The 143,369-nt window shown below is 34.8% G+C and overlaps 6 protein-coding genes, 1 non-coding gene and 2 pseudogenes across 10 annotated transcripts; 8 read left to right on the top strand and 1 right to left on the bottom strand.

Annotated features, from left to right (window-relative positions):
• Window positions 1-546: 546 nt before the first annotated feature.
• LOC129874320 (chaperone protein dnaJ 11, chloroplastic-like) lies at window positions 547-1,717 on the top strand. Its single transcript, XM_055949581.1, has one exon. It carries the CDS (start codon window positions 984-986, stop codon window positions 1,446-1,448), a length of 465 nt encoding a protein of 154 aa, XP_055805556.1. The 5' UTR covers window positions 547-983; the 3' UTR covers window positions 1,449-1,717.
• Window positions 1,718-24,892: 23,175 nt separating this feature from the next.
• Window positions 24,893-27,174, top strand: LOC129872523 (probable pectinesterase/pectinesterase inhibitor 12). The gene is made up of 3 exons (XM_055947489.1): window positions 24,893-25,271; window positions 25,854-26,242; window positions 26,884-27,174. The coding sequence occupies exons 1-3, from the start codon at window positions 24,893-24,895 to the stop codon at window positions 27,172-27,174; spliced, it is 1,059 nt and encodes a 352-aa protein (XP_055803464.1).
• A 304-nt stretch (window positions 27,175-27,478) lies between these two features.
• Window positions 27,479-27,551, bottom strand: TRNAR-ACG (transfer RNA arginine (anticodon ACG)). Its single transcript has one exon. It is a non-coding gene; the product is annotated as a tRNA-Arg (tRNA).
• Window positions 27,552-28,847: 1,296 nt separating this feature from the next.
• Window positions 28,848-38,818, top strand: LOC129875284 (uncharacterized; annotated as a pseudogene).
• A 2,613-nt stretch (window positions 38,819-41,431) lies between these two features.
• Window positions 41,432-58,857, top strand: LOC129873795 (ferredoxin--NADP reductase, leaf-type isozyme, chloroplastic-like; annotated as a pseudogene).
• A 3,770-nt stretch (window positions 58,858-62,627) lies between these two features.
• Window positions 62,628-80,788, top strand: LOC129873015 (uncharacterized). Of its 3 annotated transcripts, none has more exons than XM_055947993.1 (8): window positions 62,628-62,773; window positions 64,466-64,619; window positions 75,320-75,387; window positions 76,153-76,225; window positions 76,629-76,738; window positions 76,829-76,936; window positions 79,806-79,905; window positions 80,269-80,788. In XM_055947993.1, the coding sequence occupies exons 1-8, from the start codon at window positions 62,628-62,630 to the stop codon at window positions 80,443-80,445; spliced, it is 936 nt and encodes a 311-aa protein (XP_055803968.1). In that variant the 3' UTR covers window positions 80,446-80,788. The 3 variants fall into 3 exon arrangements, with proteins under 3 accessions (XP_055803968.1, XP_055803969.1, XP_055803970.1); XM_055947994.1 differs by having other exon boundaries at window positions 62,650-62,773; window positions 64,506-64,619; XM_055947995.1 differs by having other exon boundaries at window positions 62,684-62,773; window positions 64,516-64,619.
• Window positions 80,789-81,535: 747 nt separating this feature from the next.
• Window positions 81,536-95,361, top strand: LOC129873087 (vacuolar fusion protein CCZ1 homolog B-like). 2 transcript variants are annotated; one of them, XM_055948090.1, is made up of 11 exons: window positions 81,536-81,760; window positions 83,596-83,792; window positions 84,452-84,545; window positions 85,907-86,087; window positions 86,185-86,223; window positions 86,327-86,436; window positions 89,780-89,875; window positions 90,933-91,388; window positions 93,021-93,176; window positions 94,327-94,556; window positions 94,920-95,361. In XM_055948090.1, the coding sequence occupies exons 2-11, from the start codon at window positions 83,611-83,613 to the stop codon at window positions 94,945-94,947; spliced, it is 1,572 nt and encodes a 523-aa protein (XP_055804065.1). In that variant the 5' UTR covers window positions 81,536-81,760; window positions 83,596-83,610; the 3' UTR covers window positions 94,948-95,361. The 2 variants fall into 2 exon arrangements, with proteins under 2 accessions (XP_055804065.1, XP_055804066.1); XM_055948091.1 differs by lacking the exon at window positions 86,185-86,223 and having other exon boundaries at window positions 81,537-81,760.
• Window positions 95,362-100,696: 5,335 nt separating this feature from the next.
• Window positions 100,697-108,367, top strand: LOC129873395 (protein EARLY-RESPONSIVE TO DEHYDRATION 7, chloroplastic-like). Its single transcript, XM_055948482.1, has 5 exons — window positions 100,697-101,645; window positions 103,304-103,470; window positions 106,105-106,189; window positions 106,619-106,859; window positions 107,950-108,367. Exons 1-4 carry the CDS (start codon window positions 100,741-100,743, stop codon window positions 106,818-106,820), a joined length of 1,359 nt encoding a protein of 452 aa, XP_055804457.1. The 5' UTR covers window positions 100,697-100,740; the 3' UTR covers window positions 106,821-106,859; window positions 107,950-108,367.
• Window positions 108,368-133,743: 25,376 nt separating this feature from the next.
• Window positions 133,744-134,358, top strand: LOC129872522 (uncharacterized). The gene is made up of 2 exons (XM_055947487.1): window positions 133,744-133,896; window positions 134,002-134,358. Exons 1-2 carry the CDS (start codon window positions 133,744-133,746, stop codon window positions 134,356-134,358), a joined length of 510 nt encoding a protein of 169 aa, XP_055803462.1.
• Window positions 134,359-143,369: the final 9,011 nt, after the last annotated feature.

Below are 143,369 nucleotides of genomic sequence, written 5' to 3'. Positions count from 1 at the left end.
AACTTGTAAGCTAATTTATTTAAATAAATTTACTGGTACAAATATAAAATATAAAATCAACGAAATAAACAAAATGATTAGAAAGAATTTAGGGGCATTTTTGTCTTTGTATAGATTAATTTCATGGTATTAAATTCTAGGGAAAACTATACAAATTGGACCCATTAGGCAAAATATTTACCCAAATTTGACTCAATCCAAACTATTTACCTGAGTTGGACCCACGGTCCAAAATATTTACTTGTCCCCTTGTTCTACTCCCTGAACCATTACTTCTTCATTCTTGATACCATTGTAGTATATATATATATATACATACACACTCTGATGGTATCTGTATACTCTGATGGTATCAATCAGTAATTAAGTAGTCTTTTCATTGAAATATTGTCTATTATATATAATCTCTAATAGTATTAATGAGTAATTGAGTAGTGTTCTTTTTTATATCATTAGAATATATATATATATATATATATATATATATATATATACACTCCGAATGTATCAAACAGTAAATGTAAATTAATATTTTAAAACAGAGGGATATAAAAGTAAGAGAATAGCAACCTGTAAATGCTTTCCTTTTTGAGGTACAATTATTCTTCTTCCTAAATTCTATATATTACCAATACCATCAAGTGGAAAGTATTAGTTATACATCCTATAATATTATGTAGGATGCATAATTAATACATGAATTAGTTATATATAAGTCCAAAATTTCTATCAAACATAATATTAAATAATATCATTCATAATACATGCACTATTTCTTCAAATACTCCCTGCCAAACGATCCATCAATGTGTTCGAAAGTAAATTTGTGGAGTTGGTCTCTTACCGATAGTAGAATGGATATTTGGTTTTCTTATACTCCTCCAATTATTACCGTACAATATCCCTTCTATATATAACCGCTTTCCATATTCCCATTTCAAATCAAAACACTCCTCCTCCACTCTACGGACTCCATATCTACAATGACTTCTACCTCTTTCCATCAATCTCCATTGACGACGCCGGCCAATACGTTTTCCCCCGGCAACAACTCTATGCTGTCACCGTCGTGCGTCAGATTCCGGCAATCTTGTTCCTTCTCCGTTGCTGCGACTAGCTACACTTCTGTGACCACCTGCGTCCGCCCACTTTCTGCTTCTCCGGCTTCGTTTTACGAAATTCTCGGAATTCCGATCGGCGCAACAATCGAGGAGATCAAGGCCGCTTATCGGAGATTAGCTAGAGTTTACCATCCTGATGTGGCTGCAATTAATCAGAAGAAATCCTATGCGGATGAGTTCATGAAGATTCGTGCTGCTTATTGCACTCTCTCCGATCCAAACAAACGCGCCCAATATGACCGCTCCCTTCTCCCAAGGCGCCGGAGCGGTAATTTGTATTCTGCCGCTTACTCTCGCCGGAACTGGGAGACAGACCAGTGCTGGTAGACTATTTCTTATCTTGTGTTTGATTTTGATCATTAAAAATATCTAAAACGAAATATACTTCACAAATACTATGAAAACCGGAAAGGTTGTGGACAAAGTTTTGAGGTGAAATTATATTTTAATCATGCTACCGCACACATTAAAATCTCTTGAATTACTAATACTCCCTCCTTCTAACCAACGGTAGTTGTTCACTGTTGTCTTACGTAAGGATTACGAAGTAGTGAATGATAAAAATAATTTTATCAAATCACATTTATTCAGTATAAGTCATTTAAACATTGAAAAATAGATAGTATTTAATTGTAAAAATAAAATATACACATCATAATAAATTATTTATTGATTTTATATAATTTTCACGTAGAAGGGGAGCTTTGAAGTAACTAGTAAAGTTGTTGCCATGTGATCAGGAGGTTACACTGCGTACAATAGACCCTTGTGATCAGGCCCCTTCCCGAACCCTGCGCATAGCAGGAGCCACTGGCGGATCCAGCGTGTAATGAGGGGGTTCATCCGAACCCCCTTCGGCGAAAAATTATACTATTTATACATGGTTAAAATATTTTTTTATGTATAAATAGTAGATGTCGAACCCCCTTCGGCTAGTTCGTGTGTCTACCTTTTCAGATTTTGAACCCCCTTATTAAAAATCCTGGGTCCGCCACTGGCAGGAGCTTTAATGCACCGGGCCCTTCTCCGAACCCTGCACATAGCGAAAATTTTAGTGCACCAGATTGCCCTTTATATAATTTCCATGTATTAATTATACCAAACAAAATATTAACCATACGCAAAATTAATTTACAGTTGAGAAATTTAAGCAATAAATGTCTAACTGCCTACTTTATCACAGCTTTAAAGGTGCAAAACTTAAGGAAAGTTAATTTTATCATGAAGACTTGTAGTGGCATGGGCTGAATGCTTGCTTATTCGTAGTTATTAGCTAAGATGCTGGATAAAATTTAGCTCTTCTTATATTCATGAAAAAATAATATTTCAAACTTAAAATTTTATTAAATATATTATTATTTATAACAAAAATATATAAGATATAATTTATTAAATTATTTTTATTTAAAAGTTGTGCAAACTATTTAGTTTTTAATTCTTAAAGTAACAAGAGTATCGGAGATAAAGTGACTATTCCATTTGTTCCATCTTACTAGACTCATATCTAAAAATAATTTTTTCCCTTTTTTTTATCCATTTTAACAAATTCAAAATATATTTTTTAACAATTCCAAAATATATTTATTATTTTATTTCAATTTTACCATTATCAACTAATAATTATATAAAATAATAATCTAATAGATTTTCAAAGTTAACTAATAAGAAGAATTTAATAAAATAAATCTCTAGTAATAAATAGTTTTTAAATAAAGTGCCAAATGAACAAATATAAGTAAAATAGTACAATAGGAATATTATTTAACAGTCGTAGCTAGATAACAACGTTTATGGTAAGGTTGAGTCTATAGATTGTTGAGAAATAAAATCCTATGGTTCCTTCGTGGTCATGGTATTAACATGAACATACAATTTTTAGATAAAATTGACATATTCTTAAGCAAATATTATATTAGGAAAAGAATCTGACATACCCCTCAATTTGCCCTTTAGAGTTGATATACCCTCTAAAATTTTCAGATACACATTATTAAAATTTTCAGACACACATTACCAAAATTTTAGCCAATCAGCATACATTAAAGAGTAAAAAAATGCTAAATGAGTTAGATTTGTTGTTATTTTGATAAATTGATGATCGAAGTTTGTTCTTTATGATATATGAAACTTGTAATTTCAATTTGAGCTTGTTGAAATTCAAAAAACAATTTAACTTTTTTTGGCAAAAAAATATTTCAGATACACACATGAATAAAATTTTTATCAATATTTATATTTACTCCAGCCAAAATATGTTTAAAATTAGCCTTGCAAATCGGGTAATTTCAGTCAAAAATATTCAAAGTTGGCAAATTTTAGGCAAAAATGCCCAATCTTTGAATTTCGTAAGGACACTCTTCAAATAAATATCCGAGCCAAACACGAATTTCAACTTCAATCATATACGATTGAAGTTTTGAATATAATTAAAATAACGGCCCCAAAATCGATTATTTGTGCATTTAGCCCTAAAGAATGTCCTCTTTCATGTCAATTATTGAACACACTTATTATACAAGGCCAGTTTCTCTTCTTTTTTTTTGGTAGGCATCTCATTAGCAAACATATATTTTAAAGTCTAAGTAATTTTATGAATGGTCACTTAATTTTTATTCAATTATATTGAGAACCGTTCAAGGGCATTCAATATCAAATATATGTTTTAAAATCAAATTAATATCACGGATTGTTATTTAATTTTTATTTTTTTTATTTTACTATATTAAAAATTATTAAACTATTTTTATGAAGAAAAAGTTACAAAACAATTACTTAAAAAAAAAGTCACTCAAATTTACCTAATTATCACACAAATTACTAGAACAAAGCATAAGAAATATTTTGTATAACAAAATTGAATGAATTTCTTATTACGGGAAAATATTTAGTGACCTTATGAGATATTTAAATAAAATCAAATAACTTTTTTTAATAAAATTAAGTTAATAGCTACCGATAAAACTTATCCTTTGTGTCACCAGACAACAACAAATGGAAGCAATAATAACCGGGGGGAAAAACACAATTTTTATTCGAAGTCTAATTATTTTCGTTTATGAATTTTAAATCATAAATTTTTTTATTTATTTATTTGATTTTAAATAAAAAAAATATTTATTTAATAAAATTTAATATAATCAAAATTGATCTAAAGTATGAAATTCTATCAAAATCATACTCATCGCTCTATGACTTTGCCCCTATTTTTGTCCACTTATAATTGAAACAAAGCATATGCATGCGTGCTAGATTGTGTTATAAAGTAAATTAATTTAGCAAAATAAGGAAAAAATAAGAGAAAGAGAGAGGAGAAGAAGAATTGAGAAAGCCGTGTCACTGTGTGTTTCTCTGTTCTTCATTTCATTGCAAAATGGCCAATTTATTGACAGAAGATAAGAGAACAAATGGGCAACTTGCAGTGGGCCCCACGTAAAGAAAAAAAACAATTCAAGTAGACAACCACTTGCACCACTTGTTCTTTAACACTCCCCCTTGGATGTCCACGTGAAATGTGCCTTTTTAAAAACTTTACAATAAATAATATACATAGTTATCGTGAACACCCATAGATGTTGTGCCTCATTAAAACCTTACTAAGAAAAATTCAGTGGAAAAAAACCTAATGAAGGAAAAAGAGCACACAACTTCTGGTAATACGCTTTGAGTGTTGCCTCATTAAAAACTTTATCAGGAAAAGCCCAATGGAACAAAACCTTCGTTAAGGAAAAAAGAGAACATCGCGTATTTTACTCCCCTTGATGAAAACTTTATTTGATAGTTTGGTGATGATGCATTCCAATTTTGTATCTAATTTTCTCAGAGGTTGAAGTCGGCAATGCCTTGGTAAACATATCTACTAAATTGTCACTTGAACGAACTTGTTGGAGATTTATTTCATCCTTCTTTTGAAGATCATGACTAAAAAAGAATTTTGGTGAAATATGTTTTGTTCTGTCTCCTTTGATGTATCCTCCCTTCAAATGAGATATACATGCAACATTGTCTTCATACAATATTGTTGGAACGTCTCTTTTCAAAGAAAGCCACATGTTTCTTAAATGGGTTGAGTTATTGATCTTAACCAAATGCATTCTTGACTTGCTTCATTGATGGCTATTATTTCTGCATGATTTGAGGAAGTGGCAACCATAGTTTGCTTTGTTGAACGTCATGATATAGTTGTACCACCACATGTAAATAAATAGTCTGTCTGCGATTGACCTATATGGAGATCAGACAAATACCTGCATCTGCGTAACCAATCAATTGTAACATGGATTCATTTGAGTAAAATAATCTCATATCAATTGTCCCTCGGAGGTATCTGAATATATGCTTAATTATATTCCAGTGTCTTCGTATTGGAGAAGAACTAAATCTTGATAATAAACTTACAAAGAAAGTTATATCTGGTCTAGAATTATTGGCAAGATACATTAATGCACCAATTGTGCTAAGATATGGTATTTCAGCACCAATAAACTCTTCATCATTTTCATGAGGTCGAAACAGATTTGTATTAATATCAAGAGATCTCACAACCATTCGGGTACTCAATGGATGTGCTTTATCCATATAAAACCTCTTTAAAATATTTCCAGTATATGTTGATTGATGTACAAATATCTCATTTGTAAAATGTTCAATTTGTAGACTAAGACAAAATTTTGTCTTTCCGGGGTCTTTCATTTCAAACTCCTTTTTCAGATATTTTACTGCCTTTGGAAGTTCTTTCGGAGTTCCAATAATATTCAAATCATCAACATATACTTCTATTATGACAAATTCAGATCCACACTTTTTCATAAAGACACAAGGGCAAATTGGATCATTTTTATATCCTTCTTTTACCAAATATTTGCTACAACGATTGTACCACATGCGCCCTGATTGTTTTGAACCCGTATAAAGATTTCTGAAGCTTTATTTACAAAGTTTCTCGAGAATCCTTGTATACTTTAGGCACTTTGAACCCTTCAAAAATTTTCATAAAAATATCGTGGTCCAATGAGCCATATAAATAGGCAGTGACCACGTCCATTAGGTGCATTTCAAGCTTTTCATTAACTGCCAAATTCATTAGATACCTGAAGGTAATTGCATCTACCACAGGGGAATATATTTCCATATAGTCAATGTTAGGCCTTTGTGAAAAATCTTGGGCTACAAATCGTGCTTTATATCTTACAACTTCACCTTTTTCATTTCGTTTATGCACAAAAACTCATTTGTACTCTACAGGCTTGATACCTTCAGGTGTTTGGATTATTGATCCAAAAACTTTACGTTTTTCAAGTAAAGTTAATTTTGCTCGAATTGCATCTTTTCATTTTGGCCAATCATTTCTCTGTCTACATTCATCGACAGATTTTGATTCAAGATCCTTATCTTGTTGTATTATTTTAATGACAACATTATAAACAAAAATATTATTGACCACAATATCATTTCGATTCCACCATTTTTCTGTCGAGACATAATTTATTGAGATTTTTTCATTCTCATTATTTTCAGGTACTTGGACCTCCTCGATGGTATCACCATTTGTTGTGTCTCTGGGCTCTTCTTGAGCAATTTCCCCCAAATTATGATTATCTTGATTATTTATTTCTTTCTTTTTTCGAGGATTTTTATCTTTGGAACGAATTGGTCTTCCACGTTTTAAGCATGGCCTAGACTTATTTATCTGAACAAGTTATCCTACCAGGACATCAACTCTAACTTGAGCATTAGCAGTCGGGATATGCGATTTAGTAACCCGGGGAAGGTTAGTAAATGCATTCGGCAGTTGATTTGCAATATTCTGCAAATAAATCATCTTTTGAACTTCGTACTCATATTGATTTGTTCGAGGATCTAAATGAGATAGTGATAATGAATTCCAATCTATCTCATTTTCCAATTGTTTCGGTTCTTCCCTTAATGTTGGTTATACTGATTCATCAGAATGACAATCAGCGAATCTTGCCATAAATAAATTTCCAATCATAGATTTCAAATATTTTATAATAGAAGGAGATTCATACCCAACATATATTTCCAACCTTCTTTAGGGACCCATCTTTGTGCGGTGCGGTGGAGTAAATGGGACATATACCGCACACCTAAATATTCTAAGATAGAATATATTTGGCTCCCTTCTAAAAGCCAACTGTAATGGAGAAAATTCATGAAAATTTATTGGCCTTATGCGCACAAGTGTTGCTGCATGCAAAATAGCATGTCCCCATACTGAAAGAGGAAGGTTTGTCCTCATTAGCAATGGTATAGCTATTAATTGGAGGCGTTTAATCAATGATTCTGCTAGACCATTTTGAGTATGAACATGAGCGACCGGATGCTCAACTTTTATTTCAACCGACATATAATAATCATTAAAGGATTGAAATGTAAATTCACCAGCATTATTAAGACGAATTGTCTTTATTGCATAATCTGGAAATTGTGCTTTTAACCTTATAATTTGGGCTAACAATCTCGTAAAATCCATGTTGCGAGTTGATAATAAGCACACATGTGACCATCTTGTAGATACATCTATCAAGACCATACAATATTTAAATGGGCCATATGAAGGATGAATTGGCCCACATATATCACCCTGTATACGTTCCAGGGGATTCAATCCCAACCTTAGTTGCTGATGGTTTAATAATTAGTTTTCCTTGGAGACAAGCAACACCAGATAATTCCTCAGATTGAAGAATTTTCTGATTCTTCAAAGTGTGTCCATGTGAATTCTCAATAATTCTGCACATCATATTATAATCGGGATGGCCCAACTGGTCATGCCAAATGATAAAATCATTAGAATCAGTAAATCTTTTATTTACTATGGCATGTGATTCAACAGTACCAATATTTGTATGGTACAATACAGAAGAAAGTGCAGATAATTTTTCATGCACAATTTTTTTCTCCGTATTCATTGTAGTCATATAAAGGTATTCAACCTTTCCTTCATTCTCAGTCTCAATATGATAGTCATTTTGGCGAATAACCTTGAAACTTAACAAGTTTCTTTGAAACTTACTACAATTCAATGCATTATCAATTCCCAATATCATTTCTCCGGATAGTAATAAGGCCGCTCTTCCAGAGCCTTCAATCAATTTTGTACTACCAGATATTGTATTGACATAGGCCTTTTTCATAATCAAATGACAGAAATATTTTTTTCTTTTAATATTGTATGAGTTGTGGCACTATCTAAAAGGCACATATCTCTATTACTCATCTTGGATCCAATTAAAAACTAAGAAATTTATTTATCTTCATAAAATAAAAATACATTATAAGAGAAAAAATAAGTAACAATATTGCTAGAAAAACATAAGTCATTTTTTCTTCTTTTCTTTTAAATAGATAAACGTAAAAATATGATAATCAAAAGTACTAAAAACGACAACATATTGTAAATCATCTAATGAAATTAAACATCAATTATAATCCCTAAAAAAATCTTCAACCTCCAAATGAGTAATATCATTGAGGTCATTAAAATCGTCATCCTTCAAAGTCAGATTTGTTTCAATATTATCATTATGCGAAGATCTTGCCTCAATATTATTTTCAAATGCCAAGTGTGACTCTATCCGAGCATTAGAAGAAGAGGCACTATCTATATTTGCCTTTCTCTTGAAGGAATTTTGATAAAGCCTCACAAAATGCTCAAGCGTCCGATATTCATTTTTTCAGTGGCCTTTCATGCCACAACGATGACAGTTACTTCTTGAATGGACACTTTGAGAATTCATATTGTTCTCCCTTTTATGTTGACTACCACTAGGACGATTATTATATCATCTTCTACCATTGCCACGTCCACGCACATTATTGTGGTGTTGATTTTTATTTTATCTTCTTTCAGACTGTCATGTGCTTCTACCACATTTGCTTCCGATAACGGAGTAGTTCTAGTGGAATGGGGTTCATGATTTTTCATTAAAAGAGCATTATGTTGCTAAACCACTATAAGACATTAGATCAATTCAGAGTATTTTTGAAAACCTTTTTCACGGTATTGTTGTTGTAATATCACATTAGAGGCATGGAAAGTATTAGTATCTTTTCCAACATGTCCTCATCATTTATAGTTTCCCCACATAATTTTAATTTGGAAGTTATTCTAAATAAAACAAAATTATACTAAATTACAGTTTTAAAAATTTGAAACCGTAAGTGCATCCACTCATAATGAGCCTTTGGCAATACCGTTGTCCTGAATTGGTCATACCTCCCTTTTAAATCTTTCAACAATTCAAGTGGATCTTTCACTGTCAAGTATTCAACCTTCAGGCTTTCATCTAGATGATGACGAAGGAATATCATAGCATTCGCTTTATCCTGATTTGATGCGTTATTTCCTTTGATTATAGCATCACCAAGACCCTTAGCGGTAAGGTGGATTTCAGCATCAAATACCCATGACAAATAATTTTTGCTAGAAATATCGAGTGCCACAAACTCCAGTTTTGACAAGTTTGACGTGATGAAAATTAATTTAAAAATAACAAAGACAACTAAAATTAAATTTTTTCAGTAGATATACCTGATATAGAAGTTAATTTTCTTTTAAGAAAATAGAGTTTCGTGCTGATAGCGTGTTATAAAGTAAATTAACTTAGCAAAATAATGTGAGAATAAGAGAAAGAGAGAGGAGCAGAAGAATTGAGAAAGATGTGTCACTGTGTGTTTCTCTGTTCTTCATTTCATTGCAAAATGGCCAATTTATAGCCATAAAATAAGAGAACAAATGGGCAACTTGCAGTGGGCCCCACGTAAAGGAAAAAATAATTCAAGTGGACAACCATTTGCACCACTTGTTCTTTAACAGATTGATGATTATCACATGGAGTGTCTCTAATTAGTGGGTATTATTAATTAGAAATAGTAGACTTCATGAAAAATCTAACTCTCAACTTTAAACACAGATAGAATAATTAGTTGCTAGATATATAAATTGTTAAAAAATAATAATATCATGTATTGTTAAATTTGAAAAGAAAAAATGGAATAGTTTTTAGGTAATTATACTATTCTTTATTACGTGACCACCTATTTTGTTGGCTAGCTCATTTATATCTCGTCGTTTAACATGAACCCACATTATTATTTTTATATTTACCTTTTTTATTCCCCTTTCACTATTTATATTCTCTTATTATTGAATATTCTGAAATCTGTCAAACGATCAAACCTTAGCTTATACATTATGCAAAATTTATTGTTGTCTATTTATAAGATCAAATTTATTTTTGGGTGTCTTGTTCAAAATTTTGAAGCACCGCAACAAGTCAACACTATTTTAATATCATTATATCAACTCATCAAATTCAGCACAATTATATTTCGATATCATTATATCAACTTATCAAATTCTTGAGTCAGGTTTCATTATTCTAATTTTCTATTATAGTTTTCATAAGGTATGCGTACATTCTATCCCTGCACACCTCACTTGTAGGATTACATTAAGTATATTCTTATTATTTAATTTGTATATGTCAACTAGGAAAAAAATTAAGATCTCTCTAAAGTTTGACTTCAAGCCCCAATTTAATTAAGATGATCCTGCACAAATCCCTTTTTAATTTGGTATTCAATATCACTATTGAGATCAGATAAATATTAAATTCTCGCATTACAAAGATGATTTTTTGGAGCAATGCTCACAGCATAATATTTTTCATCCCAAAATAAAGGAAGTAGATTTGAATCACCCATATGGATCAATTCGGATCCATTTAAATAATAAATAAATATATAATTATTTGAAAAAATTATGTGAATTGGCAAACATTACTAGTGTATTATTTAATATAGTTATACTTTCATATAATTGTGAATCGCAGCTGATGTTTAATAAAATTTGTTATTATACAAATCTGGGCTCATATACAAATTTCTAAAGAAAATTTGTATATTTCGGACCTCGTATATAAATCTCTAGTGGTTTGTATTTTTATACAAAGTGAATTTATAGGCTCATATACAAATCTCTAAAGCAAATATTACTAGTGTATTATTTAATATAGCTATAGTTTCATATATTTTGTGAATCGTGGCTGCAGTTTAATGAAATTTACTATTATACAAATCTGAGGGCTCATATATAAATCTCTAAAGAAAATTTATATATTTTGGGGCTCGTATACAAATCTCTAGTGGTTTGTATTTGTATACAAAGTGAATTTAGAGGCTCATATGCAAATCGCTAAAGCAAATTTGTATTTGTATATACAATCTCTTTGAAAGCCCAATTTGGATAATGTAGCGAGATATACAAATGGAAAACACAATTTATATAATGCAGCGGGATATACAAACAAAAATTGGCATAGAAACTGAAACTATAGCTACGGAACGTAATTAGATAAACTGTGGCTGAAAAGTCTAATTATGTTTCAAGTCTTTGCTATATTTGAAAGTTACTAAATATTATCCACGTAAGAACCCTTCACGCATCACATTATTCATGTAAACACACTTCACGCATCACATTATTCATGTTAGTACACTCCATACATTATCAATTAGGCAAGCAACTCTATGCACAAAAATTCAAAACTTCACATTACACCACTCAAACAAGTCAAGATTATTGAATCAAGTCATTTCATGGATAACCATTAACTGATCATACATGTGTTACGCAACCTTTAAGGCCAGATATCAATTGAAACTTTTGGTTTCAATTTTCCTTGCTGGCGTTCTTTCAGTCACGACAATGGCATCCAATTTACAACGTTGAGATACCAATTAGAATCTAGAGATACCACTTAGACTCAACCCATACCGCAAGTGAAAGAACGCACGAAAAGAGAGAATAAATAGAATGAATTTTTAGAATACTTCATAACTTCTCGAAGATTAGATGTGGATGTCGACACATCAATCCGCATAAGAATATTTTACATTTGCTTTTCTACTAGAGACCAATAACCTGGGCTCTAATACTAAATTGTCACGACCCAACACAACGAGTCCAGCGAGCACCCACTCTAACACCTAAATAGCAGAACCCTCAGTCCCTAAAACGGTATAACATGTAGAAACTTAACAAAATATCAAAATAATAGTCCAAAAGAGTCATGAAGACACCATATATTAATTTAAAAATCTAAGGTTAATTACACAAAAGCATTTTAACACCCCCAAGTATACTAATTTAAATAAGTACAACAGCTTCTAAGAATACAGTACATAAATTAATTAATGAGACAGCTCCCACCAATAGGAAAGAAAAATAAAAGCTGTTAGAGAACCATCTTCATCTATACCTATAGAACATCGCTGATCCTCTACCCAAACTATGCCAAGTGACATTGAAAGAGTAGTATTAGTACAAACAACATATAATGGTAGGCATCATCGGTCAACCCAAGTTCTACCGCATAATATAAAGCAACCAACAAGAAGAAAGCATGCAATTAAGAAATACACCCGCCAAACATTTTTGTACAAACTCTTACCATTTTCAGTAACCTTCCAACGTACTTCAAGATTAATACTTATCCTTTCTAGTTGGTCCATTGCCAACTCTAATATAATTCAAGGTCTAGCCCTTCTATCACATAGAGAAGTTTTCGAATTACGGCCACCATTAACTCTGTCTAACCAGTTTATTATCTTTCCTTAAGCTTTTACACTGACACTGGCCTTAGAATATTTGGCATCTCACTAGCAAGAGGGAAATATTAAGGTGGTCTAAGGCTCCTTCTATGGGAAAACCTCACCTGCTATGGCAGCCTCGCCATAGCGGGATTCCAGTGGCCAGGGCAGCCTGCTCGAAGACAGAATCTCCGAATCCTTTCCCAATCCCTTATTAACACACGCACCAACAATATCTAACTCTAAGTCACTAGTCACACTTAACAACACAAGAATAGCTCTCACTTGTTTACCCATGACCTCATACCCATGATACGGACGCAATCAAGCAACCACAACATAATAGCATAGATGAGCATGCTCAATTGTAATTGTGTTAGTTCCTCTATCATCACACATATAATCAGGATACATAATCACTTCATATCATAGCATCATTCGAACTTCCAGTCTTTAACTTAAATCAGTTTACATAATGAGCATGATTAATCATACTAACAATAATTAATTGGTTCTCTCAAGGAACCATAACACATATTTAGTTCTCTTATAAAACCTACACCTAAATTATTAATGTTTCGGCGTGACACCCAATCTAATAGTTAGCGAATTGGCATGACACCTATTTGAATATGTACCAGCGTGGTACCCAATCCAATATGTACTAGTGTGGTATCCGATCTAATTATATATTGGCATGGTACAAGATCCAATATATGTCAGTGTGACACCCAATCCAATATATATTAGCGTGATACCCAATCCAACAATCACAATCAACAATGAAATAGGTCACACACTTGCACAATCAAGTAATATATTCATTGCATACAATTACTCACAATAGTCATTTCATCAGGTTCATTCCATCTTTCCCTATTCACATACATGCATGCAATACTATCATACAGTTAACAAGCACATATAACACAAACGAAAAAATAAACCCACCTACAACCATATGTAGTCAAATAGATTCATGGCAAGAGATTTATAAACATTGAGTCATTCACATTCATTCTTTATTTCATTATACGCATTACTCAAGTAATTCACAGGGAGTAGGCAGTAGGAATACACACTATTATACATATAAGTATATACCTCTATACACATCAATAACTAATACTGGACCCCCCCCCCCTTTGATAACTCACAAGTCACGGGATCTCATTATAACCAAGCTATCCCCTATACTTAATCTCACAAGAATAATCAGCCCTTTTTAACAAGTATCACTAAGGTTCACATTCAAGGACTGGACCACTACTACTAGTCATAGAATAATCATGACCTGCATCATTCATTCCTACCTTTGTAAGACTCCGAAAGTTAGAAAGTTGGAACCAAGGAGAAATTCTCATAATTTTAAATTAACTCATGTTTACTAGTCTCTCTATGACTCATAGAGCTTTCTATAGAAGAGTGAGTCATAGAGATACCTCTCGAGTATTATAAAGTGCCACCCTCAGGAGAGGTTCTACGACTCAACAGGATGAGTCGTCGTCCTATTGACTAGTCGTAGTAACGACTTGTTCAAAATTTCAGAGGCCTCAAACTTGCAAGTTTCTCAGACCTATAAGACGAGTCCAAATGATGACTCATAGTCGTGAAGACGGGTCGTAGACATGACTCATATGCAAAGATCAAAGATTCTAAATTTAGTTCTTCTCAGACCTGCAGGACGAGTCTTGTTGATGACTCGTACTCTTTTTGATAAGTCGTAAACTTAACTCGTACCAAAACTCTTGAGACTTGAGTTTCAAGAAATTCATCAGGCCTGCACTACGACTCAAGTCTACGAGTCGTAGACTTGAGTACGATTCGTAGGGTAAGATTCAAGTTTTAATGAAGAGTAATTATGTCATTTCCCAAGTTCGATTCAATGTACCTAGACACAACTATGGCTAAGTTCAAACCTATATCTACCCAATCCTTTAAAATTCTCTCATTCTAAATCATTCTTCTAAATTCTCCTAAGGCGAGAACTAAACTCTCTCAAGGATTTTTCTCTAAGTCTCAAGCTAGGGTTTCAGATTTTATCAAGGTTACTTCTGCAATTCTAAGTGAATTCACTCAAGGTATGTGGGGATTGATCCATGATTTCCTTTCACCCATGGAGTCCCAATTTTTTTTCAAAATATCATTCAATTTTCCATGGTTTATGAACCCTAGTTTTGATGAATTGCATTGGGATGTTTCAATTTCATTTTGAATTGTTATTAATGATTATTCTAATCATGTTTCTACATGAATTGCATGATTTTAAGTTGAATTATGAATGTCCATACATAAAGCTATTTCTAAATTATGATTATGAAGTTAAAGATGATTTCCATGAGTTGATTATGAGTTTAATGATTTTTTTTCAAGGAAAGTTCTATGATTTAAAATTGAGATTATGATTGAATGATGAAGTTATGATGATGATCAGTTATGATCAAAGAAAGTTATTATGGTGTGATGACGATGGCTCCTATTATTGGTGAGCGATCTCCTTTACACGGTCTAGCTCAAATTTATAAACCTAATTGGCCTTGTCCCACGGTCTCACACAATCATGTTTAAAGATGGTGATAAAGACAATTCTCATCGAAGTTATGGTTTTCTATGAATTACTAAAGTTAACGAGCTACTCCTAAATGTGTTTTATGAAGATGGATTGATAGGTAGTTACTATCTTTCTCTACTATATTATGATCATATTCTTTTTTTTTAAGTTTCCGTTGGGATATTGACTAAGCACTGAGAGGGCTTCTAGGTGGGGTTCAGTCCAATAATACAGTTAGTTGCCCAAGAGAATCCTACCTAACGTCCCAAACTACGTTGCCTACGTAGGATTGCCTTCATGGTCTAGCTAGTAGATTCACATATAGAACAGTTGAGTTGAGTTGAGCACCATGACGGAGTATACCCTACAAGGTAGCCTCTCCCTTCTCAATGAGGGTTACATTGAATTCCATGTTATAGCTCGTATGGTCTTAAGATGTCAGTTAATGGTCTTACACCACACAAGTTGAAAGTTAAGTTATGAAGTTTTATGATATGCATTGACCATGAGTTTTCATATGTTTTCAAATTCTTTTAAGCCTTACTTATGTTCATTATGATTGGTCATGCTGATGGCATATTGTTCATGTTCCTTTACTTGTTCATGCATATATCACATACTTAGTACCTTCTATGTACTAACGCATATTTTTCCTACATTGTCTCATAATGTAGGGACGAACGACATTCATGACCATCCTCTTTGTGAATAGAGTTGCTTTAGATATCAAGGAGTTGGTGAGTTCTCATTCTATCGAGGACGTGACTTTTATTTTCATTGTTTACTTGACTCGGGTGAGCTAGCAGCTTGTCCTAAGCCCCAATCTAAGACTAAACTAGAGCTATGTTTAGAAGCTATATGATGTAGTCCGATTGGACACCAATTGAGTTTTATATCCCTTAGACCCATTCCCGTGAGCTTTTACTTCCGCTTATTTTACTATGTTTATTTACCTTATATATGCGATGTATGCTAACATGAATTGGTTGGGGTCCATCACATCTCGATCGTCGTATCACGGCTAGGCCCTAATTCAGATCGTGACAACCCTAAACAACAATAACAATCATTCAGCCATCCAAACTTGATGCCTGAAGGCCTAAGCATAAAATCTCCCATCAGTCTACAATATAATATGCGTTGGGTACATGTTTACAACTACTCAATTAAAAAAACCTAGCCTACCTGAACGCCAAGCAGTTGTAGAAGGATTATAACACAATCTTTGACTTTTGAAAGGAGAAACAACTGAGACAGACTTGAAATCCGTAAATTATAGCCTACCTTGCACTAGAATTCTCTTCCTCCCTTCCTTGCATCAGATTTTATTTTTCACTCTTGTAATATTATTAGAAAATTGGCACTTGCCTCTAAAAGCACTTGTTCATTTTCTTTCAAAGTTCTTATTGCTTGTTACTTGTGTTTTGTGTGACTGTCTTGTGATTGCACTTTTTTGTTTGTGGACTGTTAGGACTGAAGCCTTTGTGTGGCGTTGTTAACTCTCTAGGTTATCCCACACACCTTCGAAAAATAGGCCTGTGACACGATGCTTTATTGGAGAAAGAGAGAGGAAGCACAGTGTCATTAAGTTTGAATTTAAAAAAAATATTTGAAAGAATCGTCCATGGAAGAAAAGAAAAAGGAAAAGAATCATCCATGAAAAAAGGATAGAAGGTGCTAATTTGGGGTTATACACTAATTTGGAGAGAGAAGAAACAAGATAGATAATTGAATAAATACAATGCCTAAAATTAAGTCTAGAAATATACTGCTTGAAATAGGAAGAATGAAAGAGAAAGCCTTGAAGATGATAAAAAAAATGAGGAATCGTGCACAGTAATTGATTAGAATTAGAGTGCATTAATTGTCTTGAATTAAATAATAATTCAATTATGTATATATATATATATGTAAACTACTATTTGTGTATAGTTAATTGTGCTATTTAATATTTAATTATATTCATATAATATAAAAATAAAAATTATAGCTATTTATATTAAATATATATATTGATGATCGTTATATTGTGTAGTTTTTCCAAAACTAAAATCTTGAAGTAAATGTTAAGAATTTAACAAAACATTTGGACTATATAAAAATAGAAAAGTTTTATAAAAAGTTATTGTATAGGTGTATATTTTGTACTATAGCGATACTTTTGCTATTTAAGTGATATCGCCGTTTTTTGTATCGATTTGATTGTTGCCATTAATTGTGAAATTTCTTAACTGACGTGATTAATTAACACAATAATCAATTACATTGATTTGTAAAATTTAGTAATTGATTTGCTATAGAATTGTATAATTTCATATTGGTAACAATATATCTCAAAAATAATTTTAAAAATTAAATCTAATTTTTATTCTCTGATTTGAGGTAAGTGTATCATGATTAGATTCTATTGTATCGTATCTAAAATTTTGTATGCATATCAGTTTATCAAATTTTATAGTTATTTTTAAGTTGCTAGTTTGGTTCTCCCAAACAAAACTTGTATAAAAATTCACTGCTTGAATGTGCAATCAACCCAATCTACTTTTCTACAAGCTAACATGAAGATTATTGCATAGAAAATTAAGTATTATATATCATGATACCTTTAGGATAAATGATATATCATGATATCTTTAGATATACGTTTAGGATACATCATGTATCCTGATACATTTAGGATACATCATGTATCCTGATACATTTAGGATACATCATGTATCCTGATACATTTAGGATACATGATGTATCGTGATATATTTACGATACATGATGTATTGTGATATATTTACGATACATGATATATCATGATACATTTAGGATACTTTTCAAATACATCACGACATCTATAAGATATATGATATATTATTGGCTAATATGGATAATCACAAAAGCTAAAATTTAGAAAAATCTCTAATTTGAACTAGAAGAAATTAAAACAAATCGTGTTAAATTGGATGAATTAAGTGAGAGAAATAGGGATAGTATAAGTGAGAGAAAAAACAATCAGATACAATTTGTAATTATGCATGAAATAGGAAGTTCGGATATAATCGTGTAAATTTACTATTACAGCAACACTATAACTTTATTGGATAATTATTTTAAAGCAGGATTTTAAAGAAGTAAATATAAATCTTAGTAAGTGGGCCAATGTGATAAATCTGAAATGGGCTTAACTATTAGGACCAATTTCTATCTTAATTTTACAAGGAATAAGAAAAGGGTTTCTCGTGTAAATAAATGTACAAGCAATAAAAATTATTTTCAACAAAATGGTCAGTTATATATATAATAAATATATATAATGTATAATTATGTATCAGATATATTTACACAACCTAACATCTTCTTTTTAATGGATAACCAAATGACCCCTAAGTAATTATTTTATCTATTTAAATTTGACAAAACAGATTATTGAATGTATGTTCATAAATTAATATATTTATGCATTGATTTTTCTTTCCGATTTTTTTTTTTCGATTTTTATCCTTGTTCATAGGGAAGTGTTAAAAAAATTATACAAGATATAAAAGGTTAGTCAGGACTAAGTGCTTGTTTGACTTAACTTATTTTAAACAGCTTATAAGTTGTTTTCAGCTTATAAACTGCTTTAGATAAGCTAAGCCAAATAGATCCAATTATTTTTGAGAGCTTATTTTAAGTACAAAATTACTTTAAATTGGTCAATCAAACACTCAAAAAAATTGAAAACAACTTATAAGTCAATCCAAACAGTCTCTAACTTTATCAAACTTCTTCAAGTGGGCTTAAACTAAGAAACATGGCATCAACTTCTAAAGGGATGAATATATAAATAACAGCCAGGTTTAACTAGTAATAGAGGATTCAAAATCCGATTTAACGAAAATTATAAAGAGTGTTAAAATATAATTGTCAGTAATAATATTTTTTTAAAAAAAACATATTTAATGATAATTAAATTATTGTATTTTATTAATTATCGCTAAAAATCATCTTTGGTGTAGTATGAATAAGATCGCATCCAATTATCCAAACACAAATGACATCTTAAGAAGAGCTATGATAATCTCTTAGGCACATATTAACTACTCAAACACAAACATGGATTAAGACTAAACAGTTTTGACAGAACCCATAACAACCAAACCAGTGATATTTTGAACTACCCATAAAGTCTTTTTAATTCATAATTTTTCAAAGCCTTTTAAATAGTCTATGTGTCACGCTCCGAGAGGGTACCCTAGACGTGACCGGCACTCAGGAACCATTTCTGACTCCCGAGCGAACCACATAGCTCGATCACACATCCGTTCATTCATTCATTCAGCGGAAAGTTTAAAAATAAAGAATAATTTAGCGGGCAACTCAAATCACCCATCCAACTCAAAGAATAAAGGCCGTGGGCCAACAAATCAACTAAAATATTTGTCATTAAAAATAGTTTGACAAGAATAACTCAAGGAAAGAAATACTCAATCGACCCATCACTATCTAGTCTATGAAGTCTCTATCAGTACTATCTAATTGGTGCCAATGACATGTTCATGGCTACCTCAAATCAAATGACAAGGGCTAACTCGATCCAAGAATAACATAAACGGTGTCCTCCGAATGTAGGGGAGGACTCACCAATACGCTGAATGTGAATAGATCCCCAATGATGCTCCTATTGACGATCTCTTAAACCTGTCTCTGCATCATGAAACGATGCCGGTCCAAATGGGCGTCAGTACATGGAATGTACGAGTATGTAATATGGCAGAATGAAACATACCTCAAGAAAGAATAACGTTGGTTCAAATATCTCCAAATCAGAAAGATAAGAGAGACTTAAATAAGGCGTCATAAGTCTAAAGTAAGAATACATTTCTAGACAAAGACCAATCACACATCATACAATCCAATCCAATCATACACAATACAGTTCAATCAAATCATATATCATCCGATTCAATCCAATCGTATACAATCGGTTCAACCCGATCATATACGATCCGATCCAATCTATTCATATATCCTTCCATTCAACCCAATCAACATATCATCTAATCCAATCCAATCCAATCGCACACTATCAAATCACAATTCATCTAATCCAATCCGATCAATACAATCAACTCACAATCAACTCAAAGGGGCTCAACTCAATAAATATGCAAATTAAGTTATGCAATGTCTTATAATTCAACTCAATCATCTACAATCACAATCAAACCAATCATATCAAGCACAATCCATTCAATTGGGAGTTTCTCTAACCAACAACCATCACCATATGAGCGAGTGATAGTACAACAAGCCGACGTTGTTGCCGCGTCCGTTCATACCTTGCCAGGGTATGAACGCATCAACCAATCATGGATCCAATCCAACCAAGTCCTATAATGTCAGGACAAACATTTTGGGGAAGCATCCAACTTTAACGGTTCAATCCCCTCCTACGTTTGGCGACGTAGTTTATTGGTTCGAGTACGGACTATACTCTTACCCAATTCGGTGCTCGATACTCCTCCCAAGACTCAATATGCTCATATCTATCAAGTGAGTAAAATACTCAAAATGCTCATTTAGTCTCATCGGACTCTTTCAAATCAACTCATTTAGTCTCATTGGACTCTTTTCAAAACTCAATCAAATCTGGCCTCATTGGACCTTCTTTCAAATCGACTCATCTCAAATCATCAAACTCTTCTCTTTAAAATCTATACAATCTCGGAAAAATCGACATTTTAAAGTAAAAATACTCAACTCACTTATACTCAAAATACTCGTGTTCAAAAATAATTAAAAGACTTTTCGAACTCAACTCATGCTTAAACTCTTTTTAAATCATAGATGAAAATAATCATTTCTTAAACTCAAAATAGTGTATAAATAGTTTATGCAAAAATTCTCACAAATCATGTATTTAAAACTCCTTCTCAAAAGATTCTTTATTTTTAAAAATAGTCATAAGACTCCAACCGACTCAAAATATGCAATTCACATATCACATAATCACATTAGACTCCAATTTACTTCATCATATAACCTCCTCATCAACATACCTCTTCATCAATCATTCTACACATATTAAATAATCACTATTCATATCATCACTATACCATCATCAAAACATCGTCACTCACATCATTATTACACCATCATCAAAACACCACCATTCACATCACCATCAAATATTATCATCACATCATTGTCAAATATTATCATCACATCATTATCAAACATCTACTCCACAATCTTCATTTTAGTCCTATGTTCAAATTATAGAAACAAAGGGACATTCTTAACTATCCAATTCATTCTTTCCGTTCCAATCAATACATATATACACAGAACTATCCATCTCAACCTCAAGACAATTATGACAAAAGAAATCTCATCTTGGGTTCATGTGAATGAAACATGAATCCTTACTCTCAACAAAACTCAACTCAAGAATATCGTCAACATCTATAAATCTATATACAAAGGTACATTTGTAGTCAATAATTATGAAAGATAACTATTTAGTAACTCAAGTCATTAAAAACATCAACCAACCATTAGTATCTAAAAAACAATCCATAGTTTAGGGAAAACTTTTAAGAAAACCTTTCTAGAAGGTGCAACTCTTTCACAACTCCTAACCAACACATCTATGGGCATATGGAAGAACTCAATCCATATTTTAGGTTAGCCTTACATACCTTGTTTGAAGACTTTTGAAGAGACCTTGTTGTTAGGTCTTCAATGGAAGGCTTGAATTTTTGAAACTCTTGAAGGCACCCTTTGTTGGAGATGGATTTGGAGAAGAAGAAGAAGAAGAAGAGAGGGAAAATATTAGGGCTTTTTAGAGAGAGAGGGAGGACTGAAAAATAGTCCAAAAATATCCAAGGATGGTGTATATATAATTTGGAAAAAGTCCAAGTTGCCCCTCTTCAAAAATCTGGAAAATTGGGCAAAAGTCTTGCTGGCGCTATAGTGGCGCGTCGCGCCACTGCAGCGCCAAGCCAAAATAGGCTTAAAACCCTGCACATCTAATAGTGGCGCGTCGCGCCAAGCCCCAAACTACTGAGGCTGTTTTCTGGGGCTATAGTGGCGTGGAGCGCCACTGGAGCGTCAAGCCTAAATTTCGCCCAGGCCTGAAATTCCTGCAGTACTAGTCTATAGTAAAATGGCCATAACTTTTGACTCCAAACTCCAAAAATTGCAATCTTGGTGACGTTGGAAAGAAGACGCAAATACCTTTAATTTGGTAGGTTGTGGGCCACTCAGTTCTTTATATCCTAGGAGATATGGTCATTTGAAGTTGATCCTTATACTAACTCATCCGAAAACTTAATCGATTGGAGTTCTTTGGACTCGACTTGGTGTTAGAGATCCCTTATGACCCCTAAACACTTCAAATACTTAGGAATTAATCCTAACTCATGTGTAGAATTACAAGTCCTCCGGTCTGAGTCTATCCACACGTAAGGAAATATTCGAGTCTTTGCGAAAAAATTTCTGGGGTGTCACACTATGTATCCACATACATGCGAATTACATTAGATACATGTATCTGAGATATCAGATGCATCCTGAAATACAGATAGATGGAGAGAGAGTCATGCGAGAGAGTTAGATACGTGCGAATCCAATTGGATACACTATATCTTAAACAAATTGTACCTATTTTTGACCCTATATATGTATCCGAGATACATGTATCTGGAAGAGGCAGATACACATATCCAAGTCCCCAAAATATGGTAAGGAAAGTAATATTGCGAACTAGCATGAATCAAATAATTAACTCTTAAAATAGTCGGATTTATGTTGGTGATATTAAATCGGGCACTGGTTACACAAATCAACACATTCAGAATGCTGCGACCAACCCTTTTTGGTTTGAAAAGAATTTGGCAGCCCATTTTGATTTTATGACTTTCAAAAAGTGTCATTTAGGCTCCGGACTTTTATAAGAATGGTGGAGTATTGAATAATTTATTACTAACGTTGAAATTAATTATATCAATGTTACTAATACCCCATATTTTTAATGTATAGGAATAGACGAATAGTAATGAATAAGATGTATAGTTACTATTCATATAGATTGAAAACACTATCAAACAATGAATATCAAAGCTAATTCATATATTGTTTTCTTTAATACCTTCTCCACAAAACGACCTGCCAATGATGTATATGAATGCCAAAAAAAAGGGATAATACATAAATATTCTCTTTTAACTTGGTTTTAACTTACATTTATGCCCTCTAATTTTGGGTGAGCACAAATAGATATTTAAGCTTGTATAAAATTAAATAAATAGACACATGTGTCCTACGTGATATATTCCACGTAGGACACAATTTGCTACGTAGAACGCATGTTGTGTTCAATTTTATTCAAGTTAAAGTGTTTATTCATTATGCACACCCAAAATTAGAGGATAAAAATGGTGTCAAATTGAACGACACATTTATGTATTACGCAAAAAAGAAACAACGTTTGTTATGCGTGCATCCATTAATTTGACTTGAATAGTTTACTACCCACAGTTACAAACTCATCAATCAGTTGATGCTTAAGTTCCTGAGAAAGTTCTAATTAAACAGATGAATTAATTTTCATTTAATTATATGTATAACTTTCATAAAAGCATATATTATCTTAAAGTGCAACATCAGTGTCCGTTTCCATTTTCCAGTAGGGTAACTGATGGTTTAATTAGCCAAGTTTCATAAATTAAATTAAGTAAGAACCAATTAATTAACCATGCTAAAAATGTTACTTAATTGTTGAATTAATTTTCTCCATATATATACGTAACTCTATGTAATTGTCCAGGATATCAGATTTTGGGGAGTACGCAAGACATATTGATCCAAAATTCCCAGGTGACTTTATACTTTGCCTAATTACTAAATTAAGGTATTAAGTAAGTTTGACGCTTAATTAATTTCTTTTTCTTCTTTATGTTTGAACTTATATATATATATAGAGAGAGAGAGGGAGAGAGAGAGTAATTTATATATAGAGAGAGAGACATCAGATTGCTTGTTTTATTTTTCAGATATTAGTTTCATTTGCTTCTTTAATTATTTCTTATCAAGTACACTATATTATTAAATATCAATTTTTTAAAGCCAATTAATAATTAAATTTAAATTTCTAAAGCACCATTAATAAGGATAATATAAAATAAATACATAATTAATGTTCTCATTAGTTATGAATAATCACTTGTTATCTCTGGACTGAGCTAATAGTTTGAAAATAAAATATTAAAGTTAAACTTTTCTTTCTTCTCATTTTTTTTAAAGAATATTATTAGTTCTTTTGTTGGAAAAATTGGGGAGGGGGGAAGGCGATTACATAGGAATTAAACTCTATCTTATAGTCAATCAACTAAACTATTTAACTCGCGTCTAATCATAAATTTTAATGTTTTGTGAGAGGAAGTATCAGATTTTCAAAATCTAATCAAATTTATAATAGTCAAACAAATATTTAAAGAAAAAAAATTTCAACAAATTTATGATAAAACGCTAGCTGAATTTCCCATGGAATATTATTACTACTCTAGTTCTTCTATTCTTATCATATTTTTTTTTATTTTTTGGTGTTTTTTTGGATGAAGGAAAGAGAAAGATGACACTTGGTTTATTAGCTTTATTATCAACACTATTTTGGGGTTTACAGAGCCACTCTTCTTCTCCTCCTCCTCCTTCGACTTTCGATGATATAGTTGCTCTTCCTCCTCCTCCTTCGCCTTCGGCTTTTGATGCTATAGTTGCACTAGATGGAAGTGGAAATTTCATGTCCATAACAGAGGCATTACAAGCAGCTCCAAATAACAGTGAAAGGAGATACAACATACAGATTAAAGAAGGGATATATAATGAATATGTTTTTGTTCATAAAGATAAGACTAATATAACATTCATTGGTGAAGGAATAGACCGTACCATTATAACTGGATGTAAAAGCAATGGCACTGGATTCAAAACAAATGAGACTGCAACTGTAGGTCAGTAATCGTTTGTCTTATTTTCAAGATTACAAATATTATAGTTATTTCTCTTTATGTTCTACGTCTTTAATTTCATTTATTACATTGAACGGCTACATGTATTAATTATCTTTGAACTTAACTCATATATATTGCCAGGGCATTTTTCGATTTTAATGTCAACAGAATTAGTTACGTCTTATAAAACTTTTGGTTCCTAATTATCTTGAATGATGAAAAAGGAAGAAAAAGTTATCACTCAAGTGTTTGAAATAATCTTTTTTTTTGGTCCAACCAGATTCTAAAACTTATTATTTAAAGATCTTTTACATTACTCGTTTATATTATTTTACCATAAGTTGCCTATCTTGTTTTATAGGTGTTACTAATCCACTTATAGGTGACATGATTTGGTAAAATTCTTTTCTTTTACACTAGGATTGTTTTTAATTTTTGACTCATCCGTCAAAATTAATTATAGGCACTAGCTAAATATACAAATAATATACAGAATTATGTATATACATTTGCCAGCTATTATAACTTATCTTTTTTTAGGTAAAGTTGATACTACATTTTTTTGTTATTGGTTCAAAACAGATATACATGGCCATGGCTTCATAGCACAAGACATCACAATCCAAAATAATGCTGGAGCATCGATGCACCAAGCAGTTGCGGCGAGTATTTCAGCTGACCACGTCGCGTTTTATCGATGCAAGTTCGATGGTTATCAAGATACACTTTACACAAAAAAAGGTGTACAATTTTTCAGAGATTGTGAAGTCTATGGTACGGTGGACTTCATATTTGGTAACGCAAAAGTCATTTTTCAAAATTGTAGTATATATGCTAGAAAACCTGAAGATATTCAAAATGAAGTGACTATAACTGCCCAAGGAAGAAAACACAAACATGAAGATACTGCTATTGTCCTCCAAGGCTGCACGATACATGTTGAACAAGATTTACGCGAGCGTGAACCAAAGGTAATAATAATTAAATTGTATGATCATTCCATCTAAAAATTTGAAACAGTTATTGATGAGATTGAGCACATATCATGACTTCATTTGCAAATATTGAAATTCTTTATTTGCTGAAGTTTAGTCATCAACAAATACTGAATCTCAATATTTGAAATACTTGTTTGAGGAATATTTCAAGTGAAAAGCATTAGTTTTTAATTTTTTAAAAATATTTTCAAGTGAAATTCATGTCTGAATACAATATCAATTTTCAAATAATCTTTCTTGATTTAACTTCAAATATTGTATTTGTTTTTCTCATTTTCACCAAAATACTTGTTGCACAGACAAGCAAAGGGGATTCAACCCTTCACAAAAAAGTTTTATCGTGCAAATAGGACAATATATTAATATTATAAATTGTTGGATCCCCTTGACTACATATATGAGAGAAGATTCTAATCTAATTATACATAATTTTACTGACCCCCTTTGATATACATATGGGAAGATTATAGTCTAATGGTAAAGGAGGTTCAAAATATATTGTAAGTCACATATTTAAATCCTATGTGTGATATATAATCTAATTTCCTTATATAATAAATTCCTGATTTTGTTTCTGATAACGGCTACTTAATAATATCACGTATGAACTGCAGGTACGAGTGTTCCTTGGAAGATCTTGGAAGAATCACTCGCGGGCGATTGTGATGTCAAGTTACCTAGATGAGTTTATTGATCCAGAAGGTTGGGTTGAATGGAATGGAAACAAAGAAGATATATATTTTGGTGAGTATAATAACATAGGACCAGGAGCTAACTTAGAAGGAAGAGTGAAGTGGGAAAAAATACTTTCACAGTATGATGCTTCTAATTTTACTGTTAGAAATTTTCTTCATGGAGATGAATGGATCCCCAATGAAATCCCAACCGTACTTGATCTACTTTGAAATGTTGTACTATTAGAGTATGATATTTTTACTCTTTTTCCACTTAGAAAATAAATATATTGGAGATTCTCCAATACCCTGTTGTGTAGTTAAATGTGTTATTCCAAACAAAAATAAATGTATTGAGGAAATTAATTATGAAGCCTTGAATTGCCACTTCAATTACATGTTCGATATAGATGAGATATGATGACTATTCACTCGATCACTTATTGGGTAATTATACGAAATCTTCATAGCCAATTTTCTTTCGAAATTTGCTAAACGTAAAGTTTTGTTAAAAGCTGCATAAAATTAAAAGTTGCGACTCCGCTGGGGATCGAACCCAGAATCTCTGGTTTCGTAGACCAGCGCCTTATCCATTGGGCCACGGAGTCGACTTGTTGAGAGAGCTGTTACGGCTTTCTATTTGTTTGCAATTATTGTTATTTTTAAGGAATTTTAAAATATAATTACAATGTGTATGTTTATGTAACTTTGTCTATTATACAATAGTAGCTAGTAGCACACGTCTTCATCTACATGTGCGCTTCTTGGAATTAAAATTATATTTAGGGTATTTTTGTCATTTAAGAATTAAACTATTAAAAAAATTCAATAATTTATATATTTAAAAATTAGTGTTAAAAATACAATAATTAACAACTTAAAATATTTAAAATAGATAAAAATTTAATATAAAATAAAAATTTGATTGACTTTCCAAATTCTATTTGTGCTACATAAATTAAAACAAAAAAGTAACATATATAGGACTCATGCTGACACAGACTCCTATATCTAGTAGAAATGTGTATTGAGAATCTGGGAAAAAGAATAAATTAATAAGTTGCTATATGGTTAAACTACATTGGTAATGAAATTTTATACACTACCAATTTTTTAATTTTTTTTTTACCAAAGGTATACCTTCCTAAATGACTTTAATATAGGTCATCACCTAAGATGTTTCCTCCGTTCATTTTTATTTATCCACTATTTTGAAAATATATATTTATTTTTAGTTGTTCAATTTGAAAAAATCCATGGATAATTTATTATTATTAACTATAGTCCTTTTACAAAGCATTGAATTTATTATATATTCAAATGGTGATACATCTAATAAAATTGTTATTCTATTTATTATTTTTAAGAAATGCGTCAACTTAATACTGAATAAGTAAATATGGACGGAGGGAGGGTGTGTGACCAAATCTCTCTCCGATAAAATGGATGTATATATGATTATATATGCACACTCCCATATCTAAAACTCGTTTGCATGAGATGTACATTTGGAAAAGGCAGAAGTAAGAAACAATTTTCAAACTTTTTTTAAAACAAATGTTAAATTTATTAATTTAAATTGATTAAAAGCGATTAATATTTGTCATCGGAGGGTAGAGGGATCCACGCAAGGGAGTGGTTAAAAAGACGAGTTTGACCTTGTAAAACCAATTAGCTCACCGTGTTATAATGGAATAAATAAGACATTTTATTATGATAGGAAATCAATGACTAAATTAGTCTGGATCATATCAACTAAAGTACTAATTAATTGAATAAAAGCAAGTCACCAAAAACTTAACTCTTCTATAGCCAAACGTCCAATAGAAGCTCATCTACGAGTATTAATAGTCTCCCAAAACCCAAGTCAAAGTCTTCTTTCTTTCTCTCCCTCACAATCTTGATGTAACTTTTTCATTTGATACATACTACAGTAGTACGTACAACAAAACAAAAGTTACATCAAACACTCACTTTGTGAAAACTTTTAAAGTTTTTTAGTCATTGATTTCTGATCATTTCTTGGTTTTTGTCATCAAGATTCCATTTTGTACTTCTGATCTGCAATTCTGCAAAGAAAGAGCAAAAGTAAGTTCTTTTTCCGCAATATATATAAATCGTTGAATTCCCCCTTGTAATAAAACAAAATTTTCTAGTATAGTGGCAAGGTAATTCAAAAATTGAATTTACATATCCCTGTTGATGGTGGACATAGTTAAGCAAATCCTGGCAAAGAAAATCCAATTAGCTTCCCAGGTAATCCAGGCGGCTGATGAGGTAATTTTATTCGATCAAGAATGTGCTGAGCTCAAGTCCAAGTCTGAGAAGCTAGTTGTGCTGCTTGGTCGAGCAGCACGGGCCAGCAACGAGCTCTACCAACGCCCCATGAGCCGAATCATTGATGACACTGGACAAGCCCTGGAAAGAGATATATCTATTGTTAGAAAATGCTGCGGACTAGTGAAGCGCGTATTTACCATCATCCCTTCTGCAGATTTCCGTAACTTGTCTTCACAGCTAGAGAATTCCATTAGTAATGTGTCCTGGCTCCTCCGTGTCTCAGCCTCAACTTAGGACTTCCTCCTATTGCTGATAATGAACCTATATTGTGCTTTATTTAAGAACATATAGCGATTTTGTGTACTGGTTCAGTCAATGATCGATCTGATGCTGCTGCCTCATTGGTTTCATTGGCTAGAGATAATGATCGGAACGGAAAATTGATCATTGAAGAAGGTGGAGTAGGACCACTGTTGAAATTGTTGAAGGAAGGAAAATTGGAGGGTCAGGAGAATGCTGCAAAGGCAATTAGATTACTAGGATGTGACCCTGAAAACGTCGAACACAGGGTGAATGCTGGGGTGTGCTTAGTGTTTGTGAAAATCCTCATAGAAGGACTAATAAAAGGTCAAGCAGTGGAGGCTTGGGCAGTTTCTGAACTTGTTGCACATCACCCCAAATGTCAAGATGATTTTCATCAGCATAACATAATCAGATTACTTGCTAGCCATCTCACATTTGAGACAGTCCAGGCGCATAGCAAGTACGCTATAGTTAGCAAATCCACGTCGATTGATGCTGTTCTTTTAGCTAGTAATGTGAGTAATGTGCACAAGGTGAATGAGGATGATGATAATAGCCACATTGCACATCCTTTGGGAAATAAGAAGCTTACTCACATGCACAATGTGGTTACTGCCACCACGGCTATGAAACCGTCTCAGCAGATTCCAGTCAATGAAACAAACCACACATATCATCTGTTAAATAATGTTGAGATAGTTAGATGTTGAGCTGGAAGTTAGTTGAAGATTAATTGCTGAGTTGGAAGTTAGTTACAAATTAGACTTTGAGTTTGTTAGTTTGTTGTAACAGAAATTAGTTACATAGTTAACTTGAAGAACAAGTTGACAGTGCTCTATATAAGAGCATGTGTAATGCATTGTATACATATATAGATAATCAATCAAACTCTATTCTCTCTACTGCTGCTTCTTCTCTTCTTCATCCTCTTTACTTAGTAGATAGTTGGTAGCACATTGATAGAAGTTAACATGGTATCAGAGCATCGATCGCTGTAGCTCAAGATCAACTGTTAAAGCCATGGTTAGTTCAGAGGGATCGCAGGAAGAAACCACTCAGATTTCACAAATAGATTAACTCATCCATTGTTTTTACAGCCTTCAGATACACCAGGGGCTACATTGATTAGTTTGAAGTTGACAGGTCCAGAAAATTATACATTCTGGAGTAGATCAATGGCACTAGCTTTGCTGGAAAAGAATAAGATAGGTCTGATTGATGGAAGCTGCACTCGAAGCATGTACAGGGGAGAAATGGCAAAACAATGGGATAGATGTAATGCTCTAGTCCTCTCATGGATCAGTGGAGTGGTTGCACCAGAGTTAATCTCTAGTATAGTACTTGCCTCGACTGCAAAGAAAGTGTGGGATGAGTTTAAAGAGAGATTTCACAAATCAAACCTCACTAGGATCTATCAATTGTGGAAAGAAATTGTCATGATGACACAAGGTACAGATTCAATCACTGGCTATTACTCTAAGTTGAAGGATTGCTAGAATGAACTAGAGTTATTAGCACCTCAGCCTTCTATCTGTGAAGGTACAGAATCAGGTGAATACATATTGCATTTGAATAATCAAAGATTGCTACAATTGCTAATGGTATTAAATGAGACTTACAGTCATGTAAGGAGTGATATTCTTCTTAGAACACCAATTTTAAGTGTGAATCAAGCATACTCTGTAGTAGTACAGGAAGAGAGTCAAAGGAAACTAGGAGTAGTTGATCTCACTTGAGATTCCTTGAGTTTGCTGGCTGCAAGTAGAGATGGTAATTTTAGATCTAAAAAGCCTATGAGTGGTGGAACTATAGGTACTATTCCTAGTACTATATGTGATCACTGTGGATATAAAGGTCATTTAAAGAAGAATTGTTATATGTTAGTTGGCTATCCTCCTGATTTTAAAAGTAAGAAACATCTAGCAACACAAGGAGGAAATAATACAGGACCAAGTAATCCAGGAAGGAACTATCCACAAGCACATCATGCTGCTATAATTGAAGCTGGAGGTGAAACAAGCTTTGGATCATCAGGTGGAGGTCACTATCTTTCAGAGGAGCAATATCAGCACTACATGAACTTAAAGGGAAAACACAAGAACAACAGTCACAAGATCACACAGGTGAATATCATTGAAATTTTGCAGGTATATCATCTTTGTTATCATAAGTACAATAGTGTGAGTGAATTGTAGACTCAGGAGCTTCTCATCATATGACACCACTTAAGAGAGTGTTGAATAATCTTAAAGATGTTGACAGACAACAAAATAATGGAGTTCAGGTTCCAATAGGAGATAAGTGTAATATAACACACACAGGCAAAACAATTATTTTTAAAAATCACAAACTTACAAATGTCTTATATGTGCCTGATTTCAAGTTCAACTTGTTATCAGTATCCAGGATAACTAAGGAGCTTTGTTGTTCAGTCAACTTTTATCCAGAATTTTTATATTTCAGAATCTCTACAGTGGCAAGGTGTTGGGGATTGGTAGAGAATATGATGGATTGTACGGGCTGAAGGAGGAAGAATCAGTCACATCAGAAGCAATAATAAAGGATCAGTCAAACTCAGCCTTATGGCATAACAGGCTTGGCCATCCTTCTATGGAGGTATTCAATAGCATTGGTGACTTAGAAATAAAAATGTGTAAAGAACAACAACAGTTTTGCATAGTCTGTGTTATGGCTAAATAAAGTAGGCTCGAGTTTCCCCTCAGTACATCTAAAGCTACTGGTTGTTTCCATCTATTACATGTTGATGTATGGGGACCTTTCAAGGTTTTCACCTATGATAGGAAGCACTATTTTGTGACTATTGTAGATGACTTCAGTAGATACACTTGGATTTGTTGTTGAAAGATTTTTGTATAAAGTGAAAAATCAGTATGTTGTCAATGTTAAAATTCTGAGATCTGATAATGGGAAAGAGTTCATCAATTCTAGTTGTCATGAATTATTTTCCTCTTTAGGGATTGTGCATCAAAGTAGTTGCCCCTATACCCCTCAACAAAATGGACTTGTGGAAAGAAAATACAGACATATTTTGGAGGTTGCAAGAGCCTTAAAGTTTTAATGTGGGATCCTCCATAGGTTTTGGGGTGATTGTGTAAAAACAATTGTTTATCTTATCAACAAGTTACCATCCAATGTCCTGCAAGGGAAGTCACCATTTGAGGTCCTGCATGGCAAACCTGCAATCTTAGATCATCTTAGGGTCTTTGGTTGTCTTTGTTTTGCTACAATGTTACCTAGAGGGAACAAGTTTGATTCTAGAGTAAGGAAGACTATCCTATTTGGCTATGAAGAAACACAAAAAGGTTATAAACTATTTGACATGGAAGTTGGTACTTTTCTGGTTAGTAGGGATGTCAGCTTTAAGGAATCTATATTTCCTTTTAAGAAAGCTAAGACAGATCTTGATGACATCTTTTGTCCTGCCCCTACACAAGATATATATGAGCATGCTTTTCCATTTTCAATTGATAAAGAACAGGCTATGCAGGAGAAGACTAATAAGACTTTACTAGTAGAAGGAGTAAATGTTGTTGAATCTTCAGTAGTATCAGCAGAGATAACTGAAGCTGTGATAGAAGGGTCAGACAATGCAGAAAATATGATAGATGACACCACATTTCCAGAAGAGGTTATAGAAGTAGATCCTCTTCGTGGTACACCAGCAGAACCATAAGTAAGAAGAATCAGTACTAGGACAGCCAAACCTCCTATATGGATGCAGGATTATGTAGTATCTAAGAAGACAGCCAGTCAGGCATCTGTGTTTCCCATTTATGATTTCATCTCCTTGTCACGCCCCGGGAGGGTACCCTAGACGTAACCGGCACCCGAAGGCCATTTCTAACCTCCGAGCGAACCACCTGGTCCAGTCACACATTCATTCAATCACATTCTCTTAGCGGAAACTCAATTAATGAAATACTATTCATATATGGGGCCGAAGGCCAAACATTTACAATCCAACAAGACAATAAAATAAGACTTCTCAAGATAACAGCTCGACCTCCCCACACTCCAGTCTATGAAGCCTCTATTCAAGTCTAAAAGGTGCCAATGACAAGTCCATGGCTACCAACAATCAAAATAGAATAAAGGACAACAAAACTGTACAAGAAGGCTCAATATCCTCCGAGAACTAGGAGGACTCACCAACTGGCTGGAAGTGTATGTGGATCTTCAACGGAGCGCCGGTTGATGATCTCTAGTACCTGTCTCTGCATCATGAAACGATGCAGGCCAAATGACGTCAGTACATGGAATGTACGAGTATGTAAAATGGCCGAATACAACGAACATCAAGGAAGAAATTAATCAACTCGGAATCTCAACTCAATTCAATGTCCTAAGTCTAAACAAGAATATGATTTAGACGGGACCAATCATATACAATTCAACTCAATCTGACTCAGAGTACTATCAAGACCTATTTGAGAGTTTCTCTTAACCGACAACCATCACTTATGAGCCAGTGAAAGTACAACAAACCGACGTTGTTGCCACGTCCGTCCATACTTTGCCAGGGTATGAACGAATCAACAAATCATGGATCCAATCCAACCAGGTCCTATAATGTCAGGACAAATCTCTCGTGGAAGCATCCGACTTTAACGGTTCCATCCCCCCTACGTTTGGCGACGCAGTTATTGGGTTCGAGTATGGACTATACTCTCGCCCAATTCGGTGCTCGATACTCCTCCCAAGACTCAATGCTCATAAAACTCCATCTAATCAACTCAATCAAATCACATTGACAAGTCTCATTACAACCTTTTCGACTCATCAATTCTATCACAATCAAATCTCTTCCAATCATACTATCCGATCAATCTCAATCATATCTTCAAAAGAAGTTCAAAATGCACATATATAGCAACATCTAGATATAATCAATCATTTCATCCATCCATATGAGAAATCTTTGAGACTCATCACAATTTCAAGACTTTAAATTTACATTTTTATAATAAGCAACATTTTTAAGAAAATAATATCCTTTATCAAAAATCTACATAGTCAAGAAGATCAATAGAACATATTTAACAACACATTTTCATCGACCCATACTCACATAAGGGCTCAATTTAGAAACTTCTTGGCTCAACAACATCAACTCATATGGGACCAAATACATAGGGGACAAGGTTCATACAAGCATAAACCATACCAAGAAACTCTATTTTCATGAACACCTAACCTCAACGCAAGAGTAGGGCACATGGGTGGACTCAACCCATGTTTTGGATAGCCTTACATACCTTAGTGAAGACTTGGAGAGAACCTTGATGTTGGGTCTTCAATGGAGGACTCAAATCTTGAAGCTCTTGGGACAAATCTTTATTGAGAATGGAGAAGAAGAAGAAGATGAAGAAGAGAGAGGGAGAGAGGAACTTCTAGGGCTTTTAGAGAGAGAGAGAGAGCTGGAGATTTTGATCCCAAAATGACCAAGGGTAATACATATATAACTTGGGTAAGTTTCCAAATTACCCCTCCTCAAAGTTCTGAAAATAGGCTAAAAACGCACCTGGCGCGATAGTGGCGCGTCGCGCCATTGCAGCGCCAGGCTGAATACGCCTAAAACCTGCACACCTCGTAGTGGCGTGCCGCGCCAGAGACCAAACTACTGAGGCATATTTCTGGCGCGATAGTGGCGCGTCGCGCCCTTACAGCGCCAAGGCCAAATTTTCTGGGTTTTGGAAATTTAGCCTGAAAAACCCTGCACAACTTTTAGTGGCGCGTCGCGCCAAGGACCAAACTACTGATTCATGTTTCTGGCGCGATAGTGGTGCGTCGCGCCCTTACAACGCCAAGGCCAAATTTTCTGGATTCTGGAAATTTGGCCTGAAAAACCCTGCACAACTTTTAGTGGCGCATCGCGCCAAGGACCAAACTACTGAGGCATGTTTCTGGCGCGATAGTGGCGCGTCGCGCCCTTACAGTGCCAAGTCCATTTCCCCAGCAGTTGCAACCCAGGCCAAGAATGAAATTCCTGCCGTGCTAGTTCATCTTAAGATCGTCATATCTTTTGACTCCGAACTCCAAAATTTACGTTCTTGGTGGCGTTGGAAAGAAGACTCGACGACCTTTAATTTGATAGGTCGTGGGCCACCCAGATTGACGTCCTTCAAAAGATAGGGTCGTTGCAAGTCGACCCTTATACGAACTCATCCTAAACTTAGCCACGACGAATCGTTTGGATTTAATTTGATCCTAGGGGTCCTTCATGACCCCACCTCACCTCTAATACTGCTCAAATTCTCAAAGACTCATCTCAACTCATACATACGCTCCTCAATACTCGAATTTGACCCTACCCGTATACAAGAAGGGTTTGAATTCTAGGGGAAAATTTTGAGGGGTGTTACACTCCTATACCAATTTATCTCCTAACTATCAAGCATACTTAAGTGCATTTTCAGCTGCACTTGAACTTCAATTATTTCAAGAGGCTTCTAAAGATCAGAGGTGGGTTGAAGCAATGGAGCAAGAGATACAGGCCTTGGAAGAGAATCATACTTGGAATATTGTTGATCTTCTAGCTGATAAGCAAGCTATAGGTTCTAAATGGGTATATAAAATTAAGTACAAGTCTAATGGTGAAATTAAGAGGTTTAAAGCTAAACTAGTGGCCAAAGGATATAATCAAAATAAAGTGTTGGATTTTCATGATACTTTTTCACCAGTGGCAAAGATAGTGTCTGTTATAACTGTGATAAGTTTAGCTGCATCTAAGCATTGGCTTATCTCACAAATGGATGTAAGCAATGCATTCTTACAGGGGGACTTATATGAAGATGTTTACATGCATATTCCACAAGGATTCTATAAAAAGGGAGACAAGAAGGTCTGTAATCTTGTCAAATCTCTATATGGATTGAACCAAGCCTCAAAGCAGTGGAATATCAAACTTACAGATGTACTGGTCAATGCAGGGTATTCACAAAGTGCATATGACCATTCTCTATTTACAAAGAAGGCAGGGGTGGACATTGCTATTATACTAGTGTATGTGGATGATTTGTTGATAATAGGTAGCACACCTGAACTGATAAAAGATGATAAAAGGACATTGCATGCTCACTTAAAAGTTAAGGACTTAGAAACTTTGAAATACTTTCTTGGCATGAAGTTATGAGGTCTGGGAAGGGAATACTCCTCAATCAAAGAAAGTATAGCTTGGAGTTAATTTTAGAAGTAGGACTCAGTTGTGCAAGACCAGCTTCTACACCATTAGAAGCAAATCATAAGCTCACAACAGTAGATTATGATGCTCATGTGGGAAACAAAGTTGATCTTGAAGTAGAAGACTTGATTGGGTATCAAAAATTGATTGGAAAATTAATCTATATCACCACCACTAGGCCAGACATATGTTTTGTTGTCCAGGTACTTAGTCAGTTTATGCAAAGGCCTAAACAATCTCATTTGGATGCAACTATGAGAGTGGTGAGATATTTGAAAGGATCACCAAGTCTTGAATTATTTTTCCCATCCAATATAACATCAAAGTTAGCTATATACTGTGACTCTGATTGGGCAGCCTGTCCTAATACTAGAAGGTCTATCACATGATATGTAGTGAAGTTAGGGGGTGCTCTTTTGTCCTGGAAATCAAAGAAGCAACAGACAGTCAGTAGAAGCTCAGCTGAAGCTGAGTATAGGAGCATGGCAATGGCAATGGCTGAAGTGACTTGGGTGTATGGGCTCCTACAAGAATTAAACTGTAATGTTCCTACTCCTGTTACATTGTACTGTGACAATCAAGTAGCCATACAGATAGCCTCTAATGCTATATTCCATGAAAGAACCAAACACATAGAGATTGATTGCCATTTTGTTAGAGAAAAGATCAAGAGTGGCCTGGTTCAACCACGTTTATTCCCACAGCTTCACAAATTGCAGATATGTTAACTAAGAGTTTGAGTGTTGCTCAGCATAAGTTACTGGTTTTCCAAGCTTGGTATGTTCAATGCTTTCCACATACCAGCTTGAGGGGGGGTGTTAAATAATGTTGAGATAGTTAGATGCTGAGCTGGAAGTTAGTTGAAGATTAGTTGCTGAGTTGGAAGTTAGTTACAAATTAGACTTTGAGTTTTATTTACAAATTAGACTTTGAGTTTGTTAGTTTGTTGTAACAGAAATTAGTTACATAGTTAGCTTGAAGAACAAGTTGACAGTGCTCTATATAAGAGCATGTGTAATGCATTGTATACGTAGATAAATAATCAATGAAACTCTATTCTCTCTACTGCTGCATCTTCTCTTCTTCATCCTCTTTACTTAGTAGATAGTTGGTTGCAGATTGATAGAAGTTAACATCATCAGAAGAGTCTTTATTCTACAGGGTTTCAGTAATAAAGGGCGAGAATCGGAGGACCCTACTACCAAGGCTTATATGAAGGCAATGGCTGCAAGAGCTCTATGGAAACTGTCTAAGGGAAATTCACCTATTTGTCATAGCATTACAGAATCAAGAGCACTGCTTTGCTTTGTCGAACTCTTGGAGAAAGGGGCTGAAGATGTTCAGTATAATTCCGCGATGGCAGTAATGGAAATCACAGCTGTGGCGGAGAAAGATTCTGATTTGAGAAAGCCAGTTTTCAAGCCTAATTCGCCTGCTTGCAAAGCTGTTGTTGATCAACTGTTGAGAATCATTGAGAAAGAAGATTTGAATCTGCTTATTCCATGCATTCGATCAATAGGGAATTTGGCTAAGACTTTTCGAGCTACAGAGACAAGGATGATTAGCCCATTAGTAAAGCTGCTCGATGAACGAGAAGGAGAGATTTCAAACGAAGCAGCTATTGCCCTCGAGAAAATTTTCTTGCAATGATAACTACCTTCACCTGGATCATTCCAAGGCAATAATAAGCTCTGGAGGCGCAAGACATTTGGTTCAACTTGTTTACTTTGGTGAAAAAGTAGTTCAGAATTCTGCATTGCTTCTGCTATGCTACATTGCGTTGCACGTCCCTGATAGCGAAGAGCTTGCTGAAGCCGAGGTGCTTTCAGTGCTCGAATGGGCATCAAAGCAGGCACACTTGAACCAAGATGAAAAGGCGGAGACATTGTTACAGGAATCCAAAAGCAGGCTGAAACTCTATCAATCTAGAGGATCCAGGGGATTCCATTGATTGCATCAAAAACTTATTGTGCATAATTTGCCTGTAAGAATTGTGTAGAAAAGACCTCAGGGCTATTGTATGTAGGAAAAGGCACAGAATCTGTTACTCTTGCAATATATGAATAATCATTGTTATTGGCTTTCTAGTTTTTCTTGCATTCTGCTTAAAGGCATTTTAGAATGATCCTTTCACCACCTGAAATGTTGACAAGATATAGTAAGTAGTCTTTCGACAATAATGTTCGAGTCGTGGAAACATACAAGGTATGTCTGTGTAAATAAACTCAATGGTCCTACACTTCCTCAGATGCTGCACACAGTGGGAGCTTAATGCACCGAGTCACCATTTATGTATTGGTAAAGACTTGTTGAAGCTTACTAAATGTGCCAGTGAGCATGTTATCAACATTTTATACTCAAACAAGACTTAAAATTTTAAAATTGTATTTGAACATAAATCTCACTTGAAATAAAGTTGAACATTTATGAGTAAAAATTCCTTATTTTACTTGAAAGACTTCTCAAACATGTTGTAATATTTCACCGGTATTTCAAAAAGCTAATAACCAAACCAATATTTATAGATGTACCAAACTTCATAATACTACAATAACAAAATGTAATTTTTTTGGTCAGATGTGATTTGCTAGTAAGCCACTAATCATGTGCATATAATAGATATCAAATTAAAAAGAAAAACTTACATAAATATACTATATATATTAAGAAAATATTTATCATTTATATCAATAATATTTTTTTTCACTAGACACTTATAATACATTTATAATACAGTTTTAATATATATTTGCGAGAATAATTTATAAAACTCATATAATACAGGTTTTATTCATGTATAAAATATTTATCACACACTTTAATACATTTACAATATATTGTGTCAATTTCTTACCAAACAAGTATAATATATTTTAAAACACCTATAATACATTTATATTGCATGCATAATTCACTTTTAATACATGACATATATATCATAATATTATTATATATTATTATAGATGATAATAAATAAAAAAATATCGTTAAAATCAGTAATTATTTATTAAAAAGTGTTCTCACTGTTAATTTTTCCAATTAAAAATCTCAAAATGGCAGTCCCATACTATTAAGTCATCTCTTTGTTGCATTTTATGTGACTGAAAATTTAGGACATCAAAGAAATTTTTCTTTGACAACAAATGTTTAAATATTTTGAATTTTTAACTATTACACTTATAATATTTTTTAATATAATTTTTAAATAGGCTTAAGTCATCGAAGGCCCCTTAAAGTTGTCCGTATATTTTACTTTGACACTTTAACTAGAATTAATATACCTATTAAACACCTAAAATATTCAAAACATATACCTATTAAACATAAAATGTTTAAGTGGCAAAAAACGTGTTCTTCACTTTCAATGAATGCGTGAAGATATCCAAATGGCATTTTTCTTGTTTTCATTTTTGAAAAAAGTACATTTTTTTTGCTTTATTGACACTAGTATACTTACTCTCGTGATGCGCGAATAATATTAACGTATTATTTTTAATCATTTTAAATTGTGATATCTTGACACTAGTATACATATCCGCACAATACATGCTAATTTTTTTCTACTATATACAGATTTAGAGTAAGTAATATCCTTCATTCTAATTTTGTTCATTTATTTTTTGATAAAAATAATTTGAGAGTAGTTTTGTGAAGGTGTATATAGACAAATATTATTATATCATATTTTTTTAGTGATAATATATATATTTTTATCTTAATAGTTGAAATTTTGTAAGATATTATGGTTTAACATGCTCGAACATGATATCACAATTTAAAATAATTAAAAATAGTACGTTTATTATCCGCACATCAGTACGTACACTAGTGTTAATAAAGCAAAAAAAGTGTACTTTTTTCAAAAAAGAAAATAAGAAAAATGTCATTTGGATATCTTCACGTACACATTAAAAATAAAGAACACGTTTTTGCCACATAAGCATTCAGTTTAAAGGTATATGTTTTGAATATTTTAGATATTCAATAGTTACTAATTTTAATTGAGGTGTCTAAATGAATTATGCTGATAATTTTAAGAAAACGTCGATAATTTAAGCCTTTATAAATATGTAAATTTTGTTAAAAATTATTGGAAGAGAGAAACCGCGACAAAAAGAAAGAAACTAAACTGGTACTTTATTCTTGTATGGATCTCTTGTTATAAATTGTAATGAACAATTAAAAATCAAAGTCGTATTTATTTTTTAGCCAAAAATTTAGAAAGAAAGAAAAAACAATCCGTGCATAAAGCATTTCGTAATAGTAGAATTCGGAAAGTGTCATATTTAAGGCTATGATATAGACCGTTTATCTTAATACAAATATTAGTAATTGCTTTGATAATCACTTTAGAGACCCCTTCAAATTACACTATTGTAAATTGGTTATGGAAAAAATTCTATTGAAAGTATTGTCACACTCGAATGGATCCTGCAATGCGCGATTCGAATTTAATCGAACTTCGAACACCACTGAATAAAAATCAAAAAACAAAAATTGTCAAAAGACTTTAGGCCTAAATTATGCATTTTTCCTTATCCTCACATCTTGATCTTCCAATCTCCTCCGCAAATTAATTCTTAATCAACTGATCTCTCCAGAAAGATCCTAGCTCCCTACCTTTCTCCTAATTTTCTTGACAACCTCAATCCCCCAACCCCCCCTCCCCCACTCCACCCCACCCCACCCCCCAAACCCAAAAAACAAAAACAGTTCTTTTGGTCACCACTCTCAATTTCTTCTACTATTTCTCAGCATCATAACCAATATGGCTGCTGCATTAAGTGCTTCACTCTCTCTACCATCCTCTAATTCCACTTCTCTTTCCATCAAAAACATCTTCATTTCCCCTGAAAATATCACCTATAACAAGGTAAATTTGATTTCTTTTTCCTTTTTTTCTTGGAGATCGTTACACGATTAACTTATATACACTGTCAATTAGTATAAAAGAATTTCACTAAAGATGTCGTAGAAGATTACTAAGCAAATGCACTGATCAGGGATAGTTACATTTAATTTACTTTTCTAATGACATACTTCATAGTGTAAAAAAAGAAAAACTACAGTCTGAGTGTACACAAGTTATATTTGTTTGAACAGGTTCCTTTATGCGACAGAAAAGTATCAGCTGGTGGAAAAGTGTTCCCCATTAGAGCCCAAGTCACAACAGAAGTACCTGCAAAGGTTGCGAAGGTATCGAAGAAACAGGATGAAGGTGTAGTTGTAAACAAGTTCAGGCCAAAGGATCCTTACATTGGCAGATGCCTTCTCAACACTAAGATCACTGGAGATGATGCCCCTGGAGAAACTTGGCACATGGTCTTTCCACTGAGGGTATCGCCTTAACCAAATAGATATATTTTCTCTGTTTCAATTTCTTTGTCTAGCCTTGACTTAGCATAGAGGTTAAGAAAGTAAACAAGACTTTTGAATCTCTTGTCTCAAACTGAACATGTGTAGAATGTACCAAAATGTTGTCAAAAAGGGAAAGAAGCGTTTCTTTTGAAATGAACTAAAAAGAAAAGTAGGACAAATTTGAAACAGAGAGAGTAGTTCATTTGGTTTTTGTGAATTTGACAAATGAACTTAAATAATTTTTTTACACTTCATGTAATTGTAACTTGGTAGCATAAAAATTCTTTTATACTACTAGTGTATAGAAGTTAAACTCTTTGTAAGACGATGAGTTGAGATTAATTTTGGTGTAAATGATTTATTTTGTTGGGGTTGATCAGGAGAGATCCCATACAGAGAAGGCCAATCTATTGGAGTGATTCCAGATGGTGTTGACAGTAATGGGAAGCCTCACAAGCTCAGATTGTCCTCCATTGCTAGCAGTGCCCTTGGTGACTTCGGAGACTCCAAAACCGTAAGCTATTAAACTTCCCATTCCTTCAAATTTTATCCAAAATACAACAGGCAGTGGTTGTAAACATCATTTTGTGAAAGATGTGTAGGCCTATTGCCACAAATTGTCATATAAAGAGTGGTGTTGGCCAATTGTACACATACATTATCTTTTAGAATCGGAGTCCCTCTTAGTAAAGAAGGCCCTATTTTAAAATTCACTAACATGCTTGCTCAAGGAAAGAAAAACCACAATCTACACTCGTAGGATTTTCACCAAACTCCACTAGTCTTTCAAATAGCAGTTTTAGATTACAACTCAATAATCAAGAAATTAACTCAAATTCCTAAACTCTAACGATTAACTATAATCGCAACTCAAACTCTCCAAGAAGTCAAACCCACTTCTTGTTACGAGTCTCACTTTCTACATTAGAAAATTATAACTCAATAATATTCCTAAGTAGAGTTCAAATACATGAATTAACTTTCAGAAAGAAAACCTAACTCTAGTTCTTCTTTTTTCAATGTTTTTCTCTTGAACTGCTGCTTTGCCTCTTGCTTGACAAAAAACTATTCATCAGATTTTCCAAGAAGTCATTGCAATTAATGTCGTAGCTTCCCTTTTATAGTGTGCAAACATAAACCTTATTGAGTCCTGTTATACCCCATTTTAACTCGAGGTCAAACGGTGTACAATATATTGATGATTTCTAAATTATTTAATTTTAAGGAGTCGCCACCTAATTATTTAAGGTAAATTAGGATACCTAGATAATTAATTAAATTAATGTTAAAAAATGAACTCCAATTAGTGGTCTACTTAACTTATGTGATTTTAGGTAAGTGTTCTAGTTATCCTAAAGGGAAGGGGTTAAGCATCCTTTAAGATTCATTAAAAATGATTACCGACCAAACTTAGGTTAAATAATTAAACTGGAAAAGGTTGCTTAAAAATTCCGAAAACAAAGCTGAATATTTAAGTGAAAAAAGATTTTTTAAAATAATAGACTAATGCTGTTTTATGCATAAAATAAGTGCGTGTTTAAATGGAATATTGTTTTTCACTAGTAGCTTAGCCTAAAACTATTGGTCTCTTTTATATAAGAAAAAAAAAGGTTGCCATTATAATGACATATTTTAATTAGAGGTACCCAAACCCAAACATCTATATAACGTTAGCTATCGCATTCAAGAGTGACAACATATTCAAATCATATATGCAAGTTTAACATGTAATAGTAATAATAGTAGTAAAAATAGTAGTAATAATAATAGTAATAGTAGTAGTAGTAATAATAATAATAACAACAACAATCATAATAACAATAAAAGACTAATAATAATGATAATAATAATAAGAATAGTAATAAGAATAATAATAATAACAGTGATAATAATGATAATAATAATTAATAGTAATAAAATAATAACAACAACAATAATAACGATAATAATAATAACAACAATAAAAATATAGTAATAATAATATGAGTAATAATAATAATAAATAAATAATAATAATAGTTATAAACGATGATAATAATAATAATAATAATAATAATATCAATAACAATAATGATAATAATAATAATAATAATAAGGATAATAACGGTAATAACAAATAATAATAACATATAATAATAAGAAAAATAATAATAACGATAATAATAAGAATGATAATGATAATAATAATAATAATCATAATAAAATAACAACAAACATAATAATAAGAAGAAGAAGAAGAAGAAGAAAAAGGGCAGCCCGGTGCACTTAAGCTCCCGCTATGCGCAGGGTCCGGGGAAGGGCCCGACCACAAGGGTCTGTTGTACGCAGCCTTACCTTGCATTTCTGCCAGAGGCTGTTTCCAAGGCTTGAACCCGTGACCTCCTGGTCACATGGCAGTAACTTTACCAGTTACTCCAAGGCTCCCCTTCAAGAAGAAGAAGAAGAAGAATAACGAAAATAATAATAATGATAATAATAATAATAATAATAATAATAATAACGAACATGATAATAATAATAATAATAATAAAAATAATGATAGTACTAATAATAATAATAATACCAATAATAATAATAAAAATACTAAATAATAATAATAATAATAATAAAAGGGTAATAAAAATATACTAATAATAATAATAATAACGAAAATAATAATAATAACAATAATAATAATAATAATAGTAAATAAAATATACTAATAATAATGATAATAATAACAACCAATAATAATAATAATAACAATAATAATAATAATAAGTATTAATACTAAGAGTAAAATAAACATACTACTACTTCTATTAATAATAATAATAACAACAACAATAATAATAATAATAATAATAATAATAATAACAACAACAACAACAACAACAACAACATCAAATAAAATATACTAATAATAATGATAATAATAATAACAGTAAATAAAATATACTACTACTAATAATAATAATAATAATAATAATAAAATGATAAAATAAAAAATAAAAAATAACAACAATAATGATAATAATAAATTCAACAATAATAACGATACTAACACTAATAATAATAATAATAATAATAAAAATAACAATAAAATACGGAAAATATAAGCGGGCGGAATCGACTCTGAATGAGACCATCTTGTTTTGTTTGTTATTCAAGAAGTCTGAGATATCGTCTCCGTGTGGGGGGGATGATGATTTCATCGAGTCTTAAAAACTCGAATTTCTTAGAGTCCCAAATCAAGACTCCATTTTCGCTCTCAAAGTGTTCATGCAAATAAGAAGAAAATGACGAAATTAGGGAGATAACATTTTTAGGACAATATTTTATCATAATGACAACAAAAAATAGAGGAACATGGAGTAAATATTATCTATTGCGAGGCAATGAATGGGGATGGCTTGGTCACAAATTTACCCTTCTCTTCAAGTAGAATCAAATATAGTAGAGGAAAAAATTCTAAAGTTCTTTGCTATAAAAATTCAAAATCATAGCCTAAGGATTTTTAGTCTCTCTTCCTCCCTCTTTTTCTCTCTGTCTGCCCCCTCTATTTATAGGAATATGCGGATGAAATAAGAAAAAATGGATGAATAAAATAATGCGGAATGGGCCAATATATAAAATGATGCGGAGTGAGCGAAAATTATTTATTTATTTATTTATTATTGTGGATGAATATATATATATATATGAATATATATATATATAAAGACAATGGATTTATTCATTATTTTATTATTATTATTTTTTTTTTCTTTTTTTTTCTTTTTCGGATGAATATGTTTTAAGAGGGGACAAGAAGGTATGGGCAGGGCACGCGGGTTGATTATATATATATATATATATATATATATATATATGGGGAAATGGGGAGGGGACACACATATGTTAGTTAATTATATATATATATATTTTCTGAAAAGAAAAGGGGATGGGAAGGGGCATGGGTGGGGAGTATTATATATATATATATATATATGGGGAAATGGAGAGGAAACACGCATGGGTAGTATATTATATATATATATATATATATATATATATATATATATATATATTAATTTTTAATTATTTTTATTTTTGGATGAAGAAAAATATTTTTTTATTTTATTTCTTTATTTATTATTATTATTATTTATTTATTTATTATTTTTTGAAGAGGGAATGGTATATATATTATTTGCATAATGCAGTATTAATGTTGGAATTAAAATGTTGTTAATATAATATTAGTTATGTGTTATTTAGGGGAAGAAATGAAAACGTAAAATTAACCAATTAATTTACGAAATAATTATTAGAAATAAATAAAATCTTTTTATGGGTCAATTTTGAATACTACTAAAAAGGTAATAATTATACAAACTATATACATTATCTTAAAAACAAATAAAGATGATAAAAATAACTTGAAAGTATTTCGAGTTTTATAAAATCTAATTATTTTAATTTATTTAAAATTAAAGAAAGCTAAACATCAATTAATTTACAAACTTTTTAATTTTGTCAAAGTAAAATAATTAACTTAAGTTTAAATAAATTACTTCAAATATGGGTCTATTAATTAAGCCAAATTAATTAACAAAATATTTAGTTTTAAAATAACAGATCTTTTTGAGACAGTGTGTGAATAATGATAAAAGGTAAATATATATTACTGTTCAAAAAATATTTTTTAAAATATATATATATATATATATATATATCACTTTTTTTTAATTATTATTTTTTTATTATTATTTTTATTTTAAAATAAAAAAACGTTGTGGAGGGCCAAAATTGGGTGTCAACAAGTCCTATTTAGAAAACTATTTGTCCACCTAATTCTTTTCCTTTTAGAAATCCTCATTATAAGAGTCCTTATTATATCGTTTTTCTTATTTGTTGATGTTGACTTTTTATTTCCTTTTTGTTGTAGCCCTTTTTGTTTTAATCTTTATGCCCTGCAACGTGTATGAACCTGGTTCACCTTTTTCATTATCAAAACCCAGAACATTGTTGGGTCATCAATTTCCCCCTTTTTGATGATGACAAATTAACAACTCCATTTTTATGCAACCTGTATCTGTTCTCAATCCAAATAATAACAACACACTCTTCCCCCTTTTGACATCTCAAAAAGGAAACAAGTAAGACAGCAACATGACATAGACAAACACAAGATCAAGGTCAGAAGGGACCAACAAGACTAAAATAGACCAAGGAAAACATCAAATCTACGGATATTAGCCATCCAAAAACATTCCATAACAAGGAGAAACATATGGCAATCAGTTTTTCTGAACAAGATAGTAAAGCACACATACTTCACAACATATACAATATGTTTACAAATAAGAATTAACTATTTAAGCACCCTGCACAGTCAAAGCAAAAATAAATTGAGGAACTGGGAAAGACACTAAGAGGAAGGAGGCTTGGCTGGTGAAGAAGTCAGAGCAAAAGTCGAGGGGAATGGGGAGATGAGTTGGAGCAGCCTATCCATATGAGTATTATTATCCAATTGTTGCTGAATCATCTTCTCCTTCAAGAAAGCCACCTAAGCCTGTGACCCCATCAGGTCCCTCCTTAAGGCATCATTATCCACCTTTAAACCAGCATTTTGATCCTTCACCAGATTGAGTTCAGCCATTAGCTGGGCAACTAGACCTACAACCAGAGGAGTAGGTGCGCAAGTCTGATGCACTGCAAGCAGGCAATCACACTCAGCCATAGTATTTTGATCAATCATATCCTTTTTAGTTACCATTCTCCCTTTTTACAAAGGCACACCAAACGCAGCGAAGACCAAGGTAAGAAGATTTCCAAATGTCAACTGATGAGGACCAGGTTTAGGGTCAGACACCCTTTCCATATGGCGAATAATCAGAACAAGCCAGTTGACTCTTGATCAAGGGCATGGTCAACGCCCATATCTCAAAAAATAGCTTCATGCTTGCGTTCACCTCTTGGAACCACACCCTTGTGAACAACTTCATAAAGCAACTTATGGAAAGGCTGTATTTCCCCCTTAAGTACCTTCTTGGGGCGATTTGTAACACACCCCTGTGTGAATTTGGCAGTAAACAGACAATCTTCATCTCTTTTTCAAACATATTTAGACAGGCCAGTGGTGGAAACCTTCAGAATTTCACCTAAGCTAATGTGATCAAACACAAGCTCCACTATTTTTACTATAGAAGTAACAATATTGCCCTCAAGGACAGTGAGATTTCTGTAAAATTCAACCACCTTAATTTCGTGGATCACTAGGGTAGTATCCACAAATAGGTGTGCCCAACCCTGAATAGTCAATTTGTGGAGCAATCTCTGAACAAAGGGAAACTCCCTAACCTCTACGTCGATAACCCTCCCATGTAGAAAAGCCTTTGAGGTAAAATACAAACCCTTCCTTATAGCCAAGAATTTAGCAAGATTTTTATTTATCTTAGTGGGGGTGGGGCAGTGTCAGAGAGTACAGAATCATTGGCATCGTTAGTACTAGATACAAGATGAACTGGTGAGGAGGGGGGTTCAAGTGGAGACTTACCCTTAGTCTGAGCCCTCTTTTGACTAGATTAGACAGCCTGTGATTTTGCCGCCATCCTTTTACAACTCGTGAATGGTACGTGGGCCAACTTGCTTGACTACAATATGCTTTCTGGGTCGTTTAGAGGGATTTCGGCGAAGATGGGGAATGGGAATGTCAGCACTGGATACCAAGGGTTCTTGGGTGAAGGACGGAGATGAATAAAGGGCGTTAGGGCTTGGAGACATAGGGGAAGGACAACGGTAGGGTTTGGTGACAAGTAGGGAAATAGGGATAGTTGGAGAGGGTGAGGACAGAGGAGAAGATAAGAGGGTAAAGGACAGAATTGAGGAGAATGGAGGAGGTATAATGATGGTCGGGGAGTCTGATAGGGTAAAGGGTGCCGCCAGCGAGTTTGATGAGGAGATCCTTGGAGAGACACAACCCTAGATGGGGGCGATGATATGGGTATGTCAAGGAAGGATTTCGCTGGGCTTACCTCCATTGGAGAAGAAGGTGTTGTAGGTGAGGCGAGGGGAGATTCCCCATGAGATACTGCCACCGGAGAAGTAGGGAGCAGAGGGGGAGAGGACGGAGTCCTATGCTTAGGAGAAAAGGAACGTTCCCTCTGCGATGATGCAGTGTCATCATCATCGGAGTAAGAAACAAGAAGATTCATACTGGGATTAGATATAGTGAGTGAAAAATATTGGAGATGAAGATGAAGAGATGAAGAAGGGCATGGGGTGTGCAGTAGAAATGACGGTTGAGGTGATTGGAGTGATAGAAGTGATTTAGGGGGCTGACAACGGATGTGATAGGGGTATGATGGTTTGAGTTCCAAAAAAAATTAAATAGGAAAGATAAAAACACAGGCGTTATCCCATCAAAAGAAAAACAAATTGATGAAGAATATAAGGAACCAGGTTCCTCAGTTTTTTTTAGTTTTTTGAGTAAATTAACCTCTGAGGGTACTAGTCATAGCATTATTCTCATAAATGCATATTGTGAGTATGAGTGCTAACCTGTATTTATGCTGACATCCTGGTACTGACATGTTTTCAACCATGTAACTAGCCTATGCTTGTGGAGACTAAGGGTAATATCAGCAGATTCAAGTATTCTTAGTACTATTCAATCTTAAATGGATACCTGTTACAGTACAACATGTGATTTTAGTGAAAGTCTGTGACAATGAAGAAACGATCTTTACATTTATATTTTAAGATAAAGAGAGAATGTGAAGGAACTCTTATTGGTAGATTAGGCCCAATGCCAAACGGTTTTTCTTGAATCGATCTCGTCCTAGCGACTTGGTGAAGATATCAGCAACCTGTTCCTCAGTTTTGCAGAAAGTCATAGTAATGTTCCCTTTTTCAACATTATCCCAAAGAAAATGATGGCGCACATCAATGTGTTTAGTTCTCTTATGATGAACCGGGTTCTTCGCCATGTTAACTGCACTTGTCAAATTTCTTCGGTAGTTCTTTGATGTACTTTTGTTGATGAATCAGTGTTCCTGATGATGACTGATGGATTTGGAGTCCAAGAAAGTAGTTCAATTCTCCCATCATGCTCATTTCAAATTTACTACTCATAAGTTTTGCAAATTCGACTCCCATACGTGCACCTGTTCCTCCAAAAATGATGTCGTCAACATATACTTGCACAATTAAGACATGAGGTCTCTTTTTCTTGAGAAACAATGTATTATCGATCTTGCCTCTTCTATATCCATGTGTAAGAAGAAATGTGGACAGTCTATTATACCATGCACGTGGTGCCTGCTTTAGACCACAAAGTGTTTTATCCAGTTTGTATACGTGGTTAGGATATTCATGGTTTTCGAAACTTGATGGCTGACAAACATACACTTCCTCTTGTAGATATCCATTCAAGAAGGCACTCTTCACATCCATCTGATATAATTTGAACTCCATGTGTGCTGCAAACGCAATCAGTATTTAGATAGCCTCCATTCGGGCTACTGGAGCGAATGTCTCATCATAGTCAATCCCTTCTTCTTGATTGTATCCCTGAACCACAAGCCTTGCCTTGTTTCTTGTGATAGTTCCTGGATCATTGAGCTTGTTCCTGAATACCCATCTTGTTCCTATCATTGTTCGATCTTGAGGTTTAGGAACCAGGTTCCATACCTTACTTCGTTCAAACTGATTTAACTCTTCCTGCATGGAAATGATCCAATCCGTATCTAGGAGTGCTTCTTTAATGTTCTTAGGTTCTATGACTGATAGATATGCTGAGAAGGCACACAAGTTCATAGTTTGGATCTGGTTTGAATTCCTGAGTCAAGAGGAGTGATCAGGTTCTGTAAGGGATGTGAGTTTTTGTGTTACCAGTTGTTTGTCTGAATGCTTTGTCCAGAGACTGAAGGAGGAGGACCAGGTTCAGTAGAGACACCATTCATAGCTGGAAAAGTATCTTCTGTTGGCTCATTTGGTTCATAGTTTTGGTCTGGAGCTCCGCCATTATTATTTGAAGATTCAGTGTCTTCATAGTCAGCATCATCAATATCTCCTTGTAGAAGGTTAGTCATATCCATCTCATCATGGTTGTCCTTCACATCTTTCTCGACCAAGTGATTAGCTTTGTCAAATATAACATGTGCACTTTCTTCAATACGATTAGTTCTTTTATTGAGAACTTTATAGGCTTTGCTTTGAGGTATACTCGAGAAAAATTTCCTCATCACTTTTGGCATCGAATTTTTCTAGAGCATCCTTGCCATTGTTGTTTACATAACATACACCGCCAAAGGCCCTGAGATGCGCTAAGTTTGGTTTTCTTCCTTTTAGTAATTCATAGGGCATTTTATTGAGTATAGACCTAATCATACATCTATTAATCAAGTAACATGCAGTGTTTACATCTTCTGCCCAGTATCCCTTAGGAAGATCACTGGCAATCAACATAGTTCTTGTCATGTCTTCCAAGAATCTATTTTTCATTTTTACTACACCATTTTGTTATGGTGTTCGTGGTGTAGAGAAATTGTGATCTATCCTATTTTCTGCACAGAATTCGAGAAACTTAGAGTTTTTGAACTGTTCCATGATTAGATCTGATGCTCATTAATTACATTTTAATTTCTTTTGAACCAGTTTCACAAAAATTTCAAATACATCATATGCCTCATCTTTTGAACTTAAAAATAGAGTCCATGTAAATCTAGTGTAATCATCAACGATAACAAACACATACCTCTTACCTCCACGACTTTGAACTCTCATTGGTCCACATAAGTCCATGTGCAATAGTTCAGAGGTTTCGTTGTACTTACCATACCTTTTGGTTTAAATGACGATCTCACATGTTTTTCTTGTGCACACACTTCACATACTTGATTTTCATTGAATCGTCCCATTGAAAATCCTCGTACTAGTTCTTTTGAGATCAATTTGTTTATTATTGAGAAGCTTGCATGCCCAGTCTTTTGTTCCATAAGAATGAATTATCATCAACTGCACTTAAGATTTTTAACATAGGTGTCTCTGGACCCATAATGTCAATTTTGTAGATATTTTTGTGCCTTTTTCCTATAAGAACCAATTTCTTTGATTTTATACCAGTTACTCTACACGCAGTAGATGTAAAGAGTACATCATTCCCTCTGTTGCACATTTGTGACACGCTGAGAAGATTATGTTTTAATCCTTGACATAGTACACATTATCTATCGCTTGAGAATGAAAGGGTCTAATTTTGCCAATTCCCATAATTTCGCATTTCTTTCCATTTCCAAAAGCTACGCTTCCGCCATGGAAGCCATTGAGTAAGAGGAAGTTAACTTTGTTTCCTATCATGTGTCTTGAACAAGAGCTATCCAAGTACCACTACTTATGTCTTCCTTTTTCTTATTCTTGCATAATCAATCAGAGATTAATTTTGGGCACCCAAATCCACTTGGATCCTTTTTTATGAGTGGAAGGATGAATTAGGTTTTTCTTAGTCCATTTGGGTAGGTACTTATGTTTGTGAACCAGTTCCCTAATTCCTGTTCTATAAGATATTTTTCTCACATAGATTAGATTGTTTTTAATAGCTATATTTCTCTTTTTACATAAGTGCGTTTGATGACTATTTTGTCCACAGTGAGTACATGGCATATCATAACAATTTTTACCAAATTTTATAGAATTATTCTTGAAATCTATTCTATGTTTAGTTGAGGATTGACTTGTTTGAATATCATCAAACATTGTAGATGAATTAATCCATCTCCTATTGATCTCCAATTCCCTTTTAGTTTTTTCGAGTTCTTCAACCAGTGCCTCATTTTTTTAGTTAAAAACTGTAATTCGTTGTTTAACCTTTTTATAGTTTCATCTAGAGCAAAGTGTACATTGGTTTGTACTTTTTTTCTTTTCCTAGAGGAGTTCATTCCATTAATTTTTTCTTGAAGATTGTTGTTTAAGGCTTCTAAAGTCTCATTATCTATTCTCAAGGCTGAATATTCATCCAACATCTGTTCTTTTATAGCACATGTTGCATGATATACATCGATGAGTACACCAGATAGAGATTCTAGTTTCCTTTTGGAATAAAGATGAAGATTTTCTTTGATTTGATGAAAGCTTACCTTGGACTACTTGTTGTCCTCTTCATCTTTTATCTGTCCCAGTCATCAGAGCTAGGATTGTGTCTTTTGACTGATAATGGTTCTCTTCATCTTCTGACTCTGCAATTGCCATTAATGCTAGGAAGCCGTACTCTCTTTCTCCTTTTATTATCAGTAATGACTGATTTTTAGCTTCAATCCTTTTAGACTCTTCTTAGAAGAATTTCCCATTGCTGCAAAAGCTTTCTTCAGAGTCATGTTAGCCTCTTGATTGGTCAATCTTCGATTTGTAGGAATGTATTGATCACTCCTGACTTCTTTGGTTCTTTTAGGATTATTCTTTTTGTACTCCATGGCCCATAGTGGGAAGAATTTGATGAAGTGATCTGAACTTCCGCACTTGTGACATAGTTGCTCTCTCAAGTCTTTATTAGTGGTTCTTTGATATTGTCTTCTCTGACTTATTTGCCTTTTTCTCAGCATTCTTTGAAACCTTTTTGTCATTAATGCTATATACTCTTCTTCAAAATCATCTTTCTTAGTGTCTTTGAGAACTAGGTTCTTCTCTTTCCTTTTGCCTCCAATTTCTTTCTCTTGATTCTTCTTAGTTTCATAGGTCAGCAGACTTCCAATGAGTTCGTCCATCATCATAGTGTCGAGATCATGTGTCTTAGTAATTACTTTTACTTTGCTTTCCCATGATTCAGAAAGAATACTTAGGAGTTTTCTGATAGCTTTTTCGATTGGAATTACTTCTCCCAGAGAGTAGATTTCATTGATTATGGCAGTAAACCTAGTATTCATGTCTTGAATTGTTTCTCCATCCATCATTCTGAATAATTCATACTGTCGATTCAGATTATCGATCTTGGATTTCTTGACTTGATTTGTTCCCTCGTGGGCAATTTGCAAGGTATCCCATATTGCCTTTGCATCCTGACAGACAGATATTCTATTGGATTCATCTAGACCTATTCCACAAATTAAAATCTTCTTAGCCCTTTGTCACGCCCCGAGAGGGTACCCTAGGCGTGGCCGGCACTCAGAAACCATTTCTGGCTTCTGAGAGAATCACTTGGTCTCATTTCTTATTTATTCATCAGCGGAAGACTTAAGAATACTAATGTGGGCTTGTCATAATCAAAGGAAAAATAGATAATTATTAGAAGAAGTAGTTTCTAAGGAGAACTACTCCGATTACATCATCAGACTCTGTCTATGAAGCCTCTAATACTTTTAGATGGTGCCAATGACATGTCCATGGCTACCTCAAAAAAAACATCACACTCAACAATAATAAAAGGATAAGGAGTTCCTTCGAATACAAGAAGGACTCACCAAATAGCCGAAAAGAAATGATCTTCAACGATGCGCCTGTTGAGGATCTCTAACACCTGTATCTGCATCATAAAATGATGCAAGTCGAATGACGTCAGTACGTGGAATGTACGAGTATGTAAAATGGCAGGAAGGTAAGGACAGATATCAAGATACTCCTCTCAATAAAACTCAGCTCAGAACTCAACATCATCTCAACATGAATATGTAATGCAAGTTTAAAATATAATAATAATAATAATAGTAATAAGCAATGCTTACTCAGTTGGGAGTTTCTCTAACCGACAACCATCACTTATGAGCTAGCGATGATACAACGAAGCGATGTCGTTGCCACATCCATCCAATACCTTGCCAGGGTAAAGGACATCACCATCTTGGATCCACTCATCAAAGTCCTCTTTTTAGGACTTAAGAGGCATAGCCTCCATCCTACGCTGGCTACGTAGTTCTGGGGTTTGAGTCAATTAAACTCTTACCCAACTCGGTGCTCAATACTACTCCCAAAATATGTGCTCATATTAAACTCATCATCTAGTCTCATTGGACTTTAATTTAAATCATCAAACTCATCTCATTTCATGTTCATCAATCATTATACTTCCAAAAACATCATTTACATCTCATCAAAACATCTTGCTCAAAATATCATTTGCTCAAATTCATTCAAACTCAACTCTTTTGCTCTTTCAAAACTCAATAAAATACATATATAGTATTAATTCATATAACTTTCTTTTTATCAATGAAAATAATAAAAAGCCAACATCTTTACTCAAAATATGTGTAAAAATATTCATGAACATCAAATCAATTAGGATTCATGGGAAAGTAGCCATGAATAATAATTCCAATAATATGAGAGATAACAATAATAATAATATTAATACATAAATATATCAAACTCAATAGAAGAAGAATTATTTCATTTAGAATTCAAGATTTGGATAAAACTCAACTATAACTCAATTATAATAAATTTAAATATTGGGCGCATGGACGAACTCAATCTGATGCTATGCAAGCCTTACATACCTTAAATCCAAAGGTTTACTCTGAATTGGAACACTCTTGGACCCCTAGCCTTTTCTTCTCGCCGGAGCGTTTTGTGTACTACCCGGAGTATAAGAATAACCGGAGTAGTATTTTTATACTACTAAAACTAAAACTATATTTGAGAAGAAGTATATAGAGAGAAGAAATGCTTAAGAAAGCTTGATGAATAAAATGAGGAAATAAGGTGGGTATTTATAGGTGGGAAAGAGGGACCTAACAATAAATAAAATAATTATAAAGAAAAATCTGAAAATTTAATGGAATATATTGATGTCATGGATGATGTTAAATGGAGGACAATTTATGTCATTAATGATGTCAAATGTATCTAGATGTTTCCATGGTAGATAAGATGAGTTCTTTTTAACAGAATACTCTTTTTTGAAGCTGCGTTTGAATAAGATAAATTCCTTATTAGGATTTGGTGTCTCATAAAAATTGTAGATATGGAAGTCTAGTTTCATATCGTTCAAGAATCAACCAATTTGGAGCAACTTACAGTGAGATATGAATTTTCTTCTATAAACACTCAATTCCGTCACAGTACTATATCTTGCAAAGATTAATTTATTTGACCTACTCATACTCCGAATCTTAAGATATGTTCTTCATGAAAGTTGTAGGTAAGGATGTTTTGGTTACCCAAAAATTTGAATCACCTAATTTGGACCAACTTATGAAAAGTTATGCCCAAAATACAGAAGCTGTATTATTTTCATCGAGAATTGAAATACCGACATACAACATTTTTAGGGGTTGTTACACCCTTGCGTTATTTTGAATTGCCAATTTGTCTTTCGTATTCCACTCCTTCCTATATTTTGGTACCTATGTTGTCCCATTTGTTCCAGTCTTCATAGGAATAGTAGGTCTGTCAAGGATAACATTCCAAAGGTCTGGACTATCTCCTATCAGATGATCTATCATCCTATTTTTCCACCATCCATAGTGTTTTCCATTGAATAGTGGTGGCCTTGTCTGTGATTGTCCTTCTTGTGTTGTGGGTGGTGCAGCCATTGATTCTTTTCAAGATTTGAATTTTTGAGTGAAAAGACTTGCTCTGATACCAATTGAAGAAACTTATATCACCTAACAAATTCAAGAACCAGGTTCTTGAACTAGTAACACTAAAGTGAACAGTAAATACATGACACAAAATTTATTGTGGAAAATTTTCTTGCTCAAGGAAAGAAAAACCACAACCTAAACTCGTAGGATTTTCACCAAACTTCACCAATCTTTCAAATAGTAATTTTAAATTACAACTCAATAATCAAGAAATTAACTCAAATCCCTAAACTCTAACGATTAACTATAATCGCAACTCAAATTCTTCAAGAAGTCAAACCCACTTCTTGTTACAAGTCTCACTTTCTACCTTAGAAAATTATAACTCAATAATATTCCTAAGTAGAGTTCAAACACATGAATTAACTTTCAGAAAAAAAAACCTAACTCTAGTTCTTCTTTCTTCAATATTTTCTCTTGAACTGCTGCTTTGCCTCTTGCTTGACAGAAAACTGTCGATCAGATTTTCCAAGAAGCCACTGCAATTAATGTCGTGGCTTCCCTTTTATAGTGTGCAAACATAAACCTTATTGAGTCCTATTTGGAAAACTATTTGTCCACCTAATTCTTTTCCTTTTAGGAGTCCTCATTATAAGAGTCTTTATTATATCACTTTCTTTGTTTGTTGCTATTGACTTTTTATTTTCTTTTTGTTGTAGCCCTTTTTGTTTTAATCTTTATGTCCTGCAACGTGTATGAACCTGGTTCACTTTTGTCATTATCAAAACTCAGAACATTGTTGGGTCATCAATAGGTTAGTTAGCTAGTTATTATCCTTGTTCTAGTATTTGATTTAACTAGAGGTTTCATACAGGTATCTCTGTGTGTCAAAAGGCTCATCTACACCAATGACAAAGGGGAAATAGTTAAAGGAGTCTGCTTGAACTTCTTATGTAAGAATCAAGGACCCCTAAACCTTCAAACAATGTTAGCAATTATCATGTACTTGGCATGATTTTCCAGCATATATAAAGCGAGCTGAACTAAAGATTTCTTAATGAATATATGCTTAGAGCCCTGCACCTACTTGGAATGTTAATATTTCAGGTGACTTGAAACGTGGAGCTGAAGTTAAGATTACTGGACCTGTTGGAAAAGAAATGCTCATGCCAAAGGATCCCAACGCTACAGTTATAATGGTCTGTGCTAGCTCTTTTTTTGTCACTATTAAGCACTTTTGTGTTCTCCCCATTAACATGACTAAACATAGTTGTTAATTATTAGACTTTGATCTTTTCATCTTGCAGCTTGCCACTAGAACTGGAATTGCTCCTTTTCGTGCATTCTTGTGGAAAATGTTCTTTGAGAAGCATGACGATTACAAGGTAATCAGAGAAATCACTAGTTTTCATACTCAGTTTCATCATCATCTTACATTTCCTCATTATTTTCTCGAATGGCCATTTTTGTTTTATGTAGTTCAATGGTTTAGCATGGCTTTTCTTGGGTGTACCAACAAGCAGCTCAATTCTTTACAAGGAGGTAATTTTAGTCTTCAATACTTGTTGGATAAAAAATTTATTACTATATTTTATAACTTGGGAGCTTGTTGCAGGAATTTGAGAAAATGAAAGAAAAGGCAGCGGAGAACTTCAGACTGGACTTTGCTGTGAGTAGGGAGCAGACTAATGAGAAAGGTGAAAAAATGTATATCCAAACCAGAATGGCTGAATATACTGAAGAACTATGGACTTTACTCAAGAAAGACAACATATTTGTGTACATGTGTGGACTGAAGGGCATGGAGCAGGAAATTGATGACATTATGACTTCACTTGCTGAAAGAGATGGTAACATAAGTTCAAATATCTCATTACTTCATACATACATATATTAAAGAATTCGAGTTTTGTGCACTGTAAATAAGCAGCAACTCTTCATAGTATGTCTAATTGGTAAACTATAAGCTAGAGTAATAACTACCTAATACAGTCAAGCCGTCAATATATATAACTTAAATTCAATATAAATGTCATGATCCACTAGAAATATTAGTCAAAGCCTAACATTTTTGCCTATGTTTTTGAAGGTATAAACTGGGCAGATTACAAAAAGAAGTTGAAGAAGGTAGAGCAATGGAACGTGGAAGTCTACTAAAACTTTTGGTTTCTTTGTACAAATTAAATATGAGTAAAGTGTTAGTTTCTCTGCTCTGCATTCATGTAAATATGTAGGTTTGTAAATCTTATTTATTTTTAAATTATTATTTTTTAACGAAAAAATTCATATTTATTTCTTGTTGTGACGGTGTTCTGGGAATAAATGCCCCTTTAGAAGTTGGGTTTTAAAGGGGTATGGATGATAACATACTTCTGTATGAACCTCCATAAATATGAAATGTTTGTCCATTTGAACATACTTATATAGAGGACCATAGCAGAAATCAATTATAAAGTTGAATGGAAATGTACACCCTATGATGCTTTATGCTATACACTTTGTTTGGATGGTTGTTATGTATTGTTTCATAATTTATCGTATTGTATTGTGTTGTATTATTTTAAGGAATACAACATTTGGATAGAATGTATCGTTTTCCGTTGTTACATAGTGTCACACATCAACAATTTTTGAATGATAAAGTTACAAGAAAAGTAAATATGAAGTAGAGCTAGGGTAAAAAATAAAATAGGATTATTAAATAATAAATAAAGATAAAATAAAAAAATATATTAAAAAAACCTAATGAAAAGAAAATATTAAGTTACATGGTTCTTGCAACTGTTTTCACTAGGGGTGTGCATCGGTCGGTTCGATTCGGTTTTATATATTATCGGTTCGGTTTATTGGTTTTCGGTTTTTAAATATGCTAAACCAATAAGAACCCAATAAGATATTTTTTATCTGTTTTTTATTTATCGATTTTTGATTGTTAACGGTTCGGTTTTCGATTTACCCAATAAGAAAATGATCATAAAATAAATACATGACTTCTCACTTCTCTAACAATTTGGCGCAATGCTACATATATGATGTTAATCAAATTACAAATGTTTACAAACTTGCAAAAACTACAATTAGAAACTAAAACAAAAATTAAAGTAGTCCAACAACACAACTTGAACAGTCGCCAGATTCACCAAATATTCAGCAAAATTCTGACCAAGTTCCTAACCAAGATAATCAGAAAGCTTGAAAGAAAAAGACAATCACTAGTTTAATTGACTATTACCGTAGCATTTACATTTAATGAAAGAATGCTTTTGAAAATTAGATTGAACTCACTTTCTTACGTTTCCAATATTTGTTTATTTATTCTCAAATTTAATGTACAGATAAGAAATTGTAAAAATGATGAACTTATCAATTTGGACAGATATGAATACATGACACCCACCCCAAATGAATACTGTAAGATGACGATTAAATCAATACGAAGTGAACAAAATATAATAAGTTTCATCTGTCATGAATCATTCTATTTCTATTAATCTATTAAACTATTATCGTATCTGCTCAATACTACTACATGCCACAAACTCTCCTAGGAAACATAGACCAACAACCTGAGGTAAGACAATAGTGGCTCATTCAACACCTTAAAGAACAATAGAGAGATACATTTATTCCTCCCCAAAATACATGGCAACAACAAGCAGCGAATAAGTAGTAAAGTCTAAGGCGGTAAACTATAAAGTACTAAAGTAGTGATATATGTTAGATTAATTATTAATTATTAATATTTAATATTTATGAATGGTTTTTATTGGGTTATCGGTTTATCCAATAACCCAATAAGAAAAATCAAAATCGAACCGTTAATCCGATAATTTTTTTTATAAACCCATTAAAATTCGTTAACCCAATAATTCATTAGCAATAACCCAATAATATTTTTTCGGTTCGATTTATCGGTCGGTTAAGTTTTTTCACATCCCTAGTTTTCACTGCTGATTAACGAATGAAATTGGTAGTTAAAAAAAATCAAATCAAATCAAATATAATACATATCCATGATTCGGTTCAGATTTTCTATTTTAAAGAAATTTAATGATATTTTTATCTCTTATTTTGTTTTTTCCTACTAGTAGGAAAGACTTTTCCATCATTTTTCAACTTATAGTCTCTTATTTTATGAAAGCAATAATTTTTTTGGATTATGGAGAAGATGAATAAAATTTCTAAAAAATACATTTTTTAAAGGTAGATCCCCTATTTTTATTTTTATTTTTGAATAAATGAGTTTGGATTTATGGATTCTTTTAAGAACTGGACTTAAGGTGTAAAGATATAAGATAAAGAAAATTTTGATAAAAAAGTAATTAAATTTTTTAAAATTATTAAGAGTTAAATTTCAAAAACACATCTAAACTATCATTTTTTTTAAAAAAAATTCATACCTAAACTATTGAGATTGTGAGAATCACATCTAAACAATCAATCATTAGTTTGAGAAGTACACCTTTATGTTGATTAGACCAAATATGTGTATACACATACTCAAGTGCGTCTGACCAAAAAAAAATTTGTCCACGTTGATTTTTTTTTACGGGCACCTTTTTGGTTAAGTCTCAAAAATACACCTAAATTATTCAAAAAAAATTCCAGTTTTATACCTAAACTATTGAAAGTGTGAAAAACGCACCAAAACTATCACTCATTAGTTTGAGAAACACACTTCAATGTCAACTGTACCTTGAATTTTCGTCCACGTGATTTTTATTTATTTATATGCTGACACATTTTTTTTCTTAAAAAAAGTATATATATGTTGAATTGATTTTTAAAGAGTGAAGTTATGTGTTTCAATTTATATTTTCAGTTGAGTTTGTTACATGTGTTAGTTATGTGTTGAAACTTATTACAATGATTGGAATTTTTTTCCACCTGACAATTCATATGGCAAATTTTTATTTTAAAAAGAGAGAGAGTAATACACACTATCACATATTACTTGAGTTGTGTTTCTCAAATTTATGACTTATGAGTAGAGCTGTCAAAATGGGTTTGACCCGTGAGGCTAATTCAACCCAACCCTTGAATTAAGTGAGGTTGGGCTAAAATATTTCAGTCCATTTAGGAACGAGACTTTAGCCCAGCCTCATTTGGCCCGCCAGCATCATAGGCTCAACCCGCGAGTGTTAGAGGGCAGCCCGTAGGTCGTGAATATAAAAATATTTATTATATATATTTTAAGTAGTGTTTATTTTGCCAAATCTTCATGAACTAGGCATTTGAAGTTATTATAACTATTAATCTTTGGCTTATTTTTTTTTAACTTTTTGTGTTTATCCTAATTTTTCGTTTCTCCTTTCTTATCAAGTTTATGAAAAAAATGATTATGTAGTGTATGTTGTTCTGATGAGTCTTGTGAATGTTGACTCTTGTATCTTGCTTATTCTGTTATTTTGTAAGTATTCCACTAAAGTGTGTACAACTCATGTACATATGAATTTTTGACATATTGGTGTTGTGTTCATCAATGTTCGATAGTTTTTTTAAGAGATCAATATTGTCCATCTTTTAATTGAAGGGTCAACCCTATCAATTCGTAGCCCACTTAGAACTGGATTGAACTGCTATTTTATAGGCTCTTTAGTTAAAATAATCAGCCCATCCTAGCACATTTAACTTGCTAGTCCTTTAAGGTTGGATTGGGTTGGGTTGACACGTGTTATGTCTTTTCATGAGTTTTTGATATGTTTTTCTAAGACAATATTTTGAAGATGACATTGTACATCTTATTTTTTTCGATTTTGTTTATTCAAGTGTCTTTGAGATGTCATTAAACAATATAATCACATGATTGAGGGAGCAATCTTCAATTGAAAACTTCAAGTGTGATATTAAATCACACGATCAAGGGAATAACTTCTTCATTTTGATCTATTTTTCAATCATTGTGTAATTATAAAAAAACGAAAAAATTGAAAAATAAAAAAAATTGACTAAAATTAAAACCAAAAAATTAATATCAAATTAATTTAATTTGATTTATAAATTTAATAAACCAATATAATTAACTTGATTAAATTTTAATGAAAAATCAAATCAAACCGAGCATGAATAACAAATTTGAAGTAAGCATTTTCCACTTTTCTTTCCCTCTCTCCATTTCCTGCTATAAACCCCGAGTCCGGTTCCGGCGAGACCCTACCCAGCTGCACGGCAGTCCGATTCCGGCCAGACCCAAGCCCGGCGATCCTCTGTAAGTATCTTTACATCAAACTGAGAGAAGAAAAAGTAAAAGCCCTAATCCCAATTCAGAATATTTTGTAATGATAATCTAAGGTTCGTATATCCTTCTACAGTGATTTAAGGACTAAATTATCAATGGATATTCCTGTCTAGGTGAATACATATTTCTTAAGGTTGTATAACTTACTAATTTTAAAGATCATGGAGAAAAGAGCTTATTTTATGCAGGTCATGATATATTACTCAAGTAATGACTTTCAACTGAATCAAGCACACAATGCATTATAATGTAAATAGATGAAAGAACATTTCTTTTTTTGATAACCTAAAAGATTATACAAGAACGTGTTTTGTTGTTGCCTATGATGAAAAAAAGAAATGAAACCTTGCATCTGATCATAAAAGCTATTGCCTCTGATTAACCTACAATTTTTTTTTTATAATGGTGGTATCTGTCAGTTTTTGCTTCCATCGGGTATTTGCTACCTCCCAGTACAGTAGGTGATACTGGGTAACTCTAACCACACTTTTTTGTCTCTGCTGAATTGTTCTGGTCTTTGGTAGTAGACGAGCACTAGATTGTGCGAGTTTTAGATGAACATAAAGCAAAAGAACTGAATGTAGATTTAGTTTTTTTTTTTAACCAAATAATGTCGCTTTACTGGTTGTATGTAAAAATACTGTTTTTTCTTTTTGTTTATTTTGTAGCAGTCATATTGTTAGTTGTACTATAAACTAATTTTGCTACCAAAAAGGGAAGGATAAAAACTCACCAGAGACAAAAAAACACTAGGTGATTCTTCCCATATGTCTTAGCCTTGGTGGACAGAGTTACCTGACACCGGTTGCTAGTGGGAGGTGGCAGGTATCCCGTGGAATTAGTCGAGGTGCGCAAAAGCTGGCTCGGACACCACGGTCATAAAAAAAAGGAAAGGATAAGAGAAGAAGAAAGAGACAATATCTTTAAAAATTGGTTGTTGTTCTTCGATAAGACTTTGGGTTCATACATAGCTTCCCCCTTTAGCTTGTAGTCAAATCCATTTACGCGTTTCAACTATACGAGGAATCTTTTATACACCAAAGATTCAGAAAAGAAAATGTTTTTTTACAGATTCAGAAAAGAAGTTGTAAGTTCTCATTCTCTTTTCTATTTCTTTCTCCTTGAAAACCGTGGATTTGGCAGTGAACAAGGATAAAATCCTTTAGGAAATCCGAAACCCTCTTTAACGAAAAGGAGAAAGTTGATATGAAATCTGTATCAAATTAAATGGATACCCAGATTCCTACTGGGTTCTTTAAAAATAAACTTTTTCTTTAGGTTTATATTTCTCTGTGTGATTGGATCCTGATACATTGACTAGTTCGTGAGTTGGTTATAGTATGCATTCAAGTGGGCCTTTTTGTTTGATTGGATCATGGTGCCTTTATTGTGTAGAGAAGTTGATTACTCCATTAATCTGCTTCAATTATTAGTTTGTTTTGAAATTACAAATATTTTGAAAATGTGATTATTAAGCAATTTAAGTAAGAAAATTGAACGTTTAATCTTGGACTATGTACACTTTGTAAGTTCGTAATTTTAAAATGTGAAGAATATGCTAGAAGTGCATGATAGAGCTAGATGAAAATTCTATAATTAAGGAGAAACATAATCTGATGTGATGAGTAGAAAATCTGCATACTGTTGTACATTTTTTGCTAGATTACAGACGGGTTCAGAAAGATTTGATTTTCTTGATCAGCTATTGTCAGAAAGTTCCCTAGAGGGTGTCATGGGGTTGAGCAAAACTGAAGTGAACTTGAAGAGGTTACTTGTAACTGCACCACAGCAGCAAAATAAAGCAAAGCTTATACATGTATGCACAGGTCATTCAAGTTCAACTCTTTATAGAGACTTGATGGTTGCGTTTGCTTATTTTTCATTTCATTCTTCCCCGCTTGGGTTTGTATTTACGTGAGACTTGTCGTAAATATGCTGAATTTATCAGCTCATTGATTCGATTGTGCTTGGGTTTTTGATACATATTAATTAAGATATTATATTCTTGAATAGATGATTCTAGTCCTTGAAGGCTTAAATTTTTTCTGTTACTGTAACATGCCTATACTCTAATATTTGTTATTGTAATTCAATTTTATTTTTTAGTCTTTGAGTGTGGGTATACCTGGATTGCAATTTAATTTCATTTATCGGTCTTTGAGTGTGGGTATATCTGGTTATCTAATTTGGAAAAGTTGTGCTCGACCTAAATCACATGTTATAGTTACACAAAACAAGACATCTGGTAGTCTTTATTTCCTGAGGTATATAGTCTTTGAGTGTGGGTATATCTGGTTATCTAATTTGGAAAAGTTGTGCTCGACCTAAATCACATGTTATAGTTACACAAAACAAGACATCTGGTAGTCTTTATTTCCTGAGGCATTAAGAATCTTATTTCATTGACTTTCATGATATGCTTTAAGAAGCTAACTTTGAAACACTAGGCCTGTGTAAATGAATCTAATAGGTATAGGTTTCTATGACTAACAGTGGTTTGACGGCTATATGTTTTTTGATATATTTTTTTTGTTTCTCTTCCTCTTGCCTATTATTTTGCTAGAGGTTTTGAAGAACTTATGAATTGTGCTATTGAATGGAGCTCATATAATCTGTGTGGACCTGTCACGACCCAAAAACTGAGGTCATGATGGCACACATCTCAAAATCCAATCTGATGTGTAACCCTAAAAATAAAACTCATACAAGACTCCCAAAGGGGAAAGTGATGCCACGATTTAAATAAAAAGAAGAAAAAAAAACAATGAAGAAATTATCCCAAAACCTGGTGTCATAAGTATAAAGAGCATCTAATACAAGGTTCGAATCTGAAGATACAACATAAGTCTCTGAATGATACAAAAGACTGAAAAATAAAGATAGACTAGTGACGATCCGAATTCTGGGACCTCACCACTAATCTGAGAATACACAATCCGCTAGAATATTAACTGCCACGTGGGGTACCCCGACTAGTATCTGCATCAAAAAGGGACACAGAAGTAGGGGTGAGTACAATTCACATGTACTCAGTAGGTTTTAGTTGACTGAGTATAAGGAATTAATCAAACCTATGAAATAAACTAAGGAACGCATCCACCTGCATACAGAAAAGTCCCACTCCGGCATCGGTGCCGCCAATTTATATATATATTGACGCGAGTAAAGTAAACCCATAATAACAGCTCATAATCACAATTAACCAGATAATTCAAGCAGCACAAATATCAATGCAATGCAATGCAATATGATGATGCAATGATGTGGTGGTACGGTGGAATCAAGACTGTCGCACAGACTGTCGTATACACCTGCTGAGCTGTGCTACCAAGCAAGGCACATGGGGGTCTTGCAGACCATATAACTCAATCACAATATCTCATTATCCTTGCCACCTCCTCGTGGTCAAGGGATCACAATGCATCCACTACCCTGCCGGAAAACTGCCTCGGTCAGGGACTCAAGATACAAAGGTTAGGATCACAATGCATCCACTACCCTGCCGGAAAACTGCCTCGGTCAGGGACTCAAGATACAAAGGTTGGGATCACAATGCATCCACTACCCTGCCGGAAAACTGCCTCGGTCAGGGACTCAAGATACAAAGGTTGGGATCACAATGCATCCACTACCCTGCCGGAAAACTGCCTCGGTCAGGGACTCAAGATACAAAGGTTGGGATCACAATGCATCCACTACCCTGCCGGAAAACTGCCTCGGTCAGGGACTCAAGATACAAAGGTTTAAAGGTGTTTCATTTTCTTTCTCAAAAGGAATTTCCATATTTCTCAACTTCCCATGTTTCATGATATGATGAATGAGGATGAATGCATCAAAACACATATGCATGGAAGTAATAATCAACTCACATGTGGTATAAGGTTCAAAGTTCTCAAAACTTAACCTACACATGATATTCACCCTCAATAAATAGTAACGGGAAGAACACACTTTCATTTAAATATTCACCCCTTTCTCAACAATATTTCAATACTCAAGTATGCTCAAAACCCCAACTCAATCTCTCAGGCGGCATCACAAGTCAAATAATATACTCAAGCCTCTCTCTTAGGCAAATCATAATTCACATGCTTTCAAAGCAAATAAGATAACAAATAAGGCCCCCACACGGGCTATGTAATACAAATAAACCCCGTCACGGCAACACATTAATAAATAAGCCTCCACACAGACATCACAATATATATAACATTCTCAACTCATACTACAACCCCATCCCAAAGTCTATAACATATGAATGACTAATTACCCCATCTCAATCTCAAAGAAAGATAGCCAAACCTACCTCAATTGCCGAAACCGCACTCGAATACCTCCACCGGACAAGCAACTCTCGAATTCAGCGCCCGGAATGACAACCCACTATCAACAATGAAACATACACGTCACAAGGAGTCCAATGACACCCATATTGATAGGTTTCGGAACCGGGGGTAAAATAGTCCAAAAATTAACTATTTTCGAAAAGGGTCAAATCTGGAAATTTATTGAACAATCCCATTCTATTGGTAATAAGGAACTCATGGTTGAAAAACCCATAAAAATAGAGCTCAAAACGAGTTGAAAATCACAATTTTCCTTAAATTCGGATTAGGGAAGAAACAAGGATTTTTGGGGTTTGAAACTAAAATTTAAGAGTTAAAATCGTCAAAAACTTAATGAAAAAGGAAGGTTTTAGGTCAAAAATCACTTACCCAACACTTTGCCTCGAAAATCTCTTCTCAAATCACCTCAAGGAGTTCAAGAACTCAAACAAATGATGAAAACTATTGAAATGGGAAGAAAGGGGCATTTTCTGCCCAAAAAGTTACTGTTCACGCGTGTTACTGTTCACACGTTTTGTACAAATTTTTGAAAATCACCCTCAAGATCATTACAATATCCACCACTAAAAAGGATGTTCGTCCTCGAACATAAGATAAAATAAAGTACCTGGGGTCTCAAAAAGCTGAGGGTACCGAGCCTGCATATCAGACTCTAACTCCCAAGTCACCTCCTCAGCAGGCCGATGCTGCCACTGCACCTTGACCGAAGCGACCTCCTTGGTCCTGAGTCTACGAAGCCGCCTATCTAGAATAACTGTCGGCTCCTCCTCATAAGTCAAATCCGGACTCAACTCTACCGCATCATAAGAAATCACATGAGACTCATCCGGTATGTACTTGCGAAGCATGGAAACATGAAACACCGGATGGACAGCTGACAATTTAGGGGGTAAGGCCAGCTTATACGCCATTCCACCTACTCTCCTCAGGATTTCAAACGGGCCAACAAACCTTGGGCTAAGCTTGCCCTTCTTTCCGAACCTCATCACACCCTTCATGGGCGATATTTTAAGCCACATGCAATCACCCACCATGAACTCTAAGGGACGAACCCTCCTATCAGCATAACTCTTCTGACGACTCTGAGCTGTCAATAGTCGACCCTGAATCAAACGTACCCGCTCCACAGCATCCCTAAGTAAGTTAGTATCCAATGCATCAACCGCAACAGAATCAAACCATCCAATGGGTGATCGACACCTACGACCATACAATGCCTCAAATGGTGCCATTTGAATGCTGGAGTGATAACTGTTATTATAGGCAAACTCTGCTAAGGGCAAGTGTTGGTCCCATCGGGCACCAAAATCAATCACACAGGCCCTAAGCATATCCTCCAACACCTGAATAGTCCGCTCGGACTGACCATCGGTTTGGGGATGAAATGCTGAACTCATCTCTAGCCGCATACCCAAACCACACTGTAATGCCTTCCAAAAGTGAGAGGTGAACAATGAACCCCGATCCGATACAATAGAGATAGGCACCCCATGCAGCCTAACAATCTCACGAAGATAGATCCTAGCTAACTGATCCGCATTGTAGCTAGTCTTCACCGGAAGGAAATGGGCTGATTTGGTCAATCGATCCACAATCACCCAGACAGAGTCATACTTACCCAATGCCATGGGTAATCCAGACACGAAGTCCATAGTGATACGCTCCCATTTCCACTCAGGAATGGGCATCCTTTGCATAGGACCACCCGATTTCTGATGCTCATACTTCACTTGTTGGCAATTTAAACACTTAGCCACAAAATCAATAATGTCTCTCTTCATGCCACACCACCAATAGTGTTGTTTCAAGTCATGAAACATCTTTGCCACTCCCGGGTGAATCGAATATTTGGAACAATGAGCCTCCTCCAATATCATACGTACCCATTCACTAACCTTGGGCACACAAATGCGACCATTAATCCTCAAAACTCCTTCCGAATCAAGAGAGGCTGATTTTGCTTCACCACTTAACACTTTGTCTCGAATGACCCTCAACTTTTCATCTTCAAACTGGTGTGTACGAATCTGGTCCATCAAAGTAGACCTAGCCTCCACAAAGGCCAAAATACCATGATGTGTAGAAATATCAAGTCGGACCAACTGTCTAGCCAATGACTGAACCTCCAATGCCAAAGGCCTCTCCACAGCCTTAAGAAAGGCCAAACTACCCACGCTAGATGCTTTGCGACTCAGGGCATCCGCTACCACATTAGCTTTGCCCGGATGATAAAGTATGGTAATGTCATAGTCTTTCAATAACTCTAACCACCTACGCTGCCGCATGTTCAGATTCGGTTGAGAAAAGATATACTTAAGGCTACGATGGTCAGTATCGACCTCGCAATGCACTCCATAGAGATAATGCCTCCACAACTTCAGAACAAACACCACCGCTGCTAATTCTAAGTCGTGGGTAGGATAGTTCTTCTCATGTACCTTCAACTGTCGAGAAGCATAAGCTATAACTCTACCTTTTTGCATCAATACACCACCCAAGCCGACTCCCGAAGCATCACAAAACACAATAAATGCCACGCCCTCCTCGGGTAACGCTAGAATAGGTGCTGAAGACAATAATTCCTTGAGCTTTTGAAAGCTCGCCTCACACTCATCAGTCCACTGAAATGCCACGGTCTTTTGAGTTAGCCTAGTCAATGGAGCTGCAATAGAAGAGAATCCTTGAACAAACCGACGATAGTAGCCTGCCAACCCAATAAAACTCCGAATCTCGGTAATCGAAGTAGGCCTAACCCAATCACGAACCGCTGCAACTTTAGCTGGATCAACCATAATACCATCCTTGGTCACTATATGACCCAAGAATGTCACAGACTCAAGCCAAAACTCACATTTGGAGAATTTTGCATACAACTTCTCCTCTCTCAATCTCTAAAGGACTGTCCTCAGGTGCCTAACATGATCCGCCTCATTCTTGGAATAAACCAAGATGTCATCAATAAACACGATCACAAACGAGTTCAAATAAGGTCGAAATACCCGGTTCATCAACTCCATAAAAGCAGCTGGGGCATTAGTCAACCCGAAGGACATAAACACAAACTCATAATGCCCATAACGAGTCCTGAATGCAGTCTTCGGGATGTCAGATTCCCGAACTCTCAACTGATGGTAACCCGACCTCAAATCAATCTTTGAGAACACCGATGCACCTTGAAGCTGGTCAAATAAATCATCAATGCGAGGGGGAGGATACTTGTTCTTGATAGTGACTTTGTTCAACTGTCGATAGTCAATACACATCCTCATAGTACCATCTTTCTTCTTCACAAATAAAACTGGTGCACCCCACGGTGATACACTAGGTCTAATAAACCCTTTCTTCAATAAATCTTCCAATTGTTCTTTCAACTCTTTCAATTCTGCCGGAGCCATCCGATAAGGAGAAATAGAGATGGGTTTAGTGTCATGCTCCAAATCAATCACAAAATCGATATCACGGTCAGTAGGAACTCTCGGCAAGTCTGTAGGAAATACATCCATAAACTCTCTCACCACCCTCGTAGTCTCTATATGAGATGACTCCGTGGTGAGATCACGTACATGAGCCAAATAAGACAAACAACCCTTATCCATCAAGCGACGAGCACGAATATAAGATATCACCCCCTTAGGATATGAACTCGGATTACCTTTCCATACCACGCTAGGTAAACCGGGATAAGCTAAGGTCACGGTCTTTGCATAACAATCTAATATAGCATGATAAGGAGATAACCAGTCCATACCCAGTATCACATCAAAATCAAGCATGTCTAATAAGATCAAGTCAACTCGGGTCTCTCTACCCAAACATATCACTGCACACTCCCTATATACTCTATCCACCACTAAAAGTTCACCTATCGGGGTAAAATTAGTAATGGGCACAGCAAGAAGATCACTCATATAATCAATACCACATCAAAATAAGTCAACACATAATAGTAAGTAGACCCTAGTTCAAATAATACTAACGTAAAATGATGGCAAACCAGAACAATACATGTAATAACCACATCAGAGGCCTCTGCCTCAAATTTACCTGGTATAGCATAGCATAATTAATGGTCACCCTTAGCCTGTGAACCACTACAACCACCACCTCGAGTACTCCATGAAGCACCTCAAACAACTAAAACTGGTGTATTGCAGACAACTTGTGATCCTAGCTGAATAGAAGAAGAATCACATATTTTCCCCTTATTCAAACTCACTATAACAAAATAACCCAAGTAAACTACTCCCAACTCATCATAGGAGGACCGATAGGTTTATGAGCAAGAACAGACCTCTATCACTTCTTAGCCATTCCCGCAATTATAAAGAGAAATAAGACATTCACTGTGCCTTCAAGATACCCGATTTTGAACAACCTGTCCTGACACTTGGTCAAAAAGATATAAGCCTTCTCAACAGTGATAACCTCAAACTTGGGAGACAATACCCTGACGAATCTCTCCAAATCTCTTTTGCTCCTAAGTAAACATAGCAATGCTAGAAGACATAGGTGGAACCACAGATCTCAAAGGAATCCAAAGTGGGCTAATTAGATATCTAAAATTTGAAATCTAACCGTCAAAGTCTAACCGACCATTTTCCATACTTTTTTTTGTTGCTCCACATCTTCATACTCATAATCAGGCTCGAATGGGCATCACTAAATCATCCTTAAGCAAGAGCCGCTATTTCGAACCCGACAGTTACTTTTAATGCGGAAGGAATAGATTAGAGGTATACAACACTTAATATGAATAATTCGCACGAAAGGAATCAAAGGAAAGAGTTTCTTCTATTAAGTATCTTGTAGCCTCTCGAAGATAAGTACGGACGTCTACGTACCGATCCGCAAGACTCTACTAGACACCCTGCTCTTTAACTTATAAGACCGGTGAACCTAGTGCTCTGATACCAATTGTCACGACCCAAAAACTGAGGTCATGATGGCACACATCTCAAAACCCAATCTGATGTGTAACCCTAAAAATAAAACTCATACAAGACTCCCAAAGGGGAAAGTGATGCCACGATTTAAATAAAAAGAAGAAAAAAAAACAATGAAGAAATTATTCCAAAACCTGGTGTCATAAGTATAAAGAGCATCTAATACAAGGTTCGAATCTGAAGATACAACATAAGTCTCTGAATGATACAAAAGACTGAAAAATAAAGATAGACTAGTGACGATCCGAATTCTGGGACCTCACCACTAATCTGAGAATACACAATCCGCTAGAATATTAACTGCCACGTGGGGTACCCCGACTAGTATCTGCATCAAAAAGGGACACAGAAGTAGGGGTGAGTACAATTCACATGTACTCAGTAGGTTTTAGTTGACTGAGTATAAGGAATTAATCAAACCTATGAAATAAACTAAGGAACGCATCCACCTGCATACAGAAAAGTCCCACTCCGGCATCGGTGCCGCCAATTTATATATATATTGACGCGAGTAAAGTAAACCCATAATAACAGCTCATAATCACAATTAACCAGATAATTCAAGCAGCACAAATATCAATGCAATGCAATGCAATATGATGATGCAATGATGTGGTGGTACGGTGGAATCAAGACTGTCGCACAGACTGTCGTATACACCTGCTGAGCTGTGCTACCAAGCAAGGCACATGGGGGTCTTGCAGACCATATAACTCAATCACAATATCTCATTATCCTTGCCACCTCCTCGTGGTCAAGGGATCACAATGCATCCACTACCCTGCCGGAAAACTGCCTCGGTCAGGGACTCAAGATACAAAGGTTAGGATCACAATGCATCCACTACCCTGCCGGAAAACTGCCTCGGTCAGGGACTCAAGATACAAAGGTTGGGATCACAATGCATCCACTACCCTGCCGGAAAACTGCCTCGGTCAGGGACTCAAGATACAAAGGTTGGGATCACAATGCATCCACTACCCTGCCGGAAAACTGCCTCGGTCAGGGACTCAAGATACAAAGGTTGGGATCACAATGCATCCACTACCCTGCCGGAAAACTGCCTCGGTCAGGGACTCAAGATACAAAGGTTTAAAGGTGTTTCATTTTCTTTCTCAAAAGGAATTTCCATATTTCTCAACTTCCCATGTTTCATGATATGATGAATGAGGATGAATGCATCAAAACACATATGCATGGAAGTAATAATCAACTCACATGTGGTATAAGGTTCAAAGTTCTCAAAACTTAACCTACACATGATATTCACCCTCAATAAATAGTAACGGGAAGAACACACTTTCATTTAAATATTCACCCCTTTCTCAACAATATTTCAATACTCAAGTATGCTCAAAACCCCAACTCAATCTCTCAGGCGGCATCACAAGTCAAATAATATACTCAAGCCTCTCTCTTAGGCAAATCATAATTCACATGCTTTCAAAGCAAATAAGATAACAAATAAGGCCCCCACACGGGCTATGTAATACAAATAAACCCCGTCACGGCAACACATTAATAAATAAGCCTCCACACAGACATCACAATATATATAACATTCTCAACTCATACTACAACCCCATCCCAAAGTCTATAACATATGAATGACTAATTACCCCATCTCAATCTCAAAGAAAGATAGCCAAACCTACCTCAATTGCCGAAACCGCACTCGAATACCTCCACCGGACAAGCAACTCTCGAATTCAGCGCCCGGAATGACAACCCACTATCAACAATGAAACATACACGTCACAAGGAGTCCAATGACACCCATATTGATAGGTTTCGGAACCGGGGGTAAAATAGTCCAAAAATTAACTATTTTCGAAAAGGGTCAAATCTGGAAATTTATTGAACAATCCCATTCTATTGGTAATAAGGAACTCATGGTTGAAAAACCCATAAAAATAGAGCTCAAAACGAGTTGAAAATCACAATTTTCCTTAAATTCGGATTAGGGAAGAAACAAGGATTTTTGGGGTTTGAAACTAAAATTTAAGAGTTAAAATCGTCAAAAACTTAATGAAAAAGGAAGGTTTTAGGTCAAAAATCACTTACCCAACACTTTGCCTCGAAAATCTCTTCTCAAATCACCTCAAGGAGTTCAAGAACTCAAACAAATGATGAAAACTATTGAAATGGGAAGAAAGGGGCATTTTCTGCCCAAAAAGTTACTGTTCACGCGTGTTACTGTTCACACGTTTTGTACAAATTTTTGAAAATCACCCTCAAGATCATTACAGGACCATGGGTATTAAAGAAAACGTCTTCTTTTATTTTAGAAGCTTTAAATATTTGTGTAGCTTCAAGTGAACTAGTAGCTCTGTTGATTCACCAACAGAGTGAAGGGTAACGAGGATTTCCATTGTCCGATCCCCGTATGAGTTCATCCTTAAAGAAGGCTATGTATCTTCATCCTACTTGGGTTTAATATCAAACAAATCTACTGATTAAGTGGGTTTTTCTCAAGTAATTATATGGACTGTCTGGAAATAGATGAACCATTGTGCCTTTGATGAACAGAGAAGCTAATGGTCAACTCTGTCCTTTGTTGAATATACTCTCCTATTTTAGTTTGTTATTGAGTAAAACTATAGTGGAATGATAGTTTCTATGGGTTTAGTATAAGGACTTTAGTGCATATAGAATACTTGCGTTCTCTAAGGATACATCTTTTTGGGCTTTGCAATATAAATTTTGTATACAATGTTGTACCCTACTTGCATGCCTTCAACACATTTACCTGTCGATATATTTTTTGGAGCAAAAGTACTTTTCTGATCTCGACATGGTGATTAAGATTAGTAGTACTGCAATATCACCACATCTAGGATGAACAGGGCTCAGGATGGCTCGTCCACCTATTAATTTTTTCAATCATGTAGGGTGAGAGATAGAGAGTCATAGTAATACCTCCCTGTCTTCCCTAATCTTCTGAACAAGCATGCATCAACTGTTTTTTTGATGTCTCTGGTGGAGCCTCTATTTATTTCAGGAAGCTGATCTTTTCCTTTTCCGTTGTATGTTCTCTGACGTAGTTGTTATTTGTGAAAGCTGATAATTGTCTGTGCACGGCATAGGTTTTTTTCTATGAAAAGCTTTTCAGAAAATCATGGCATAGGCAATTGCTTATGTAGGGAACTGTACAGTTTTTGTCATCTGAAATTTTTCTTTCAATGGGCTTATGCATTTACTATATCCTTTTGGTACATCTTTCACAGTATGTTGCCACTTTGCGGGAACTACTGGAGCAGTTGGCTGAAGAGAGGAATCCTGATGGTTTACCAAGGTCTATATGCTTTGTTCTTTTCCAATTAGATAATTTGAAGAAAATAACATGCTGCTACAAAAAATTCCAGACTGTTGGCTTCCTTACCATCTGTGACTGTTTATGATAAAGTTCCTGCCTTTTGTTTGTTTAGTTGGAATTATCATTTAAATTTAAATGTATGCTTCCTAGCCATTTCACTCTACCTATTTACCTAAGTAATAAAGTGGAAACCCCTTATCATGGTCGATTAGATGGAAAATCACTCTCTTTTGATCTCAACTCTGCTTACCCTCCTCCAAATTGGACATATTTTAGTTATATTTTATACAGTGGACTAATATCCTGCCTATAATGAAAAAAATCTCATCCTGACAGTATGACTAGTCTATTTTGTCTCCTTCTATGGAGGAAGTCATGATGCTAGTATTAGTAATCTCTGTGCAGACTGTTTGGTGATGTGTGGAGTTTTAATGCTTTTGTTATCCGTGAATGAGCAGGGATGACATAAAAGGAATTATTGTCTTCCTGTGTTTAGACTAGAACTTCAGCCATATACCTCTAACAACTCTAATTTTTTTCTTTACTGTGCGAGGAGAACGTTTTAAACTTTTACAAACCAGTCATGAGAGTTTTTCCTGTATTGAAAAAGATAATTTAGATTGATTTAATGCATGAAACACTTTGCTTGAGGGTGTATGTTCTTAATGAATCTCCATTTTTTTTAATTTACTAGATGCTTTCTTGCTGATGCGTGCTCAATTTTCATGTTGTCTCCCAAAATAGTATTTCAAAAGCCAAGGTGAATGAATATGCTGAGAACATTGAAGCTGTTGCTGCCAAGTTAGCTGTGCCCATGGTATGTACGTGCTAGTGTCATTTCTTGTGATTTACAATTCAGATTCACCTTGCTTTCTTATACGAAAACATATCATATTGAGGTATTTTACTGATTTTGATGGAATATGAAAGAGCTGGCATTTCTTTTATCAGTAGTCTGTCCTTGAAAATTAGTGCCGTATTGTTTAATTTTATCCATAGTGCTCAGCATTTCGGACTTCATTATTCCTTTGGCCTTACTGTTACTTTTGTTGTCATACCTCTGTTCTTTCGATGTTTTTGAACATGGTTCAATCTTCTCTTCTGGAGTCACCTTTCAACTTATATTATATCAACTTATTATAGACATTCTAGTAGTTTTTCGAAAATATTCTTGCTTCTATTATATGATTAACAAATAAATTATCTTCAATTACATCCAGTCTGATGTGCATACACCCAAGGAACCTGTGGGTGAGACTTCCAGCTGTGAAACTCCTAAAGCAGAAGGAAGTGTAGGTTCTGCTTCTGAAGGATTGAGAAGAAGATTTGGGTACCTGCATGGGTCTTTTGTCATTTATAGCCATTGCAATGTGTCATTTTATAATTCTCTCTTTTGACCGTTGTTCTTTGAGTGAAACAGGGTCCATTCAAACAATGAGGAGAGATCTCGAGATACCATTGATTCTGATCAATCATCAGCTGCAGTCAAACTGGATGATGCTGCACGGACACATATTGAGAAGCACAGGTGCTCTATCTGTACTTTTCTGTATTAATATTTATAGACAGTTTTTATTTGTTGACTTCTGTTCCACCAAGGGCTTTCCCAATGTGTTAGTTCCTTAAAAGGTACAGCTTGCCATGTATGACTAAAAGTGATAGTAGATATGTGCTATTATGGTGTAGTTGAGCTAGTTAAATATAAGCAGAACAGTGTTACAATACACCTCCCCCCCCCCCCCCCCAAAAAAAAAAAAAAAAAAGAAAAAGAAAAAGTTAAGCTTTAAAAGTTTTATGGGAGCATTTTATGGATAACATACTAACAAAGGTAGTTGAAAGGATGAGGTTAGTATTTACTAAAGTAGTTCAATTCTCAATATGCTTTTGTGAACAGAAGCAGATATTAGAAGTTGGACTGAAGAAGGAGATAAGGAAAAATAGGTATCCGTTGTAAATTAGATGTAGAGAAAGCATATGACCATGTGAAGTGGTTGGTTTTGCTTAAAGAGATAGATTTTGATAGAAATCGAGGAGTTGGATAAACTATTGCATTTCTCAGTTAAGTTTTCGAAATTAATAAATAGGAGTTATGCTGATTTTTCTTGTCTCGAGGCAGGCGGATCTTCTTCCTATTCCTGTTACTGAAATGTCTTGGCAGAATGTTGGACTAGGCAATGGAGAAATGATGTTTAATTGGATTTAAGGTAGGTCCAGAGGACAATAACTTAAAATCTATCTTTCCGGAAAATAAAAAGATAATAATATAATAACTCACGTAGTTTCTATTAGTACTATGGATGATAAGCTAACACTTGCAGATATATCTGGGTACAAAAGTAGGAGAATTCAATGTATTCGGGGCTCCCTTTAGGAGATGAGCATAATTTTATTGAAGTTTTGCAAGTGTAGGAAAAGTTTTGAAAAAGGTTAGCAACTTGAAAGAAAAAAATATTTGTCAATGTGGGGAAGATTAACTCATAAACAGTTGATTAGACATCATTCCTCCCTGCTTTATGTATTTGTTTCTTGTGCCTGATATATTTTTGAAATATTTGAACAAAAGAAGAAAGAACATTTTGTGGGCAGGCAACCACAACACAAACGTTCTGTTAATACTGAAAAAAAGGAAGAGGGGTGTGTATGAAATGTGTGAGTTCTCTGTAGATGTTTGCTATGTAAATGGTTATGGAGATAGAACCAAGAAGATGAAGCTTTGTGGGAAAGGTTGTTAATGCAAATTATGGTATATAGATGAACATTGGTGCACAAAGGCTGTTGTTTCCTCCTATAGATTATGCTTCATCTGTACAATTCAAAATTAAGGTCTGTTTTAAATTTAGAGATTGTAAGATAAAATCCTAGACTGGGGCATACTCTCTTAAGGGAAACAATTTCTTCAGGTGCATTATTGTAACTATGTCGGAAGAATGGAGTATGGGACCTTAAACTCAAACTGCATTGCTTGGATTGGTGAAGTAAAATCAATCTTGTTAGGATTCTGGAAAGGTAGAATATATCACAGTGAAAGTTGGGTACCACTACATGAGGAGGACAAGAGACCCTTAGGTAAGGGTGTTATAAGGGGCCCGCAATAAGTTGAATACTTGACTCGTACGATAGCACAAGTGCACTTGCTCGAGAGAGAGAGAGAGAGAGATTTTATAAAGATTTAATTAAGGAGAGGGTTATTTTTTAAAAAATAAAAAACAAAAAATAGGCTAAAATAGCAAAAACTGCAAACATAGCCGTTTGGGGGACCCAACGGGTCAAATTGAAACTGAATTAAAAATAAAGCTACTGTTAAACCGGTTCGGTTCCTCATTACTGGAGCTGATTTGACGCTACCGGTTCCGGTCCCCTGGTGGACCTCCAGAACTCATGCGGGTACGGGTATATACCCAACCCAACCCCCTTTAAGTGCCCCCTAAGTAGTCTCTAATAATGAACAGAATGTGAAGTACCCTTTTGAGTTTATCTTTTTGGCTGGGTGTTCTTCATGAGTCATGCCTTACAGAAGAAAACTTGAGAAGGAGAGGAACTACATTATGCAGCAGGTGTCATTCTTGTGTTCAAGAAATGGAAGATACCAATCATTTGTACTTACACTGTGCAGTTGCTTTGGAAAGGTGGAACATGTCTGAACTTTTTTTAGATGCTAAACACCTTTAAAATTGCATTTCTGAGCTGATATGTAAGGAAGATAGGAAAAGCCACCAAGAAGATCCGAAACATCATCCCTTACCATATTGTGTGGAATTTGTGGAGGGAGAGAAATAAGAGATGTGTTGAGTCCATAAAACCTGAAGTCTAATTGTTTGCTGTCTTCAGTTTTTTGGCGTAGGATGAAAAATTGAAACTTGTAATAATGCAGATGAACTAATGAATTGTGTAAGCAACCTTCTTTTTACAAGGACGCAAGTAGGGCTCTATTTTGTAAAAAAGGATGTTTTGAAGCATTTACTTGGTAATGATCCAAGTAAAATTGCTTATCTACACTTGCGAGGGCTACTTTTATCACTGAGCTGAGGCACTTCACGGAAGCCAAGGAATTGCACATCATATCTACAACTAACAAATGTGGATAGAGAGTTCTTTGGAAGCATACTCTCTGAAATCAGAGATGATCATTTGGGGGCTCTTAGGAGGCCTAGGCCTCCATCTGTGGAGTGTTGTATATATATGTGCCTCAGCTAGATGTATGTTCCCAACTGTTCTACTACATGATTGATATTGCATCTTTGCCACTACCATATGTTTGTCCAGTCTTTTTCATTGTGGGAGAAAAGTAACCACAGAAACTAATCACTTATTTGTGCAATATTTACTTTTTTCAGAGGGGCGAGGTTGGTTAGATAGAGTCTACTTGATAAACTATCAGATGTTCTCATCTTTTGCAGGAAACTTCAGGAGGATTTGACTGATGAAATGGTTGTTTTGGCACGGCAGCTCAAAGAGGGAAGTCTCATGATGAATCAATCCATCAAAAATACCGAGAAAGTAAGTCTTTGTTACGTTTCACTTTGCTTAAATTGTTGGGACTTGGGAACTCTCTAACAATTTTGCTTTGAGAATGATATTATCTCCAATCTAAACTGTTTTGCCTGTTGGGAGGCAATTGAGGCCATTGGTAACCTAAACTATCTTTTCTGGACACAACAATATTTTATTAGTCTATATCTGATATTACTACATGTTTGAGGAATCTTTACTAATTCAGTGCGAAAAAGAAACAAAAAACTGTAGTATCCAATTTGTTCAGATTCATCTTGTCTAGTTACAAACTTTTTCCTTCAGTCTTTGGTTTTACTGGTCACTTTGTTTATATTGTCGTCATAGTTGTCATATATAATGCGGATGCAGATACTTGATTCAACTGAGAAAGCAGTTGAGCATAGCCTGGCAAGTACAGGGCGTGCAACTTCCAGAGCAATGAATGTGTATTCGCGGAGTTTCAAGACAACATGCTTCCAGTGGCTTTTGATCTTTGTCATGACATTAATCTTTGTCATGGTTGTATTACTTATTCGAGTGACTTAGCAGCCACCCCCTTTATTACTGGAGATGTAACAGAACTCTTGCCTTTTTCCTATCTTTGTATAGTACCAGAAGATACCTCATTAGTAGGGACATGTTCAGAGGATAAACAATTCTATAGATGCTGAAAGAGAAATGCAACACACACCTGCATTACTCTCCTTTACTTCCAGTCTGTTTGGTTCAAGTGGTTGGGAGGCTAAAACTTAAAAGCATTTTTTTTAAGTAATGATGTATTTCTGCAGTAAAATTGTTTTTAAATTGGAGCAGAAACGTTTGAAAATATATATATAATTTCTGCTGCTTAAAGAAAGTAGACGCAGGAAATTATTTTTTTCAAGTCAAACATATCTCTACCATTTATATATGTTTACTAGCATTTCCCTCATTAATTTATTAGCATATCTCGTAAGTTTTGTTAAACTCCATTTAAGGATTTTATTCTTCCTCTACTTATTTTGTGGTGAATTTTCCATATGTAGTGATTTAATTTGTGAAATAATTTTTAATTTTTATTTTTGCTTGATATTTTTTAGTATATTCAAATCATGATGTTAGTATTATATTAATAGTTTATTTATTTTAGATTTATTTCTATATTATATTGGTCGAAAATTTGAAATATACTTTTTAATTAATTAAAAGTACAAACACCATTAAAGTCTTTTAAAATAATTATATAGAATAATTTTTCTCTATAAAATAGTAAATGTGCATTGATACTTATTCTTTTTTTTTTTAATTTGATTTTTAAAACACTTTTTAAAAAAGATTAGCCAATATAATATATTTATCAATTTCAAATAAATTAGGCAAATACGAATTGTCAAAATAAATAATTTTTAACTGCTTAGTCAAGCAAACCTTCATTTACTTATTTTAGTTAATTTATTTAAGTTTAACTCGATATGCTTTATGTTGGATATATTATTGATTGTTTTTATTACACTTTTTTAGTTTCCTTTTTTCATACTTGAACAAGTGTTGTTTTTCATTATTTTTAAAATTTTAGTTGAATTTCAATGAAAGTAAAAAATTACTATTAAATTAAAAAAATAATTTTATAATCTAAAATCTCCAATTAAAAACTTAGCAATAGAATCACATGAATGGTGTAAATTTTGAGGCAAAGATTTAACACATACAAAACGCAGAGAGAGTGTTCTTCTTCTAGTAGATTCGATTCCTAATCAGAACCATTGTGGAAACAATCGCAAAATGTCAATCACAACCAAGTAATCACTTCCGCTTTCTGAATTTCGATCAATTAACAGCTTTGGCAACCAGTGGAAACAACAAGAATATGAACGCCAAATTGGTCTGCTTCCTTCTCATCTTTGACATATCAATTTTGCTTATGGGTTCAGCAAGATTCTTTCTTTTTGCCATCTCTGATCTGGGTCCTCTTTAATTCTTCATAATCATAACTCATGACCTATAATATTTTGTTTATTTATTTATTTTTGGGGTTGGGTTTGATTTCCTCAATTTGAATGATATACTGCTCTTTGTTTTTATATGTAAAAATTAGGTTTTTTTTTTTTTTCTTTCTCAAAATTTTGCATTGTTGATAAATTTTATTTATTTGTACTCTAATATGTGATACTGGGTGACTCTACCCCCACTTTTTTGTCTCTGCTGAATTGTTCTGGTCTTAAGTAGTAGAAGAAATCCTGTGAGTTTCAGATAAACATAAATCAAAAGAACTGTAGCTTTACTGTTTGTATGTAAAGATACTGGGTTCTCTTTTTTGTTTTTTGGCAGTCATATTGTTAGTTGTAGTACAAACTAATTTTGCTACCAATAAAAGAGAGGGCTAAGAGAGGAAGAAAGAGACAATGTCTTTAAAAATTGGTTGTTGTTCTTTGGTAAGACTTTAGGTTAATACATAGTTCCCCCCTTTAGCTTGTACTCAAATCCAATTTATGCGTTTCAATTTCACGAGGAATCTTTTACACACCAAACGTTTTAGCAGGTTGTTTAGTACACATCACCTTTGTGCTTGACCACTTCTTTTGATAAAGTGCATGTCACACATAAATGGGTTTCTGACACGTGACATTAACTAACTAAGGGAACACTTAAAATGAATAAATGAAAAGGCTAAGGAAAAAAAAAGAAGAAAAGAGCCCAGTAGCTTCCCCTGCCATTGGAGCCACCTCCGTTGTCCCTCAATCCATCGTCCACCGCAGAACACTCCTCAAAGATTCTACCAGAAAATTACCACCCATTTTCAGCCGTGAAACACCACTCTTCACCTTTGGATGTACAACCGATAACACCCCAAGAACCCTTTTAACACTCCCTCAATTGACATTTCCACAAATATCTCTGAGACATCCTCAGTCCATGATTGATTCCGCCATTTTCACTCCATCATCAATTTCACCCGTCATTGATTCCATCATTTTGAGTCCCCTTATTGTTTGGGCTAAATAATAGAATCTATTTGCTGACTAAAGAGTTTGTACAGATTTTTTTTTGAACTTCTTGAAAATTCTTTTTTCTTGAAGTTTGAATTTCGAGTGGATACACTGTTTGTGCTACAAAACATATTTGAAAATTCTTACTGTGGGTTAAGAATTGAAGTTGCAACTGATTTAAGATCTTGGTTATAGACTTATAGCAGTTGGGTCCTTAACATTTGAAGTTGCGGTTGATTCCCTTTTTGGAACTGGACTGTTTGTGTTGAGTTCGATTGCTATTACTGATTGGAAGCTTGAAAACCAGATTGAAACTGTGAATCAGTGCCTTGTTTTGAGAATTAGGGCTGAACCACCATTGGAGAAGGGTGGGATTTGTTTGTCTTGGGGAAGGAGATGACTTTTTTTTTTGGTAGATAAGAAACTATAAGTGGTCCATTCACTCATTCTTTTTCTGTGTGAAATATGCACTTGCCACGTAATTAAAGAGGTGACACATTGGGGACATGTTTGGTTGGTGTGTAAAAGGTTCCTGTGAAACTTTGATGTGAAAGGGATTTGGTTACAAGCTGAGGGGTTAACTATGTATTACCCCTAAGACTTTTGATGAGTAATGCATGCGTGTTGTAATATTACATAAATAAAATCTTGTATGATAATTCATACTCACTGTTTTTGTTTGTGAACCCAGTCTAATTTTTGATTTGGAAACTTGATATCTCGGTGATAGGAAGGGAGCAGATAAATGGGAATGTCGGCTGCAAGCTCTGTTAGTGAAGCTATGAAATTGTGCATATTTGATTTGAGAAGGGGACAACATGAAGGGCAGGAGTTGGACAAGATTTTATATTTCTTTCCTTCTGATTTGCCTTTCCCCACCCAACTCTCTGTGATAGGGCTTAGTGAAGGACTCATAACATTCACCAGGTTTGTTTGTTGCGACTGGCACTCACATATCTGCACCTTTATCTATGAAAGAGTAGAAATTCATGTGGTTCTCTACCCTTACAAATTTTTTTAAAAAATCATGTGGTTCTTTGAAAAACATTTGCTTAAAGATGGGATATCTAGATTGGTTGCTATGTTTTTTATATTTTTATATTACTCCTTTAATACTGTCTCGATAACTGATCTGCAATGTGATTCTAAGTCTGAATTCCTGGATATAGCTTCAGTTCTTAGCTTTAGGGATACATTTTTCATTGTTTATCTCCGTTTGTAAATAGTCATTCTTATCCAAAGGATTCTTCAGCCATATGTTTAGATAGAAAGATAGCTGAGCTCATGTTTGTGTATTCTCATATTAGAGACATTAAAGATGTTTTAAAAAAGAGCTTGATGATTGTTCCTAGATTGAAGTTGATTTTCTTAATGAAGAGCAATGGGATTCTGACGTGGATGTGTTATTTAAAGACCAAGAATAGTTCATCTTATATTTATATTCATTTTCTTGCTCTGAAAGGTAGATATTCCTTGATATGTGAACTGGGCCATCTGGATGCTGTTGTCAACTTCTTGCGGTTGTACGCTAGATGGCTCTTTCATGTGATATGATGATCTTTTTTATATATTTTCATTCCGTGCAGAATATTCTCTCCAGAGGCTCCATGTGAGGCTATAGAAGCAGAGATGCACTCCCATGTTTTCTATGAGGCAGAGCGTGATATCTGGATGGTGATGGTATGGCCTCTTGCACTCGTATAATCATTTTTCTTTTGTCCAGTTAGTGAACTTTTCCTGGCATTTCATGTTACCTGTCATGGTTAAATTGTAAAGAATTTTCTGGTGAATTGGATGAAGGAAAATTCTGCCAATTATCGGATTAAATAATTACATGTGGTGATCACTTATTATCTGAACTGATTTGGGAGATTATATGATGTTGGTCTGTCCTTCTGCCTACTAGTCTGCTACAATTTGAAAGTGTGATCACTATGGAGGCTGGCTATAATCTCAATGTAAGCTTTGCTGGATATAAGTGGATATATAACTCACAAATTTCATAGATCTGATGCTACATCCTGCACCATCAGATTTATATAGCATCAGATTTGACATCTGTGAGTATGAAACGGAATTTACTTTTGAATTTGAATGATATGACAGGCTTGTTAGAATCTGAAAATTTAATGGAAAACAAGTCCCTCTTTTAATATTTGCTGCAGTACCATCATTGTACTGTTTCTAGATAAAAATTTACGCCATCCAACAACAACAACATACCCAGTGAAACCCCACTAAGTGGAGTCTGGGGAGGGTAGAGTTTGCGCAAACCTTACCACTACCTCATCCAACAAAAAAGAAAAAAAATCTGCTGGTACATCCTGACTTGCTTCTTGGTTTTGTCCTTGCCATACTTGAATAATTTTACTCATGAACAGTTCCTGGACTATCACATGCAGTGAACTGACGTCTAGAAGATTGAGGACTAGATTAGGGAGGATGAAAAGGGAAGTGTTAACTCAAAAGGAAATTTCTTTCCATAATACTTCTGTTTGAAGTCTAAATAAACTGCCAAACAAAGTTGCAAAACTTCCCTACTGACCATGGCAGGTCCCTACTTCTTGGCATGCTCAGACATGTGGTCAACGGTCTAACAATGGAGTAAGGTTGGTCTCATGTTGGACATAGACACAACAACCTTGAGAGACATCAGTGCTTTATGGAGTTGTATCCATATTTTCTATGCTGTTGATGAGTATAATATCTCTAATTCAGTAGGGTGTGCTTAATGCAATCCTATGATTTGTATACGTAGTAGTCTGTGAAATAGATTTCCCAGAAATTCTGTAATAAATTTTGACTGGAGAAGATGGAATGAATTAAGCATGACTATCATTTCTTGTTGGTGAAAAGATGAGTATGACTTACCTCTTTTTGATAAGGAAGCTGAGTATGACTTTCTTATGAAAAAAGAAAGTTCTGATGCACATAACTTTTGGACTAACTCAAATTTCCTCACTTTTTATTTCCATTGCATAAATTTTTTTATTATGCTTTATAACTCTTCTGATATGTATTTACTTTTCTGGTGGTATTAGGTGGTGGAAAAAAGTGAGTCAGAAGCCATATGGCGGACTGCTGCTTTACGAAGTGTTCTTAAAGAAGTTCACTCTCTATTTGTGATGTTTCATGGGTCCATAAGAGCATTACTTGATAGAGAACCAAGTGGAGGGCTTACCCGGACGCATTTGTATTATTTCATTATGGATTATTTAAGTGGTGAGGCATCATTAGCTACCTTGAAAATATGCATTTCATCACTTTTATAAGAAAATATTCCTGTTCAAATTATTTCATTGCAAGTCATGATTGTCAGCATTTGAAAAGCGGCCTTCATTGGAATTTTGCTGCTGGGGTAATACTGTAGCTTCTGTATCTAATAATTCATTTCAGTTTCTGCAATTTGAACATTAGACTGCATCTTGAATGCTTCACCTATGAATTTTTCTCTGTGGCAGATTTTCTTTCTGGGAAGAAGCTTCACTTGCCAAATTTCCGTGACTCTTTGAAGGAGCGTGGAATGGTACAGATGTTGACTATTGGGAGGGAAGCAGCACTTGAAGTTCAGGTTTGTCTTGTCAGTTTATTGATTACACTGAAGACCTGGCTATGCTGGGATGAACAGATAAATCAGTGGATTTATTTGTTTTGCTGGATTTATTCATTATATTGCTCAGCTCCATGTGTCTGTTGTGCTCTTCTTGTTGACAGAAATTGATCAAGTTTGCACAGTTGCTTTGATTTGTGTTAGTTAGGAGCAAGTTTTGGCTTCCCTGGTCTAATCTAAAGCCACCATAATTCACTCTTTTCACATGGTAGATTCTGCCAAAAGGTCATGACATCTTGATGTCCAAGAAAATCCCAGCTACTATCTTTTTAGGGATTGGTAATGCTGTCATTACACTTGGGGGCTCTTTCATTTTCTGAATGACGTAATAAAGATTAAATGTGCTACTGTGTAAGGCAGAATAAAGATTATTAACTCAAGCATATAGGTTTATCCTTAACATGTTTGTTCACTGCTTTTACACTTTACGTGTCCCTACTTGATTGCTGCGAGATCTTCATGTAATGGAATTCAAATTCAAGGAATGAAAGAAAAAAATTGGTTATCACCATAGTCTTTTCCTTTAGCTATTACACTAGCCTTCTAATCGGCTAGCCCCATGTAGTTGGGGGAATAGTTCCAAAAATTCCGAAGTCTCAGCATAGCAAACATCATATCAAACATTTGGTGGACTTGCTTTATCTTCCACCTTTTAGCATATATACTATAGCCTCATTGACATTATTAGAACATATGTTTAGAGCTACAAAGGTAAAACTTAAGCTAATAACAGCTTTAGTGATGAAAAACTGTAGTTTGATGTTCTCTCCATCTCTCTTTTGTAAAGATAACAGTGTTTTAAGTTTAAAACTCTCATCTTGAGTTGCCTAAAAGATGTTGCCTACAACTACTATACTATAGGAATATAGATAACAGATGTAATTTGGTTAAATCTTAGATAGTAAATCTTGATATTTTTTGTGGTCTTTCCAATCTTCTTGTTTCTTTTTCTCTTCGGGCAATTCATGTGAACTACATTTCTTTTTGGAATGTCTCAACTTCAAAATGCACTTTGTACTAAGAGGGCGCAGTCCATTACCACCTTTTCGGCACATTCCTAGACATAGTACTGTGCTACACAACTTTAATGGAGGTCTAGAATTCAAACATAGTGAATGATATAATCTCTCCAACAACAACGTACATACCCAGTGCAATCCCACAAATGTGGTTTGGAGAGGATAGGATGTATACAAACCTTACTCCTACCTTTGTGGGTTAGAGAGACTACCCCACAAAGTGAAGCTGTTTGGAGAAGAGGGGAAGGGCACCAAGCAACTTCTATTGCTCACAATGGGAGACGTAGTTCACTCTTATTAGGCAATCCAATGCCTAAGTTGGGATCTGACCACAACTCAATTCTACAGACATGTGGGCATCTGAATTTCAAGAAGTCCTACTTCACAGAGAAGGATTCAAGGAAGAGGTGAAATTGTGGGGGTGGTCTTTGCAATTACGGGATCCCCAGGTTTTGTTCTAGCAGAAAAGCTGAAATTCTTAGAAGAAAAGATGAAAGAATGGAGTAAGAATAACAAAAACAATTGTAAAGCACAGAAGGAGGCGATTATGGAGGAGCTGGCCAAATGGGAATCTGTGTAAGAACAAAGAATGCTCACTGAGAAGGAGATCCAACAGAAAACAAATTTGGCTATCAACTATGAGCAAGTAGCTAAGAATGAAGAAATAAGGTGGAGGCATAGATCAAGAATCCTTGTTGTTTGCAGCTCCAACTTTTCGAGGACATGGCCTTAGATAGGAAGTTATGGAGGTCGCGGATTCGGGTAGAAAGTTAGTAGGTAATTGAATGTTGTCTAATTTCCTTGCAGGATAGCTTGGTGCATTATATCTGTTTCCCGATTCTTTTTTTTCTACTACTTGTAGTAGCATTTGTATTGTAGTTGTCCTATCTTACGACCTTTGTTTTTCCTCGTTATTTACTATGCTTCAGTTATCACATTTGTTGGTTATGGTTGTTGCCCCTCTTTGGTATGTTATGTTTTCCTTATTATTTTCTGTCTTTTTTACTTTTGTATTGTTCTATTAGCTGCTCTGATGCTCGTTACTCGAGCCGAGGGTCTTACAGAAACAACCTCTCTACCTCCTCGAGGTAGTGGTAAGGTTTGTGTACACTCCACCTTCCCCAGACCCCACTTTTGGGACTATACTAGGTTTGTTGTTGTTGCAAAGATCAAGAATTGGTGGCTGAAGTAGGGGGCTAAAAAACTAAGTTTTTTCAGACTAGCTACTTCGCACAAGAGGTACAATTCGATTGAGTCTCTAATCTCTATGCAATACTAATGACCCTTCTATCATCAAAGAGACTATCAAAGGCTTCTACCAAAATTTGTACAAAGAACCAGAGAAGTGGAGGCCTAAGCTACTGTTACAGGGGATCACAAACATAGTGTGGAGGAGCAAATGGAACTAGAGAGTCCTTTTGAGGAGGAAGAGATCTTGGGCTGCTTAAAACTTTGTGCTATGGAGAAAGCACCCGGACCTGATGGTTTTCCCATATCCTTTTACTTGCCCTTTTGGGAGATCCTGAAAGAGGATATCATAAAGGCTATACAAAAATTCTATGCTATGCAGAAGATTGAGAAGAACTTTAATGCTACTTTTGTAGCACTCATCCCCTAGAAAGCAGGTGCTGTTGAACTAAAAGACTTCAGGCCAATAAGTCTGATTACTGGAGCTTATAAAGTGATAGTAAAATTACTGGCAGAATGGTTGAAAAGGGTGATTGATAAACTTGTCAACAAAAACGAAATGACCTTTATTAAAGGAAGATGGAATGGATGCTGTTCTAATTGCAAGTGAGTGTGTTGAGTCTAGGTTGAAAGGAAATACCTCAAGGGAAATGTGCAAGTTGGACATTGAAAAGGCATAAAATTGGGGTTTCCTGCTGAACACCTTGAGACAAATGGGTTTTGGAGAAAGATGGGTGGGATGGATAAATTCTGCATAAGCACTGTGAGATTCTCCATTTTTGGTGTAAAGGATTAGAGAATTCAGATCAATTTTTAGAATTCTTAGGATCCTTGTAAGTATTACTTTTTGTTCTTTTCTGATTTTCTTAAAGGTTTCCAGCATACCCTTATACAATGTTACCAATTCTCAAAAATAATGTATGGCCTAACTGATGATTGGAATTCTATTTTTTATGTCCCCTCTTGATTGAGGTGTGTATGAAATCCAATGCTTGAATGTAGATTTTTGTTAATAAGGCTAACGTTATTGTGCATATGATATCATCTTTTGTTCTCTTGCCATTCTAATTACAGTTTCTTGCATTTGGCATTTGCAGTCACTTGTAAGAGTGCTAGAATCATGTGCTGGCTGCAAACAGAGCTACTCACTGATCATGTTCCAGGACTTGCTGGTGTCCACAACTCTTTCTCCTGTAGGCCTCTCTCTCTCTCTCTCTCATTTTCACTTGAAATTTTCCTTTCATACTTTTAGTTAGACCTGGCAGTTGGATAGGGTTAGCCTAGGAAACTGTCCCAGAAAATAGGCCCAGGAAGGTTAACTGGGCCTGGGTAGTCCAGGCCTAAATACTAGGCTTGGGCCAGTTTAAGGACTTCTAGCCCATAAAGTGGGTCAAAGGGGAAACTACTTCCAAATTGGACCGGCCTTGATCGGCAGGGCAAAAACACTACCAATCAAAAAATAAAACAAAAACTAAAATTAGTGATTTCAGTTTATGCCGTTGCATCTGTACAGGGACAAGTGAGCTTACTCTCGAGGAATACACCAGAGGTTCCTGTTCACTTAAAAGGTTGGATTAAAGCTGAACTAAGAAATTAAGTGGTCAAAATTGTTTCAAACACAAAAGAACAATATATATTCGAACATGAATAAGCTGTCTCACTTTATTAGATTGGGATTTCTTTTGTTAAGTTTTTGTTTATGAAATGATTTTTTTTTTCTTTTGTACTTTTATTAAATCTAATAGGCTAATAGCTATTGTTTTTTTACTTATTTTTCCACAAGTATTTCTTGTTTTAATTTAGAAACTATTAAACAAATACAATCTTACATTTACGTTTTTCAATATTATCAATGTTTAAAAGTTACAGTTTACATTCTTCAAAATAATTATAGCCAAAATCTATTTAAATAGATACAATGTTAAAGTTTAAATAAACCCCCGGCCCTGCCCACCAAGAACCGGTATAATTGGTTAGTGGTCCTGGTCTGGGGCCGGACCCAAACCATAAGAATTTTTGCCGGTCCAGCGCTAAGTTGAAACCAGCTTTGGCTGGTTCAAGCCTGGCTGGTCCCAACTTAACTACGCCATCCTGGTCAGGTTATGCCAGTTCCCAGATTTATCTTTAGTAACTTTGTTATATAGTTGCAATTCAAAATCAATAATATATGCATAGACCAACTATATATGGGGGATCCTTTAGATGTAATGTTTTGCTCTAATCATGAATGGTAACTATTCACTTTTTCAGGATGACCTGATTAACCTGTTCACGTATACAGTCATGAGGTTGACCCCAAATGCTTTGTCTGCTGGAGCTAGCTCCTGGTCCTATTTACGCAAAGGAAGCACTACTTCTAATGCGTCTGTGTCTTTATCGACAAGCTCTAACTCTGTTCTGGACCGGTACTACAACTCACGGGATACTTCTCCAGTTGGAGTTCGTAGCTATCAGATTGTTAGGCCCTTACATCATGAGAAATGGTCCAAAGGGAAGGATGGTTTCCTTGTTACTGATATTTGGGGCACAGAAGTTGGCAGTTTGAGTCCTAGCAGTCCAACAATTTGGCTCAAGCAAACAGAGGAGAGGATGTATCTTTGTGCTTTTCAGCATAGGAGCCTCACCATAATACTTTTCATTCCTGTCACATCTGTACACAATGGGGAGCAAGGGTTGTCGGTGGTGAAGCAGCAAATTCTGGAGAATGTAAGTCGATGCAACAAATGGTCTTATTTTCTTGAAAATAAATTGGTCCTTGTTTAACTTGCTACTTGCTGTAGGCTGTTTATTTTGACCTTCACTGACTTCCAAATTAGGACCGCTTTGTTTAGAACATTCTGTAAATTGGAATTTATAGCACTAGGGGTTGGGAAGGGTTTAAATTTATCTTTACATCTTAAAGCTTTTCTATGACCTCTTTTCGAAAAATTGAAAGAGAAAATTCATTGAGTTAATTATAATCTTTTCGTCTTAATTTTACATTTGCTATGGATAAGGGTTAGCCTAATAATATCTGCCTGGTTCTTGTTCATTTTCTGCATTTGGTTAACGTTAACAATGGTGGCAGTAATTTCAAAAAGAACTTACCAGTTCTCAAAAAAGAAAATAACTGCATAAAGTCGCTATGGTGGACTGATTAGCAGCTTGGACCTTTTTATACCTCACACCTCCTATATAAGGAGGAAGGTGTCTCTATTTCCTCTTCTTTTGTTGGGGGTATATACAAGGATAGATGGTTAGCAAGAGGGGAGGGGGAGGATGTTGGAGTAGTTGCTGGCAAGGAGGTGGCCAATAAACCTAATTTATCTGGCGGCAGAATGGACAATCAAGGAAATAAAAGTTTATTGTACTGTTGCAGCTGGGTTGAACGAAGAAATGGGAAATGCCTATCTCTTATGAGCAGGAAAACCGAACTCTTTTCAGTTTATATTGGCAATAGATTAAAAGTTTTCCTTCATTGAAATCTATAGAAACTCCCAGGCCTGTGTATCTCATGGAAGTTTGAATTTTCATGGACAGTAAATCGTCCCACCAATTCTTCATTTTTGTTTCAGTATGTGCAATCTTGCATTTTGTTATGGGTTCACACTGACACATTGAGGTCAATCTGACTGCGAATATAAAACGAAAGGAGATTTATAATACACCCTTCCTTGTCAAAATTAGAAGTTACAAACTACTAAATCATTCTGATGTAATTAAGATTGGTTGTTAACTCAATTCCTTGGTGTACAAACGTTGAGTCAGTCCTAGACATTCTGTATCCCATGTTTTTTTCTCTTGTGAATTCTTTTGACTAGGAAGGGAGATAACTGCTTATGCCTCGTGTATATTTTATTTAGTTGACAAACTTTATAATAGTATCAGCTTAATTGTATTCTAAACTCGAACATTTCCTTACTAAGAAGCTCACTGTATTAGGTCCTGGGTTTCCTTTCCTCGGTTGTTTTCGTGCCTTATTTAGTTGACAAATACGTATCCGATCTGTATATTGGTGCTCTAGGTTTTACATGCCTTCTTAGAAGACTTAAAATAGTGGCTCGTAGTGGTTACTAACCAAGTTAGTCTTGGTTTGACACCCCAGAAGTTGTATGGGTACAAGTAATAGAGATAATCACTTGATGCAAGAAGATTCTGCAAAGTTTCTTGAAAAGAAAAACATACTTTGACTTTTAGAAGCCCCAAATTGCAGAGAATTGAAGCTTGACCTTGAAGAAATCCCATTTTCATTTGCTGAAAATATTATCTGCTTTTGAGATTAATCGTCTTTTGGTGAGCATAATTGTGATAGATGGAATTATTATCTTGGTCAGTTAATGACAGCTCTTGTATTTTTAGGCATCACCCAAGATATTCAAAGTTGAAGAGAAACTATCTCGAGGATGGGGTGGCGAGAATGCATATCATGTGGGTGGTTACCGCTACTTACTTGTGGATGGTGATAGATACATCTCTCGGGCATCCCCACCTGGAAAAGTAACGACACTTACAAAGGTTAGATCACTTCCTTTTCCTTATTTTGGTTGTCAAAGCTTTCACTTCATTTCAAGATGCTACATATAATAATGCTTCATTTGCTTTTTTTGACTATATCAGAAGTTCGTATGTGTTTGCCTATTAATAGGCATATGAAAATAGTAAAGATGTTAATGATTTATTTCTTCTCTCTAATTCCGGCTGCTCTTGCTCCTTAACTGTGTTAACATTTTGACACGTTGTATGTGTACTGCAACATACTTGTTGACGCAGCAGGACATCAAAGAAGATGAAAGCTTGTAGAATCTCCATATAATTGAATTTTTGAAGATAAGATTTTATTGGAGTTATAATTGTATGGGTGAATAGCATCTTTTTGTGCTTGCTGTCGGAAAGCTTATACAAAATTAAGTATTGGTAAAGTAAATTTATTATAATTTTAAGGGAATTTGTTTTTTGGATAAGTTATATTTCGGAGCCCATGTAATTTGATATGTTTGGAGACTTCTTGTTAGCTTCCTTTGGCGGTGAGGTGTTTGTTGTGGCTGCCATGATGTTTAGGTTTTTGCATATGGCTCATAATGAGGTTTTTGGCTACCTTGCACTCTTAATGTGAGCTATCTGCCACAAGCAAGTAAAACTGAAAATTAGAAAAGAAAAATTAGGCTACCACAAATGACTAATGGTACAATGTTTCACCAATTAGTTTGTCGGACAGTTCTGAATCTCTGTGGCACACAGTTTCCGTATATTTCGGTGTTTGGTTGCTTGTTATTTTGGAAATTCCATCCACTTATTGACAAACATTTATTTAGTAGCATTTTTTTAGAGATGTATAGAACCGAAATCTGCTCCTAGAGTTCTTGTACTAGGTGACCTATTAAACCCCAATTACCTTTCAATCAATATTTTTGTCAAAGTGAAAATTTTCAGTAAATATGATTTTCAATACATGTTTTATATAACTTTCTTGCATGAGTGCCTGTTTTACTTTACATTTACCAGGTGACCAGTTTCTTTTCAAGTTCACAAAACATTTGCTTAATGAGAGTTAATCATGACTCAGTAATGTTCTTTTCTTGCGGGATGAAATAGCCGTAGTAATCAGGTTTGTGTACTGTAAAATTAGATTTAACTGTTACTCTAAAAAGTCTGATAACGTGTGCAGGATTCTTTAGTTGCAATGAGTAAGCTCCGAGAAGAGGTTGACTTAGAAAAGAGCAGAGCTAAATGTGATGGCTCTGACTGCGAGAAAGACCAAGAAATATGCATTAGAGCAAAAAATGGTGCTTGGGTGATTTCTCGGTTGACACGAGGGAAGGAGCTTTATATGGTACTTGAGAAAGCCAATGAAACCCTTCTTTATGCTTCTGAGGCTGTTGAAAAGTTCAGTGACAGGTAAAATTTCCCAGGAAAGTTTCTAAGCCAAATCATACCTTACTGAAAGTTTTCACTTCTAACCAAGAAGTGCTTCTGAAATCACAAGGATTTTTGAACCTACATGTGCATCAATAAGTCCTCTTCCGTGTTTTCTTACATTTCCCAATAGGATTTAACTTATATACATCTGACCCTAAACAAATTATATTGTAGCAAGTACAATCCGCCTTATTTTTCAGGTTACGAATTTCGTTGAAAATTCTTTTGCGCTCTGTGTATAGAAGTTACACACACTTTCCAGTAAACCTATTGCTGTGAAAAGGGTTTAACTCTATCTTTGGAATATTGTTGGTCTCATGTTAACTTTCTTAAATTGTACAGGTATTGCAGTGGCGATTTTTCTTTGTAATAGAACTTGGAAGCCAGTTCTTGATTTTGCTGAGAGACAGGAACGCTGTAGCTATTATTTTGTTGTTAGTCCAAATGTTTCTACTGTTTGTAAGTAAATAAACTTCACTTGTATAATGATGCATTTTTTTCTCCTTGTAATTTCAAGTATCAATTTTCACCCTGTCGAATCTTCGCCTTTTTCTGGAAATCAGAGAAACGTGAAGAAAAACGAAGAGAAGAAAAGAATGTGGGTTGTCAGCTAGAGTCGATTAGTCTAATTTTGATATGTTATACTCGAATTGAGGGTCCTTTGAAAACAACCTCTGTACCTCCACGAGGTAGGGGTATGATCTGTGTTCACTCTACCCTTTCCCAATTCCACTTGTGGAATTCCACTGGTATGTTAAGTTATTAAGAATTGTCATTCCCTTGAGATGTTATCCTCCCAAGACTCTGACGCTTGCAACTTCTTCAATTTTTTTTTGCCTTTCTTTAATTTATTCTTTTCAAGTTGGTTTTTGGCTTTAAGAATTTCTTTTGACATCACTACAGATATTGTTCTGGAGACCATATGGTGTTTTATTTGAATTATATAATGAGTATTTCTGCTTTATTTTCTATTTTTAAGCTTTCAAAGCAACAACTTTATATTTTTTAATTAAAGAAAAAATGGAACTGAGCAAATCAAAAGTTCCGTTCTTTGTTTTTTACAGACAACAGAATAAAAATGGAACTGAACAAATCAAAAGTTTCGCTCTTTTTTTTTACAGAAAAACAATAAAAAAATTAAATAAAACACCTCTGTCAAAGCTCGAAGACAACCCTTCAAGACGAATTTGTACAGCCTTGACCACTAGACAATCTTTCTTTAATATGTCAATGGTGTTCGACAATTCATTTGACCACTCTTAGCTTGGTGTAGTTCCGCCCTGATATCATTGACATTTTCTTTAGAGTTGTTTCCGAAACGAATAGCTCCTACTTGCAACTGATTTAAACAGATCTTTTTTGTCATTTTTCTTTTTACTTATTGTGGTGTTCCTGCAACCAATATAGTTACATTCTTCAGGAATCTAAGCATTATTGGGGTCCTTTGAGGTTAGACTTGAGATAAATAGAGCTGATTTTGATTTTCAAATTCAATTAGAGGAATCCGTAAAACGAATCTGCATCTATAATGTTTATGATCACATTTTCCACAGTAATAACAAGATTTAGAATAGAGCTCTTCAATGACAGACTTGCCAAAACTGACTCGATTGACTTACAACTGTGAATTGACTGATTTGGCTTCTCATGAGTGCAACAGATCTTGCTTATCGTTGTCACATTTTTCAGTTGACTTATTTGTGTGAGTCATCTGATTTAATCTGATTGAACTATGACCGAGAGAATTGTACGTTCTAGTCATCTATTTGCATTGCAAATTCATAATTTTCTTCTATTTCAATTTCACAAACTTTCAAATTTATTTTCTAGTTTTTTTTGATTTAAATAAGATATGACTTGGTTTAGATTTTTTTCTAATTCAACACAGTTATATCAAATTTCAGATCCTATCTCACTTGATTCTTCAATTGCTATGAAATAAACATTTTCAATTTCATCATTTTAAATATCTAATTCATCTTCATCACTCTCCTGCTGAATGCTTTATTTTTTGAGCATCTTTTCTTGGCTTCAAGACAATTATTAGCAATATGTCCATATATATTTTTTATATAATTATAGCATTTTCTTTAGTTTTTATTTTGATCAACAATCATTTTTCCTTTCAAAAATTTTACTTACCTCTTCTATGATTTTTGGATATCTTGAAGAATTTCACTACATCTAGCGATTAACGTGATTTCATCTTCTCCTTTAACTTCTTCAATGACTTTGACAACCACTGTTCTTTTATTGTTCTTTTCTGGACCTCGTTTGTTTGAATGCGCCTTTTCAAAAGCAATGAAATCTTCTTTTACTTTATCATATGTAAGAGTGCCTGAGATTCATGCTTTCAAGATCGATAACTTTAGCATGTCACTATGGAGGAAGACTTGTGAAAATTCTTGTTATGTGATCAACCATTAGAGAGATTTTTTCAGAGGCCTTCAGTTCTTCAATGATTTTACTCAGACGAGCAAACCTATTTTTAATAGAATTTCCTTTTTTTCATTTAGAACAATTCATACTCATATATCAGCAGACTAATAATTATTTATTTGACTTTGTCAGTTCCTTAGCATGTGACTTTCAACTTATTTCACATTTTTTTATTGTATCACAATAGGATATTTTTGCGTACTCTTTTTTATTTATTGCATTCTATATAATATTTTTTGCTTTGGAGTTTACTTGAATGATCTCCATTTATTCATCAGTTTAGTTCTTCAAATTTGGTGCAACTGTTGATATTTGGTCATCGTCTGCTCTCTTGTCGTCTTTTTTAGTAGGGAGAATAGAAATATCTCTAAGCTTGATGACTCTTCACACCTTGGCATCATATGAATTAACGATGGTCTCTATTCTTACCTTCAAGTGTTAGAAATGGTTTTCGTTGAAGTAAGAGGGTCTGGTTTGCAAATTAAAGTTCCCTCTTGGAATAGTTTGTTGAGATATGATGTTTTCTCACTTGCTGTAAAATAAATAGACGTGAGAACTTGCTTTAATACCAATTGAAAATGTAAGAGTGAGATGAATTGATCCTCTGTTTTTTTTAAATAATAATTTATTAGTCGACTTTCTATTTCTTGAAGTCAATTACTTAACAGAAAAATAGTAAACAAATAATGCAAACAGTAAAGTAGTGAAAAGAAATTTAACAACAAATAAGTGGGATGCAAATTGAATTTTAGTTCAATCTCCGTGGATTACAAAGGTATTCTTTTCTAGCTTTTGAATATTTTGAACTTGTACAGTACTTGCCGAGTATAACTCGGAAGTCTACATTCAATTATTTTTCTCTCTTTTCAATCTTTTGATACAAAGTCTTACCAATAATATTTTTTTCTCTTCTCTTTTTTAAATACACAGTAATTCACTGAGAAAAACAATGTTTGCTAAAAATAGAATAGAGTTTGTGTGATGGTAGATGTGTTGTGTATCTTTTTCTTTATTCAAATGTCTTCTATAAATGTAGGTAATTATTAGCTTGATTTGATCTTTGAAAATTAAAAAAAAATAATAATCTTATTTCCAAGAATAAGATGTTGATTAACTTTCAATTAATTAGTTTGTTGATCAACTTTAAGCAAAGATTCTCTCCAAGTAAGATTTAGCAATTTCAAATGAGATCCACATTTTGGTCTGTCTCATGATTTCTTTCTTGATTGTAATTACTTTACACTGTTTATTTGTTGACTGTTGTTCTTTTTTTATTTTATTACGTACTGTTTTAGTGGATTTTTTTAAAAGTATCTTTTTTATTCCGTATAATACTCTCTTCGTTCCATTTTAATTGTCATGATAAGATTTTTTATATTAATTAAGAATGTCATTTGACTAATATATCCTTATTAATTCATTGAAAAATATAATAAATTATCTCTTAATTATTTAAATTGACAACTATTTTTAATATATATGACAACTGATATGAAATGAAAAGAGTAAATAGATACCATCAAAATTAGCACACTGACAATTTTTAATAGTTATTGACCGTAAGAACTTTACAAGTTGACTAATAATGGAAAGATTTTTTTAGTACTAAAATAAAACAAAAGGTACAATTATCATATTTTAATACTCGCTCAGTTTTATTTAGTTGTCATGTATACTAAAAATAATTATTTCAAAATAGTTGTCAATTTAAATAATCAAGAGAGAAATAATTATATTTTTCCAATTTTACCCTTAATATTAATTATTCTGGAATTAAGAGCCACATAGATAGATAAGAATCAAATAATTAATAAGGGATATATTAGTCAAATGACACTCTTAATTAATTTTTTTTTAAAGGTTGTGCAAAACTTATTATGACAACTAAAATGAGACGGAGGGAGTAATTGATACATGATTTTGGCCTTGAAAAAATATAATCGAACCTAAATCATCAATTTTGAGGGCATAAGTGAGTCAGTTGACTAACAATTAAAAATATTTTAGAACCTAAATTAGATAAAGCATGTCATTGTCCTATTTTTAATAGTTGAAAGATATTTTGAAAAAGAAAAACTATCACATAATTTAAGATTTGTAATTTTCATACTAATAGGAGTTATATGATAGAAACTCAAAATATTCCATGAGATGGGATATTTCATGGGATATCCACCCATAAAACATCATAAGATATCCTATTATATCAAACAATCTCTAAATGAATATAAGTAGAGTAATTGAAACACATTTTTTTTTATAAATAAAAATGAACGTGTGCATAATCATTTATGTAGAGGGTTTTTTTAATTGATATAAAATAACTTATTTCATCATTAAAATTGAAAAGTATTTTTTTCCGTACCAAATATAAATAATGAAATAAGTTATTGTATATCAATTAAAGAATCCTCTACCTAAATGAATGTTTTCCTCCATATCCAAAATGTTTGAAAAATATTTTTTCTAAGAAAATAAGTTCCTTAAAAATGAGAAAAATTATTTTTCTATGGAAGTAAAGAAAACAAGTTGGATAAGTGACATTTCAAATTTATTGTCTCCTTCCACCCCATCCTCCCACCAACCTCAACGCCTACTTTCCATCAATTCCATCTATCTCGCCTTCATAGTATTTTGCTAAATAACATATAAAAGCTCTTAGGGTAATATTTTCTTGATTACTTATAAAAAACTAGAAAATAAATAAGAAACTCACTAGTTTTCAAAAAAAATAATATTTTTTGGGAAATCATTTTTTCATGAAAAACGTTTTCCTTCCTACCAAGCACACATTGCAAATATTATCCCGAAATTTACTACTCCTTCCGTCTATCTTTACTTGTCCACTATTAACTTTGCACAATTCTTAGGAAACTATAAATAGAAGAGTAATTTTATCATATCAACCTTTGAATATAGTAAATATAATGTCTTGAAAATATAATAAGGAAATGACTACTAATTAATGATAAGGATATTTTGAAAACTAAGTTAAAATTATCTCTTAATTTTATAAATTGGACATCTATTTTTAATATAATGAATAAGTAAAGATGGACGAAAATGAATAATATTCCAAAGTAAATATGGTACAAAGTTAATCATATACTATTTTATTGGAAAATTATTGTTGTATCCTATTGAAAACATGTACACTTGGGTAGTTGCGCGGGAAATTCCCAAGACAGTTAATATAATGAATAAGTAAAGATGGACGAAAGTGAGTAATATTCCAAAGTAAATATGGTACAAAGTTAATCATATACTATTTTATTGGAAAATTATTGTTGTATCCTATTGAAAACATGTACACTTGGATAGTTGCGCGGGAAATTCCCAAGACAGTTAATATAATGAATAAGTAAAGATGGACGAAAGTGAGTAATATTCCAAAGTAAATATGGTACAAAGTTAATCATTTACTATTTTATTGGGAAATTATTGTTGTATCCTATTGAAAACATGTACACTTGGTTAGTTGCGCGGGAAATTCCCAAGACAGTTAATATAATGAATAAGTAAATATAATATGGTACAAAGTTAATCATTTACTATTTTATTGGGAAATTATTGTTGTATCCTATTGAAAACATGTACACTTGGGTAGTTGCGCGGGAAATTCCCAAGACAGTTAATATTGCCAACTACCAATCACGCGTATTTTAACGCGTTTGGTCAATAACTACCTTTTCTTCTATTCATTCACTTTCATCACTCCTCTTCAATGGCTTCCAAAATCCCTAATTCCTCTTCAATGTATCCTCAGGTAGTAATTGACCAAAATGCCCCTTTCCCATCCTCTACCTCTCGCCAAAATCTTTACCCAACCATCGACATGAATGACCTTGTAGAAAATCTCTTCCCCGAAAATGACCAAACTACCCCTGATGAACAACATTATTCACCATCTGTCCCTCCTGAAACCCTCGAAGAAACCCTTCTCGTTATCCCCGGTTCCATTCTTCATTTGATCGACAAGCACTATTCCGTTGAACTCGCCACCGGCGATTTATTCCTACATCGTCTCCGACAAGGGAACAATATTGTTGCTGTACTTGTTCGTGTTGGAAATGAAATCCAGTGGCCCTTGACTAAGGACCTTGCCGCGGTAAAGCTCGATGATTCGCATTACTTTTTCTCATTTCAAGCTCCCAAAGACGATGAATCGGATAAAGAGTCATCTGTCAGTGACTCAGCCAATGAATCGTTGAATTATGGTTTGACGATTGCTTCCAAGGGACAGGAGAAATTATTGAAGGAGTTGGATGGCATTTTGGAAAATTACAGCAACTTTGCAGTGCAGAAAGTGGAGGAAAAGGCCGCGGTGGCATTGGGTGGACCAGTGGCGAAGGAGTTGTCACCGGCGGATTTAAAGTCGGAGAAGAAGAAGGAGGTGTTGGAAGAGAGATGTGCGGCGTATTGGACCACATTGGCGCCCAATGTGGAGGAGTACAATGCCACGGCGGCAAAGTTAGTTGCTTCAGGCTCAGGACACTTGATAAAGGGGATTTTGTGGTGTGGAGATGTTACTGCAGATAGATTGAAGTGGGGGAATGAGGTTCTGAAGAACAGGTTTAAGACAGGTGCGAAGACTGAGATCAGTCCTGAGACATTGAAGAGGATCAAAAGGTATGGCCTTTTTAGGATTAGACTGACTTTTGACTTTTCTTCCTTGGCTGACTTGATGATTAGCTAAATATCTTTAATTTGCTGTTGTTGTTTATCGTTTTGATAAGCTATCTTTTGAGTTCTTGACTGTTTTGAAAAGTAAGATTAAGTATAGTGAGACTACCTGTTGAATTCTTAATGGGTTATGAGGTGGAATGTGAAGGGAAGAGCTTCTGTTTGTTCTCTTCACATGGGAAAGCAGGCAAATCGAAGTAGAGGAGAATTTTTGTAGCCCCACTGTAATACATGACTGCCTTCAGTATTTTAACGATGGGATGAGTCAATGTCAGTTGAAGGTGTGATTGTGAAAGTGTTGAATTAGAAAAAATTAGCCTTTCTCTTTCGTGCACACATTGCTCTCTTTTGTTTTCTTGTGACAAACTTTCATTGAGTGATGATTGCTTGATATTAGGTCATTTTGAGTGAATTTTCTAATTTTAGTCATTACAAGGTAATATCGATTGTGACTCTTTTATATATCTCTTGACTGTTTTCCAAAGTAGGGTTAAGGTCTGTGTACACACCACCCTCCCCAGACCACACTTGTGGGAGTGGGATTTACACTGAATATAGAACAAGAAATACGAGGATACGATGGATTCTAAGTTTCTGAATGTGGAAAGAAGGGGATGCAATAATCCACTTGCCAGAATAGGATGATGTGAAATGTTCTTGGTGTTTTAGAGATTTTGCTAATCCAAGCAAACTGTTGGACTATGAAAGTTTATGTATGACTTTGTTAACTGTTTTGGCTATAACTTTGTTAAAACTGTTATTCAGTTTTAATAATGTGTCCTTAACATCCATCTATCGGACCAAGATAATTTTGGTTCATCTGAGTGTAACTAGTTTCTATTACTGATGATGTTCCTTGTTACTGCAAATGCCAATAAATCCTAAAATCTGGTATACTAAAACTGTAGCATGAGAAACTGCCACGTTAGAGTTTTAATGATAGATAAGTATGGAAATAAGCAGCTCAAAAAGTTTTCTTTCATCTATTTCCACTTCTGGGAAAGGGAAAGTATCATAAGCCTGCTTTGGTTGGTTAGCAGCCAGGGATACTTGTTTAAACCAAAATTTCCTGCAAAGGAGAGGCTATTCCATGTGCAGCAGATGTTTTTATTATAATAGGGAGCAGGAAACAGTTGAGCATTTGTTCCTACATTGCAGTTTCTCAAGACAATGCTGGGAATTGTTTCTGAACATTATGGGTGTGTCTGGTTATACCGCAGAAGATCAATTGTTTGTTGGAAGTTTGGCGAGCTCAAAGAGTAAAGAGAAGTGTGAAATAGATATGAAGGACTATTCCCATTTGCATATTTTGGACTGTCTGGCTGGAAAAGAACAAGACATGCTTTGAGGGGAAAAGACCGCAGATTGCTAGAGTAAAAATAAATGTATCAAAAACTTGTTTTGGTGTTATAGCAGTACTCTAGATAGGATGGGACCAATATTTGGCTTTTTTTAGATCTTTTAGGGGGGAATAAGTAGTATTAATGTGGTGGAGATGTTGTAGCTTTGTCTTGTACTTGATCCTGTACCATCTTGGTACCATATAGATAAAAGCTTTTACCCATAAATAAAAGACTGACTTATTTGTTCGAATGTTTTTTCAGGGTTAAGAGAGTGACAAAAATGACGGAGAAAGTGGCAGTTGGAGTCCTATCTGGAGCTGTGAAGGTTTCAGGATTCTTCACTAGGTCCCTTGCAAATACCAAAGCAGGAAAAAAGTTCTTTAGCCTCCTTCCAGGGGAAATGGTTCTTGCCACTCTTGATGGATTTAGTAAGTCACTTCTTTTGGTTTCTCTCTGTTCTGACCAATTTTGTGGAATTTGTATGTCTATAAGTTCAGCTATTTGCTTTTCTGCTTTTTCTTCCCCAGCTGCTTCAGGTCACAAAAAAGAAATTCAAGCATAGCTTTATAATACCTATATGGCTATATTGTCATTATCACAGTCAAATGGATTAGCCTACACGTCATGTTTAGACAGTGTTGGGCCATTCATAGCGTCAAGGATATGTCTGATGGGAAAAGAATAAACCTTAACAGATTTCCATCAATTGTCTTAATGTAAATGAACTAAGTTTAACTGGAAAAACATTTATTCATTATACAGTGTTATCATTCAGCAAAATAGCATATTTAATGCATATACATCAGCAACAATGAGTGATATTATTCTCTTTTCCTTTTTCTCCCAATTCTTTCTTTTTCCCTGTACTCAATAGCGACCCATTCTTGAAACTTTCAAACAATAATTTAACCTTGTCTCCTAGATAAAAAAAGTAAAATAAAATGACATAAGAAAAAGGAAAGTCTCTTGTAAAGTGCACTTGTTTTCATGAATTAAGAGTGCTGGGGAATTGTAGAGGAAACATATGTAAAACAATCAGAAAATTAATCACATTTCCTTTGGGGGATAAGGTAGATAAATTATTGGGAAAATTCCTATATGCAAGCAGTATACCAAAAAGTAGAGACTCCGCTATAGAATATATTTCTCTACAAAAGTTACACAATCATATATACAAGCATGTGACCCAAAAATAAGTTACAAACAAGAGACTACCTCAAATATACAAAGTCATTTTTAATCCCTTCAAAGACTCTCCTACTTCTCTCCTCCCATATAACCAACCCATGTAAGAGCTAAGGGGGCAAATCAAACCAACAAGAGTTGGAGGGTTTTCAATCTTTGGTTTTTTCGCAGGGTTTTTGGTAAAGTCTCCGAAACACTAAACATGTAAGTAATGCTTCCATATATTCTTTTTGTCCTAGTAAGATACAACAATTATATGACACTTCCAAAGAAATAAAATGTGAAATAAGTCATTTCATTATGCTAAAATATAGTGTCACCAACAACAAAGATAATGAAAGCCATAAAACAAGTACTATTAATAAGAGATAATGAAAATGAACATGGTTTGGCTTGGGTTTTATTTGAGTTATTTGATGTTTGTAGGCTATAATTCTATAAAAACTTATTGTACCATCAAATATTTTAAGTTAAAACTTGAAGTAATATGTGAAGAAACATGAATTTTGAAAAAGTTTAACAAATACTTACAAATTATATTATAATAAATATTTAAAAGTATAAAATATCTATAAAATTTGTATCAATATTATATCAGCTTTACTTGAGTCGAGGGTCTTTTGAAAACTATCTCTCTACCTTCACAAGGTAGGGGTAAAGTTTGCACACACACCATCCTCCCCAGACTCTAGTTGTGGGATTACACTGGGTATGTTGTTGCATAAATATATTGCCCGTTTGGTTTGATTTTGGTTTGACTTTTTCTAGTTAAAACCAAGCAAACTAATTATGGCCGGGTTTTTCTTTCCAACACTAAGCCAAGTCAAACCAAACCACAAGTCAAGTTTTTTCCTCAGTTTATCGGTTATCTTTGAACACCCCTACTGGATTTGGAGGCCTTGAATTAGTGATCTTTCAATTACTGATTTCGGTTATAGTCTATTATTTCATTGGGTTTCTTATGATATAATTCAACATCTAACTGTAACTCATTTTATTCACAAAGTTCCCCTTTTAGATTACCCAAGTGTGAATAAAACAGGTTCAATTTCCTAGTTTTGCTCTTTAGATATAGGTGATACAAGATTCAATCTTAATTTCAGTACCTTGCCCTTCCCATCTCTCCTTTTGTTCTCTTTCTAAAGTCCATCAGAACTTTAAAAGCTTTATCACTCCCATTCTTCTCTCATTCCCCTCCTTTCCTTTCTCAGCTAATCGTTCAATTCAAACATGAAACATATCATCAATTTTTCCTGATCAGACAAAGTATTACTGCTGTATGCTACAGGAATTTAGCAAAAATTGCTGCTGTGCACAATGCTGTAGTATGCAATGTTTGAATGGAGGAGCGTGCAGTCTAATTCATTGTTATAGGGGGAATTTCAGTTCATTATATATGTCTCTGGATTCTTGTGGTTGTTTTTAAATTTTTGTCCTCCATGGCAAGAAAGAGTTGATCGCCATTAGACAATTTAGGATATAATGACAAGCTTGGTCAAAGCACTTTTCTGCGTTAAAAAAGGATCAAGTCAGCCTCACTCGGGCTGTCAAACAGACTACTTTGAGTAACTGTTTTATGTTTGGGTCATTGGGGGGCTCCTGCTTCCTCCCCCAACCCCTCTCATTCAGGATGCCAAGTGGCATAAGGGTGACAAGGACATTAACGTTATGCATCTTGCTTGTGTTTCAGTTGGAGTACAATATGTATATTGAGGACCCGAAAGATGATATTTGGTGGTTTGAACATAAGTATATGTGCTGGTTCTCACAGCAATGCAATTTGTCTTTCACAGAAGTAGATTCAATTTATTTGTTTTTTGTTTACAAGTTAGTGACTTAATTTGGAAGAAGTCTAATGCAGAAATTCTTGTTAATAGGCAGAATATGTGATGCCGTTGAAGTAGCTGGAAAGAATGTGATGTCAACATCAGGCACTGTGACGACTGAATTTGTTTCTCACAGGTGAAGCTTAGTTGTTTTAGAGTTCTACATATCTGAAAAATTTGCCAAACAAAAATAGATCGTTCAGATGGGTAGAATACGAGATGCAATCAAATAAAAACTTCTGTTCTCCTCACCTTTTTCCTACTTTAGCATTGCTGACAGCTATGATTAAGTAATTGATCAGTAAACTTGGCTAGATATGCTTTTTTTCTGTTATTTACTAGAAACCAAAACTAGACATTTATATGGTAATAGACTTCCATCTTTCAATTGCAATACATTCTTATTTATTTTGTCACGTTCTCTTACTCTTCACGATAGTATGGGCATGAGGGAAGGACTCAACTAAGTGCTATTACACTCTGTCAGTGGGGTAATGGACTAAGACAAAGCCATGCAGCTCTAATGGTTCAGTTTTGATTAAAAAGTGAACTTTGTGTTTTGTAGGTATGGAGAAGAAGCAGCTAAGGCAACCAGTGAAGGGCTTGATGCTGCAGGTCATGCTTTTGGGACTGCCTGGGCTGTTTTTAAGATCAGAAAGGCACTGAACCCCAAAAGTGCCGTGAAGCCCACTGCCCTGGCCAAATCTGCTGCAAAAGCTGCTGCTACGGCTGCTAAAGCTGATAAGAAGGCTAAGAGTTCCAAGTAGTCACTTAGTAATGTGACCTTGTTTGACCTACCATTACAGGTGTGTGCTGTCAATCAGAACCCACTCTTAGATATTTCAATTCATTGATATTATTAGTCATGATAAGAATATAGGTCGTTGTTGTAGATATACTGTTTTAAATTATAATGTCCACCCAAATTCTCCATCTGTACTTTCTACCCTCTGGATTTTGTGTGTTATTTGTAGAAGGAGTAATCAACAGTGGAAGATACTTTTGCATCTTGTTTGAACAGTAGCTTTCATCATTAGGTTAAAGTACAATGTTGGTGGGTTGCAATCATGCATTAATGGTTTTCTTCTGAAAGAGTCCCTCAACCTTCTTTTCCTTCTGCACAATTTTGTCATTGCGGTTATTAGTAGTTTAGATTTTATGATGATACTATTGTCAAGGATGATGCACTCATGTCGGTTCAACTGGAAAGGAAAGTACTCAATGAATTGTTATTAGGGGAGCGCGGGGCAATTACTGGTGTGGGATAGACTGCTAATATTATTAAAGAAAAGTAAGCAAGAGACGGATCTAGGAGGGCAGGGTGAGGTCTATGATGTTGGTGCAAATTTTGGATATCAGGGTTCAAATCCCAGCAGAAATAATAAACCCGATATTTGTGTTGGTGTGGACTGGGGAAATAGCAGTTAGCTAATAGAATAGTCATGCAAGCTGGATCGGACACCGCTGTTATCCCAAAAAAGAAGAAGATGGATTTATGAGATTTTTTGTGTGTGTCATGGTCCTCATCCCTTTGAAGTTCTATGGTTGAGTTATCTATATTGATTATAAGTGAATTAAAGTTAGTGCTACTAGCAATAGTTGGAGTTAATTACTGGTTAATCTTTGTAGAATCTAGATGTCCTTGTTTAGGCTTCTGCATATTAGCTAACCTAACTCCAGTTCCAACTTTTTTGTGTGTTTATTTAGGTTGCTGCTATCAGGAAAGATGTGTTTTGATTCCAATTTGTTCTTAATTACTTCATGCGGTGTCTTTGCTTGACATCTGGAATATGAAGTTAATTTTGGAATGACATGCCAAAATGCAATTCGTTATGATTTAGCATATGTAATAGACACCACATGGACCTCACTATGTTGTCTCTGCTTTTCTCTTAGGTATCAATGCGCTATTCCTTTATACTTGTGAAGCAGTATGTTGTCATACGAAAAGCTCAACTTAGCTGCTTCTCTGATGAGTAAACTGGTTCCATTGTGGGTGGTGGAGACAAGCAGCTCTTACCAATGGCCATTAGGCATCACTAGAAAACACTCGAGATAACAGGCATTGGCTCTGACCTCTTCATATTATTTTGGTGTATGTGTGTATATATATTAGTGAGAGCACCAACCCACTTGCTGTGAACTGTGAAGTAGTTCAAGTTTCCATTCTTTTTCTTCAATTTTATTTTTAGGTGATACCAACTAGTCAAGATTAAGATTTGGTTATTTGTTATATTGAATTAAATTAATCACTGGACCTAGTGTAAGCAACAACAGTTCACCTCAGTCATAGTTTTGTACTTTTGTTTAACAAGACTTATCTCGCCACTGCTTCCATTCTAGTTTATATTGACCTGAAGTCATCAAATTTGCAAACTCTAATTTTCTTGGTGTTATTGTTATAAATCTGCAGTGTAGCAGATCAGTTAGCCTTAGTGGTATAACTATTTGTGGATGAAAATCCATATTAAGATTTGGAACTTGCCGCAAGTGTTTCATGCAGCTAACCATTAATCACCCTTTTTTTTCTTCAAACAGAGTGGTTTTCTTTTCATGTAGAAGACCTTTTAAGAAATATTTTCATTAAAAAAAATTCAAAACCAGATTCAGAAACCACGAAGTAAAGGACTGCTGTAAAAAGAAAAGTGAATTGGGCAAAGAAAATTGTAAGAGTTGAGTTGTATCAACAACTATCACGAATTCTTAACTCCAGAGATCTGTATAACCAATATAAAAATCTTCGCAGAACAGTGGGATAGAATCAGCTTCATCTTCTTGTGGTTCCGTAATGTAAGGAATCATTATTTCGAGTACAGAGGCAGCATACGCATCAAGTTCTTTGTGGTAAGTAGCAATGTCATAATCTGGATGAACAGAGCATTCTTCTTCTTTTGCAGCAGGCGATTTTGTTTCTTTTGGGAGTAAACTAACTTGGCTGATGTTCCCATTCAAAATACTGTTCAACTCATCAGATGGAATTACATTTGCAGCACTAGTTTGTCCCAAATCTTGATTTTGTTGAACCAAGGATTTCACAGTTTCTTGTAGTTGTGATGAAGAAATTGGGAGACAAACCGTAGGGATGATAACCTGAGAAGAATTGACACTCCTCGTAATGCGACATACAACAAATTCCTCTTCATGTCGAATTTTAGTATTTCATCAGAAAGACGATATTCTTTCATATTCCATACATGATTTGTTTCATCAAAACGGAAAGTTTTCTTGAATCCAATCAGTGATCTTTTCTTGTCATAAACTGGTTTACTATTGTCGACTCCTTTCCATGAGCCGCCACCGCCAACAATTCCCCTATTGAAGTTCTTACCATTCCCTGTTTTTTTCTTTAACTGAGAAGGTTTGTTGTTGCCATACAAATGAACAAGTTGAATTTGGACAGGCATACCAGTAACAAATTTAAGAAGAGAGGTCATGATTTGTTCATCATCAAAATTCATCTCCATATTTTACCGAAAACAATTAGTGAGGATATTGTAGAAGGAAAATAAATACTCCACCTTACCCTTCGCTATGTATTATATATAGAGAAACCAACGCTGAACAACTTTCGAGTTTTTTTATGATTGGGAACTGGTATTTAACTAATATACACTTCCTCTGGGATAACCATTTTAGGTAACTATTTTTGTCTTTTAATATTTAAATATAAATAAAAATTAGTATTATAAAGCAATTTGGACTTTAATTGTTTTCTACCAAAAATAGAAAGGATTCAATGTTCAATGTAATTTACAAATTTTAGAGATGTGCAGAATAAACTAGATTTAGTTTACAAAAATATATGAGATAGGTACCAACAGATTAAATCTGATAAAAAGAAATACTACTAAATAAGTTCAACGTGAATATTGTCTAGATAGGTGCCTCCATATTTACCAACAGGAGAGTATTTTCTCTCATTAATTATAGTAGTTGGTGACTATGATATAATTCTATAGAGAATATATACAGGACTTTTTCAATAAATTGGATAAGTTCAATCTATTAGTGTTGAATAATATTTATGAACTTTTAAGCTAAATTTATCTTCTTAATCTAACATCAAATAATGCTATTTTCACGCCATCGACATACTGGAAATTTCTAATCTTTCAAAGCAAAGTTTTATAAGGAATTGGATGTAGTACTAGGAAAATTAAATTAGTGTTTAGAAAATGCAGAAGGAGATGCAGCTATTTAAATCATTTTGCTAACAAATACATCATCTTTTAATTAAAATTATCATACACCGGCAAAGCTCTGGTAATTAAGCTCCTTTAAATATTGCCTCAAATTCGATGTATCATGAAAGAAGTAAACGTCTTTTGTTCTCTCTGTTCTGACCAATTTTTATGTCTCTAAGTTGTGTTATTTGCTTTTCTGCTTTTTCTTCCCCAGCCACTCCAGGTCACAAAAGAGAAATTCAAGCGTAGAAATGTTGTTTTAAATTATAAGTGGTGTGGTTAGACTAGTAATATTATTAATTTCATAGATGAAATATACACCACACTGTGTTGTGTTTTCTTTTCTCTTAGGTATCAATCAATGTGATATTCCTTTATACTTGTGAAGCAGTATGTTGGCTGATCAGAGAAGTGGTGTCATACAAGGGTGGTGGAGAAGAGCAGCTCTTAGCAATATAATGGCCATTAGGCATCACTAGAAAACACACAGCCATTTGTTCTGACCTCTTCATATTATTTTCGTATATACTAGTGAGAGCATCAACCCAACTGCAGTAAACTGTGAGCAAGTTTGGTTATTTGTTATGTTGAATTAAATTAATCACTGGACTTGGTTTCAGCAACACTTGATTATTCCTCACAGCTTCCATTCTAGTTTACATTGACCACAAGTCATCCAATTTGCAAACTCTAATTTTCTTGGCATGCATTATTGTTATAAATCTGCAGCAGTATCAGATCAGTTAGACTTAGTGATAACGCTGTTGCAGTTTTGGAGAGGGGTGATTACGGTAGGTCTTTTGAGCAAAAAGTATTTGAAGTTGAAGTTAAAAATAATGGTACAAGTGAAACTGTGTTTAAACATGAGTTAATACTTGGAAAAAAAAGTTGAAATTTTGTGAATGAAAACCCCGTATTAAGATTTGGAACTTGCCCTTGGAGTTTCACGCAACTAATTGAAAAATGATGAAAAAAATCAAGTTGTGAAAAGAATTGAACCGAAAATACTGAGGTAAGTGTACCTGCAACTAAATTCTCCTACAGATAGCAATTGACAGTATTGCTCGCTCAATTATTCTCCTTTACCATTAACTACCAAATAGGGGAGATCAATTTATTCTTTATCTCAAGGAATCTCTGTGCAAACTTTGGTCATCGGCGGCCAAGATGGCCACTACCTCCGGTGGATTAATACCGGAGGAATTCCCACCACTATTATCGAAAGATTCACCCAAAAATCCTAGCTTAGAGGTGGTAGGAACAAATTATGTCGACATGCTTAAACCTAAATCCACCAATCCGACGGGAACTCGAGTTCCTCCCAAACCAGTAACAATGATTCAAGGAGAACCAAACATTACATGGAAATCATCCGAAATCAAGAGCCTTATCATACAGGAAAATCTTCAATATGCACTTATCGGAAAGTTTTCCTATGGAAAGCCGGAAATAGGAGAACTGAGGAAGATAATACCTAAACAGTGTGGAATAAAAGGAGAAAGCACAATAGGCGTATTGGACAACCGGCATATTCCTATTAGGCTCTCATTATTGGAAGATTACGTCCAGTTATTATCTACTTCAGCATACTATATCAAAGCAAAGGAGATGTACTGGCAGATGCGCACATTGAAGTGGGATCCATGGTTTGAACTGGATATGGAAACAACAATAGGAGTAGCATGGATCTCGATGCCAGATCTGCCACCGAATTTTTTCTCCAAGGAAGCAATTTTCTCCATTGCATCGGCAGTAGGGAAACCATTAACAGTTGATATGGCTACAAGAAATCAAACAAGACCAAGTACTGCTAAAGTAAAGGTGGAAGTAGATCTGGTAGCTAAATTACCTCAAAGGGTTGAAATCAATGAAGAAGATGGTAACACTGGGGAGATCAAGTCGAAGTGGATAAAGATTCAGTATGACTATATGCCCAAATATTGTAGAGAATATTGTTTGCAAGGGCATAATGAGGATAATTGCTGGAATATTCATCCAGAATTGCAAGAAGAAGGGATGAGGAAGAATAAGGAGGAGAATGATGATAACAGACAAACAGAAGGGACAGAAGCGGGACAAAGAAAGGTGCTAGCGAGTGGCAAAGTAGTGGGGAACATTACAGACAATTATCAATGGCTCACCAGAAAAAGCAGGTATAAAAGGGATAGATATGGTCATGTACTAGGGTAGATTAATGAACAAGAGGAGGATAAAGTAGAGGAAAAGAATTCTTTCGAAGCATTGAAGGAAATAGAGGAAGAGCAGAATGAAGAAAAGAATCAAGGAGAGAAACACGACCAGAAAATAAGTACAAAAGAATGGGTGAATCAGAAATTTACAAAAACTCCCGAACAAACTCCACAAAATGAAAAAAAGAGAATACATGCATGAGTACGAGCTCAAGTAATGAAGTCTCCAAGGAGAATACTGAAAATGAGCAACAATCCAGGCAGGAAGAAAGCAACCAACAGCAGGAGGAAATGACAATAAAAGAAAGCAGCCAAGAAGATTATAACAAAACAATTATTATAGCAGAAGTGGCAAAACCAATTTAGGTGGAGAATCAATTGACAGTCAGTAACAAGGAGAAAGTAAACATTGATGCAGAAGATTTGGAGGAGACACTCAATAGAGTGGCAAGAGAAGGCAACCTATCTCCAAAACAGATAGAGAAACTAAAGGAGATTCATGGAAAACAAAGAAAGAAGGGAGCAGTAGAAAGGCATCCTCAAGCAACTGTAAGACAAATAAGAAGTATAGTGTCCAAATCCACCAAGTCACAATGAATGCACTGTGTGGAATATTAGATCAGTGAATACCCAAAAGGCTTTCACTAGACTAATAACATTACATAAGAGGTATAATTTCTGTTTAATTGGGCTCATGGAACCATTTCAAGACATAATGAAGATGGAGGAGTATCGAAAGAAGTTCGGAATACAGTATACTGTGGCTAACTCTGATGGTAAAATATGGGATTTCATGGAGGCAGAGGTAGAGTATGCAGTAATGGTGAATGAAGAGCAACAAATTACATTGAAGATTAGAAATCTGAATCAAGATGGTAAGGTAATGATTACCTTAGTATATGCTAAATGTACAATAACAGAAAGGTTACAATTATGAAAATCCCTAGGACACATAGCTGGCACAAGTCAAATACCTTGGATGGTGGGTGGAGATTTCAACACCATCATTAATGAAGAGGAAAAACTAGGGGGTCTACCAGTAATAGCTGAAGAGATACAAGATTTCAAACATTGTATCAATGTTTGTAATTTGGAGGATCAAGATTTTAAAGGGAGCAAATACACTTGGTGGAATGGAAGAACAAAAGAGGATTGCATATTCAAAAGGCTTGATAGAATTTTATGCAATGATGAAATGAGTAATATGTTTTCTGTAACGGAGGTTGAGCATCTAATTAGAAGCGAATCAGACCACTCCCCCCTTTTAATAAAATTTAGTACTACGAATGAGAATATAGTCAGACCTTTCAAGTTTCTAAATTTTTGGTTAAGGGAGGAGTCTTTTAAAAAGGTAGTGGCACAACATTGGAAGGCAGACTTTGAAGGCAATCCATTAATCTTATTTCAGCATAAATTAAAGAAGATTAAAAAGGCACTGACACAATGGAGCAAAGAAAAGTTTGGTAATATTTTCCAGGAAATTGCTACCCTGGAAGATATCATTAAGGTATGGGAGTCCCAATTTGAGATTGATTCATCAAAAGAAAATAGAGAAAGTTTACAGAAAGCCCAAGCAGAATTATATTTGCAGCTTCAGAGAGAGGAAGAATTTTGGAAGAAGAAAGCAGGTTTTGAATGGTTCAAAGATGGTGAAAGAAATACAAAATTCTTCCATATCATAGTCAAAGAAAGAAGAAGTAGACTCAGGACTAAAAGAATTCAAAATGAGGAAGGAGAATGGATGGAAAAACAGGATCAGATAGGAGATGCTTCAGTGGAATTTTTAAGAACTAGTTTAAAATAGGAGATAAAGCTGATAGCTATGACATGCTGAATGAGATACCAGTAATGATCAATGATGATCAAAATGAAGAAATCCAAAAATGCCCCAGCAAGGAGGAGGTAAAAGCAATAGTAATGGGACTCAATAAACATAGTGTAAGAGGTCCAGATGGAATGACATGAGCTTTTTATCAAGACACGTGGGATATTGTGGGAGATGACATTTGCAATATGATAAAAGCTTTATTTTGTGGTGCTGAACTGCCCAAATTCATAACCCACACAAACTTGGTTCTGTTACCAAAGAAATTGATGGTGAATACCTTTTCGGACATGAGGCCCATTTCATCGAGTAATTTTGTGAATAAGATTTTCTCAAGAATTATTCATGAAAGAATAAAGGTAGTTCTCCCACATATTATATCACCAGAGCATGCAAGATTTGTACAAAGAAGAAGTATAGCAGAGAATGTGTTATTGGTGCAGGAAATAATTACAGAAATAAGAAAAAGGGGAAAACCTCCTAACCTGGTCATAAAATTATATATGAGGAAGGCATATGATCGGGTGGAATGGCTATATCTTGTAAAGGTGTTAAGAATGAGATTTGGAGAAAAGTTAATTGACATGGTGTTTAGATAGGTTGGAAATAATTAGTATTCTATTTTGTTGAATGGTCAACCTAAAGTTTTTTTCCAATCGTCTAGAGGGCTGAAGCAAGGGGATCCTCTGTCACCAACCCTCTTCATTATAGCTGCTGAAGTGATATCCATATCTCTGAATGCATTGATGAAAAAGGAGTTTACACCTTTTGGAATGCCAAGGGAAAGCCCAAAATTAAACCATATGACATTTGCGGATGACATGATAATACTATGCAAAGCTGAAATTCAAACATTGTAGATGGTGAGTGGGGTGCTGGAAAGTTATGAGAAAATGTCAGGATAGAAAATTAATAAAGAAAAGAGTGCTATATATCTTCACCAAAATGCATCATAGGGAGATATAGTAGTAGCAGAAATAGTAACGAAAGAGTTTCCTTTCACCTACCTAGGGTGTCCTATTTTTTACAAGAGGAAGCAAAAAACTTATTATCAACAGATGATAAATAGAATCAGTGCCAAACTACAAGTGTGGAAAGGTAAATTATTATCCTACAATGGAAGAGCAGTGTTAGAGCCCGTTTGGATTGGCTTTAAGTTGGTCAAAACCAACTTAAAGCCCCTTTTTAGCTTTTGGACGTGTTTGCCTAATGCTGACTTTAAGCCATAAAGTTCTTAAAGTCAGTCAGAAATGAAAAGTTAGGATTCCTAACTTTTTTTTCCAAAGTGCTTAAAGTCATTTTCTTTGACCATGGAAATTACTTTTATATCATTTATATTATAACTAAATTCTCAAACTACCTTTTTTTATTCTTTTAACCCTAAAATTCACATCATAAGCACTTTTATCCAAACACTCAACTGCTTATTTATAAAAATAACTTTCAGCACTTCAAAGTTCTAAAAGCACTTTATACATAAAAGTTACTTTTTTTAAGCCCATCCAAACGGGCTCTTAATCAAACATGTTTTACAGAGCATCCCTGTACATTGTCTATCAGTAATGAATCCCACAAGCAATGTAATGAATACTATTCAAAAAATGATGGCTCAATTCTTTTGGAGTAGTCACATAGGAGGAAAAGGAAGGCAATGGACAAGATGGAGCAATCTTTGTCTACCAGAAGAAGAAAGACTTATAGGGTTTAGACTATTACATGATTTATCGATGGCTCTATTTTGCAAACTATGGTGGAAATTCATAACACAATCATCAATATGGAGCCAATTCATGCAAAACAAATATTGCAAAAAAGTAAATCAAAATGTGGAGGTATGGAAAAAACGATATTGTGGATCAGAAGTATGGAAAAAGATGCTACAAGCCAGGGATCTTATAGAGCATCAAATATGGTGGCAAACTAAAAATGGGTCTGCTCATTTGTGGCATGATAACTGGACTGGTTTGGGGGGATCTTTAATCTATCTGTGAAACAAGCTATGAATGGGACTACAAATATCAGTAAGTGAAGGATATAATGATAGAAGGGGAGTGGAATGGGCAAAAGATGAAGGAAATTTTCCCAAGTGAAATTGCAGAATTCATAGAAGTAAAAATAAGAGTGCCTAGAGGAAGGGAAGACGATGATCAACCAAAGTGGATGTTAGAAGCTGATGAGAAATTTTCAGTCATGTCTGCATGGTCATATATTAGGCACATAGAGCAATCTAATAAAATATTGAAGGAGATTTGGGTGAAAGGGTTGCCTTTTAAAATGGTTTTTCTGATGTGGAGATTGTGGAAATTCAAAATTCCTGTGGATGATAGAATTAGAAGATGGGGAATACAAGGACCTTCGAGGTGTTGGTGTTGTACCAAACCGGAGCAGGAGACAATGGCCAATGTGTTTTGGCAATCAGATTTTGCTAACAAGATTTGGTCCTATTTCTCTTCTTTTGCACGTCTAAATATTCAAAATCTAAATCTAAGGGAAAGCATCTTGAAATGGTGGGAAGCTGATGTGAGGCAAGGATTGAAGGCATATTTTTAAGCTAACCCAAGCATTATAAAATAGAAACTGTGGAGAAGAAGGAATCATAGAAAGCATGAAGATCAAGGTACCACTTGGCAAAGGAGTATGCATAACATTATTGGAAATATCCTAAGGTTACTACAAGCCAGAAAACCCAAGCATCAATTTCCCAATAATTGGCCAGAGATTATACAAGAATTACAAGAAATCAAAGTACAAATCAAAATCAATAAAGTACAGTGGGATATGCCTCCTGCAGGATGGGTCAATTACAACACTAATGGGGCATCAAGAGGAAACCCAGGGGTAAGTTCATATGCTTTCTGCATAATAGATGAAAGAGGAGATCTCGTTTATGCAAAGGGGGAGATAATAGAGGAAACAACTAATACGGAGGCAGAAAGTAAGGCTACACTTGAAGCAGTAAAACATTGCAATCAAGCAGGATACCACAGAATTATCATGCAAACGAACTCTCTATTGTTAAAACAAATACTAACAAGAAAGTGGGACTGTCCATGGATCATAACTAGCATGATTGAGCAAGTAAGGGAGTTACTGGAAAACAAGCAGGTTCAATTTCAACACATAATGAGGGAAGGAAACCAACTAGCTGACTACCTAGCTAATCCAGCAATAGACAAAGGTATCAGCATTTTTGGTCATTTCCCAACAGGAAGGAGATTAGATAACACTGACAAACTACAATGTCCCTATATCAGAGTTTCACCATACAAAGGATGAAGCTGAAAAGAGGAGAAGAAGAGTGTACTAATGATGGAACTATTAATTTATGGAATGCCTGCAAACAGAGGAAATGGCTAGCAGGATTTATACTCCTTTCGGAGCGAATTTGGTGTTGCTCCTGACAAAAGTGTTGCAACAAAATAATGTTGAAGCTGTGAATAAAGTGAGCATACGGATTGACAATGTCTACATTCTCTATATTCTTGGAGCTTTTCAAAACTGGGGAAGAGTGGTCATCTAGGAATAAGAGAAAGTTAGAAAACAAGGCTTTATCCTAAACAATATTATATGTGTTTGAATTTGGGCGGGACCCATTTTGCGTATGCTTTGAATTAATGAATAAGAGGTCCTGAGAGGCCAAAAATTTATTTTAAAAAAGGCAGCATTGCTCATGAAAGTGGGTGGGAGGAAGCACCATAACTAAAGTTTGATATGATGAAAATTATGAAAATAAATTTGACATGAGAATTTTACGTGGAAATCCCTCAAACAGATAGAGGGGAAAAACCACGAGGTAGAAGGATGTTACTATTTAAATATGGGAGTACATTGCTCTCAAATACAAGGAGAAAACAACAATTAAAACTCCTCTCTTATAAAAGGAATAACTCACTAAAGAGGACACTCAAGACTACAATATTTATCTTGGTGTATAACTCTCTTTGTGTTCTTACTCTCTCTTTCTGGGATGATTTGAATGAGGGCAAGAGACCCTCTATTTATAAAAAACAAAAACGCGTAAAAAAATTTTACACGTTAATTTTTCTGCCAATGTTTTCTACGCGTTTTGCTATCAACCTTTTCTATGCGTTTTGCTGTCAACTTTTGAAAATTTTGCTGGTTTGCTTTTTCAAAAGTTGTTGCTTTTGCTTTTGCTTTTTTGACTTCTTACATTCTCTTACTTGAAGATTTAATTGAGAATCAATTAAGTCTTCACACCATCCTTTTTACCCAATTACTGCAATGTTACGTTTCTGCTGGGCCAATAGAAGATCGACACCATATGAACTTATTACTGTTGATCGATTTTGTAAATATATCTGCTAGGTTATCATTAGTGTGAATTTTCTTAATATCCACCCCGCCTTCTTCCACCTTCTCACGAACAAAGTGCTACTGAACTCGTATGTGCTTTGTCCTTGAATGAAATGCCGAATTCTTTGCAAGATGCAAAGTGCTCTGATTGTCACAAAATAGAGCAACCTTCTCTTGTTTGTGTCCGAGCTCCTCCAATAACATCTGCATCCATATTGCCTCTTTGCTAGCCTGTGTAACTGCTACATATTCTGCTTTCGTCGTAGATGTAGCCACGATAGATTGCAGTTTTGAAACCCAGCTTACAGCTTCTCCAGCAAGAGTAAACGCATAACATGTGGTGGACTTGCTTTTATCATGATCACCTAAATAATCTGAATCAATATAACCTTTAACAGTAAAGTCTGATCCTCCATAACACATTATAACATCTGAGGTACCTTTGATATATCTCAGGATCCTTTTAACAGTATTCCAATGCTCTCTATCAGAATTAGCCATGTATCGACTAACCACTCCCACTACATGTGCAATGTCAAGTTTTGTACATACCATGGCGAACATTAAACTTCCCACTGCTGATGCATATGGTACTCAAGACATCTTTATCCTCTCTGCTTCATTGCTAGGACTCATACTTGAGGATAACTTGAAATTAATAGGAAGTGGGGTAGAAATTGACTTACAATCTTGCATCTTGAAGCGTCTCAAGATTTTCTTCAAGTAGTTCTTTTGAGAAAGCCAAATCTTCCTATTATTTCTGTCTCGGTGAATTTTCATCCCTAGAATCTTGTTTGCTGGTCCCAAGTCCTTCATTTCAAACTTCCTAGCTAATTATGCTTTTAAATTTGTGAGACGATCTTTGTTGGGGCCTGCTACCAACATGTCATCAACATACAACAACAAAATAACAAAATCGTCATCACCAGATCTCTTGTAATAAACACAAGGATCTGAACTATGTCTGTTGTATCCAAGGCCTATAATGAAGGAATCAAATCTCTTATACCAACACCTTGGCACCTCTTTGAGACCATATAGAGATTTGTTCAACCTGCAAACCAAGTTTTATTTTTTCTGTTCTTCAAAACCTTCTGGTTGGAGCATGTAAATTTCTTCTTCAAGTTCTCCATGAAGAAATGCAGTTTTGACATCTAACTACTCCAAGTACAAGTTAAATGTAGCACACATCGTCAGGACCACTCGAATTGTTGTGAATCGAACCATCGGAAAAAATATCTCATTGAAGTCTATACCTTCTTTCTGAGCGAATCCTTTCACCACCAATATTGCACGATACTTCTCCACTTGATCATTACCATTGTGTTTGATCTTGTAGATCCATTTATTTCTAATGGCCTCCCTTCCTTGTGGTGATTGAACAAGATCCCATGTTTATTTTTATGAAGAGCTTCAATTTCTTCTTGCATTGCTGCCACCCACAGAGATGATTCTTGGCCTTTCATAGCCTCGTGAAAATTTGAAGGCTCTCTATCTTCTGTTAATAGACAGTATGCAACATTGCTCTCCATAGAATAATCTGAGTGCCAAGCTGGTTCTCTTCTCTCCCTAGTTGACCGTCGAACTTCTAGAGTTTGGATCTCAGCTTGCTCTTGTTCTTCGTGCTCTGGTGCTGCTTCAGAAGAAACTGGAACTTTGATTTTTTCAACTTCAATTGTAGTAGTCTCTGCTTTTTCTTTTGAAGTGCTACCTTTTTTTGCTTGTATCTTATTTTCAACAAATACAACATCCCTACTGATTACCACCTTACGGGCTGTGGGATCCCAGAAGCGATACCCCTTGACTCCATCAGCATACCCTAAGAAAAGGCATTCCCTGGATTTTGGATCCAACTTCGATTTTTCTTGGATGTTGTACATAACATAAGGAGGACTTCCGAATATATGTAAGTGAGAATAATCAGATGGTTTTCCTGTCTACATCTCCATTGGCGTTTTCAGATTAATTATGATTGATGGTGATCGATTGATCACATAACGGGCGGTTTTGACTGCTTCTGCCTAGAATGATTTTTCCAACTCTGTAGTTGCCAACATAGCTCTTATCTGTTCCAACGAGGTTTTGTTCATCCACTCTGCTACTCTATTTTGTTGTGGAGTATGTGCCACCGTGAACTATATTTTAATATCTTCTTGTTTACATAAATTATCAAATTCATCACCAGTGTATTCTCCTTCATTATCGTTCCTCAAACATTTAATCTTTTTCTCAGATTCAAGTTCCATCCGTGCTTTGAACTGTTTAAAAACTGAAAAAACATCTGCCTTCCTCTTGATTGGATACACCTAACTTCTCCTGGAGTAATTGTCGATAAATGACACGAAATATTTTGCTCTTCCTAGGGACTCTACCGGTGCTTGCCAGACATCAAAGTGGACCAGATCTAGTATTTCCTTGCTTTTAGCAAAGGAACTGCTAAACTTCAGTCTATTTTGCTTACTGGTAACACAATGCTCACAAAAGGGTAGTGAAACCTTTTTGAGTCCTAGAAGAAGCTTTTGCTCAGCAAGAATCTTCAAACCTCATTCCAACATATGGCCAAATTTACGATGTCATATCATTATTGATTCTTCAAATGAACTTGCTGACACGGTTGATGCTTCTCCTTCTTGGTATGTTTCACCTTTAAGCACATATAGATTTGCAGCAAGTTTTTTCGCTTATATCATTACAAGCGCTCCTTTGGATATTTTCATGACTCCACCATGATTCTTATATGAACATCCATTATCATCTAATTATCCCAAAGATAATAGATTCTTTATCAAGTCTTTTACATGTCGTACCTCCTGGATGGTGCGTATCGTGCTATCATACATTTTTATTTTGATGGACCCAATACCAATAACATCCAAAGCATGATCGTCTTCCATGAGCACAGACCCTCCTGAGATAAGATTATATTAATGGAACCATTCTCTCCGGGAAGTCATGTGCCATGTTGCTCCTGTGTCCACGATCCAGACATCAGTAAAATGTTTTTTGCCTTCATTATTTAATATTGCTTCACTACATAAAATATCATCATCATTCGAGGTACATGCAACATTCCCTTAAGCATTTGATGGCTCAGGGTGTTCACTCTTCTTTTTGAACCGATAATCTTTCTTGAAGTGTCCCTTCTTGCCATAGTTGCAACACTTGTTATTCTTCTTACTTCTTGATTGAGATCTATCATGATTGTGACTCCCACTGGGGCCATGTTCTGTTGGTCTTCCTCTCACCATCATTAAAGTTTTAGCTTGCTGCGAACTTGCTTGTCTATCTTCCTTATTTTTGCGCCGATTTTCTTCTTCTAAGACGACGGCTGCAATTTCATCAAAAACTAGTCTGTCTATATTTTCCATCAGGTTGATGATGAGTTGATCATACGAGTCAGGTAGACTTTGAAGTAGAAGCTTCGCATGTTCAGTTCCCTCTATTTTACAACCCATTATTGTAAGTTGCGAAAATAGAGTATTCAAAATATTGATGTGTTCACTAACTAATATGGACTCTACCATTCGAAGAGTGTACAATCTTCTTTTTAAGAAGATTTTATTATGCAAAAACTTGGGCTCATACAATCTCGTAAGAGTATCCCATATTTCCTTCGCCGTCCATTTTTCAGCCACACTAGACAATACTTGATCAGCTAGTGTCAAGTGTAGATCAGCAACTGCATTGCTGTCTATGTCATTCCACTTGCTGTCATTAGTAAAATCTGTGGATCTGCCTTCAATTGCAGCTAAGCAATTATCCTTTCTCAATATCACTTATATTTTTATTTTCCACAATGAGAAATTAGTCCCATTGAATTTTTCAACGTCAAACTTTGTTGTATTCGATATTGTTATTTGCTTCACGTCCTTCTAGATCATTTCTGAATATTTTGTGAATAATTGTGACAAACTGTACCGTCACCGAAATTTACTATTCATGTGAATAATACTTTTTACCAAATTTTACTATTCACAAAAATTACTATTCACAAATAGTACCTTCACATAAAATAAACAGAATAACCGAGAGATCTGATACCACTATTTGTGGGAGGAAACACCACAACTAAAGTTTGATATGATATAAAATATGAAAATAAATTGGACACGAGAATTTTACGTGGAAATCCCTCAAACAGATAGAGGGGAAAAATCACGATGTAGAAAGATTTTACTATTCAAATATGGGAATATACCGCTCTCAAATACAAGTAAAGAACAACAATTAACACTCTTTTTTTGTAAAAGAAACAACTCACTAAAGAGGACACCTCAAGACTACAATATTTATCTTGGTGTATAACTCTCTTTGTATTTTTACTTTCTCTTTCTGGGATGATTTGAATGAGGGCAAGAGCCTCTATTTATAGAAAACAAAAATGCGTAAAAAAAAATTTATGCGTTAATTTTTCTGCCAATATTTTCTACACGTTTTGTTGTCAACTTTTGAAAAATTTGCTGGTTTGCTTTTTCAAAAGTTATTGCTTTTGCTTTTGCTTTTTTGACTTCTTATAATGAATAAGAAAGAATTCAAATGTGAGAGAAAAGGGGACAATCAGAGAAACTTGAAGGGAAAATAAGATGGCCCATGCAAGTCTAAAACCTGCGACTTCTGCGTTATTGGGACGACACTCTTAGCTCCACAGATCTGTATGACCAACATTAAAATCTTCCCCGAAAAGTGGGATTTCATCCTCATCTTTTTGCTGTTTTGGAATGTTATGAACCATTGATTCGAGTTGAGTGGCAGCATACGCATGAAGTTCTTTATGGTAAGTAGCAATGTCATAATTCGAACGAAAAGAGCATTCTTCTTCTTTTGCAGCAGCCACATTTGATTCTTTGGGGAGTAAACTAACAGAGGGAGTTTCTTGATGAACCACATGAATAGAACATTCTTCTTTTTGCGGTTCTGGAATGTAATAAACCATTGAATAGAGTTTAGAGGCAGCATATACATCAAGTTTTTGGTGGTAAGTAGCAATGTCATAATCCGGACGAACAGAGCATTCTTCTTCTGTTGCAGCAGCCATATTTGAGTCTTTTGGGAGTAAACTAACAGAGCGAGTTTCTGTTGGATTTAATTAATAGGTTGAATGAGAAATAGAGGGAAAAATGACTTGTTCTCTCATGCTTTATGAAATAAGCATTTGTCCCACATAGGTGGTGGAAAGAAAAAGTCTCTTACTTAAAAGTAGAAGTACTCCTTTATGTTGCTAAAGGGTCAAGAAGAGGGTCTCCCCTCGTGCCGTCGTCGTCGTTGCTCGATCGGCTCGGCTTTGGCATTGAATTTGGTAAATTGATATGATTGATTGATCGCGCCGTTTTCGCTTACTCCGTTTCGGATTTGGATTTGGATTTGGTCGATTGATTTATAATCTTTTTGGACCAAATTTTCTTTAATTTTTTAATTAATTAATTAATTAATTAAAAATTTTGACCCGTGACCTGACCCATTTCTTTCTTTCTCGGATTAATTTAAAATATTTCCCTCCGTTTTTCCAATAAAATTTTTCTGAAAGGTTGCAATCTTGTCTGAAAAGTTGCAAACTTTTTCTCAACAGGCAAAACTTTTTCCAACTGGTACCTTTTCAAAAAAGCCTACAAACAGGCTATATATATGTTAATCCTCAGAATTGTTCCTTATGAAAATTTCTGATAGACATTTTCTTCTTCTTTTTCTTCCTTTCTGCACTTCTTAAAAATTCGTGTGATGCACTGCCTTCGAGTGGTTCTCAGTCACCATTATTTGCTGTACCACTATTCTGGTGAGTAAATCATTCTATCCTGAGATGAAAGATTCCAAAACCTTAGGTACATTGACGGAAATAATTTCCTTAAGAACACACTGTGCATTCAGTGGTCTCAATTTCTTTTTCTTACATAATATTTTCAGACACTATTCGTATTTTCTGTTCTGGTCTGTCTTTTATTTCAGAATTTATTATTGTTGTTTCATCATTTGTTTTTAATACAGTTTGCTAACAGTTTCTTGATGACCCATAGGAACAGAGCATTCTTCTTCTTTTGCAGTAGGCAATTGGGTCACATTCAAAATATTGTTTAGCTCATCAGATGGAATTACGCTGGATTGTCCCAAATCTTGATTTTCTTGAGCAAAGGATTTTAAAGTTCCTTGACATTGTGATGAAGAACTGGAAAGAAAAATCTCTACATTGTGATTCGAAGGGATGCTTACTTGAGAGGAATTGACACTCCTTGTAATGCGACATACAACAAATTCCTCCTCATGTCGAATTTTTGACTACCCAGTCTCAAGTTCTTTAGTACATCATCACTAAGTTGATATTCTTTCATATTCCTGACATGATTTTCCTCATCAAAGCGGAAGGTTCTCTTGAACCCAATCAGTGATCTTGTCTTATCGTAAACTGGTCTACTTTCGGTGGTTTCTATCCATGAGCCGCCTCCGCCAACTATTCCCCTGTTGAAGTTCTTACCATTCCTTTTTTTCTTTAACTGAGTGAAGACATGATGATGATGATGGTGATGAGTGGTACTATCGAATAACTGAGATGGCTTCTTGTTGCCATATAAGTCGAATTTCGTCACATTTAATAGGCAAACCAGTAACAAATTTGAGAAGATACCCAAGGATTTGTTTGATAACGCTCAATTACACCTCTCAAAATAGATATAGACGATCGTTAGCAGTATATTTTAGAAGAGTTGGGGTCGAACTCGCAGGGAATATGTTGAAACATGTTCTATTAGCTATCACTATTCAGTTGTAATTACTACTTTCCGAAAATAAACTTGCATAAAGTAAAAGTGAGGGTTTTGATTATGATTTAAGAACAAACGACAAAGTAATAACAAGTAAATAAGATTAAGGCTGTAAATAATATGAAGACTAGACTAGGATAGTGTTTCCAAGGACTTGTAAGTTAATAGGCTAATCGTATTCATGATATCGTTCAATTTATTTCATGCAAAATCTAGCGAGTTGGGTAACATCTAATTCACCTCCCGGACCTTCTTAGACGTATCTCATTCGTCTCCTTCCGATCTCAGAATGTTTGCTTTACTAATCCTCGCCCTAGATCCCAGAGTACTATCTCCTTCCGATCTCAAGTAACTTAGACGAAGTTTATCCCTTCTTTCGATGCAATACTCTTGGAATTTCTATTGTGAAGTCTTTTCCTAATCACTACCTCCCTCCTGGGCAAGCAACAAATACGGATAAGTTCTTAATGCGTGCACTCACTAAGAAAGACTTTGAATGAAGAAATCACAATACATGTAAAAACAATTCACAAATATCTATCCTACGGTTGCCTATTCTAGTTAAGTCGTCATGGTTCCACAACCCTAGTTGTGGGGAGATTTTCCTTCATCAAAGGGACACGGGACAGATTTGAGAGAAAGTGACAACACTTGGTTTCTTTTGATTCTTGTTTTGGTATTTTAACTCAAGGTTTAATCTTCAATTGTAAGTTTGATTCATTGGTGTTTGTAAGCTTTCTAATACATGTTTTCTTCATCTTTTATTGAGTTATTTCTCTTAAAAATATTTAGTGTCATTGCATGATCAATAAAACTTCTTACACAGTCAATAAATTCAGGTTTCAAATCATCACAAACTACATAATGCATGTTATACATCCACAAATGATGATCCATTTACAAAATTATGTATATTCAAGCTTAATTAGTTCATAAAAACTACAATTCATATATTAAAAGATAAACTAATTCCAAAAACTAAACCACATCAAACCTAAGTGTCTACACTAGATAGACACAAATTAATCTTGCAAGAAAATTAATTTTGTCATCAATAGGATCAACTAGTGCTGTCACTTATGCTAAACTAACACATTATCACTAAACACACTCTAAAAAATCAAGCATTCTAAAGTTTAACATTTTTAAAGTGCAAGTTGGATTTTCTAGACAATTAAAGTACAAACTAATTCCAACAACTAAACCAAATAAAAGCTAAGTGTCAACATTAGATGGACACAAATCGATCTTGCAAGAAAATCAATTTTGTAATCAATAGGATCAACTAGTGTTGTCACTTATGCTAAACTAATACATTAATCACTAAAGCACACTCTAAAATTCAAACATTCTAAAGTTCAACATTCTAACTTCAAAAATATACCCAAATTTACAATCTAGTTCAAAAAATCAATTTCAAACTAAAACTAAAAATCTCCATTCACTAATTCACAATTAATATACAAACTAACAATGTTAGTAACATTATAATTTCAAAAACACTTCAATTTCAACTCAAAAAAAATTCAAATCACAAACTAATTCAAGTTCTAAAGTTCAAGTTCATAACTTTGAATATCTTTCAAATATCAAAAATCATACAACCTAATATTTTTCTAAGTTCAACTTTCAAACAACCTATATTCAACTATTTTCTAAGTTCCAAGATTTCTAATAACATTCTAACTTCAAAAACACTTCAATTCCAACACAAAAATACCAAATTCACAATCTAATTCAAAAAAATTCCCAATTCAAGTATCTAAGTTCAAAAATTCAACTAGTTCTAATTTCTAACTTCTAACTTCTAACTACTTCTTAGTTCTAACTTCTAATTCACAATGACTTCAATTCCAAATCAAAAATACCCAATTCACATCTAATTCAAAAAAAATTTAATTCTAACTAAAACCCTAAAATCAAAATTAGTACTTCATTCACAATCAAATGTACAAATTAATATGTTAATAATGTAAATTCAGCAAACTAAATACAATAACCCAACAAACAAATCAAACATTACTCAAATTGAAAAATACTAACATAAACATACAAAACCCTAACCTTAACTTGATGTGAAAAAGGCTAGGGGTTGGCAACGAGGGAAGGCAGTGGCGGCGACAGCATCTCGACGGGCAGGGGAGGTTGGATCGTGGTGGTTGGAATTTTTTAGAGAGAATAAGAGAGGAGAAGAGAGAAGAAGAAAGGGGAAAATAAAAGAAATCTCATCTCTGATTCTTAGATATTTTAATAAAAGCGACGGACTGTGTCGCTTTTTTGGTCCAAATTGGTCAAATATTTTTTTTAAAAAGCGACGGATTAGGTAACACTGTCTGTCGCAATTATAAAATGTTTGACTAAATATTTTGATTGAGTCACCTTCATTAAAAAAATATTTCTAAATTAAAATTATTTTTTTATTAATTAATAAATAATTATTTTTAATTGAAAAAGACGGACGACGTCACTACTTATATTCAATAATTATTTATTAATTATATATAAATTTGGCGCAAAAAACCATTAAATATGATGGACAAAGCGACTCTCTCTGTTGTTTTTTCTAAAAAATAAATAATAAAATTTAAAAACGATGGATAGTTCCGCTTTGTCCGTCTCTTTTTACGAGCGATGCAACCCTTCACTTTTTCGTCCATTATTTTTTAGTAGTTTTTTAGTAGTGGTAGTAGACATCTCATTGGGAATGTGGGAAGGTAAGACCAATTTCACTATCGCTCCCTTAGATATATTTGATATAATTCTTGGGCATGAGTTCTTCTAGAGGTGCCATATGATGATCGACCCCTACCTCCAACAACTCTTGGTTATGGAGCGAGAGAGATCTTGCATAGTACCTCTAGTCAAGGTGTCAAAGATGGAAGGACAAGCCTCTATATTGTCCATGCATATTGTGAAGGGCCTGAAGAAGGGGGAGCCGACTTTCATAGCCACCATTGCAAGCTTGGGTAAAGACAATGGTGCTAAAGAGGCATTTCCACCTTGCATAGAGAAGGTACTCGAAGAGAACAAGGACATGATGTGTCACGCCCCAAGAGGGTACCCTAGACGTAACCGGCACTCAGAAACCATTTCTGGCTTCCAAGCGAACCACATAGCCTGATCACACCTCCGTTCATTCATTCAATCAGCGAAAGACAAAAAAATAAAGAGAATATTTGGTGGGCAACTCAAAACATCAATCTAACTCAAAGAATAAAGGCCATGGGCCAACAAATCAACTCTAATATTTGTCATTTAAAAATAGTTTGACAAGAATAATTTAAGGAAAGAAATACTCAATCGACCCTTCACTATCTAGTCTATGAAGCCTCTATCACTACTATCTAATTAGTGCCAATGACATGTTTATGGCTACCTCAAATCAAATGAAAAGGGCTAACTTGATGCAAGAATAACATAAGCGGTGTCCTCCAAATGTAGGGGAGGACTCACCAATACGCTGAATGCGAAATAGATCCCCAATGATGCTCCTATTGACGATCTCTTAAACCTGTCTCTGCATCATGAAATAATGCAGGTCCAAATGGACGTCAGTACATGGAATATATAAGTATGTAATATGACAGAATGAAACATACCTCAAGGAAGAATATCATCGGTCCAAATATCTCAAATCAAAAAGATAAGAGAGACTCAAATAAGGCGTCATAAGTCTAAAGTAAGAATACATTTGTAGACAAATACCAATCACACATCATATAATCCAATCTAATCATACACAATACAGTTCAATCAAATCGTATATCATCCGATTCAATCCAATCGTATACAATCGGTTCAATCCTATCATATACGATCCGATCCAATCCAATCATATACCCTTCCATCATACACTATCCAATCACATATCATATAATCTAATCTATCACACATCACCTAATCCGATCATATAAAATCAACTCAACAATCAACTCAACAATCAACTCAAAGGACTCAACTCAATAACTATGCAAATTAGAATGTGCAATGTTTTACAATTCAAATCAATCATCTATAATCACATTCAAACCAATCATATCAAGCACAATCCATTCAATTGGGAGTTTTTCTAACCGACAACCATCGCTATATGAGCGAGTGATAGTACAACAAGTCGATGTTGTTGCCACATCCGTTCATACCTTGCCAAGGTATGAACGAATCAACCAATCATGGATCCAATCCAACCAAGTCCTATACTGTCAGGATAATAAAATGGAAAGCATCCGACTTTAACGGTTCCATCCCCTCCTACGTTTGGCGACATAGTTTATTGGTTCGAGTATGGACTATACTCTTACCCAATTCGGTGCTCGATACTCCTCCCAAGACTCAATATGCTCATATCTATCAAGTGAGTAAGATACTCAAAATACTCATTTAGCCTCTTAGGACTTAGTTTCAAATCGACTCATTTAGTCTCATTGGACTCTTTTCAAATCGACTCATCTCAATCATCAAACTCTTCTCTTCAAATTTGATACCATCTCAACTCAATGGATGTAGAAAATATTATGTACATTTGAAATATAATTCCAACTCCTCAACTCAAACTCAAAATAGATAGTTTAATGTAAAAATACTCAACTCATTTAAAGGCTCCTCATACTCAACTCATACTTAAACTCCTTTCTAAATCAAAGATAAAACTAATAATTCTTTAGACTCAAAATAGTGTGTAAATAGTTTATGCAAAAAGGTTCACAAATAATTTATTTAAAGCTCCTCCTCAAAAGATCATTTGTTTTCAAAATATTCATAAGACTCCAATCAACTCAAATTATGCAAATCACATACCACATAATCACATTAGACTCCAATCTACTTAATCACACAACATCCTCATCAACATAACCTCTTCATTCACATCATCGTCAAATACCATTATTCACATCGTCATCAAACATCATCATCACATCATCATCATCATCAAACATTATCATCATATCAATCGTCAAACATCTACTCCAAAATCCTTATTTTAGTCTTATGTTCAATTTATGGAAGCAAAAGGACATTCTTAACTATCCAATCAATACATATATACACAAAACCATCCACCTCAACCTCAATAATTATGAAAGATAACTATTTAGTAACTCAAGTCATTAAAAACATCAATCAATCAATAGTATCTAAAAACATTCTATAGTTTAGGAAAACTTTCAAGAAAACCTTCTTAGAAGGTTCAACTCTTTCACAACTCCGATCCAATACATCTATGGGCATATGGAAGAACTCAATCCATATTTTAAGTAGGGCTGTTCACAGTTTTGGTTAAAACCAAAACCAAACCGAAAATTTAACCAAACCGAATAAAAAAACCGACATTCGGTTTGATTTGGTTTGGTTTGGTTTTAAATTTGAATAACCGATAATATTTGGTTTGGTTATGGTTATAGAAAAAAATAGCCGAATAAATAACCGAACCAAACCGATAATTATATACATAAAATTTATAATTATTTATATGTATAATATTAGTTTTTCATAAATAATTAAAGATATTTTATACCTTTTAATTATTAATTTAATATTAATCTACTTATTTTTAAGGTCCAACATACAAACTCAACTCTCAAGCCCAATTATAAATTCTAATAAACACTACACAGCGGTCCAAATCCAACAATCCAAGCCCATTAGCCCAACTCTCAAGCCCAATTCTAAATCCTCAATTCTAAATCCTAAATTTCTAATAAGCACTAAGCACTTGAGCAGCAAGCAGCAATATAAAATAAAAGTTAAAACTTTAAAATCCTAGTATCTGTTTTCCTTTTACATTTTTGTTCCTCTCACGTTGATTTCTCACAAAGTCACAGACTCACTATCATAGACTAACAGTGAAGGCTCAAGAGCAACCTCAACTCCTCAACCCCAAGTATAAGATTGTCAAATTTTGAGAAGGTTTGTAAGAGTTTTTCAAATTTTAAATTGATTTTAAGTTGTTTTCTTTTTTTTTCTGAATGTTTAAGTTGTTTCCTTTTCTGTTTTGAACCTCTATGGGTCGTGAGGAAAAAAGAGCTTCATAAGAATTTGAAGAATGTAGAGAGAGAATATTTGAATTATCTCGGCTTGTCATAAACCGAATAACTGAATCAAACCAAACCAAACCGACAATAACCAAACCCGTGGTTATTATTTTACTTGGTTTGGTTATGGTTTTAGACATTTAATAATCGATTAAATTGGTTTGGTTATGGTTTTAATCAATAACCGACCCAAACCGAACCATGAACACCCCTAATTTTAGGTTAGCCTTATTTACCTTGTTTGAAGACTTTGAAGAAACCTTGATGTTGGGTCTTCAATGGAAGGCTTGAATTCTTGAAGCATCTTGAAGGCAATCTTTGTTGGAGAAGGATTATAAGAAGAAGAGAGGAAAATTTCTAGGGCTTTTTAGAGAGAGAGGGAGAGGTTGAAAATGGTCCCAAAATGCCTAAGGCTCGAGTATATATAATTTGGGATAATTCCCAAATTGCCCTTTCTCCAAAATTTTGAAAAAAAAGGCTGAAAATGCTCCTGGCGCGATAGTGGCGCATCGCACCATTACAACGCCAGGTCGATTAGGCCTAAAACCTGCACACTTGTTAGTGGCACGCCACGCCAAGGACCAAACTACTGAGGCATGTTCCTGGCGCGATAGTGGCGCGTCGCGCCCTTATAGGGCCAAGCCTAAGTTTTTTGGGTTCTGGAAAATAGGCTTGAAAACCCTGCACATCTCGTAGTGGCACGCCGCGCCATAAAACAAACTATTGAGGCGTATTCCTGGCGTGATAGTGGCGCATCGCACCACTGCGGCGCCAATCCCAGATTCCCAGCAGTTGCAACCCAGGCCTAAAATTCTTATCGAGCTAGTTCGTCTTAGGATTGTCATATCTTTTGACTCTGAACTCTAAAAATTATGTTCTTGGTGGCGTTGGAAATAAGACTCAACGACCTTTAATTTGATAGGCCATAGGCTACCCATTTCATTATATTCTAGAAGATATGCTCGTTTGAAGTTGACCCTAATACTAACTCACCCGAAAACTTAATCGATTGGAGTTCTTTGGACTCGACTTGGTGTTAGAGATCCCTTATGACACCTAAACACATATAACACACTTCAATTACTTAGGAATTGATCCTAACTCATGTGTAAAATTACAAGTCCTCCAGTCTGAGTCTACACTTACGTGAAAAAATGTTCGAATCTGAGCAAAAACTTTTGGGGGGTGTTACATGATGCCAGAAGAGTTGCTGAGACACCTACCTCTAAAGCGTGAGGTAGACCACAAGATCGAGCTGGAGCTTGAAGCCAGGCCACCTACATACCCACTATACCGTATGGTTCCACCCAGTTCTTTTATGAAACGTATCACATATACATTTCCAACCTTTCTTACTAAAAGACTTGTTTTGCTTATCCCCTTCATGAACTTTGTCTACCATTAACCCCACCAATATAATAGTAAGATATATGGTCATATCGTTGTATTCTTTGATGATCAACAAACCATGGAAACTAATAGAGGGACCAGGTCCCTCTCACTTCAGTGGTCAGCTATGGAAATGCTAGCCAGCTATACCATCTGACAGTTTGGTGGAAATGTGTGTCTGTCTTGCATGTTGGGCACTGCTAAACCAATGAGAGATGCCTAGGTTTCTCTCATGGTATGGGTAAAAAGAATATTCTCAAAATACTAGATAAGTGTGGCATGCCTTTTGAGAATGATTGAATATATTACTCAACCTGGCTCCCTCCATGTTCTTATCAACTGCATCTACATAGAAGGGACCTGATCGACGAATCAGTGTAGACTTCTCCAGTTTATATGTGTTTGAACTATTAAACCTCGAAAGATCAATTTCTAATTTATAAAGAAATCTTGATCAGTTTATTATTTGTAGTATATTGGATTCTTGGTTAAGTGTTAACCTTGAATCAGTAAGTTGAAGTCTACATTAACTAAGGGTAGTTGTGTAGTAGGCAGTAGTTGTATTGCTTAGGCTCAAGATCTTTTAATAGAGGTATTGGAAGCAAGGAGGTGGAGAAGGTTAGTATCTAGTTACAATAGGTTGTAATAGATTGTTTTGCTCTTGCATCTTAGTGAAGTTGATTGAGGAAATCTTTTGGAGTAGGTCGTGGTTGTTTCTTCCTTGAGAAAGGAGTTTTTTCATGTAAAAGTCTTGTGTTGTTTACTTCTTTATTTTGCTTATTATTACTATGTCTTGTCCAATGAGACCTGGTCCCTTAGTGCAGTGGAGGCATACATATCAACAATTGGTATCAAAGTGGGGCTCTCTATTCGGCTAACACCCAGAGAGATTCCTGTGAAAGAATTGCTGCTCCACTAAATTTGAAAGAAGGAAAATCATCTACAAAAGCTCCTTGTTTTAATGGCCAGTTCTATAGCTGGTGGAAGACTCACTTGCATGACTTCCTCATGGTTGAAGATAGTGAACTATGGGACATCGTCATCGATAGCCCTTTTATTCCCACAATAGAACTGGAGGAAGGAGATGTTACCAAAGTTATGCCAAAGACTTGGCAACAATACAATGAAGCTGACAGAAAGAAGATTGAGAAGAACTACAAGGCAATTTTTATGTGTATGTGTGGTATTGGGGCTGAAGAATACAATAGGATCTCAACATGTGATTAAGCTAAATCGATCTGGAACTGTCTAAAGAATGCTCATTAGAGGACTGAGCAAGTTAAAGAATCCAAGGTTGGCATGCTAACTACTCAGTATGAAAACTTTGTTATGAAGGAAGGAGAAACCATTCATGAAATGTATACCAAATTTTCTTCTATAATAAATGAGCTGAGGTGTCTTGGTGAATCTATCAGTCAAAGCAAGCAAGTTAGGAAGATTCTGAGAGTTATTTCAAAATCTTGGGAGAGGAAAGTGGATGTTATTACTGAGGCCAAGGATCTGAAAACCCTCATCATGGATGTACTCATTGGAAATCTACAAACCTATAAGTTAAACAAGCATCATGATAGCTATAAAAGGGACAACAATAAGGTCTTTAGCATTGAAATATGCTCAAAGTGATGATGAGGATGAGGATATGGCCTATCTAACTTGCAGGTTTCACAAGATTGTGAGAAAGCATAGTGGATTTTCTAAGAAAGGAAACACAAGTCGAAACACAAATGGTGTTGAACTTTGTCACAGATGTGGAAATCCATGTTATTTCATCAGAGAATGCCCTATGAATATGATTGATCATAAAGAATATGTCAAGCTAGCAACTGACAGATGTAGGGACCAGGTCCCTGATAAATTCAGAAGAAAGGTTGTTACAGATCTTGTGGTGAAGAAGGCACTTGCAGTTTGGGAAAACACCTCAAGTGAATCTGAGGGGTCAGAGCACCCTGAGGATGCCTCTATGCTAGTAATGAAAGATGATGATGAAGTCTTCAACACACTTTTTGTCTTCATGGCAAAATTTGATGATGAAGCTGAAGAAGAGGTAACATTGCTTGATCTTAAAGAAAATTTAGATCTATATTCTATCAAAAAGGTAAAGAAGCTAGCATGCGTGTTAATTCATTCTCTGTTTGAATTGATTACTGAAAAGGATTTCCTAAACAATAGCATTGACATTTTTCAAAATGAAAAAACTGCTTTAGTACTTCAGATGTTAGATTTGGAAGAAAAAAGATTTGATATCTAACTGCTCCAAGTAAAAGTCAAATGTAGCATACGTCGCTAGGACCACTTGAATTGTTGTAAGTTGAACCACCATAGAAAATATCTCATTAAAGTCTATACCTTTTTTCTGAGCGAATCCTTTCACCACTAATCTTGCATGATACTTCTTCACTTGATCATTACCATTGCGTTTGATCTTGTAGACCCATTTGCTTCCAATAGCCTTCCTTCCTTGAGGAAATTGAACAAGATCCCATGTTTTATTTTTATAAAGAGCTTCAATTTCTTCTCGCATTGCTGCTATCCACAGAGATGATTCTTGGCCTTTCATAGCCTCGTGAAAAGTTGAAGGCTCTACATCCTCTATTAATAGACAGTATGCAACATTGCCCTCCATAGAATAATCTGAGTGCGAAGCTGGTTCTCTTCTCTCCCTAGTTGACCGTCGAACTTGTGGAGTTTTGATCTCAGCTTGCTCTTGTTCTTCGTGCTCTGGTGCTGCCTCAGAAGAAATTGGAGCTTCTTCTATTTCTCAACTTCAACTGTAGTAGTCTCTGCTTTTTCTTTCAAAGTGCTACCTTCTTTTGCTTGTATCTTGTTTTCACCAAACACAACATCCCTGCTGATTACCACCTTGTGGGCAATGGGATCCCATAAGAGATATCCCTTAACTCCATCAGCATACCCTAAGAAAATGCATTTTCTGGATTTCAAATCCAACTTTAATTTTTCTTGGGTGTTGTACATAATATAAGTAGGACTTTCGAATATATGTAAGCGAGAATAATTAGCTGATTTTCTTGTCCATATCTCCATTGGCATTTTTAGATCAATTGCAGTTGATGGTGACCGATTGATCACATAACAGACGGTTTTGACTGCTTCTACCCAGAATGGTTTTTCCAACCCTGCAGTTGCCAACATAGCTCTTGTCCGTTCCAACGAGTTTTTGTTCATCCACTCTGCTACTCTATTTTATTGTGGAGTATGTGCCATTGTGAATTGCCTTTTAATACCTTCTTGTTTACAGAAGTTATCAAATTCATCACCAGTATATTCTCCTCCATTATCGTTCCTCAAACACTTGATATTTTCCTCAGATTCAAGTTCCACCCACACTTTTAACTCTTTAAAAATCAAAAAAATATATGTCTTTCTCTTAATTGGATACACCTAACTTCTCCTAGAGTAATTATTGATAAATGACACTAAATATTTCGCTTTTCCTTGGGACTCCATCGGTGCTTGCCAGGCATTAGAGTGAACTAGATCTAATATTTCCTTGCTTTTAGCAGTTGAACTGCTAAACTTTAGTCTATTTTGCTTACTGGTTACACAATGCTCACAAAAGGGTAGTGAAACCTTTTTGATCCCAAAAAAAGGTTTTGCTTAGAAAGAATCTTCAAACCTCATTCCTACATATGCCTAAGTTTACGATGCCACATCATTATTGATTCTTCAAATAAACTTGCTGACGCGGTTGATGCTTCTCCTTCTTGGTGTGTTTCACTTTAAGCATATATAGATTTGCAGTAAGTTTTTCTGCTTTCATCACTACAAGCGCTCCTTTTGATATTTTCATGACTCCACCATGAGTCTTATATGAACATCCATTATCATCTAATTGTCCCAAAGATAATAAATTCTTCCTCAAGTCTTTTACATGTCGTTCCTTCTGGATGGTGCATACCATGCCATCATACATATTTATTTTGATGGACCTAATACCAATAACATCCAAAGCATGATCGTCTCCCATAAACACAGACCCTCCTAAGATAGGATTATATTGATAGAACCATTTTCTCCGGGAAGTCAAGTGCCATGTTGCTCCTATGTCCATGATCCAGACATCATTGAAAATTTTTTTCTTTCATTATTTGATATTGATTCACTACATAAAATATCGCCATTATCCGAGGTACTTGAAACATTTCCTTGGGGTGTTCACTCTTTTTCTTGAACCAATAATCTTTCCTGATGTGCCCTTTCTTACTACAGATGTGATACTTGATATTCTTCTTACTTTTTGATTTAGATCTACCATGATTGTGACTCCTACAGGGGCCATGTTCTGTTGGTCTTCCTCTCACCATCATCAAAGCTTCAACTTTCTGCGAACTTGCTTGTCTGTCTTTCTTATTTTTGCGCCAATTTTGTTTTTCTAAGACAACGGCTATAATTTCATCAAAAACTAAACTATTCGTATTGATTATCAAGTTGATGATGAGTTGATCATATGAGCCAGATAGAATTTGAAGTAGAAGCTCCGCACGTTTAGTCCTCTTTATTTTGCAACCCATTTTTGTAAGTTGTAAAAATAGAGCATTCAAAGCATTGATGTGTTCAGTAACCGACATGGACTCTGCCATTCAAAGAATATACAATCTTCTTTTTAAGAAGATTTTATTCTGCAAAGACTTGGCCTCATACAATTCTGTAAGAGTATCCTATATTTCCTTCGCCGTTCATTTTTCAGCCACACTAGACAACACTTAATCAGCTAGTGCCAAGGGTAGATCAGCAACTGCGTTGCTGTCTATGTCGTTCCACTTGCTGTCATCAGTAAAGTAAGTGGGCCTGCCTTTAATTACAGCTAAGTAATTGTCTTTTCTCAATATTGCTCTTATTTTTATTTTTTACAATGTGAAATTAGTTCCACTGAATTTTTCAACGTAAAACTTTATTGTAATCGATATTTTTATTTTCTTCACACCCTTATAGATTGTTTCTGAATATTTTTGCAAAAAATCATAAAAAACTATACCTTCACCAAAATTTACTATTCATGTGAATAGTACTTTTCACCAAATTTTACTTTTTATGAAAATTTACTATTCACAGGTAGTACCTTCGCATAAAATAGATAAAATAACTGTGGGCTATGATATCACTGTTGGGGGGAGGAAGCACTATAATTAAAGTTTGATATGATAATAAATAATAAAAATAAATTGGATACGAGAATTTTACTTGGAAACCCCTCAAACAGATAGAGGGGAAAAACCACGGGGTAGAAGGATCTTACTATGATAATATGGGAGTACACTGCTCTCAAATACAAGGAGAAAACAATAATTAACACTTCTCTCTTGTAAAAGGAACAACTAACTAAAAATGATACGCAAGACTAAAATATTTATCTTGGTGTATAACTCTTTTTGTGTTCTTACTCTTTTGAATTGTATTTTTTTTGTAGGCTAATCTAAATGGGGCAAGAGGCCTTCTATTTGTAAAAAACTAGAAATGTGTAAAATCTGCATAAAATCCACGTATTGCACCACTCTTTTTAACTATGCATTCAAAATGCATTTTGTTCCCTTTTTGACTACACGTTCAAAATGAGTTTTGTAGTATTTAACTATCTTGCACATAACCCATTAAGAATTTAACAGGTAGTCTCACTATACTTGATCTTACTCTGCAGAACACTCAAGAACTCAAAATGTTGAACAACAATAGAAAAACAAAGATATTTAGCTAATCATCATGCTAGCTAAGGAAGAAAAAGCAAAAGTCCGCCAAATCTTAAAAAGGCCATACCTTTTGATCCTCTGCAACATCTCAGGACTGACCTCAGTCTTTGCACCTGTCTTAAATGTTATACCCCATACTTTTGTACCTTGGAAGGTTCCTAAGGTACATAAGCTTCTTAAGCCTTTTAAGTTTCTTGAAAGGTTTGTAAGCTTCTTAGAAGTTACCATGTGAGCCAGATAATTTATAACGCTACCAAACAACTCTAAGAAAGGGAGAATGTGACACCCCATAGTAGAGAACATTGGGAATAGGGCTATAAAAATCCGGAAGAAGTTGGAGGCCAAGTAATAAGTCGTAGGACTCGACTTACTTACGTAAGCTATCAACTTAAAAATCTTACATACTTAAACTACTTAAGTACATACCAAGCTTATGTGGCAGGAATTACATAGGTTCGTAAAGTAAGATGAGATTACGAATCCACGAGGAGAAGAAGAGAGAAACACGTGGCAGCAAGAGGGAGTTCCACATGGAAGAAGATGGAGGTGCCATGTGGAAGCAGCTGCAACAAGAGGTGGGCCCTACCTGCCATGTGGCAGCCCATGAGGGGTGGTGCGATGTGTTGGCCTAACAAGGAGTTGACACATGTCACCACTTAGGAGTTGACACATGTCACCCCTTAAAGTAGCATATATATGTATGTTTATGACTTTTTATTTCCATCCTTATCTCATAAGTCATCTTTATCAAAAGAAAATTCTAGAAAGAAGAAGAAAAGAGAGAACTTGAAGCTAGAGAAAGAGAGCTACGGTTTTGGGAGGAAAAAAAAGGTAAGTTCTCCGATTTTATTCCGTGAATTAGTTATCTACGGCATACCATGATGGTATGAAGGTGTTATTAATGTAAATTTATGGTTTGAAGCAGCCCCAAACGGACAACAAACAGCCACACAGTTCTAGTCGCGCTAAAGGAACTTCCGAGGTGAGTTTTGACGAGTTTGGCGAGGTTCGGGCAAGGTAAGGTTTTCCCTTTCAAATTGGAGTTTATGATGATTTTATGAGGTATATTACATGTCTTAAATAAGGTTTGAAGTGGAAAAATTGCATAAGGATGCTTGACGTTGGAAATGAACTAAATTGAAGTCGTTATAGTTAAGTCAAAGTCGGGTAGTGTGTTGTGATTGTGGTGCTGCAGTTGAAGCTAGTTGGATGGAGTGTTGCAGGGCTATAAAGTGTTTTAAAAAGGGTATGGGTACTGCTGGTTTCAGCCACACGACCCTCTGTTCTGTATTGTTAGAGGTTTTACGAAATAAAGGTTAAAAACTCTATTATGGTATTGTAGTTTTGAGCTAGTTGTTTGGAGTTATATTGAGTAATGTTGAAGTGATTTGATTGAATATATAGAGGCTGGTTGTTGTTGTTAATATGGCTATTAAGATTAGCAGTTGGATAGGGCAAGTTACAGGGGAGATGCTGCCCGATTTCTGGTAACTTCGGAACTAGAAATAAACTAGTCGAGGGAAATGGATAAGGAAACGATTCCTATGGATACTTGGTTGTAGAGTTGGAAGTTGGAAAGTGGAAGGTTATTAATCTTAGTATTGCTTCCATGTTAAATAAGTTCAAAAGACGACGAGGCGAAGGGTAATCCATAAGAGGTATGTGAAGCTTACCCTTTTTTTCTTTTGGCATGTCTTAGCCTTAAGTGTTTCATATACAAAATGTGGGGATAATTCCATTCATATAACCCCAAGTATGACTCATAAGTCTTATTCACTTCTCAATGGTAAAATTCCTATACTAGTTGAGTTATTGCCTCTCAAGGCTTCTATATAATTTAGAGAAGTAAGTATGTAAAGCTACATTCTTTCTCTTGGCATGTTTTTGGCATAAGTATGTAGAGCTATCTTTCTTTTCTTTTGGCATATCTTAGATGTAAGTTATGAACGATATGTATATGAACCTTGGGGTAATTCTATTCATGAGCTCGGAATATGATGCATGACTCATAATTCTGGTTTACTTCTGAATGTTAAGTCTCTTAAGGTAGTTGAGTTATCACCCTCGAGTCTCCTATATGATGAATACTAATTGAATGCATAAGCTCTTATTCCTAAGGGTCTCTACGATGACGAACGTCTCCAATTCCATAAGCCATTTAGCTTTTTTTTGATACATGTGTATGAAGTATACGATGATGAAATGACATATACGATGAAGTTGAAGCATATAATGATGTCGTATGTGATAAAATTATTCACCGAGTCCCAGGCCAGATATATATATATACGATGATATGATGAAAATATGGATCAGGCCATATATTTCTAGGCATTATTTTAAATTATAGATCGGGACGAACGTTCTTCGACATATTTTATTCTAGGATCGAGCCGAACGTTCCTCGACATATTTTACTATATGATAATGGCACCAAGTCCTATAATGGGCCAGATACGGTATGATATGTACATTACTTTTTCACTGAGTCCCTCACTAAAGGGCCAGATACAATAGATAGGCATGCATATGAAAATATAGTGATGTACTTATAATATATAAGATGATGCCGTATACGATAGTATGATGCCGTATACGATGATATGGTAACACCGAGTCCCATAGCGGGCCGAGAGTGATATGTGAGGATGATATACATGCCCTTTTTTCATAAGATGCAGGTATAGTAAATTGTTAATGGTTATACTTATTTCATGCATCCCTATCTCAGTTGTTGTTTCAGTTATGATATGTTATGCTTTATATACTCAGTACATCTATCGTACTGACCCCCTTTTCTTCGGAGGGCTGCGTTTTATGCCTGCAGTTACAGATGCTCATTTTGGAGATCCGCCATCTTAGGATTTCCGCTTAGCTATGTTGGAAGTGCTCCACTATTTCAGAGTCTAACTTGTTGGTATTGGTCCTCCTATGTGTATATTTGTTTATTCAGGGGTACGGTAGGGGACCTGTCCTGCCATATGTTACCGTTACTATTCTTAGAGGTCTGTGGACATATGTATGTGGGTTGTATATGTATGCATGTATAGTTGCCCTTATATGCTATGATAGCCTCATCAGCTTATATGTAATCTTGTTTGTTGATACATTATAACTCAAACCGGGGATAGGTTTACTTATAGTTAGTAGGGGTATATATGAGTGTCCAGTTTGGACACCCGTCACGGCCTATGGGGTTAGGTCGTGACATTAAACCTATTCTTTAGAACCTCAATCTATCTGCAGTAACATCTCCACACCATAAAATCTCCAAAATCCCCTTTATCAAGTGTTCTGAGCCTAAAGCAACTAACTTTGTCGCCGTGTCATTGTACTCCTCCACATTGGGTGCCAATGTGGTCCAATAAGCCGTACATCACTCTTTCGACACCTCCTTCTTCTTCTCCCACTTTATATCTGACGGTGACAACTCCTTCTCCACGGGTCCACTAATGCCATCGAGGCCTTTTCCTCCACTTTTTGCACTATAAAGTTGATGTAGCTCCTTCAATAATTTCTCCTGTTCCTTGGAAGCAATCGTCAAACCATAATTAGCCAAGTCACTGACTGATTCTTTATCCGATTCATTGTCTTTAGGAGCTTGAAATTAGAAAAAGTAATGCAAATCATCTAGCTTTACTGTGGCGAGGTCCTTAGTCAATAACCACTGGATGTCATTTCCAACACAAACAAGTACTAAGTAGTGCTTGTCGATCACATGGAGAATGGAACGGGGGATAACAAGAAGGGTTTTAGGAGGGGCAGATGGTGAAGAGGTTTTCTACAAGGTTGGGTATGTTGAATTTCAACATATATCACAAAGTCAAACATAGGGAAAAAATAAATAGGAACGTACCTTCAGCCCTTATTGTCCTAGTGTTGTAGAGAATCGTATTTGCCTTCCTAAGAACTTTAACAAGAAAGAAGAAAGAACTCTAAAAATCTTGTAGCCTATGTGTCACGACCCAACCCCATAGGCCGCGACTGGGGTCTGCCCTGTACCCCCCGTATAACTACCTATCAGTTGCAGTCATATTGAACTATGAACAAAGTGATACTATTCACAAAATAAAATAAAATAAAAACCCAATGAGTTCAAACTTTTTCGTGTACGTATGGCCTCTTTCACTCGTCTCACAACACATAAAGACATGCAAGCCGACAAGTCTACTGTAACATAAAATTCTCATAAAATGCCGTATAGGCACAATCGAAACGAACTCACAAATATTCCACATCCATATGTCTACAGACCTCTAGGAATAGTAACAGCAACATATGGCGGGACAAGGCCCCCGCCGTACCCCTGAATGTACAAATATATACATTAAGTAACCAGCATCAAAATTTAGGCTCCAGAATAGTGAAGCACTTCCGACACAACTGAGAGGAACTTCTATGCTGATGGATCTCCAGAATAAACATTTGTACCTGCGGGCATGAAATGCAGCCCCCCCAAGAAAAGGGGGGTCAGTACGATATATGTACTGAGTATGTAAAGCATAACATAGCGTAATTGAGACCATAACTGAAATAGGGATATAGGGGATAAGTATAACAACTAAATGAATTACTATACCTGCACCTTAGGACACGTAAATCATACACATTATCATATGCTGGGCCCGGCCCTCTAGTGAACTCAATGTTTTAATCACTTCTTCATAATCACATATCATCGTATCATAATGCATTTCATTTCATCATATCATCGTATACGATATCATTTTATCATGTATATCATCGTATTATACCCGGTTCACTATGGGGCTCAGGGTCACAATGTATCGCTTTAATCTCATATGCATGCCTATATAAAGTATTCGGCCCTTTAGTGAGGGACTCGGTGAATGGAGTGGTGTACGTCTATAGCGTACCATCATAATATACATACGTACCCGGTCCTCTAAGGAGGGACTCGGTGGTGCCTCC

This window comes from Solanum dulcamara, chromosome 11 (genome assembly GCF_947179165.1).
Source record: "Solanum dulcamara chromosome 11, daSolDulc1.2, whole genome shotgun sequence".
Classification (NCBI taxonomy): domain Eukaryota; kingdom Viridiplantae; phylum Streptophyta; class Magnoliopsida; order Solanales; family Solanaceae; genus Solanum; species Solanum dulcamara.
Note: the sequence above shows the minus strand (reverse complement) of the source record. Positions and strands in the feature narration are given on the sequence as shown.

Bases quoted from the DNA above. Each gene is read 5' to 3' on its own strand.
- LOC129874320 (XM_055949581.1), top strand. From the start codon at position 984: ATGACTTCTACCTCTTTCCATCAATCTCCATTGACGACGCCGGCCAAT.
- LOC129872523 (XM_055947489.1), top strand. From the start codon at position 24,893: ATGACACTTGGTTTATTAGCTTTATTATCAACACTATTTTGGGGTTTA. The intron at 25,272-25,853 runs GTCAGTAATCGT...GGTTCAAAACAG, and splicing joins AAATGAGACTGCAACTGTAG to ATATACATGGCCATGGCTTC. The intron at 26,243-26,883 runs GTAATAATAATT...TATGAACTGCAG, and splicing joins TACGCGAGCGTGAACCAAAG to GTACGAGTGTTCCTTGGAAG.
- LOC129873015 (XM_055947993.1), top strand. From the start codon at position 62,628: ATGAATAACAAATTTGAAGTAAGCATTTTCCACTTTTCTTTCCCTCTC. The intron at 64,620-75,319 runs GTATGCACAGGT...CATCTTTCACAG, and splicing joins ATAAAGCAAAGCTTATACAT to TATGTTGCCACTTTGCGGGA. The intron at 79,906-80,268 runs GTAAGTCTTTGT...ATGCGGATGCAG, and splicing joins CCATCAAAAATACCGAGAAA to ATACTTGATTCAACTGAGAA.
- LOC129873087 (XM_055948090.1), top strand. From the start codon at position 83,611: ATGGGAATGTCGGCTGCAAGCTCTGTTAGTGAAGCTATGAAATTGTGC. The intron at 91,389-93,020 runs GTAAGTCGATGC...TTGTATTTTTAG, and splicing joins AGCAGCAAATTCTGGAGAAT to GCATCACCCAAGATATTCAA. The intron at 94,557-94,919 runs GTAAAATTTCCC...TAAATTGTACAG, and splicing joins GTTGAAAAGTTCAGTGACAG to GTATTGCAGTGGCGATTTTT.
- LOC129873395 (XM_055948482.1), top strand. From the start codon at position 100,741: ATGGCTTCCAAAATCCCTAATTCCTCTTCAATGTATCCTCAGGTAGTA. The intron at 103,471-106,104 runs GTAAGTCACTTC...TCTTGTTAATAG, and splicing joins TGCCACTCTTGATGGATTTA to GCAGAATATGTGATGCCGTT. The intron at 106,190-106,618 runs GTGAAGCTTAGT...TGTGTTTTGTAG, and splicing joins ACTGAATTTGTTTCTCACAG to GTATGGAGAAGAAGCAGCTA.
- LOC129872522 (XM_055947487.1), top strand. From the start codon at position 133,744: ATGGTTGAAGATAGTGAACTATGGGACATCGTCATCGATAGCCCTTTT. The intron at 133,897-134,001 runs GCAATTTTTATG...AATGCTCATTAG, and splicing joins AGATTGAGAAGAACTACAAG to AGGACTGAGCAAGTTAAAGA.